The sequence below is a fragment of the Spea bombifrons genome, chromosome 7, assembly GCF_027358695.1.
Source record: "Spea bombifrons isolate aSpeBom1 chromosome 7, aSpeBom1.2.pri, whole genome shotgun sequence".
Lineage (NCBI taxonomy): Eukaryota > Metazoa > Chordata > Amphibia > Anura > Pelobatidae > Spea > Spea bombifrons.
Window position 1 is genome coordinate 14,969,726 of NC_071093.1, and position 144,179 is coordinate 15,113,904.

The 144,179-nt window shown below is 38.3% G+C and overlaps 2 protein-coding genes across 3 annotated transcripts in view; both read right to left on the reverse strand.

Annotated features, from left to right (window-relative positions):
- Positions 1-1,815: 1,815 nt before the first annotated feature.
- NRP2 (neuropilin 2) lies at positions 1,816-73,281 on the reverse strand. 2 transcript variants are annotated; one of them, XM_053472189.1, is made up of 17 exons: positions 72,738-73,281; positions 53,993-54,170; positions 48,056-48,237; positions 45,410-45,640; positions 44,601-44,756; positions 43,391-43,560; positions 41,275-41,430; positions 34,794-34,938; positions 33,798-34,147; positions 32,892-33,036; positions 25,830-25,946; positions 25,027-25,167; positions 21,834-22,099; positions 18,868-18,964; positions 15,506-15,550; positions 4,536-4,598; positions 1,816-4,434 (listed from the first exon to the last, which is right to left on the reverse strand). In XM_053472189.1, the coding sequence occupies exons 1-17, from the start codon at positions 72,802-72,804 to the stop codon at positions 4,139-4,141; spliced, it is 2,805 nt and encodes a 934-aa protein (XP_053328164.1). In that variant the 5' UTR covers positions 72,805-73,281; the 3' UTR covers positions 1,816-4,138. The 2 variants fall into 2 exon arrangements, with proteins under 2 accessions (XP_053328164.1, XP_053328165.1); XM_053472190.1 differs by lacking the exons at positions 1,816-4,434; positions 4,536-4,598 and adding an exon at positions 5,849-9,490.
- A 43,032-nt stretch (positions 73,282-116,313) lies between these two features.
- Positions 116,314-144,179, reverse strand: part of PARD3B (par-3 family cell polarity regulator beta) — a 504,041-nt gene continuing 476,175 nt past the window's right edge. Inside the window, exon 23 of the mRNA XM_053471715.1 lies at positions 116,314-116,951. Coding sequence (XP_053327690.1) covers positions 116,636-116,951 — 316 coding nt within the window. The 3' untranslated portion in view covers positions 116,314-116,635. The remainder of the gene's footprint in view (positions 116,952-144,179) is intronic.

A 144,179-nucleotide genomic window follows, 5' to 3' on the forward strand; every position in this document is an offset into this window, starting at 1 on the left:
AACTCAGGGAGTCACAAAAAAGTGTGTTTTTATGTGGAAAATATTGTGACATATTTAGTTTGAGACTAACTGGTATCTACACATACGTGTGTATCTACTGTATGGGATCGCTGCAGCAAATAGCTTAAGGGGAAGAGGGTGTTCAAAACTGAGGTGATAATTTGCTCCCCACATAGCCGTTCAATGTTCGTCTGTTCGCACACTCTTGTATATTCATGCATTTGGACTTCACAGGGCTGTCCCTGATCACATTTTTCCACATTTTTTTCCAGGACACATAAAATTTTCATGTAATTCTGACCTTAACATGCCGGGAGTGAGTAGAAAGCCCAGTAACCAGCTCTGGCTTCCGAAAGCTCATGATGAAATGAACAGTTCTTAGGTATGCGTAAGTTATATTGATATTAAACAAACCAGGCCCTGGAAGATTCTGGCATATTATTTATTAAATAGTTATTAAAAAAATGTTTATACAAATTACATAACACAGTTTACATCATATTTTCTAATTTGTACATAAAGAATCACAGTAAAGCTCTGAAATCCATTTTTTTCTGGCTCAGCCAGTCAATGGAATGACATATTAACCCCTTTGCTGCCCCAAAATACCCAGCAAGGTAATGCAGGGTCCTCTGTTCAAAGGGTTTTAAAAAAGCAGCAGGTACCATAATACTCAATGCAAATTCCACATTTCCAGCAGGAGCCTTTACACAGAAACTGGGCTCCGTTTGATCTACGATAAAAGTAGAGAGGGGAAAAAAATATTGCATACATTCCAGACTATCAAAGTCAGCAATTATAAAGAAGAGTTTTACAAATGAATAAAATGCTTTCACAATTAAAGAAATAAATAAATTAAACACATACATTTGTAATAACATTTGCAACAAGGCATTAAGACGCCGGACCTTTTCTTTCATGCACTTGTAGAGGTGTATAAAACTATCCAGCAGCTCACGCAGCTGGCATTACACAGAATTCAAATTATAGAGATCATTGAGTAAAGTGATATTCTTGCTTAAAATATGAAATTTGCTGAGTACATGTCACTGCTTTGACAATGGACACATAAGAAATACTTTTTAAATTAATCATATGTTTGACGGATGGATGTTCTCGTAAGGCAGCCCCCTACCCCCTTTTTGTAACCTTACCATCTGGTTAATAGAGTGATATGAATGCTCAGATAACGTTAAATGCATAAAACAAGGCCCCTTTTTTATGAAAGAGTCGCACAATGAAATGTTAAATAGTTGTGCATCAAGAATAGCAACATTACACTAGCTGTTCTTTACTTGCAGCTCCATGATACGTATCCAGTGATCGTGTGGATTACAGTTCACAACTATTGGGTCCATTTATTGAAAAAAAAAAGGCAAAAACAATTACAAAAAAACACATACCAAATCCAACAGATCCGCTGAAATCCACATTTCCATAAATTTGGCACAGTGCATAATAAAATAGTTTATGCAAGCCTTGCCAGCTCCTCTGTTTCTTCGTTCCTAGCATTGTTTTTTTTGTTTCCTAATCACAGCCTAAATTGTAATTTTTTTCAGAGGCCAAATGAAGACGTTTGCAGAAGACACAAACTGCACACAGTGTATGTCAGAGCCTCTGGACAGCAGGGAAAGTGTAATAATTGTCACAGAGTAGGCCAGTGCTCCAGAATCCAATGGTAGTAAGCGTTACCTATTCAGTAACATGACAACATTATTTGTGTAGATCAAGTTTGTAATTAAAATACATTGACTCTTTTAAAATTACTGTTAATTTAAATATTGCATTCCAAACTGATAAGTGCCTAAAGACTGCTTTGCACATCAAACACCGGAGTTTCCCTTTCAACATCAATGTGTCTACTCCATGTAACAGAAAAAAACATCCTATGATAATATTAGTCTAGGCATGAACATATATTAAAGGATATTGACAGCCCTTATGCTTTTAGTTTGTACCCTGTATTAAACAGTTCCCAGGTATCTTTATTAGCTTCTAATTAGAATATCAGTTTAATTTGTGCAACCCTACAGAATAATAATTGGTGCAATTTAGTTCTTATTAATCTGTTTTAAGGGCCCCACTATTTTTTTAATTTGTAACTTAAGAAAACACATTTTCAATGCAGCCAAAATATTTCATGAATTTAAACTTCCTGTGGAAGTGGTAAAAAAATAATTTATACCAGACGGAGTGACAAGACAGTAACTGAATCCAAAAGCTGAATTTCGAAAGTCAATATTTTCTATGATGGAACAAGGAACAATAGAGGTTTTGCGTTGGAACTGAAGATTGTGCGCCGTCTCCAACTTTGAAAATGGCGGGTTTTTGAGTGATATGGTAACTTCACAAACATATTGTAAATATTTACACCATAGGTTAACCTGCGCATTTTAATCCATAGTCATTATGCAATAAAGTAGGCAAAAAGAATAGTGAGGTATCAGCAGAGGAAATATATTGAGAGCAGTGAGGCGGCTAAAATGGGTTTCATCAGGCTAACATGGATGCTTATGACCTTTGGAGAATGGATTTATTAAACAATAAGAGCTATTTAATATTCTGGCACAACAAGCATTTATACAATTTTAAAAAATGCTTCCAAAGGTAATGCACTCATAGGCCATTGTAGAAACTTTTGTGTTAGCTATTGCATTGCAGTATCTAGTATTATTGAACTATGCTTCACCCAAGGAAGCCACCAGCATCTATCGGGGTTACAGACAAATTGATTGCTACTGGTCTTAACCCCAACAGGAATAAACTATGACAGGAGCAAACCACTTGTAATTCTCCAACATTCTTAGTCAACAACTAGAGCAGCTGACTCTCTTTCAATACTGGGACATTTAGAGTACGCAAACACATTAGATACACATAATGAAAACGTTATGTTAGTATGACCATGATGGCAATGGTAGCAATGTTTAATTCTGGGCTTGATAAAGGAAATGCCTACACAACATTTACTAAATAAGGCCACCAGACTATGTACCTCTAAAAGGTTTTTTCTAATGCTAGAAAATACGACAACAGTTAGCTTTGTTTATTCTGATTGGTGTTGTGTAAATATCTATTTTCCAAGGCACTTAAGCAGAAAACATTAATAGACATATTAGTGATGTTTTTGTAAAATGTTGAACCCAGAAATTAAACCTTATGTATGTTCTTTAACAAAAAAAGGCATCTAGTTAGCACATGGCACTGGCTTCTCATATTCTGGCAAATTCTTCATATGCATGATATGTGTCTTATTATTATAAATAAATCTAGAATGAGACGTAAAAGAATCATATTGACACCCTAACTCTAATTTGTAAACACCAATAATGATTGAGAGTAATGGCCACTTTGTAATGTGCTGGGCATCAGATTATTTATATGATTTTAGTGTCTGAATGCCAGCAATCCACTGTGTGGAAAGGTTAACAAGTAACTGTAATCATAACATTAACCCCTCTGAAATCGAACACCTTTCCTAATAAAGTAGTTGCAATTTCAAGTGGTCCACCAAAACAACAATATATGAAATGCAATCAACTCTCTCTAAACATACAATACATAAAAGGTACAATCAAAGCCAGCTCTGAATATAAAACCCTTTAAAAAGTGTCCTTTTTGTTCTAGGCATTGGGAGAAAACATTAGAGGGCTCCTGAAGAAGAACACAGTCACTTTTGTACTAGAGACCTGAAAGTAGAAAATGGCTCTTATTCACAAGTTATGTTAAGGCTCTTGAACTTGTGTCCAGATGCCACCATGCACCCTTTTCACTTTGCAGATATATCTCATTCTAGATACACATTCTCCTGAAAATGAGAACCACTTTATAGAATAGACATATCTTCTGGCATAATGGAGTGTTTAAACTCATGGGAAGCAAAGCTGCTGATAAGTGAAAGTGTATTTGGAGGCATGGCTAGAAGGATAATCTTCCTCCATTTTTTTTAAAAGCAACTTTGTCAACACAATTTCTTCCTCTGCTTGGTAGGAACACATTCATAATAGTGTGTCTTTCAAAGCTGCAGATTTATAGAAGTGGCAATAATTTACCATCACAGCTGACACTCAGAGATAGCTTTCAATGCAGTCCTCATCAGCCGAGCTTTAAGTGTCTAGTATTAAAATGGATAATTCCATCATGCTTCAGAACAGCATTTTTGAGGGTTCATCTTCACCTTGTGTTTGATGCCATCATACAACTCAAAGTTATAGTTTTCTAGAGTTGTGGAACTACGAGACGAGAGGCCTGTGTAAGAACAAGTGCAGTATAGAAGCAGGCCAGCGCATATGGCCCCAAGAAGAACTCCAAGTGAACTCATAGCAATGATGGTGACCAAAATTGGATCTAAGGTATAAAGCCAACTCTCTTCTTTGTCTGATCTTGGGGTTACCACGTTGCTGGTGGGAAGGGCTGTGTAGGCTTCAAAATCACCTGCAATAAAATTAACATTTATGAACATCTACTTGGAGATTTCAAATAGGTTACATACAGTAGAAAAAATAGTATTGGATAAAAAAAAAAAAAAATCTCACCAATTTTGCCAAAATTATGTCTCAGTGAAGCATCATAATCGCTTTTCTCTACCAGCTCATCAACTGTAAAAAAAAAAAAAAAAGAAAAAAGAAAATTATATATATAACAAGGGTTTCATAAAATTGTCTGTTTCAGGTACAAACCGGTTTAATAAGAATTCTAGTACTTTGATAGCTGAATTTTTGTAATAAAATATCCAGTGTCATTCCATAGAGTGGACAATGCGTATAATGGTATATATATAATGGTTAAATGGTGTAGAAATGGACTGATACATTACTTAGATATGTTGTCTGTGAATTCCCAGTAACACTTGTGATTTTAATTAAGGTAGCAAATTTTTGGACCACTCATAACAGGTCACACAGAAGGTATTAGCATTCGGTGAAAAGAATAACTGATATGAAGATACAGGAGGTCACAAATATATTCAACTAGTAGTGCTGAGTAGATTGAACATTCACTACATAATATACCAACAATAAACATATAGAACGACTTTTAGTGGGAGTGATCTTGTCTCCATAAGACAATTTAAGAAACTACCACCTGTAAGACATAGATAAGTTCTCAACATTGGCAAACTTTCTAACTAACTATGTATTTACTAATGGCCCTCATGTTTCCAGTAGTTCCTTTTCTAGCTGAAAGAACTAAGACTGAAATGGATAATTGGTCTACTAGTGTATTTGCTTAAATATTCTGGTTATTCAAACAATGCCTTGAACTGTCTTTAGCACAGCACAGCAGCTGACAGTTTGGTGCCACCTGTTAGTAAACCGTAAGATTTGCTGAAAGATGAAATTATACGTCTGTATCCGACAAGTGCCATGATGCCATTCTACAGAGTTTTAGTGTGGGTGACACTTGATGCCCACAGTTGAACTAGCTCTACTACTGATGGACACCATACATTTAGAAGCATTTGGTTGTAGAACAAATCTCCGGTGCATTCTTCACTATTCTTCATCTCACAGCCCCTTATTAGCATGTTAGGTCAAAAGCTGGCTTTAGAATTATTCACCAGCTGGTGCGCAGCTTAAATGTAAATTTATGCCATTTACCAAACAATATACCATAAGACAATGGTAAATAAAAAAAAAAAAGAAAATACAAAACACTCTTTTGTAATGTTCATCACTTTGACTGCAACAATCTCAATACAGTAAACACGGTGACACCATTTTAAACCAAACGGATGAAGTGGGTGGTATCCGATGGGAGGATGAAAATTTGTTAATTTTATTCTATGAAAGCCCAAATCATTTAAGTGTGTGTTCAATTCTCAGTGGTAAGTAAAGAGAAACAGATGTTTGTACAAAAATATCATCCTTTAATTACATTCCACACAGCACATTTTCAAATAAGTTTCAGATTTCCAAGATGGTTTTTTTTTGTTGTTTCATTCACAGGCAGAGAGGGGCGAAGCAAGAGATGATTAAGTATTTGAAAGAGAAAGGGAGTTAGAATGACTAGATCATTTTCATCAGGATTTTAAAACAAGATAAGACATATTGTTATATTACAGCTAGGTTATGAGTTTGAAGCAGTGACCTTATTTATGAATTATTAACAACAATTTGAATTCAATTTGATCCAATTTACACGACAATGCTTTTGTTTTTTCTTGTGTCACACCTATAAAGAGAGCTCCTGCTTCAAATTCATTATTGTACAAACTTTTAATGCAACTTTTGAGTGCCAGTGGTTTGAGCACTGCTGTCTTCCACTCGCTCTGATACTCAAATAGCTTTTGCTACCTTATCACAAACACTGTCAGATCCAGATAGAAGCACAATTATTTTACAAGTAATGCTCCTGAAAGCACATGAAAGAAAAGATCTAAAAAAGGCAATTGATAAGAATTGCATGTACAGCCTGTGTATAAAAAAAAACAACCGTGTGATTTAAAAATAATGGATGGGGGCTGAAAAATACCCCTTGTGTTTTTCTGTATTTATTTATGTTTTGTATAATGCATTCCATTATTTTGTATACTGTTCTTTGTGTTCAAGGTTTTTTTATATTACAATCATTGAGCTTTTGTTCTAAGTATGTAGAACCAGATGGCAAATATTAAATAGTGCTGCTATATTCAGCAGAAGGGAGAAGGCAAATAGCATAATCACCAATACGTGTGCAATGGATGGAGGGGAGTCAATCTGACACCCTGCTTTAAGAATGATGTGACTTTGAATAGACATAAAGGGATTCTGCATTTAACGCTTAAATATAGATTACTTGAAATGCATTGTGTTCCAAAAGTCTCCAAATATTATATTAAATTAGACAGTATGTGGTTAATGCACTGGCTTTCCTTTAAAGAGTTAATACATCCTGTGCAGTAACACAGGCTTCCGATGACCTTAGAAAATAAGAGATAGCATTGAGGTTGTCAATGAGTATAATTAAACCAACTATTGTCTGTAGTGAAATAATGCTAAAAAAATGAGGTGTCCTGCTGATGAAATATTTGCTTCATGTTTAACTATTTCACTTCTAAACTATTAGGTTAGATTTTTTTACATTCGATTTCAAAAGCTATAAAAGTGCCAAAGGGATATTTTGTTTAAATTACTCTACAAGATTTATTCATTTTATGATTTGCATCATTTCTTGCTCAGATTTCAGGTTCTTACAATAATTGGGGGCAAAATGAAAAAAAAAATGCAAATCAAACAAAAAAGAAAAGAAACAAATGTTTCTGAAATAAATGAAATGTTTCATCTTCTTAATAAAGTCTCAAATTGCTGAAACATGCACTTTAACCAATGTCATAACGATGGCTATTCTAGCCATATCAGCTGCGATATTTTCTAGGATTCTTATCTTAAGCCTCCGTGATATACAAAATATTTAAAATTGCAGGCACATCCCAATGTGTGTATCATACCACTATAAATTAACAGTAATGTTTAACAGACGGAACAAATCTAATACAAAAGGTATTATCGGTTTACACAGCAGTTTAGCGTCTGTGTGTGAAATACATTCAAGCACCCAAATTACAGCATGAATACGAAAAAAATATACATTTCTATGTCACTTCATATATATATAAGGCCACCCATTTGCTACTTAAAAAAAAATGCATGTAAAATCGACTGCTCTGCAACGTCACCAAGTACTGTAACTACAGACCTTATAATAGTAACTCTTATGTTCTTCCAAACAAAAGCAGGCTAATTAGGGCAACTAAAAGAGGTTTGGTGGGGTATTAAGTATCGCTGAGTGTCAGAGAGGTTGTGCTCTGCTTCCCTGGCATTTGGGGGTTAATCACAGAATGTTTTTTTTTTTTCTTCGATCGAGTTAATCAGGCAATAAACCTGCTGTCACACCACAAACCTATAATTTAGAATAAATACTTCTGGGAATTGGTAAGGTAATGGAGACGAGGGGACTGTTTTGTAGAAAGTGGTTGAGGATTTGGAGTTGAACAATGAATTTCCCCCAACAAAAAACCACTGTATGACAGCTTGAGTCTGGTAATTTGAAATTAAGTAATTTTGTGTTACTTTTATTGTATGTGTAGCCAAATAGCCAACCGTTTGCTTTTCAGGGGTTGTGAAGCTACAAGTTTGATAAGGCTCAGCAGCATACGAAAAGAAAGCAAAGGCGTCCGTTGCATAATTGGGAGCGGTGATTCCATCCAGAGTAGGAGAGCTGCCTGTTGTTTTGTTGGGCCTCGGTTTAAGGTGTGAGGAATCACACATATTAACAAACTTACAGGTAAGCCGCAACCATTTAAAACCTCCGGCTTTCTTTTGTTCAGAAGGTTCACATGCTGAACGTAGAGCTTTGTCATGTGACCTTTAAAACTGGTTGGATCCTGCCATTAATAAGTATGTTATATGGGGACTATATTTTGGAGTTATCTGGTGATACTTAAAATGAATGTCATAGGGCCGCAATTGGATGGCTTTGAGGACTTATCACTGCCTGCCTGTTGTTACTTTGAGCGGTTTTGGAGACTTGCATCAGTTACAGGATGTGAGATAAAATTATAGGAACCGCTTTCTGATCTCACCCAGTGGTTTTATCAGGTACAGGCTGTACCCACAAAGAGGCCAAAGTACAGAAAAAATGTTTACTGGCATATCAAGCTCCTTTAAACACACTGAATAGATTGTAAGTTATGTTCATTACCTAGTAATAACACAATACGGGTTCAAATGTTTTGTTCTTTGTCTACTGTATTACAGTACAACACCATTCACACATGCTAAATCACACATACAGAAATGTGTGTGTATGTATATATATATATATATATATATATATACACACACATATACACACACATATACACGTGCGTATGCGTGTCCTTTTAGATAGATATACACCCTTTTTAGACTTTCCTTCATGTTTGCAGGCAATTTTTTTCCGTCTGGGGAAAAAATTATCATATGAAAAACAAAAAAACAGAGTCTTTGAAAAAATAAAAGCGCATTCAGGGTTTAAGAGGCATCAAACCATCTTCTCAAATGTTTCCCAAGATGCAGCATTAGAGTTTAGAGACAGTCAAGAAGGGAGGCCAAGTGTCTAACAGTTCAAAAGTATGCAGACCGCAGTGTCCTTGGGGCATAAGGGACAGGAGGATAAAAGTGCAAATTCAGCCAACGTTCTGCTGTCTGTTAAGTCTAGATCCTGTGTCCGTTTCACCCTCAACACCGCGAGCTGTGGTCGCGATCATCTTGTTCTAGTTTTATAGTTAAGGTGGGTTCCACTGCCAAGGGTGTCCCGTTGGCGTAGTGTGAGGTTTTGTAGGTGATGGCGGGGTCGCTCTTCTTGGCCGCATAGCGGAAGCGGTGGTAGTGGAGCACCAAGGCCAGCGCGACGGAGACCAGCACCAGAACAGCGCCTCCTGCTGCCATAACGTAATACCAGTAGACTGGGATGGGCTGCACTGACACCGTGTCCACTGTGGGCTCGCTCCCTGGTAGAAGGGTGCCCCCTGGTGGAGAGACACAGAAGAGTGTTTCTAGGTGGGATGTAGGCTGACTATAATCATAATAAATCACACATGCTTTTATAAATATTTTTTAAAATAAAACTATCCCATTTAGTTATTTAAATGAAAAATTATTGGCTTCTATAAAAACAAGTGGCATGATTTTCTTTATATCTAGAATATACAGACCTACAGTTTTTGTTCCTTAAGACTGTATGTAGAAGAATGGGATTTTTTTTTTTAATATGCTATCTTCAATCTACATGTCTACAGCCACAAACACTACAGATGTAAGGAGAATCTACATCATGGAAATGTACTAGTGCAGAACAGTTTAGCTATTATATAGTATCATTTCATAACGTTCATGAATAACTCATACTAAATACATAACGTTTGCATTATTTATGCAAATAAATAATGTGAAACATCGTTTCTTTTGTCCTAACAAGCATTTTCATAATGTGTCGGCATTAAAGGGTTAAACTAACCATAGACCAGAGCCATCAAGAGCTTCAAAATCTAAGATAGCATTTTCTACTCTGGAAGTTTAGCATGGGGTAGCAATTAATGGTATACATGAGCTAACACCACTAATGGGCCTGTATTGTGTGACCCCCCTTCAGGCACACAGACAGAAGACTGTAAGTAAGCTACTGTTAATAGTGCTATTATTGTGTTAGGATAGGCGGACATAAACAAACAGTTGTGGCTTTGAAACCAATAACATCAAAAGACTATTTGGACTCGACCTTAACTTTACAACTGCCAGAAAACTGTATACAGAACAATACAACTTTAAACATAGATAAAGACAATAAGCTGGGGTTGGCCGCTATTCTGCATTCTTCCTTCTTGGTGTGAAAACACAGAAAAATATACAGAACTTTTTGTAATGGAAGGGGACGTATATTTGGAAAAAGAAAACGTATACACGTGGAAGTAAATCAAAACTAAAAAAGTTGACTAGATTTGTACCGTAAAAAAAAAGATAAGGAAAGTAAAACATGTCACATTCATCAGAAAGATCAGGAACTCTCTGGAAAGCTTCTCACCCTGGCTGGCCTTGGCAAAGGTCTTTACTTATGTGGAACTGGAAACAGCAAGTTAAAATTCTTGGAGGTGTATGAAATACCACAAAGCCCAGGCTGGACCTTGAAGAAATATACAGTTTCCAATAACACAGGGTCAGCCAAAATCACTTATCGTGTAGATTTGTCTATATATTGCTTGCTCAGCAAAGCTGTTCTCCTTCCTAATTTATCAATTTAACCAGAACAGGCAATTCACTATTTTCCCCAAGGGTAAGTCACCCTCTCCATTACTATTCATGCTAGAGACTGCAAGAATAAAATCCCGATAGAAGGTAGTATACCACCATCAGAACAGTAGAGTATTATCTTGAATGTGCTTTTTTTTGTTTTGTTTTATCTTTTTTGTAGAGTATGCAAATGATAAGTCATCAGCATTAGAACTCCCTCTTCCAGATTCAAAAGTTCTTTCAATTAGAGCTGAAACAACGAATCGATAAAATCGATAATAATCGATAACGGAAATCATCGATAACGATTTCCGTTATCGATTAATCGAGTGATCAATTCGTTGTTGGAGCACTCGGCTCCTTTTACTTACCTCCGCGAGCGTTCCCCGCTTCTGCTACACGCTCTGCAGTCTCCGCCTTCTTCTAGCTACGTGACGGATGTGACGTGTTCCGGTTCGCTCTGTGCGAGTGGCTCCATTCGCACAGAGCGGTTCGCTCTGTGCGAGTGGCTCCATTCGCACAGAGCGGTTCGCTCTGTGCGAGTTGCTCCATTCGCACAGAGCGGTTCGCTCTGTGCGAGTGGCTCCATTCGCACAGAGCGGTTCGCTCTGTGCGAGTGGCTCCATTCGCACAGAGCGATTCGCGGGGGTGGGGGTCCACGGCGGGGTGGGAGTGGGGTTTCAGGGGATGCAGGGCAGGGTGTGAGTGTGGGTGCAGGGCAGAGTGGGGGTGGGGGTGCAGGGCAGAGTGGGGGTGGGGGTGCAGGGCAGAGTGGGGGTGGGGGGTGCAGGGCAGGAGACTGGGTGCAGGGCAGAGTGGGGGTGCAGAGCAGAGTGGGAGACTGGGTGCAGGGCAGAGTGGGGGTGGGGATGCAGGGCAGGGTGTGAGTGTGGGTGCAGGGCAGAGTGGGTGCAGGGCAGAGTGGGTGCAGGGCAGAGTGTGAGTGTGGGGGCAGGGCAGAATGTGGGGGCAGGGCAGAGTTGGAGACTGGGTGCAGGGGCACAGTGCAAAGTGCTGGGTGCAAAGTGCCAGGGCTGGGTGCAAAGTGCTGGGTGCAAAGTGCCAGGGCTGGGGCAAAGTGCTGGGCGCAAAGTGCTGAGTGCTGGGTACAAAGTGCTGGGTGCAAAGTGCAAAGTGCTGGTGCAAAGTGCTGGGTGCAAAGTGCTGGATGCAAAGTGCCAGGGCTGGGGCAAAGTGCTGGGTGCTGAGTGCTGGGTACAAAGTGCTGGGTGCAAAGTGCCAGGGCTGGGTGCAAAGTGCTGGTGCAAAGTGCTGAATGCTGGGTGCAAAGTGCTGGATGCAAAGTGCCAGGGCTGGGGCAAAGTGCTGGGGGCAAAGTGCTGGGTGCAAAGTGCCAGGGCTGGGTGCAAAGTGCTGGGTGCAAAGTGCTGGGTGCAAAGTGCTGGGTGCAAAGTGCAAAGTGCTGGTGCAAAGTGCTGGGTGCAAAGTGCTGGATGCAAAGTGCCAGGGCTGGGGCAAAGTGCTGGGTGCTGAGTGCTGGGTACAAAGTGCTGGGTGCAAAGTGCCAGGGCTGGGTGCAAAGTGCTGGTGCAAAGTGCTGAATGCTGGGTGCAAAGTGCTGGATGCAAAGTGCCAGGGCTGGGGCAAAGTGCTGGGGGCAAAGTGCTGGGTGCAAAGTGCCAGGGCTGGGTGCAAAGTGCTGGGTGCAAAGTGCTGGGTGCAAAGTGCTGGGTGCAAAGTGCAAAGTGCTGGGGCAAAGTTTCTTGAACAGTAATAGTCCACCTCTTTTCAGAATGTTTGGGGTTATTTTGTTTCATAAATATTGTGTTTGGGTTCTTGTACTTTGAAAATATTGTTTTTTATTACATCATAACAAAATAAGAATGTTAATGTAAATTTTAAGTTGTTTTTTAACATCCAGTTCATTAAATTCTTTTAAATAAACGAAAAATTTGCATATTGTTTTTTTTATCCGATTAATCGATTAATCGAAAAAATAATCGGCCGATTAATCGATTATTAAAATAATCGTTAGTTGCAGCCCTACTTTCAATATGAATAAGTAGGATGAGAAATCCTTCAAGAGCTAAGAAAAACCCAGCATACAGTAAGAAACCGGAAGGGTCTTTCACATGTACCAAAGCCGTATTCAAGCCATGGCTAAAGTAACTGGGGGCCTATGGCTACTAAAAATTTTCATACGGGCATTTAATTTTTGTTTTAGTGATCTTTAAAGACATCTCCTTTACAGCTTATATAAAATTCAATCAACATGGGCATAAGCAGAAAATGCCCTTATCTAATGTCTTTGGAAGACAAAGATTTGTAGTGTTGCATTTACCTTTGAGCATAGACTCTGTAGGGTGAAAGACTACACATCACATTAATAATAAGTGGATTTCAAGAAAGGGAGACCCATATTCCAGCGAATACAGTATTCTTACTATATTCATGTTAAGAATATATACTACATTGGTAATTGGTTAAATGTGACATTATATTCATTTTCTCTTATGTGAAGCGGGACTTTTTGTATTGTTAGTAACTTAACATCCACGGGTTCTTTTAAGAAACAATGGTTTTTTTGGCATAGTTTACAAATCATATTTACATGAGGGTGTGGAAAACGCTAGGAATGTATCAAGTAGTTATGGTACAGAGCCAGCGCACGCAAAGGAGTGGCGACCACATCAGACACACAGCTAGAAACACTAAACATAGGGTTAGAATTATTTACAAAGATAGTCCCAGAAATGGGATTGGAATAATTAAAATATTTTTATGCTTTGAAACAGTCACAAAGATCTGTGTGTTCTACTAGCAGAGGGAAACCATAACAAATTAGCCTCTCCAAAAAGTTATTTATACGACTCGACGCTGCACAAATAACACTATCACAAGTAGCAACGCCACAATTGTCAGCGATCTTCAATCTAGTATTAGAGAATGAGTGTTTTCAACTAATAATGTGATTATTTGAAAACAAATAACCTAGAACGGGATGTTGTCCACCACTGGGCATAGCTATTGCTGTGTTTGTACTGGAACTGGGTTTGGGTTCAGAGAAGTGATCAAATAAATACCAAAATCTCATCAGCCTGAAAAGAATATGCCTAAAAGAATGCAGCTTGGAACAAGCAGAGCTACAGAGAGCTACGGTATTGCCAAATAAGGTGCCAGGGCATAGGAATTATTCCTTGCGTCTTACACAAGAGCAGGGCTGGGCAGTACAAAACACTATGAAACGGTTATTAAATTACAACTCCGTCAATCTGACTAGGTAACGATGATGGGGTTGTATTCAAACAATAGCCACGGAGCTGCATGTTGGGCTACAAGTGGACAGAAGACAGAAAAGATATTGAACACTTAAAAAGTGTAAATACAAAGCAGCTAAACACAAGGTGTTCCTATCTCACCATCTATACTGCAAAGATCTGGGCTTACAACTGTGTACACATAGCTTAACAACATAACGAAATACATGCAACTAGCGTTGGGATCATCCACCACAGTGTCTGTGACTGTGGAAGAATCGAGGGGCTGCTATTTAATCGTGTATGGATCACATTGAGTGGCTGTGATGTAGTGGCCACAATTACTAGTTCCTGAAAACCATCATTAAAAGAGCTCCATAAAATATGCATCGTAGTTAAATGTGAATAGGTCATTAAACAGTTTGTGAATGTAGAGAGGAGATTAGATTTATTGTGATAAGATGTCAGAGAGGTGTCACTTTGGTAATGTTCCAATATTATTTCGTGACAGCTCTAGCTAATGATGAGTAACCTTCGGAGAATATCATAGGTGTTTAGTAGAAAAGCTCACAGCAATTTGAGTATAAATTTTCCTCTCTGACAAACCCCACTGTTTCGGATGAAGCCGCTATTAACCTGCTGCTGGTTGACGGTGAGCTTTTTCTGCGTTCAGCTCCTGGACACGGCTATTAATGGAGAAACCCCTACCAGGCTGAATTTATTAGTTGGGTCAAATTGGACTTGGTTCAGATTAGTAAATTGCTAGTAGTATAGTGAAATCTATTTGACACACCACAGACTTGGGTGACCCTGTGCATTTATGTGTTCTATATGGTTACAATTCTCAACAATTATGAGGATAGCCAAAGGAACACGAGCACATATGGGACACATCACTAAATAAACATACAGCGAGCTGAGAGTTACTCAACACAAAGCCCCACACAACAACACAACAGTGCGACAACCAAAGCATTGATAAGAGGGGGTATTACAATGTAAATAAGTCTCTATTAGACCCACTTTGCCTACATTTGTGGATGGTGATAATAACATAAAATCACTGTTGTAAATCTTCCATTAAAAGGTAGAGATTTAAACGATTAGGTCATCTATTACATTGCCATTATCACTGAGATAGGGATGCAATCCTAAAATCAACTTACTGCCTATCAGACATTATTGATAATTTTGCTTTTACTGCCATACGGATTTTAGGTCAGCAAGGATGATGGCTCCTTTGTGTCTGTAACTGACTATATTTATATTTATTATACCCAGTGCCAAAGACACAGATAAGGTACCAGGCAATAAGCATTCATGCCTATGTTTTCAAAGACAACAGTCCAGGGTCAGTTGTGTCCCTTCTGTTTGGTTAATCTGAATTGATATTTTCTTACAAGCTCTAAATGCCTCTGGCCGTAATGTGATTAAAACAAGATAACAGTGTTTTACTTTGTTTTACACTAATAAAGAAAAAAGAAAATATTACATTTAGAGAAGACAAATCTATTTACAACTATATATTTATGAGCTTACCTGGGGAATATTCTTTGTTCTGTCCCGGAAAAGCTGTTATCGGTTCTAAACAAAAAAAAAAAAAGAAAATATATTCTGTTTTTAGAAATATGTTTACAAGGATGGGATTACTCAAGAGACACTGGATCCTTCTTACATTTCCAAGCACAAGTGAATAGTGATTTTAGATGTTTCATTACTTCTGCTATGATGTAATTGTTTACAATACACCGGTGAAATCTGTAATTTCGTTTTCTCTACTTTTGTTGGTATCAAAGGGTAATTTTACCTTTAAATGTAAAAAAACAAAATAAACGATATTATCTGTTGGGGCCATTTAAATAAAGCAGGTGTGTTTTTTATATGAAAATATAATCGTTTTTATATAATATGAAAATTAACCTGATGTATGTGATGGCATCACAGCATTTTTTTTAAGGTTGTAAAAAATGTCATTTGGAATTATGATCCACACAGGTGAACCACACAGAGCTTTCTACATGTTAAATAAATAACAGAGGAATTTCTACATCCTATAAAAAAAAAAGGTTTGACACAATCCTATGAAGAGTAGGGCAGACCACAATTTACATTATATCGTGCAATAACAGAGCATTTTATATAGGGTAATAGGTAAGGTGCACATTTTAAACAGGGTTTTGAAAATTTGACCTTAAACTGGTTGGAGGCAATCAGATTTTTAGTACAACGCTCGCTTAATGTTTATGGGTGGCCAAACCTACTTTATTCTATTATATTGCCTTATCGACAGACATATTGTGCCCTACACTACACTGTGTTAATTTCACATGCAATCAACAATTTCCCATGGGAATCATTGTACTTCATTTATTATGCAACGTCAGTGCCGGGCTGTTGTGAAATAGATGGGTATTGATTGGCTGCATCATTAACCGTTCGGAGAATTTGTCGTAAAACGTTACATGGAATCTCGGTGTTGACTGAGATTAATCTTTCTGTGGAATAGAACAATTACAACCTTATAAAGACTATCACTGTTTAAATAAGCTATTCTGTAAGCCGTTGGATCAAAATGTTTTGATCGAGTCTTTAACAAAATACCAGATGCCATCAATTCAACCTATAAACCAAGGCTGGATAGCATTGTCCCTTTTTTTGGGTAAAGAATGGTGGGAGATATAATTCAAACAACAGCTAGAAGACAAATTTGATCAGCTCTTGATTTTTTTGAGTTATAAGATGGGATAGTAAATCATTGAGGAGCTAGCTGAAGAGTTGTTAACCACTCTGACACTCAAAGAGTTAACACAAACCCCCTGTACTGCTTTGCAAACCTCATTAAAATTCAGTTTAACTCATTGACGGGATCAATGGACATTCAATTGAGCTTTCCCTACCGAAGTTACAATTATTCCAACAAAATGTAATTTTCTGGTCCAGATCTCCCAAATCCCCACTTATCTGAGTCAGTGGATCTTGAGAACTAATTAATAGGAGAAATATCATAAAGACACAAAATAAATCCTAAAACTAATTTCGTGTTGAACTGCTGTAGAGATTTGTAAGAAGCAGTCTGACATTAAAAATCAATATCATTTAAAGGGAGTCCATCATTGATTGAGCAATATGTTCAAGCATATTGTATATTTTAATACATACATTCCTACTGGAGCTATGAGTGGCAATTTGGTCTCTCCTAATGTTGCTAATCAAATGTCCCTACGTCAATAATTATTAACACTGTCCTTCAATGAGCTACCACATTTTGCAATGACTTTAATAGAGATCTACTGAAAAGAGCTGAAAAGTGCTAGTATGTGATACCCTTAACTTAAATTTAGTGGCATAAAATCAACTCATTAAACAAATTTATAGCGGTACCCTGGAAAAAAAAACTCATTTGCATATCAGTCTGGCTAACAGCATCATGGTAAGAGTGAAATATCTCCAGAATTATCATTTTTGTTGGCAGTCCTGCTGTACACACCTGTTCCAAATATCCTGCCAACAGCGTGGGTTTTCATAGGAGATTCTGTTATTTATTACATAAATGGATAGAGCAACTTTGTCACTTTACAAGAGTGTTAACAAAAGGAGCCACTATGCTTATGGGTAAAAGAACTGTAAACATGTTCACTGCTTAACAAGTTCTTTGGAATTATCACTGCGGCCAGGGGTAAGGCTGGTGGTTTTGTTTCACAGATCCCTCGATATAGAATACAACCAAATAGAATAAATATTTTAGCCTTAAGCTCAGAGAGCTCTGTAACATACTAAATAATGGTAATTGGTAAACTGGCCTTCTACGATTCTATAGGTGAAGTCTGTCTGTCCCAGTCTACCTAAGCTTCAAACATCTGTAGGCATTCATATACCAGCCATTAATATATAAGAACAATATAGTGATTTATCACCTTTCAGCTTTTACATTTGCTTTGCACATTAAGATCCCCCTGAGAGATGTTTTTTTCTCCGATACTCAAATACAGAGTTAGAGCTCTATAATTCTCATGTGAGGCTCATGCCATATAGAGCCATCTAAAAGCAATCCCTACAGTGATTTTGCCTGACACAGTATAATTCCAGCTATATAACTCGTACGATAAAACAACGTAGGTAAAAAGCATAATCCTTTCCATTCCGAGATCCCACGACGAGTACACCCAGTCTTTGCGAGTCAATCAATATGTTAACTCGTTGTCCTCCATAGAGCATTACTGAGTTTGTTGCCTTGTTGTATTATGAAAGACCTTTCGGCAAGCAAAGGTTGGAAATTGTTTCCCTGAACCCATCAATCTGTCCATGCATATAATGTTGAGTGTCAGCTTGTGTGTGCCCCCTGAGGCAGGTTGCTTTATAAAAAGGTGAGCATGGTTGGAAGTTAATGATGATACGCTGACATTTTTCAATATCTTGTTTGTTCCTGGCCTAATGATGCGTTTTCTTCACCCACTCCACAGCTCGTCCCTAGACACTTCACGTACTAACTCAGATTCTGCCGTAACCTCTCTGCTGAACTTGACGCTCCGTGGAGGCTTTTAAAGACCTATGTCTATTTACAGGCCCCGCGTTGATTGTAAAGTTTGGATTATGTTCTCACTTTGAAAGGAAATTTGATTTCAGGAAAGGGTTGTATTTTTTTTTGCCCTGCTTGAAAGAACTGTGATACTTCAGACTTTAGAGACAAGACACTATACCCTTTAAATACAAGATAATAGATTATTAACAGAAAACAGCCGATAACAGCAGACAAGTGCCGCTATAGCCACATAGGTGTTGGTGTCCTTTTTCAGACATTATATGCTGGATCAGACCAAGAAGCAGTAGATCAATAGGCATCACCCTCTAAACAGCTACATGTGCAGTTATCGTATGTAAAACACAGTCAGAACATCACTTACCCATACAGTGCTCCATGGGTATGTCTGTAGCTATGCGAATGTCATCCACGGCGATTTCTCCAGACTGCCCTTTTCCAACAATTCCCTCAACGACAATCTAAAGGAAAAGAGCAAACAAAACAAAGTGATTGATGAGACCTATAAATGCAAAGCTCCATAAACGTAGTCTAATATCAACACTACCATGCGACCAACTACTGCTGCTGCTTGAATAATTAATTAATTTAAGCAGTGGAATAAATATTTGTCGATTACGGATACACATTGTCTTCAAACATTGTTTTCATGGGTAAAATCAGTCTTTGCTTCTGAAGAAAACGGTTACTTTGTTTCGGAACGTTCTGTTAATATTGCCTGGGAGCCGGTGTCTATTATGATTGCAATCAGAGAAGGGAGGCATTTGTTTTAATAGCCAGGGGGGCACATATTGGCCTTGAAGGCCCTTGCTTGCCATGACTATGTATCTGTTTATTCACCCACATGCCTATACATCCTGCCAGTCAACCAAACCACAGAGTTCCTTCGTAGCGAACTCATTTTACCTTCGTTTTTGAAACACCAATCAATTTTCCTTTCTGCGCTAAATACGGATTACAGAAGACACTTCTCGGCCCAATATAATACGTGACTGCGGCTTGGCTCAGGGTCAGTGTACTGGCTGTTTTGTGAAATGGAGTCCTACAGGCATTGACTATCTACATAATTCATATTCCAAATCCAGTTTGAGCGTGTGTATAGTGTGTCCGTGTTGCTAGTAGCTACCATTAAATGCATAAAGGCAGCTTACTGAATACTAGCTACGAGCCCCTCTGGCGGGAGCGATGCTAAAGAGTTAAAAAAATTCCAAATATAATTCATTTCTTTCTAATGCCGAGGAGTACAGCCGGTTTCTTATGTAATCAATGAAGTCTTCTCTGGCTCTCGAAGCAGCAACTCGAGGAAAGCAACATGATTTTTGTTCAGCTTTTTTAATACATTTTCCAGATCATCTTTTCTAGAACTATGTAAGACAGAACTGTACCTAGATGCATTTAATAAATAAGTTAGAATGAATGACTTTTGTACCCAGAATCTTTGCCCTATGAAATATTTCACCTGTACACCTGCTTGGAGCGTCCGATCGGGTATGGGGTGGAATCGATGTCTTATAATTCTAAATATAACATGGAACTCTGGAGCATATATTTTGCAATTCCATCAGAAATGTTGCCTCTACAGCTGAATAAACATGAAATCAATCACAAGGACAAGAAGCTGTAACAGATGCGGGGCTTTTTAAACAGATTGTAATCATCCCATGCGTGTCAGGGGCTTATTAACACCTCGCTTTTCTCTTGTTACCTATAGATGCAGTCACATGTCATGCCGAGTACATTTTGTGGCAGCTCTTTGCACCTTATTATCACCAGATCCTTGCTTTCCCTTATGTGCCAATACTTCTCAGAAAAATGATGTCAGCTGATCAACTGTATGTGAATGTACGGGACGGATCAGGAAGTAATGTATGGGCTAATTGCTCTTGCACTTCAAACTAGTTTTTTTTTTCTTAAACACACCATTATTCCCCAAAGTCCACTCCAACACTCGTTTGTAACATCTAGTCCTAAAATATATATTTGAGCGCGCAGAAGAGGCTGATGGCTTAATGTACAGCGAGAACGGCTTTATACAAAGCATCAGCATCATATCGCAGAAAATCAGCTCTTCCGACACGCTAGCTATTATTCATGTATTTTTCAAAGGACAGCCGACTTTATTCCGTTAACGCTGACTGTTTGCGGCGATGTGTCATTTCCGTTAGATTACCATCAAACTTGAAACACCGAGCTGATACCTACATGTCTAAACTACAGGGAGTGCTTCACATTTTATTTCCTCAGCAAGACAAGTCTTCAGCATTCTGCAGAAGACATCAAAAACTAACATCATCTACGGAGCCAAGTGCTGCCATAGATCAGTGCTTTTTGAATAACAAGCTGCGTACCGTTTAGTTGCTATAACAACACATGAAACAGAATGAAAACAACCCGGCCTAACCAAACTCTCTGATGGGAGTTATCCAGATTCTCCTGTAATATTAAAATAAACATTCTAAATCCTCTTAATGCAAATCTCTTATTGCATTTCTGCCAGAACTGTCCCCTTAATTCAAATCTCCTGGAAGTTGGATCCTTTTTTTCTGATCTGCCGGTGTCAGACTATTATATTCATGATATACACACATAACGCAGAGTATCTGGAACTGGAGATTCAATAGAATTGTGTGTATCAGATATAAATCACCCTTTCAGTAAATAATACAATGAATTGTCACAAGTATTGGGAAAAGCAAAGTATGGGAAGATATCATGTACACAGCTGCACCGGTGATAAAAACAGACATCATCAAGCCAAGTTAAAAACCACAGATTACAGTAATAAAACAAATGCTGCAAGGAACCAAAATTATTAACCATTTAATAACCAACAGTAATAAAACATATGCTGCAAGGAACCAAGATTATTAACCATTTAATAACCAACGTTTTCTGGTCAGGGGAAAATGCAAGCTTAAAAACCTTGGCAATCTACCCTGCGCAAAAGAAAATATGAAAGCCCTGCTTTAAATACCCACTGAATGTGATCTATTTTATCTGAGATTTTTGAAAACTGCAGAAGCCGGTGCAGCGAAAAGTGTTAAAATCCTGAAATATAGCTCAGTAGCAGCATTTGAGTAGGATATTGCAAAAAGTTGTGAAAAACTACCATATTCTTCAATTTAGATAAAATGCATCAGGGCCATCACTAACATGTAGGCAGACCAGGGGTGCCATGTAGGTAAGGGGCACCGCCATGCATCAACCTGTGTTAGCAAGTGAATACAGGAAGGAATGATAAAGACAGTTATTTTAGGACTCTAGAATCTGTCCCATTGTAAAGGCCAGGTAACTGTTACCTACTCCAGTTATACCCGATTCCCATCTTACCTGGTAATCTCCTTCATAGCCGTGTAAGATGATTCTGCCTTCTCGCCAGTCGCTTGCTTGCTCTTCTTTGATCTTCCACAGTAACTTATTTTCTTGGCTGGATTTCCTTAGAATCTGCAGAGTTCCACCGCTAGTTCCCGATGCCCTATACCGAAACACCATGCAGTGAACACTTCTGGGCAGGTATATTTTGGGGCTCAGTAAACGTGCATGTTGACCTTCTATTCTCCCACCACTGGGCAGTCTTAGATAATTTTTGCTGTAACCTAAAAAAAAAGAATAAAATGTAAAAAAAAAAAAAATGTATTCATTCAGATACAGTATCTTACACCATTGAGCTTGTAATATATTGCTCTCCATCTGGTACCGTTTAAGGTTGTGACCCTTAGCTGTCTGTAAAGATGCAACCCCTGGAGTTTGAACACAGTTTTGAGGTCACGCATATTTGGCAGACAACAAAAAAAAAATCGAAAAAATTAAGTCTGATTTGAAAAGAAAAAACTTTTCGAGTTGCACAGTGGAGAGAAAAACTATATTGTTGATCCCTGTTCCCCAAGTCAACAAATTCTTCTAATACTACTGCAAGAGAAATATTGTTTCATGTACTTGAAACACATAATGTATGTCCTTTAAAGGTCACAATATTTCTTTTTTCGTAGAAACATTCAAAATTACGATCTGGCTTGAAGAATACCCAAAAAACCTCCACTAATTCACCAACTTTTAAAATAATCACAGCTGTTTCTTTTTGTCTTGAACTCCTGTTCTCTTTCATCAAAGAGTAAGACCACCCTGAACCCATGGCATCTCTCTCTCGAGCCTGTCTTTAAAAGTGAGTAATACCGTTTCCAAAGAATGTTTAGCCAACGGAAAAAATACATAATTGGAAAGAGATTAAACTCTAACAATGGGCAAAAGCCTTTACTATTCGAGAATATTATTTTACTTTTCCGCAAGGTGCATTTATTTAGGGCAGGATAGGGCAGACTATTTTCCCAGTTTGAGTTGAACATACAGCCACCTTACCAAGAGATGCAGACGTGGTGTACAAGAACTTCTCTCCTTATAAATACAAATAGAGGTTTGAGGGTATATTGAAGCATTTTGAGGGTACACGGGGGGTGGTAAAATTTATACTTATTTCCCAAGTTACCCAGCTACAAATTGCTATGTATTCCATTGCTTTGTGGCAGACAATCAGATCTCCTGTCTGTCCTCCAGCATCAAACGTGACCACACTCTACACATGAAAAGGCACAGTTTTCATAAATGAGAACAGCTTCTACGAAGAGGCAGAAATCCTGTGAGCCCCCACATCCAAAATGTCAACTAAACCAAAATTAGAGCAACACACGCAATAACACAGTGCATCGATTAGAATAATACTAAACCAAGACCTTAACAAAGGGCAAAGTACAATTACAGCAAAAGGCTAAGGTCATGTAATCCACCACGTGCATGTCCTGTATAGTCTATGGCAACTCAAGGCATTAACCATAACATGGGACTGGCATAAGAACCAAGTATCCCCAGATGGCAGATTTCACTAAAGTATTCTCTGACAAAGGTACACAAGAGGTTACGAAAATGACTGGCAATTATAATTTCTCGGGGGGAAGGAAATGAAAAGCAAAATCCAGCATAGGTTATAAAAATAGGTCTTTTCCTCTATGCAGAAGGCTCATTATATTAATTAAACATTATTAGTCTGATGGAGAGGGGCAGGCAATGATTTCTACTGGGACTATTGGTTAAGTATAATTTATTTTGCTGTAGGGTTTTAAATATTAACTCTTTGTGATGATGCACAATTAATTTTCCAGTCTGATCTATAATTAGTAAAATGTTTATCTGATTTATATATTTCAATGCATAATACAACCATGGAGATAGAACACGGTATATATACACACAGAGATATCTGTAAATATATAACACAATATATCTTTAACAGGAACTCTAAGATAATAAATGACCATCTGCCAAAACTTAGATATAGAAAAATTCTAAGTAAAAATAACATACTAGTTAGGTTTCATAATAGCTGAAATAATTGCTTAAATGTAAAAGTAGCTAAAATGTGATACAGCCCAAAGTAAAGAGTTTGTTATGTTGCCTATTTCAATCATATCAGATATTATGATCAGGGTACAATAGGTAAGATGGCATTAGGAAAGGAGGTCCCTGTCTCATAAAGCTTACAATCTAATTCTACCATAGATTTTCACGCTGCTGGTTGTATTACTTCCTTGATTTGTTCAGTTGATCACAGTCGGGAAACCACAGCCTTAAGCTAAGGATTTGAAGAGTATTGCACATAGGTTGTTCTACTGACTGTAATGCTTGGCCAACTATTGGGAGAGGGTGCTGTAAATTTGTATTAAGGACGTTATAAAAACATTTGCCTTTTTTTAACATGGCAAATGTCACTGAGCTAGCTCATGGCAGAGCTGACATATTTATATTCTGCAGAGGGGTCGGTTGCATTCCTAACAGCTGGAAGAAGAAATTCAAAACAAGCTTGGAAACCTGCTCTGGAAGTCTCTAATTAAAATAGGTCATGTTGGGAGGGAACTAGACCTTTCACTAATTCAGCCTTCAGTTGTGTCCTCACAGTTAACACATGAGATTTTCAGGATTTTTATACAATACATCATGCTCCTGTAAATGAGGAAGCACTCAGTGGGAAACTGAAACATACTGAAAATCGCTATATCATTATGTGCTATTTTTGAGCTTGTTAGCCCAACAAGTGCCAAAAAACTATACATTGATATTACAAATATTATTCTTTTTTTGTTTTTTCAATTTTGGTCGCTATATTGTTGTCATTGTTACATATATTAACCGCCCCCCCCCGAAAAAAAAAACCTGGCAGGGCTGTATGACATTATTGTAAAAGTAAAACAGTATACTAAAAAAACCTTCCTAGCTGTTAGGTTAAGACACCAAAACAAGCACATCACAACAGTTTCTATACACAGAATATTTTATAAAATGGAAAAAAAAGTATTAGTATTTTATGACTTGATCAATGTAAAGATTCTCCAGCAATGTACTTAATTTATTAATCAATGACGTTCTCAGTAGCCCTTTCTAAGAAAAATGTTCATACCAAGAACAGAATTCAATCGGTGATCAATATTTAATTATATATATATATCTCAATTAAGGCAAGACATTGATAACTTACCAGGGTTGGAACTAGGATGTCCCATCCAAGGATTATTGGGGTGGAACGACCATGTAAAATCAGCGTTAGTATCATGCATCCAGCTGCAAACATCCTCAGAGTCGTCGAAATTGCAGTTAAACCCAGAGGGGAATTGAAAATCTTTAAGACAGAAAAACACAAGATGAGATATTGTGCTTTTTGTTATTTCACAACAAGCTACTTTTTCTCTTTCGTAAATTGAACTGAACTGAACAGGAGATGAAATACACGTCTTATGGGATGCTTTTAGTGAGCTCACGTATCTCAAACCTGACATTAGTCTTGGTAGAAGGAAACCTGTCTAATCCCACCAACAAAACAGAGACATCAAAATAACTAGGAGAGTCTTGAGAACATGCCAAACACACATCTAATTCCGTTCATACAAAAGAAGTTATCCGGTAACAGGGGGTGATGGACAGGCTGACCTCATGGAGGTTTATTTAGAAAGGGTTGGCATTAATAACAATTCCCAAACTAGCAGCCTTTAGAAATTGCATGTTATTTGTGAGACCAGGATAGCATTACTGATTGAAGTGCATTCAAATAATTCTCTCAATGAGGAAGAAAAGACATTAATGAGAAAAGTTAGTAAATTTACATTAAAGGCCATCAAGTATAAAATAATGTAAAAGTTGTAATGTCCACAAATATAAGTGAATTCCTTACTATACCTTGGTCAGGCATTAAAAAGTACAACAAAAGCACACACAAACAAAAACATAATGTCTTAGCTGTCTTAGCCCTAAAATACCAAAATAACCACGGATATCCATGGTTACCTTCATTCTCTGCACAAGACTCCCCGCAGTCTGAGGTTTCCTCTTCAGCTGTACTTTGCGTAGTTGTCTCTTCAGTCTTCATAGTGGGTTCTATCGTCTCTGAAGTAGGTTTGGTTTCTGCACAAAGTGACAGGTGTTATACACTGGTCTGCTGTTCTATTTCTATTTAACAACAGTATTTCTTGGTAACCCCCCCAAAAAATGATTAGAAAATTATTAAGTAGGCTGCCAACGATCATTGGGATGCTAATCTTTGGGTCCCTGATATATAGCAATAGGCACAGCCAGCTTTTGGACACTACTTAGGCATGTTGTAAGCTACAAGAGAAGTCTTCAACATGGTATCTACATGACAACTCCTGTTGTTCACACTTCTTCACTTCACTTAAAGCAGGCATCAAAGCATCTTATCCAAAGCAAATGTCTTCTCTTACACCACACAGATAAGAGCATTTGAAAGCTGCTATTGTTAGAATATGAAATAAGCAAACATTTTAATTTCAATTCAGAGTTCATTTGTAATTATCCAGATTTGAAGAGAGACAGAAATCTGTACCACACATTCCCTTCCAACATAAGAACCTGTTAAGAAATAAGCGTGTAAGTGAGTGGTTCCTTTACACATTGCTGCTGGCAAAATATTTTTATTCTTTTTGTTGTTATATGAAAAACAGAGGGTTTTCATTGTTAATACCAGTACGCCACAAGCAGGGAAACTGACTTAATCATGGAAATACAGCAAGGAATCTATGACGTGAAGATAATTTGGGTAGTTAACAGAAAGACTGGACTCTTTGATCCATGGTCTTCTTTGGCCAAAAATCTTTGTTTTCAACCAGCTATAGTGAGAGTCTTTGTTCCAGTTAAGCAGGTCTGTTGTTAGCAATGAATTACAAAGAACACGGCAATACTATAAAAGGCAAAGTATTTATATCTTAGCTGGGATTAGCAGATGGCTCACATTTTAATGCCAGGTTGCTTATTTTCTATCTAAAACTTATGGGTTTTTTCCAAGCAGGAACATTTCTGCTAGAGGTCTTCTAAGTTTAACTCATACAATGTTGGGACCGATCTTTGAGTGCCTCCAAGTTTTAGAAGAAAAACATACTTTATGTTGAAAGCCTCCTATTGAATTATCCCTGTGATTAAATAAACTATTACTTACACATAAATATGCTATAGTGAAGCAAAACTAACATCAAGAAAATACGTCTGATATAACTTAGGACATTGTTGTGCAAGTAGTGAGAATCAGGAGTTTCCTTTCCATGTGTTCTAAGGATCGTCAACAATATAGAGCGGCTGTTCCATACTTATCTAAAACAATAAGTGCATTCTGTATTACGTAAACAAAATAAACCCTGGTAGATCTGTCATTTTGTTCTTTCCTCTGAAGGCAGAATTACATTTTTTTCCAGTTTCTATGGCAACAACCTATCAGGGCCCGGTTATTTGTCTTGTTTCAGTTAAGAGTTAACAGCAAAATTATGAAAGAGCAAAAATTTGACATAAATAATAGTTTCTTGGAAATGTTTGGGAAACTCAGGGATAAAAATACCACTCTTTTCCTATAGAAAGCAATGTCTTTGTGTTACTGGGTAACTATGGCCCTGTGTGTGTCCTGTATGTTAATACCATTCACCATTCTATAAATACACCACGCTTGACTTCTGTTTATTTTAACTTTCTCTATAGCAATATGCAGCTTTTTATGTCAAATGTATTATTATCTTTTATTTATATAGCGCCAAAACATATGCAACTTTCTAAAAATACAAATAATCAAGGGGTATGACAAAAATAGAGTTAACAGACTCAGCCGGCACATTAGTAGAGAGCGTCCTGCTCGTAAGCTTACTCTCTAATCTTAATGAAGCACCATTTCACTATTCCTCATTGCTAATTGCAAGTCATCAGACTTTAGCTTCAGTGCTACGCCGTCCCACAGATCACAAGTGGTGGTTTGTTGTGACAGGGAAAGTTAAAGAAAAGTTTCTAATGGGCAGGCAGAAGACTGTCAAACCCTAGCGTTGGAAAGACAAAGACGGTAACAAGCCATTTCAGATTTGCTAACACAGCACACAAACTCCTGAACTATAATGGGAAGCCACTGGCTTCTCCACTGTAGAGAATCACAAGTAGGTGGATTTACTACTAAAAAGAGCACGGTTAAAAAAATGAAATTATCATCAATCAGGGCTGGATTTACATCATAAGCCCTGCTAGGCAGAGAAGCTGTAGGCATCTCCGCCATTTCTACTATACATGGCAGGGGGCAGGTAGACCAGAGAGGCTTGCATTTAGCCCCACTGACTAGTCTCCTGCTCTTGAGGCAACGTGTAGTGTACGCTGTTTAAAAGGATGGTTTAGGATGAATATATTTGCAGCTATGTTTAATGTAAAGGCTTCCACTTTTTAAATGAAAGTAAGGTCTATTCTTCCTTCATTCCCAACATCTACTAGGTTTCTGTGTGTTCTGAAAAAATGGGTTTGAGAAGGGTTGCTAACAGCTGCCAGTGAGAGCAGTTCCAGAAAAATATGAGATGGCAAAATGAAAGATTTTTTCTATGCAAACAAGTATAAAACCTGCTTATTTTGTTAGGAAGTATTTTCCCTTTAAAGAATTCTAAGGTCTTTGATACGCTTTGAAATATAATAAACAGGCCCCTAAAATACTAATATGTTGATACATTCCTTTTCTTCTGATATGTTTTATCAGGCAAACGTTATTTCCTTCAGTTGAGTCTGGCTCCCATTTAATAGGCACTCCTAATAACTTCCTTACATCCTCCTAATGCTCTTATTATAGGTAATTATGGTATTTTGCTGATAGAAAAGCAGGACACGTAGCAGTCAGTAACAGAGCCCCGCCAGACTCTTAAAGCACATATACATATAATAGCTAGTACTGTCACACAAGGCCACCTAGATCAGGCAATAGCGTGTGCCTTTTGTGTCTTGGTTGTCTATTCAGAGCTTCACAAATCTATGTAGCCAAACACAAAAATTGGGAGCCGGCTTCTTGGGAGTCTGCAGTAATTTTTTCAAGAGCTACTCAGTTCCTATGATTTCTTTGTTTCTATAAACAACATGTGAATAGAACACTATTATATATTTATTAAATGTGTATATGTGTTATATATTTAAATGTATATTTAAAAACTATTAATGACATGTTATCCCCAAACTACTGGATGTATTTCGTATTTATGTATGAAATAATTTTTTCTGTAAAGTGTTAGTGTTTTGGATCTCTTTCAATAAAAGCTTCCTTCAGTTGTTGAACTGCTCCAAATTATATGATTATAGATGTACGTGCACGGAGAGAGAAATAAGACACACGACACAGTCTGGGTCTGGTCCGAAATCACTCTGTTTTATTACGATACGGATATAGATTATATAGTGTCCAATAAAAAAGGACGTCTTATCACATAAAAACATCTTAATTGGTTAATTCCTTAAAACTATACGAATATAGGCAGAAAAACCGTTATAAACAAACATCAGGCGATACTTAGGTAATTTCCTGTTATCTAGAACAAATTGTGGTTAGTAAATTATATAGAGTACATGTTTACGTAACTTGTACCAAACGTCCTAAACTATTGCTACTTGCGTCTCTCGCATATTTGCGTGAGGTTTGACCCTATACACTGGTCGGAGCCAGCTTATATTCATTACAACTTATAAACATTTCTTGCTGAGATATATAGACATAACTTGATTCCATAACATTAGGAGCATATTTCTAGGCCGCATGCTGCTTCCCATACTATATTCCCAACACTCAGCTTGAAAAGCACCTGATGCATTTTTGGGGCAGCCAGAGCCGCATTTCTCATGATGGCAATGGCAGCATGGAACGTTTGCTTGAGATAATGGAAAAGAAATGATCAGATGCTGTGGTGTGCAAAATAGAAAGTGAATGGAGGAGAATGCCCCCTCTGGTGCGCAGACCAGCAAAAGGCAACTCAGATCGAGCCGTCCAGCAGCGCAATAATTGAAAGCAGACGCTCAGAACTTCAAAAAAGATTCATGCCAGATGCGTGGCACGGCACAAAAACAACGCAATACATCAGAGAGAAGTTGGACTCCGGGAATAAAAGTCCCTCGGTGCTCCTGTGTTTTTACATTTCGCTGCAATCTGAATAATCCATTTCAGCCCCAATGCTTCACCAGAAACACCAATGTCAGTTTTTGTTTTCAGAAAACTACAGCTATGGAAAAGGACATACCGGTAACTATACATAAGCTGGCACATATGTTAAAAATGTCACCACTATACGACTTAAACTGCTATATAATAGAAAATCAGATTTTTGCTTTTTTCATAGTAGCACAAATGGGACATGATGACAGATACGGTATGATTAACTAAGTCTAAAATATGTAATATAAAGGATAATATATACAGTAAAGTATTCGCAGTATTATAGGTTTTGAGTGTTATGTTCCCTGTATTCTGCAAGTGAGTCTGAAATTTTAATCTCACGCCCTTATTAAACTTCCATGTAATATTATACTACACTTTGTTGAAACCACTGGTGCTTGTAATTTCATTATTTCACCAAATCATGTTGTCAATGGATCGCCTATATTAAGGTATATCTAGAGGTTTAAATTCAACCAAATACCTATTTTGCCAGGGATATTTACAAGCATTCTGGACTAAATGACACCGTGGTGTATATAAGAATCACAAAGTGCAAAACCATATGTTTTATAACAGATTCCCTCAAAAACTTCTAACAGGCCACATTGTGTTACAAACCCCTCCAGGGTTAAAATGGGTTAAGCATGGGCCAGGTCATTTGGGGATGAGTCATGTGTGTTTTCCTAACCAAAGCATTGTGGAATTTATACTCTGTTTCAGCATCAGATGGCATGTCACCGGGGAGTTAAAAACCATGACCAGACTGCTTCTTCCCTTAGTGACCTCAGCCATCCGATACCTTCAACCTTTAGTCATCCGCACCTCGGTGTAATGCTGGGCAGCTATTAACCTCGGCCAGCAAGTACTCTGGTTTCTCAAACTAACGGAAAAGGAAGGACCTCAGAGTTGGCAGCTGTCAGCCTCACTCAAATAGTCCGGAGATCAAGACTGGCATCTATAAGAGAAGGGAGGGCGAGTATTTGCATTCAGATCTTTTTTAAAGCAAGAATGAGGTGAGGACAAGTGGGATTAAGAAATCAGGACTCATATATCCATATGCAGAATTCCATTGCTTATGCTCTGCATGCTCTTCATAAGTACTTGAATACTTAAACAGGTTTCAAGTTCATTTAGTCTTCGTGATATTGACTATTTGACAGAGAGCTAATGATGTCAAAAGTACATTATCGCTTAAAGTTAGTGGGCTCAAAAAGTAAGCAATTCTTTGCAAAAGCCAGGGAAAAACTAAAATATGTACCTATTGTGCAATTCTATATTCCTGTTACTACATATAAAATATGACATAGGAACTTTACAGAGATTCACTCAACTTATTTTTCCCAATGTCTAGCAGGCTGCACTCAAAATGTATTGTTTATCAGAGTGAATTACACAGGCTACTATAGGACCAGGGCTGGCCCTAGTGTTTCTAGAACCGTAGACAAACCATGTTTCCAATGCCCCTATGCCACAAGCACGTGGTTGCTAATATAGAAAACAGCCTTGTGGTGGCGCTCCTTACCAACTCAGAAACCCAGGGACATGCCCAGTTTTCATATATGGTAGGTCCAACCCGTCAGAAATCTGAAATGCGAACCCTAAAACAATCCAACAGAAATAAAGGACACTACCTGATCCAAACTTACTATAATCTTTAAAGTTGATATGTTCCCTTTCTTTTGGGCCTAAAAAGATACCCCTTACATAGTTGCACATACCATTTGTCAAGGACGTAGAATCAATTTAGTGTCTGAGATTTGGAAATAACTATTTGGTGTTAACGTCAATCAATTAATTTTTCATAGGCATGAAATTGGAGCATCAGCTGCCCAAAAAGTCCTTCAATTTTGCTTATTTATTTGTTGCAGCATCTGGAGTTGCTGCCTATCAGACATGGCTCATGCATAAAAATATGGTCATTTAGACAACTGACCTTTACTGTCCTTTTATACACAGAACCTTAAAGCAACAAGGAAACATAAACATAAGCTTCTCATATGGAGAAAATCTTCTAAATATAATTGCCCATTCCATAAAGATATGTGAAATCACAACTGTATGATTTTAGAAAACATTGAAAGGTAATATTTGTTTGTGTTAATTCCTTCTGTGTCCTCCATAGCAAAGTAGAAGACGTTGAAGCATGAAGTGAAGAACTGTCAAGTTAAAGCAACTTATGTGCAACTTATTGCATTACATACAATTCTGCACACTCCATAACAGGTACAAAACATATGTTGGAGTTAACTAAAAAATGCTAGCGGACGTTTGCTATGTTTTGATGGTGTTCACTGAAGGGACGACAACTCTCAACTTCCTCCATGAGGAGCTGAAAGAGTTGTGTTACCCAGATGTGGCTCAGTAAAACCCCAGAATCGGCCACATCTGGAGAGCAGACCGAGATTTTCCTGGATTCACCGGTGAATCCTTTAACAGGCTTCTTCAAGTATACCATATCAAAAAGAATAATCTCATCTATACATTTCAGAGCTGATCCCATCGAGTTCAAACATATTCTTGGCCTGGCTGCAGTTTCAAAATGAAAAGGAGGTCTTTGTTTTAGACCTATGAAAGGAAATTGCCTTCTGGTGATCTAGGGCATTTTCAACACGCCTTTAAACAAGCGTGCTTCCTATATCGGGATGGTGGGGGTGGTATGCATATTTTTGTAAAATGATTTAAAATAGAACAATAGTAGTGCTTATTGCATTGCTACATACAGGTTTCTCAGAAAAAAATAATTTACATTATTATTCAGAAGCATGCTTGCTGAGAGTAATCTGACCAACAGGAAAATAAACTTGAATAAAAACAATAAAAAATGTGTTTGATAGTTTGTGTTTTTTAATATAATAATTAAATATAGGCAGTGTGATTTTTAAGTCTGGGTGGTTTTACAATCTCACCTGTTCTGTCGCAGCCTAGTATCTCCATTCTCATGCCCATCCCAGCTGGAGACCACCTTTCTGGATAAACACGGACAAATTGCGCAGCTACGGGTTCAAACCGCCTCACTTCGGGGGTGTCGTAATGCATGTTACCCTCAAACAGCTAGAACAGAAAGAAAAGGCACATGCTTCTAATTACAACAGTGGAATACTGAAAGATTATCTGTAATATATGGTGGCCGCTCAAAGGAAAGGTTTCCAGGATATCCTTTCATAAACACAGATATACCTAGAGGCTCCAAGTTTCAAAACTCAAACTCTTTGCTCGGCCTCGGAGGGCGTATGGAGTTTAAAGTAAATCAGCTGAACAGTATCTGAGAAACGTGCAAAACATTAACAGCACAATGTCTTAATTGTCACAGAATAATCAATTATTATCTGACAAATCGGGAGAAAACTGGATTTAAACTCTGCGTGCTTCTCCGTAATGTCATTAACCCAAATCTACAATTAATCTTATTAGCTAAAATCATGTGCATATCAGCGCATAGAAAGTTCAAAACATTTTAACTAAACTTCAGCTTGCAGAATCAAAGCACATGAAATCGCATGTACTATTTGTCAGTATAATGTGGGAAGTAATTATTGCTTGCTTGCACTTCCTGGGAACTTTATGAAAAAAAGGTCAACTGGGAAATACAGCAGGAAGTGAAAAATGCAAAACAATTGCCTTCATTTAAAATGATGTTTAAGAACAATAAAGGCAATGGGAGTTTGTATTTCTTAAAATTCTTTTGTAAGATCTGCACATATAGTTTTATTATAAATCCTTTAGGAAAGTGTTTAATATGGATTACTATGGGATTCTAGTCTTGAATACCTAATCTCACAAAACATGGATTTAATGAAAATGGCTGCTCATACCTTGGCCAAATCCGTCTTTGGATCCTGTATAAATTCCCAGTCGTGTCCGTTCAAACTGTGGGCTACTTTGAATTTCCGTACAAAAGCCCTGTTTTCAGAGGTGGCAAGGCTTTCTCCGATCCGTGCGCCTTGGATGATAACACCCTTTACAGTTTTGATGGTGCCCAGGTCAACCTGTAACCACTCCTTCCCGACCTGGGACTGTGAAATGTGGGTGTACCAGCCCGACCGGCTGCTCACCAAACGAGCCACGCCGGGGGACCACAGATACTCCCTGGTTGAAGATGCTGTGATCTGGGAGTCTGAGATTAGGCCAGACATCATCCCTAACATATTTGAGCAGGGGGAATCTGTATAAACACAAACAAATCACACACATCAGGCAACATTATTCATAGTATATATTTCTACACACAGTTATTATCAATAAAGTGACTTTCTGTTACTGAAAGCAAGGATTTTTTCCTCCGGGTTAAAAAAAAAAAATCCTAGTACAGGAGAAGATGAAAAGAAAGTGAATATTGCCGAGTTCCAAATAGCTCCATGCCTTAATTCCGCTCTGTCAGCGATCTAACTTCCCGTTCTGCCTTCTATGAATCTGGTCATGTGATATGAGCTCTCAATGCCCCGAAGACAACTAAGGAGGCCACATGGAAAGGTTTACCAATAAGGGATATCATTCCTCAATGAGAGGTACCCTGCCGGCTGTGACTTTATAATACACAGCCTTGTTTCAGTGCCGAGAAAGAATTTACACTGTTTGATGAATAGGACCCATAAAATAACACAGGGACAAGAGTTATTATACCCAGTGATACCAAGCTATTGCACAGTTGGCAGTCCCTAGTTATGATAAGGAATTCTATAACATTCAACATTATTTCATTATTGGGTTACATTTATCAGAGGTTTAGTGAATACATTTGATAAAGCATAATTTCAAAGGTAAAAAGATTTTTTTATTAAAATGCCATCATAAGATTTAGAAGAGCCAACCTGTAATCTGGCATCCATAGAGCTCCACCCGCATGGCTATCCCTCTGTGCCACGTCTGAGGACGGAACCGGACGAAGCGAGTCAACACCGGCTGAGGAATTTTATTCAATACCACTTCCGATGCATCATCGTTCCCTGGAAATATCTACAAATGAGAAAAAATAAGATGTTGCAGTATCTGACAAAAAAAAACGAGAGCTTGAATATGATTTTTCTTGGGTGTGTGTAATTTTGTATCTTTTCTGCAACATGTCTGCCCTGGGAGCAGTTAACAAACAGGAGTAAGGATGACAAAGAGTGGTGTTAACATTTTTGGCCAGATCCACATCTCTCCTCTCTGTTAAACTCTTCTGAGACGCGGTCAGTCAATGGAAACCATCTGGTCTTCTTGCTTCTGTTGTGCTTAGGACATTCAATATATAAATGTGGCTGTTGGACACATCAATCTTAAACATACTCCAGAAAACCCTGCAGGCAAAAAGCGTGGTTGTGCTTCTTACTGTGCAAAAGTAGACAAACTACAAGTGCAACATAAAATGCCAAATGTGGTGCTTTGTGAAAATGTTACACTTTATGGGGTTAAGTGTTTAAAATATACTCCTGGTTATATACTAAATATAAATTATTACAGTGAATAGATGGATAAGCATTGTGCATCATCAGGATTAAATACTTTTAGTATTAACATTTTGTTATTACTGTGAAATGGGAATAAACCGTGATACAAATGACGCTGGGAACCTCATTTCTGAATAATCGAAAAATTATCTAAATCCTTATTATACAGTAATTTCTGTCCGAGCAATAATATGGACCATAACCTGGTTGACCGTATTTAAGTTATGTCTTCCAGAGTGATGAGCATCTGATAAAAATCAGAGGATGCCTTCCGCTGGCCTAAATACACAGAACAGCTAAAGGTTACATGTGTATCCAAAGGATTATGGCTAATCTACTGCAAAATAGATATGCAAAATGATCCGATAACCATCTTTAGTGTTTCACAAAGCAAAAAAGGACAACGTGTGGCACATAACTAAATAAGGTGAATTTTAATATTTAATATATATCATAACATCAATATTCTGATGTGATAAAGCAGCAAGATAGACAAGTTTATGTTCAAGCTGTCTTTAAACTCTGTAGAATTCAATTTCTTTACCAAGTGGACGTGGGACATGAAAAGCAAGCTGTTAGGCCTGATGGGAAAAGTAACAGATCAAGCGCAAGGAAAGGGATATGAATTCCTGGGACTAATTAGGGCTAAATTAAGTCAAAAGACTTCCTTTAGAAAGCCTGTGAAAAAATGCTTTATCTTAGTGGGAAAGCATCCTGTTAATTTGTATTGTTACAGGTTAAAAAAAAATGACTTTGTAACTTCACGTAACTTAATGATTTAATCAAGATAGGACTTGGATCGTCCTGCCAGCTGGAAAGGTGTTTAAATTGTGATAGCCTGCTCAGATCCTTTGCGTATTGACTGACGATGGGGTTTCTTGACTATTGATTCAGAATTAGCGGTGTTTATTTGATAGAGCCTTTGAACTTCTCTAATGTTTGAGCAGGGCTCTCTCCACCTAATGTATCGGTTTGTCTTAGTCTGTCAATTATTGTCTTGTCATATCCCTTGAATTTATGTATTGTATTAAGAGCTGCGTAAACTGTTGGCGCTATATAAATAAAAGATAATAATAATAATGTTTGTTTGCTTATTTGTTTAAGCGTGCAACCACACAACTAACAGTCCCTGGACTCTGGTGTTGTGTGCCTAGTGCGCTATATCATGAAACATGCATGTCTTATGCCTCCAGATGTTCCAGGAATCATGTATCTCAGTTGGCAGAGCTGCAGGTGGTTCCATTTGAAATGAATCGATAGAGTTTGATAATGCCTATATTACAATACAGAAACTCATTAAGCAGGGTTTAATACATATGCATTTTAATCTGTAAGCACCATTACATACGCAGGTTTAGTGCACTGAGCTGAACACTTAGGTGACCACTTATAATGAGAAGAAAGATCCAATCCACAGCTGAGGCCTACAGAACATTTAAAAGCCCTAAGTAGGTGCACTTATGGTTCAAATGCTCTGCATATTTACTTAATTTAAAAAAATAATATTTTTTCCCCTAAATCTGCATCATAGTTAAGAGTAAAGAAAAAAATTCCTGATGATTTCATATCCATTTATTGTAACCATGCTTTGGCACTAATAATATTGTACATCTGAGGGGTGCAAACATGCCTGCTATATCATTTGGTTTTTTTTCCACCACCTCGGTAATTGTACTCCACCTGTAGGCCCTTTGTAGGATTAGTTTGCTTTCACCAATAAAAATATAGAGATGGAGAAAGTGCTTTAGAAGTCTGCGGCCTAACAGGATTAGGATTTTAAGACTTCATCTGTGCGGAATTTGGGGATTGTAGGAGAGCTGCAGATAAGTCATCATTGCAGCTGGAGGAATTAGAAAAATATGAATGTTTAAGCAGTAGTCCCAGCTGTGTGAAGCGCTTATGTGAGCTGCTAGGTTGCTTTGATGTCAGAATGAATTTCTTTTAACCCACTGGATGACACATGTGTCCACATCCCACCCTGCGACCAAACAGCTAAGGGACGGCTGAATGGAGGAACAAACCGTTTGTCGCTGAGTTAAATGAGAGTGTTGCATTTTCTGTATATATATATATATATATATATATATATATATATATATATATATATAAAATATATTATATATATATGTTATTACACAAACATTTTAAGGATGTAGAGCAGAGGCAGTAGTTCTGCCACATGTACCATCATCTACTTCAAGATAAATACAATTACTATAACAAAGCAGTGGTGGGTTTCAACCAGATCACCTGCGGCAATATTTTGCTGTATTATTATTTATTAATTTATACAGCACCATCGTATTCTCCAACGCTGTAAGCATCAGGTCTTTTAGTAACTTTCCCAGTGATTGTTTTTCCCCAAAATAATGAAAAATTTTGGTTCCGTCCTCAACAGCTACTTTGTAAACATGAGATGTATTGGAAGTGATGAATTTGTTCCAAAAACTCGCAAACTATACACACAGAATGTGTACTCACATTCCCCGGCTCCTCTCTTGCTATCTGCACACACAGCCTTGAGAATTCATTAAAGTAGGTTCCCCTGTCTATCGTATTGCATTTAGTATGCTGTATTAGTGCTGACAGCAGGAAGGGAATTTATTTCTGGTCTTTGAATTCGGCATTAGGCGTCACTGCTTTCCCCATCTATAGTTCATACAAGTAAAATGATGAAAGGACAGTTTCGGGAACACCTCTATTAAAAACCAGATCCCAATTAGCAAAGCACACTGAAACTGCCAAGAAATGATACCAACAATCAGAATGACCGTTCCTGTAATACGGATAAATCACGTTTCCTAAATGTGTTACAAAAATCTTAGCTTATTCAAATTGTTATTATATTCATATCACATACAAGTTCATCATCGCCCACCCCAGACAGAAATCTAGAATGAGAGGTACGTCTGCCTAAACAATATGGAGGGTTTCTGGCTATGGGTTTTAGGAAATTAATACTCAAACAGAAGTATTTTCCTTGCAGATTGACATGTATGAAGAAAGGTGTAATTTAAACATATTACGGGGCATGTCTAAACACTTGCCTTGTCAGTTATTCCAATAGTTGGCTGTATTAACATTTCTAGGGATTTTTACCTATTTTGAGGCTTTTCTGGCCTGTGCCCCTCTTCTTGTAATGGACGGATCTTGCTAATACATTACACTAGACCCTGACTCTTAACAGCTTTAACAGATCTTGAATCTAAATGAATGCTAGATAAATCTAAGTTGCTGCACGCAGATGATTATTGCATTTATTTTTTTACCTATTGCAAAGTAATATTTTCAATAATTTTCCATCTTCTTACGCTAAGAATATTAATGCAAACTCTGAGCTCTCTTTTTCTCTCCCTTTCGCTGGCAGCATGCCTACCCATCATCAGACTGCAGGGAGTAATTCAGAGAAGCCTTTAATGGCCTGACACATATATAGACTTGTATACATTTATTTAAACGCCTATCCCTTTTGTGGCGCGGAGTCAAGATGCGGCAGATATGACAAATCTATTTGGCATGGCAGTCTGGATCATAATACCGCAGTGATCAGCAATGATACGCAATTTAAAGGTGCCACGCTTTAACTTTTGCACTTGTATAAAATAATTTTCTCTTAACTTTCCTTCCCGAGTATTTCCCGAGTATGGACCAGAAGGAAGATCGTTTGAACAGTCTTCGGATTAAAATAAATCAAAGGTATTTGGATTTTCACAAACCTTCAGTTCTGGTTTTCAGTTAATTTCAATGGCAGGACTCATTTAACTTAACTGTGTCCAGGAAGGATCTAAACAAAGGGCCTGTATACTGCGGCTATTTATAATGAATGTTTGGAATGATTAATATTTTAGGAACTGCCAAAAAAACTTATACTTGATCCTTCCGACCTTCTGAACGACTTCGCAATGCCTGCACAGCTCACTTTAGATTGCTGCTGCTTCATTACATATATATGTTTTTCTTTCCCTGCATTCTAATGGTTTTAGTGCCAGAGGGGTCTGGGAAACATGGCACGTGGACCACAGGTTTGTCTTGACCTTGACGGTGCCCTGACCTTTCTCCTACCCACACACACATCTCATTTCTCTTGAACGTTTGTGTTCAGCCACGTATAGGAAAACAAGGGTTAAGCATCCCCTGGGTATACATTAAACTCATAGAACAGCGTGCTTAGTTCCAAACCCCACAGATGGTAGAAGCGGGAGGAAGATGTCTCAATACATCACTGCCAAGCATGATTGCTTTAACAGATACTATATCCCTCACTAATCAAACATTCTATGAATATAATATAAATTAACAGAAAAGCAGAGTTTTTGTCTCAAAAATGACTTTTAATTATGCCTATGTGTGTGACCGTGTGTGCGCATATGTATATATAAATACATTTGCATGGTTGGCGCAGGAGTGCCTCTGTGGAGTACTTTCTAACGTGTGGAATATTCTATGCAATTTTAAAAAGTATCTTTAAAGGCCAGTAAGTACATTGATTTTACTATTTGGCCTAATCTATCTATCAATATTATAGGGACGGTAGTGCATGTAATACTTAAAACCTCCATAAACGGGAGAGGCCACTTTATTACTCGCAATAAATGTTCCTGAATATGCGAAACTCTAATGTAGTCAGGGTTGTCCTTTAAAAAACGCCCAAGGTCTCGATATTAGGCATAGCTGATTACTCAAAGCTTCCCCAATTAGAGTTTATTGTTTTAAAACTTTGTGGATTTACAGAAAGGGGAGAACCGAGCTGTCCAGGACCATTGGCCATCAGTTACTGTAAAAACTGAGTGTTCAACTACAAAATAATCTTGTACGGGACCCATAAATTAAATTCGCCACTAGCTGGATACTTTAGAACGTGCATATTGCTTCTCCTGTCTAAAAATTGAAGTAACCTATGTTGCTTGTTTGTGGTTTGCTTTACAGCAGCTCCCCAGTGCTTCTTGAAATGACTTGAAGGAAACTCTCACTCCCAAGTTTTAGGCCTCACTAAGTCCCGAACAGGAGCTTCATGTGGTTTTGTGATTGTATTCACAGCGTGAAGAGAGGCCGAACATAAATTCTCAATGAATTCCATGTAGGAGACGAAACACTAGGATGGGAAAACATTTTTCCCCTTGACTTGCTGTCAAGGAGTCTACAGCAGTGCAAGAATGCAAGGCCTGATTTACTCTGCTGTCAGGAAGAACTGAACCCTTATTCTTGTTCTTTGTAATAATAAGTCCTTTTTTTGTTGCCAGAGAGATCACAGACAAACTGCGCAGCAACAGATTCATTCTGTTTCAATTGAAAACAGCTGCCCTAAATATAATTTCATTGAAGAGCAATAGCGTGCTGAAATATTGCGATAAATGACTCAATATTAGGAAAGCGATGGCCAAAAAAACAGTCAGTTTTAAATGTAATGTTTTGATTGGTTCAGAAAAATATCCACATAGGCAAACAGACGTATCCGGCTGATCCTCCTGCCACTCAGCAAATGTTTCCACAGGGAAGAAACTGCTTTAGCATGTCATGCTTTGTCTACCAGTATCATGGCGTGTAGTGTCTTTAGTAATATCCCTATGAGGATCCACTGCTAACACATATCCCCAACCCCTAGATATTCTAAAGGTCTGCTTAACTCCCCGGTCCCTGATCTGATAAAAAGGGAGTGTGAGAGACATTAAACAAGCAGCTTTGTACGTGAAAAGTATAATCAAAATAACCCACATGTAGTCAAAGCACAGCATACATTGGTTTGTCTGACCCTGGGTATGGCTTAAGCATGCTAATGTGCCCTAACCTGGTGGCCATGCTAAGGCCATGTGCCCTTACCTAGCGCTTCTCACACACAGACAGGTTATACGTAATATTGTCTTACCTTGTGGTTTTTTCCATGCCGAAACATCATCCAGTCCTCGCCGTTGGTGCTGACCTCCAGCTTGTAAGACTTGACGTAGTAGTCAACGTGAGTTTCCTTGGAAATGGCACCTTGAGTGGCCACAGCTGTCAGCAGGGTCAAGAAGCGAAGATCCACCTGTGAAGGTGATGGACCAGAAATGAGTAAATATGTGATTTTGGTTATGGGAATGTTGAAGTGTTCCCAATTAGGCACCTTCTAAACACATTGTGGGAAAACATGAATCATCCACATCCTACGTTCCAGGCTTACTTAGTATTACCAAGAGAAAACCGCAAAAGAAAATATTTTCATATTTATTATAACAAAAGGAAAAATATTCTCTCTCAAAGAGAGTCACCTACCCAAAACCCTAAAAGAATGAATTCTGGTAATAAAGTAGGCAATAACTATTTGGCAAGGTTTACAATTACACAGCAATGGTAAAATCATTTTTTATAGAAAGTATAAATGCAGATTAGTCAAATAGAGTATCCATAACAGTGATGAGCAAGTGTCACTGCAGTGATTATCAATCAAAGGCTTCCCACAGCTTTTAAAAGATTGTATAAAGTCTTCGACACAGATACCACCCGAAAAATGTGGTGCAGAAGGCAGGCTATGCAGCTCTGGCACTTTGTTCAATAAACATGTAATGCAGTAACTGGCCAAGGCACTTTGCATTTTGCTTGGTGGCTTATTTTGCTTGCCAGATTACTAATGTGGAATAAATTATTAGAGTATTTGGCAGCTAGATAACAGCCCTGCTGAGACAATGTCCTTTCCCTTGGAGCCATAGGTGGAACGGTCAAATACCACCGTAATATAGCTTGACCTTCACCACGGAGAGGTGAAAGGTGTTGGCAAATCAAGATCTTCGAGCTTCTTTACTCTAAAAAGGCATTATTATCTAGGCTGGTGCTTACTTCATTGGCAGTTTACAGATTCGGTTACCAAACATATATTATACTATACACAAGGTATTAAAAATTCAAGACTTTTAGATGTGTTTATATAGATAGATAGATAGATAGAGGATAGGAATATCTTGTTTATATTTCGCAAGCCTATTCCAAGAGGCAATGGGTTAAACGTGGCTGACTGTTCCTAGTGCACAGGAGCCCGGCTCGGAAGGCGTTAGACTGTTCTCTGCTGTACACTAAATCCCGCTTATGCTTGGCTCTCGTCCTAAGGGAGCTGACTGGTGACGGGGTGATTTAAAGCGCTGCAGCCTGTTTCTGCAGAGGTTCAATTCATTATGGCACTCCCACCAGCTTTAGCATTATGCTTCCTGACTAACAATTAATCCTGAGCATGGTGCAGTGAGCTCCACTAAAGAGGAATACCTACTCAACGCAACCGCTTCCAAAACACTGTCTTTTAAGGGATTCAAAGGAGCCCTTGACAGGCGCTCAGCGTGATACATCAATATACCTGATTTAAACCAGTTCAGCAGACTTTGCAGCATACAGCTTATTCCCTCATCTGTTGGCATCAGCCTGGAAATGGCTATAAGCAGTAGCATTGCAGGCATCTAATACACATTTCCATGATGGGAAAAAACCCAAACATTACTTTCCCGTTCCTGAACAAAATTACCTTTTTTTTTTTTTTTTTTTTTGCAGTTGGGTCAGATGGAAATAAAAAGGTTTATTCTCAAAAAAAACATATTCCTTCAAGAGGTTTTCAATGAATATTAAATATTTTCCAACTTATTTTGCAAAAATACCTAATAGCTAATAAAAAAAAGGTATACAGAAATATAAATTTGTCCACGTGCCAAAGTACCGGCAAGAACTGATTTTCACGGGGTAAATGGGGGCCGCCAAAAGGTCAGATATTTGTTTGAACGTGTAGGTGTTTTGCAAATAAAGTTAATAACTAAACGGGGTAAAAATCGGGGAGTCAGATTAATGGTGAGGATGAAGTAAATTGGAAATAATTAGGGGAAATGATGGATAGGGTCAGATTTGAACGGAATTGTTACTTCAGAAGAGTTGTACTGAAACAGAGCTGCATTTATCCTTCATGATCTGTAGTCCTAGAGCTATGCGTGATCGTTATAAACCGTAACGACCATGAATGAATCCTTATTTACCTGCAGATATTCCTTGTTGTTGTCCGTGTTGGGGGTCCAGCCGTTATCATCACTGTTGAGTCTACTCTGTTGGGCGCTCCACCTGCCATCTGTGTATGTAGAGGAGGCACTGATCTGTTCATTAGAAATCCGTCCAGACTCCATCCCCAGAGGAACATTGCACTGGAAAGCTGAAGCAGACACACAGAGATCAGTTTGTCTCAGATTAATTTAGATCTAATTGCTCTGTTATAGAACGATCAATCTACAAAACAGCAGGTGGTATGTTAACTCTCCTTAGGAAACCCCAAATTGTCTTTCTGTTCTTATATGTATGTTATAATCTGGACAAATTAAAACTAAAAATACAATTTGGGTTCGACTCACTAATCTCTAAGTACAGCGTGGTGTAGGGCAGGTCTTGGTAAATAAGCTTTATTTTGGAGGCTATGTTGCAAATTAGTGTCAGATGCCTGCCCTTCTGATTGTATCCCAAAGGTGTCTGCATTAAGCCTCCGAAACTGTAACTGACACTAATGATATAAAAATGATAATTAAAAATGCTGTACAGTTGCTCTGGATGAGTACAGACATGCTGCATTTTAACACTGGAGAAGTTTTGCCGAGACTTAGGTACTACGGAGACAATAAGCAGAATACATAATGAGTAGAAAATGCAAGAACGGTCTAATTAAAAAAGCATCAACATCAATGCAGGATTGTACTCAATTTCACAACCTATAAACATTAGTTTGCTTCCAAAAGATGTTCTTTAATTAAAGCCACTCTACGGGAATTCTATTCCCAGGGCATTGTGGGAATCTGCCTCCAAACGAGAGGGCCTCGTAACTGTACATCCCGTAGTATAATTTCTACCAAAGGAAACATTAAGGGAAACATGGACGTTTATGTTTGAAACTTTTATTACTGAAGATGGCTTTTTGCAAATCCAGAATGATCTTGCAGTAGTTGAAGGGATAAAGATTATAAGCAATTATACTCCAAAGGGAATAAGAATGACTGACACTGAAATTATTGCGATGTGGAGAAAACTCGATAAATAAGGAAACAATGTAAAGAAAAAGAAAATAATGAGATAGGAACTCAGAAAAACAAGAATAGCTCCGGTATCAGAAAATATGAAAGACTTAGTAGCTGTAACAAGTGCACGGTTAGATGAAAGCTTGTTCTATCATGGTCTGACAGCCAAGCATCAAAATTCTGAACTCACTTTCAGGGACCTCCTGAGGGACAAGGTAATATCGAGCTGAAAACCCATCTTTAGCAACCGCCATGTCAGTGTGAAAGGTGAGGGACAGGATTCCAGTTGAAGAGCGGATCTCAGAAGGGGTCTTGGTGCCGCAATACTTGCCAATCAAGGGCCCCACTGAAGAGAAAAATAAGAGCATCTGAGTTATCGGTTGAGGGTATTAGAGTCTGACACATCCTCCTGTGTTCCACTAACAGCACTTCTGGTGCTTTCTTATCTGCTCTACAGACCACTGACAGTAATAGTATATGCAGGAGGTAGCTGCAAATTCCTGTAATCTAATACAATACACTGTAGACCAAAAGGTAGTGATTTCATTGCTTAGCATCTTGCAAAGATAGAAGGGGTAGAGGGTGATTTAATGGAAATGCTAGGAAAACGACTGTTGCTGTGCTGTTGACAGAGTATAAAGACACCGAAGTATCAGGCACAAGCCAAGAAGCCTGATGGCCTAAGAATTTATACGCAACACAATAGTTAAGAGTCTGTTCTTACTTTTTTAGCATCAGACTTCCGTGCATTTGAATTATATCTGTGCCTATCTGTGCGTATCAGGTTATTGTTTAGAGGGAACACCCAGCTAATTTCAGATGATGTCACTTTAGGGGCATCAAAGTGCTATTCATTTAATATATGAGCATATATTGCACTGCAATGCAGAGTATTTCAGATAAATCCATATTATTTTAAAAATATTATTCATTCAATGTTTGAATGATACAGCATGTAGAAGGAAAATGGGTCAGCAGAATACACTTATTAACACTTACCACCAGGAAGCCCATCCCAAATGTCCAGCCAATCATATTTGCAGTCACCCTCTCCGACTTGTAGCGGATCATACTCCAGGTCGAAAGTCAGGAACTGCAGGATTATCTCCATTTTTGGCTTGGCCAGGATAGTAAATACACAGTCCAGGTTGTGTGGGTATTTGTCTGGAAAGCTGGGAGACTCAATGGTGCCATTGATGCTGGTGAAGTTCCTTGAGCAATCTTCAGAGCCTGCAAAAGCACAAACAGGAAATATTGTCACAATGTGTCATGATCCTTGACTTGGAATGAAGAACAGAACGTTTAGGCACGAAAATAACACAGTCGGACTATCACATAGCCCTGATTAAAGTAATATTTTCCTAGATTTAATGTACAACTCTGAACATTACAGCTTTCTCTTATCTGCGGTCAATGAACAAACACTATTGCAATACATAAACGATCTGCGATTATATTTATATTGGAGCAAGTACTGCCCTATCTATTAATTGGCAGCTTCTACAGAACCTCTTGGTTGCATTGCTATCAATTGGATATTTGCTACAAGTTCTGCCCTTTAAATTATGATCTACAGCTCTAGGCTTTTCTTGAGCAAGCAGACCACTAGGTCCTCCAGCCAGCCCAGTAAATCATTTTGTGCTTGCGTTCTAATTAGGTAATACATAAACAAGTGGAAACCATATTTGCCCAGCAGCAAAAATGCAGTGTCTGCATGTAACTTCAGATACGTTTATCCAGTAACCTTCAGCATTCAGCTTACTATTCAATTATCCCAAGATCTCGCTTGTCTTCTATATTATGTGCATAAATATTTCACTCTGATACCCGGCACTGCCGCAAGTTGGGAAAAATACGCATGAAAAACCTGTTCTAGGATTCTGCTCACATGCACAACCTATACAGTGTGTGGGACCCAGGACAATAACTAGATCACTGATACAGCACAGATCCGCATACCTCTGAAACGGGGGAATGCTGAGATCCATCTCTCCCAGTCTCTCACAAATGCCACGCCATTACTTTTCACACTCCATATCTTGATGAGACAGTATATTTCTCTAATTCTTTAGCAATACAAATGAGACCGAGACTACTGATATTTTCAATAGATTCCTGTTCTCAGTGCCAGCATAAAAAAAATGCATGAAGGTGAACATATTTTTTGTAAAATGTACAATGCGAATCCTGGACTCTGGATATTTAATCGGACCCATAAATCTAACAGATTTATTTTAGGCTGATAGCTCTTTTTATTCCATGAGATATATTTGTACATAGTCGATTTAAAAAGGGAAACAATGTTTTCCTTATAGCAAGGATTAATCTATTAGGCAAAAATCTGAATAGCCCCTTTTAGAGGCACAGCAGAAGCTGTCTTTGTTACTTCCTACTTGACCCTTCTACAGCCATTCCCCATCTGAGCCCCCGGCACATTGACCCATTGCCTTGCCGAAAAGAACAATGTCTCTGATGATCCTAAATCGTATATGTACAAAGGGGCTGTTGACAGAGGAAAAGTCTCCACTTAACCTTAGTTCCCCTGACAGATCTCTCCTAAAAAAGAACTTGTGATACTGAAGTCTAAACAGACCCCTACACACTGTCACCAAGTTTTTTTGGTATCTATGATTCTTTCTTTACCATCCTCTTGATTTAGTTTAGATGTGTTACAAATGATATGTTCTTCTAGGGTGTTTCTAGATGGATGTCAATACCCTAACAGACTTGACATGTAACTCTGATATGTCTATTTCACCCACTCCGGTGATTTGGGGCCCTCCTGTATGATGTCAACAGTTCCCACATTCCACTGCAGTCCCTTAAAAATGAATTCAGAATCTCATAAAACCCCGATCTAGTGTGCATATATATTTTGAGTCATGGGTAATTTAATGTATTCTTTTGTGCTTAGCAGCAGGCAGAAGTGACCACCATGAATAGGTAAAGCTTCACCGCTTGAGTTGTGAAAAATCTATTGACCTCCAACACTTCTGTCCTTGGCTTTAATACATCACAACGTCTCTTGCCTGATTAGAAAAACTGTAAAGTGAAATGTCCCAATGATTTACAAAGATCTAAGAGAACACTCAGCTGATCAACGGCTGGCTTATTTAAGACTGACTCAGATCCCACCATTAGAAGTCATAAACAGATATTGATTCAACCCACACATCAATTTAAACCAAAGCGGTCTTTTAGGAAGAGCGATAGTGAGACCAGTTAGCAGGGAAATTTACTTTTTACAAAGTGATGCATTGGCTAGACAGAAAAAAATGAACTAGGATGAGTATTTTATAAAATGCTTTGTTTCCTAATAGAAAATGTGGTTTGATCTTCCAGGAAAGGTTAAATTAAATCCAATTTCAGAATTTTAGTTTGCTTATGATGACTATTAATCTATTTAACACAAATCTGTTTTTTTGTAGCTTTTTTTGCACTTAATGATTGTTAATGGCTATAATGTTATTATTTCCAATCTGAAAACTTTAACGCCTCTCGGTGAAAATCTAAAGCAAATTCATCTGAAATGTAGATGACGCTTAAATATTGTGATTGCTCAAAAAAGGGAGTAGTACATCTGGGAAATGCCATACTATGTAACTGCCCACTTTATCGCCAGATAAGTTACCCGAACCAACTAACCTGTTTTGAAGATCTCATATCGTAGTGAGAATCCAGCACCCTGGCGTGCATAGTCCGATATAAACCGAATGTAGATATGGGAACCCGATGAGGTGATGGTTGACGGAGCAATACTTCCACAATGTTTCCCTAGAAGCTCTGCGGATTCACTGTCCCCATCGCGGATCTCAATGAAGTCATACCTACAACACAAGAGAAGCGGTCAGCTCTACGACTACAATGAATCGGCAGAAGTTGTCACTTATGCTGCGATGTGTATAAAATGCTTATAGGAAACTTAGAAGTGTTTGTACATAATACATTTTGTTTTGGTTGTACTTATCGACAACATTTATACATCCCCTACTCATTCAACAAAAAAGACACTCTGTCTACCAGCCCTCCCCCGCCAAGGAAAGTTTGCGAGCGTAGAATAGAATTCTGGAAACATTCACTTATATCTCGTCCAAAGCCATATGTTTTACATTGAGTGTTGTGTTGGAACCGAAGGCGGAAACGGCTCGACAAACTGCTGCATTTTTGTCTTTGATATGTTCTGGACAGCTTTCCTTTTATCACTGAGCATTTCTAGGGAACACTTTATCCAAATGGCATTCCCTGTATGACAGACACATTTTGTAAACTGGGATAAAAGGTCATCCCAGGATCGGGAAACCAATGGGAAAGAGCAAGGAAAAATACATAAAGTATCTAAGCCAAGAACCGGGCCGTGGAAATGTGCAAAATAAAAAATACGTTATGATGACCACAATGTATTGTTTGCCGGTTCCTACAAAATGTGTTACCTATTTTGTAATAACATCTTTTTTAGATTTTACAAGAGGTTTTAAGTTGGGAAGTGTTTTTTGAGAGCAATAACCCAATGTCATATGTAAATAAACTGTTGTATTGTTAAAAATCACTATTTGAAGAAGAAACTATTATAAAAAAAAAAAAGGTAATTGATGACGATAAAATTGGCAAGGAATGCCATGCCAAAATATTCTCTCCTAATCTCACAATCACTTTGTTTGCTAGCAATGTGATTTATATACTTAAATGAATCACCACCACAGGATTGTAAAAAGGGCATTCTTGATCTAGTCTGCCCGTTAAAGGTAAATTGAACCGTTGATTACATATGGAGGTGCTATTAAAGTATAATAGAATAATAATAATGTGACTATTACTAGCCACATACATTGGTTAATTCCTATACGCAGCATATCAGGCTACACTGCCATATTGCTTTACCCCGAATACAGAAAAGACAGAGAAAATATCCATTAAAGTAGCCGATCCCCTCAGCAAGTTCCCACAATGCCTTTCCACTAAATCATGATATAATTACATACAGATAAGCCACTGGCCACGAAAATTTCCCCCATTTGCCATAGCTGCTGAGAATAACACTTTGACACCTTGTAAAATGTCTTCCTCAATCAATCCCAGGCCTTTCTTCTTGTTTGTTTACAATGACATTGCCGTGTAAGACAAGTGCTCGCCCCTTCATCAGGACGGGTGGGCTGGGGGGGAAGCGGCTGTGGCTGCTCTTCAGTCTGCAGATGGATCCGTGACTGCAGCACTATTCTATATCGTATAGTAGATGACGGAGCTATGTGTGCCCTGCCGTCTGTGGGTTCCCTTCACTCAGCAGCTATCTCCCAAGCAGCCTCCTGGAAGATGAGTGATCTGCTAGACAGCCCGACAGTGTGGGAATATTTCTCTCTCTATTAGTATGTGTGCCTCAGGCATGAAAATAAGATGTTAAAACCCACAGCGTATCCAGCTTCTGCATTTACAAATGGTATAATGCTGCCTACAAGTAACAAAAAAGATATAAGCAGGAATATAACACGCACACTATCTGTTATTTAATGATTTAGATAGCACCTTTGTATTGTGAAGCTCTGTAGTACAATAGGGTATGTGTGCGTGTGTGTGTGTGTGGCGTGTCAAATGATAGATTACATTATTTCCCAGTCCCTTTGTTTATCTATACAACATGTTATTAAAAGGAATATTATGGGAAATCCTAAACCCATAATACTGTTTATACATTGCTCGTGCATTAACTGAAGCCTGTCTCAGTTTGTTGCTGCATGACATCAGACGTTAAAATCCGTGACTGCCATGATGTCCCTGATGTATCATCAAAAACAAAGCATAGACTATGGGGCTGTCTCAGAAACTAACAACAGAAACTGCCAATATACGAAGTGGACAATAACACTAATTAACACTTAACACGAATCTAGATGTACATGGTACCTGTACACAATAAGAAGAGGACCCTGCTCTTGCGATCTTACGATCTACCATCAGGGCCAACTAAGACGATGCAACAGAAGCAAGGTTTATTTTAAAATAACTCTATAAATATGTATAGAGCAAAACCTACATCTCTATATTGATATAGTTAACTCTCCCTCGTTTTATAAATTTCAGTCAGAGAAGTCCAAGAGGAAGAAAGTAGCAGAATTTTCTATTCTTTGACTCTGTGGTATTATTTCTTATCAGCTTGAGCCAGAGACAGGGGGAATAGAAGATAAAGGGAAAGAAGCTTCTAACTGAAACACATTGCACATGACAAGTTAAAATGTAGAAACGATCGTATCTGTGGATAAATGGCTATGATGCGAAAGTATTATTTAACTGCTATATTGCTGAAATCACTGCTCGCTGTCATAATGTGACCCACCCTGGCTTCTCCAGTCAAATAATATAGGCATAGTAATCCACACATTCTATGCTGGTATAATGTATGGATCAAAAACGACCAGATCTCAGCTAATGTTGCTAACAGTTGCTAAGCCTGTGTTTAATTTGGGGTTTTCTACAGGCTGTCATCCAGACATTATACACTTTAATTAAAGCGTATTTCTGTCCTAAAATTGTGTCTATAAATATGCTTAGACTGAAGTTTAATTACAGTTTTTAATCCAGGATGCCACTTTTGGAATATCCTCCTACTTCAAAGGATAGGACCTTGAATCAGCCAAAAGATGATTAAAACGGAACAGTGCCACCCACTTTTACGCTCAATGAAAATGAAGGAGGATGTGCTGAATTTTGTGCCCAGAAAAGCTTGGCATTTTAGTAAATGGTATAATATGGGAGGAATATTGGTTCAGACACGAGACAGCTGGAGAGAAGTAAGAGGGGTAGGCTGAAAAGAGATGCAGAATCTCTATGTTCTTCTCATGGGCTAATGCTTTCCTTCACTCATGCTGCCCCATACCCCTGGGGCGTCTAACCACCTAACCTCCAGCTTTTACCCTACAAATACTCAAGAAAAATCTCAAAACCCACTTCATCAGAGAAACGTAAAATCTGCCACTAAAGCAACCCCCGCACTATCTCTCACCTTTCTCCATACCTTATGTTTCTCCTCACCCTGTTCCCTCTAGAGTGTAAGCTTGCGAACAGGGATCTCTCCACCTAATGTTTGTCTATTCTAGTTTTGTCAAACCCTTGATTATATGTATTGTAAGAAGCACTGCGTAAATTGTTGGCGCTATATAGAGAAAACATAATAATAATCCAGATTGTGGCTAAAGCCCAACAGATGTATCACAGTCTGAGTGTGGTGTACTAGAATGAGAGGGAGTTCCATTCAGGAGGAAGGCAGGCAGGGTGGCCAGAAGCAATGACACAAATAGAGAAGATTGCAGTGGCAGGCATGACACGTAACAGATTGACAGTGGCAAACTGGAATGAAGCCGGGTGGCAGAAAGGATTGACACAGCCACAGAGAATGGCTATTACATGTAACACAGCATGGCAGAAAAAGGAAAAGGCTGGTAGTTGGCATGACAGAGGATCAACATATACAGGACAAAGTGTAAAAGTGCCAGAAAAAATTACATTTATATATTTTTTTTTTATTTCTATGCACAAAAACATGCCACATAAACAGTCCGACGACTCTATCAACTTTATTGTTGTTTGTTATTGTCGTACATTTTGTCCAATAATAACACAGTTTCACCTATTATACCATTATTTATTTTTTTCTTTAAGTGATTTATTGATATATTTCTAACTTCTAAGGTGAAAGATCTTAAACTATTACTTATTATTTAATGCAGACAAAGAAAGCAAGTAAAAGGAATTGCAGTTAATATTGTAAAGAGACCCAAATTAATATTTTAAACAATGTACTCATCACAGCTGGGACCTCCTTGGTTTTATTGTCTTCCTGTTACTTTATTAGGCTGTCTGTCTATCTTCCTTCCATGTGACGTGACTTACTATGACTTGTCATCCCAGTCAAGCATGTTTACAGGTAATTCCCAAATTCTATTGCTTTCTGTTCAGCCTCAATGACCCTCAAAGCAGGCGAATTCTCTGCCTGTAAGGAATCAATTACTTCCTGCAACACTTTATTAAAAGTCCTCACATCTCCTGGAGCGCAATAAGAAAAGTGAGGAGGAACAAAGAAGGTTGTGATGGTTATGGAGCATAAGATCTTTGAAACCATCCTCCCCGGCCAATAGAACAAAATGTCAGGGTCTGTACATACAAACACAAACAATGTAAATTCACTCATTCAACCAGTGTTTGGGAAGATCAGATATTGGAGGTTTGATGACAGAGGTTCTGAGATTAGATCTCAACTATTTGCAGCAGCGTCTGAGCTAGTAACTAACCCTTTTGGGACTGTCTCTCTGAATTTGACTACAATTCCCATAATGCTCCTTTGGAATGCATGAAATGATGGAATGGAAGCAAACATTATGTTTAGTGAGGACACTATAAGAGAACAGATTTCAGTGAGTTTCATTTCTGTTGTGTAGTCGAACTTTGCAGAAATCAGATGATCCTGTTTTCACAATATGGATTTTCTGGCTCTAACACCTTCTCCGTTACAGCACTCGCTAATTAATTCTTAAAGTCGTTTAACACCCTCTACATCACTCTCAAGTGAAAGAATAATTTGCACTTTTTGAAAGAGATGCTCGATGGAATTAGCAATTCATACAAACAGGTTTAAAGGGGAAACGTAAGGACATAGCTCTGTTATTTTATTTAACTTTGAACACAATAAAAAGCATTGTGTTTTTAGTCGAATAAAGTCCATTATATATTTGATCATTAATGGGAGCGCAACAGAAATGTACAATTCTTTACATAGAGCCATAATATGCAGAACATTTCTTACTGTTTAGAATGCTCAGGCCTTAGGATTCCAGCAAATTGTACAGATGCAAACTGGCATATGTGGGTCAAGACATCAATTATTTATAACTTAAGGATATTCTAACATGTGAATTCATTTATAAAAGACACTAACAATTTACCTCTCATTTCCAGAGACGGCTAACACAAAGCTAAGATCCTACCTTGCTCCACAGGCTTTATTCGTCACCAAAAAATCCTAAAAACCCTTTAAAGGGCAGAATAATTAATGTACCACTTACACCCCCGAGTCATGTGATTTACTTTGATACGAATGGGTTAAATAACATAGATCAGCAGGTCTGATACTGCACTGTAGGTTGCAATGTTTCTTGATGACTTCATCTGTGCATTAGGGATTGGAAAAATGCACATGCTTTATAAATAGTGTTTTATGGGTAGTGGGATCTACGTTCGTATCTTGGGCCTAAAGGTCCCCAGTGCACACGTGAGATCAATAGTAATCAATGGCTTAGTGCTGGCACTCGAGAAACCTCAACCCAGCGGGTCAGACGAGGATTCTATTTAATCTATAGGGTAATGACATCATGTGGAATATGCCAGACACTGGAATCAGACAGGATTCTGACATTAGTGATCTTGCTGCCTCTCGACAAATTATTCTGGGTCTGTAAAATCTTTCTAGTTATGAACCTAAGGCAGTCGGTTTCCTAAAATGATTAACTATCCATGAAGAACTATCCACGGAGTCTCCAACCAAACATAAAAGTATTTCGAGTGTGAGCGAATGTTCTGCAGGGGGAAGTGAGCACTTACTTGCAATCGTGTTTTTCAATTTCAAAGTGAGGGTTGAAGTTAAGTACAATCTTCTGGTTGGGTTCTGGAGCGCTGATAATCCACTCGCAGTTCTGATGAGATGGGTAGTCATTCGGATACCCAGGGGAGGTGATGTACCCAGGATCTTTGGCATTTAGATGACCACCACATGAGTTTGCTGCAAAACAAAAGTATAACACTTCAATTAAACACTCAACAACCACCAGCGTAGGTCAAGTACTATATTTCATAGAATAAATAACAAATGTGTTTAGAGTGAGGGGTGGTTTTTTTTATACATTTCTGCTCTTAGAAGTTTGCTGTGCCTTAAAATCAGCCACATGTTTGGCCTTAAATAAATTACGCTGGATAAACAAAGGGGATTTTTGGTGGTCTTTCTTAAAACTATTGGATTGACGCACTAGTTGAAATTCTAGTTAAATACGTTCATTAACATAGCTTTGCATAGTGTGTAGTAGACAAGTCCAAAAGTGTCATCTCAGCATCTTTGCAGAATAAAACACAGCCTTGGCCCAACACTGATGTGGCAGTGCAATCAATCACAGGTCGTGATTCCTTCGCACCCTCAGTAACCGTTACTTGCAAATGTTACTAATTCGCCAAGCCTACTGCCTCAATGTTATGAGGGCTGCTAACATGGTTTCCCTTATATATAGATGAAAGAACCCAAACTTGTGTTTTGGGATTGGTTGCCTCTATTAACCAACATACACAAAGGAACAATCTAGAGTTTCAATGTGAAGTCCTGTACAGTATGATCTTTCATTTAGAAGCTATGCTCGTGAATATGCCTAATAATCATGAATAAGCCAGAATCCTGAGCAGTGATATACCATCAAGCCCTGCAGGGTTGTTCCAGTCTAGGAAAGCATTTCATTGCACCATTAAATTTATTTTATTTTACTACCCAATGAATCGCCCAAAAACAAAGTTACTGTATGTGACAGAAGAACAAAAAGTAAGCAACTCTAATAAGCAGTAATTATAAAGGCAGTAATTATATACCTATATCATTTCACTGTGTGTGCAAGGGTCTGTTTCAAGGATGTGTCTCCTTGTACATAGGTGTGATGACTTTTGTCACAGCCACCCACAGGTTAATGGGAAATAGGTCAAAGTCCAGTAGCTCACCAAGAATTTGCCCTCTATGCCCTTTGGCTTGCCCAGACTATAGACCCCTAAAAGCATAGAGCAAAAAATAAACAAAGAAGGATATACTAATTCACCCTTGAGGGTCTTGTCCATTAAATAACCCCTCCCAATGCTTTCTCCTTAAAAATGTAACCCAAAGAGCATATTAACCCATTGAGTGCAAAAGGAGGATGAAAACCAACAGTCAATATTTCTAGCAAAAAAGTTAGTCAAAGCTGTCAAAGAAGACTCACTAACACACGCAGGGACGGACAATGCTTAATCATAAATGAGCTAAACCCAAGATAAACTCTCCTGTAATTTCTGGTGCTGTACAAATTGCAGGTTGGAGTGCTTATCTGTGACAAAAGAGATTTCCTTCCTGCTCTTTATCCAAGAACACTGTGAGTTAAATGCATATTTTAGAAAGTCGATGTTCGGAACCAAGGCTTTGCCAAGAATAACAGAACAAACGATGCTTCAGCGTCCCTTCGTTTGTAACCCCAACCTTGTGTCTCTCGATGTTGTTTCATAGCCTTCTCACAAAAATATTCATGATAACAGGCATCTGCTATTGACAAGGATATGCTTCTAACGCCTCAGACATTTCCAACGTTTTAAATGGCCAAATAGCCCTTAAGGCTGTAGAACACTTTCATAAACATTCTGAGCTCATAGGAAAAGGACATGTTAGAAGATGAGATCAATTATTCCATTTATTATGTGATTAAGAACTATTTAACATGTGCAATCAGAAATGCCAATTGTCTGGTTGTGTCTTAAGACTGCGTCTTTAGATTTTTAACCGTAGACCGAAGAAGGCACAGTAAACAACCATTAAGTGGACCTCACAATGTGATGAGATGGGGCCAATACAGGCACCAATGATGTAATAAACGCAGCTGCATCCTTACATTTTGAACAATTTTGTACAAAAAAAGTACAACAATGGCAACTGTGAATCAGTACTGATCTACTGTATCTAGATTTAGACTGGTTTATCAAACGTCCTCAGTGATACTGATGTTATTAAACAAATGATTGTGGTTTTCGCCAACATGATCTCTCCTCCAGATAAAATACATTTTGTTTTTACGAGTCACGCACAGCTTGCTCCAGATCATTGGATAATCCATCCTCGCTGATACTTTCAACTGAAAGCAGTAAACGTTTAACTGGAACCAGTAAATTGATTACTTATCCAGATCTCTTATGGTACTTCATGGTTCTCAAATTGGCATATACAGCAAAGGAAAAGTTGGCTTCATAAATTCAAGCTAAATCCAGGGAGTGCATAAGTTGATTAAGCAGCGTGTTGCAAGATGCTATCTCTTTTTTTTTATGGGAAGCAGAATTTATTTTTCATGGTAGTGATAACCAAGTTTAGCTAGGTCCTTATCTGCTGTCAAGTTCTGCATCTTTAAAAGATAACGGTTGTCACTACTTGTTACATAAACACACGATCGACAGATTCTTGTTCAAAAACACAGCAAAGACGCAATTTGAACTTGAATTTCTTCAGGAAATAAGTCAAGGCTGGGTTTCCGGGTTAGCTTATGGGAGCTTAATTATTAATTAATTATTAGATTGCTGAAATATGGACTTTTTTGTCTTAAAGTGTGGGAGTGCATGTCCGGAATGTGCCACTTCCTCAAAAACTGGCATAAACTGGGGGTTTTAGTTTAGCTGAATCATATATTAATTTAGTTCAATACAAGAACTTAGCAGAACAACAGGATATTCCATTATAGAATGCTTCCTTTCAGTTACACTTCCTAACTTGGTATTGCCTCCCACATCAAAATTTACTTTAACAATTAATTGGCATTTAGTTTTTAGGATTCTTCTGATCTTAACCCCTTTGCCATAAAAGATTCATATTATGCTGGGCCAACTATTTATGCAGGAGACTTTGCAGGAGATTTACTAGGATTGATCATCCATGTTTAACTCATAATTGATGTGCTAAATATGTATTCACATGCCAACACAACTGGCAAAAAGTGAGTTAAAAAAGTTTTTTTTAGCAGTTGCCAAACAAACTAGGGAGGGTATAAAGAGAGAGTCCAAAACTGGTCTCTGAAACAGAGAGGAGTATGAAAAAAAGGAGTAACAGACGTTCTGTGACATCTGGTAAAGTTCCTATGGGAAGTCCCACGGGGTCTGCCAAACATTAACAAACCCACCTCCTCCCTGTACAAAATATCTTTACTGTGCAATAACACACGTAGACACCCCGCCTGCTTGTGAGTGTTAAAAGCGCATATCACCTGCTGCTGTACACACATCCGTTCTCTTGTTATATAGCACATCACATATAAACAGACAGAATTACACATCTCCCTTCTTGAGCCCCCTAATAACCTGCATTCCCCAAGCGGTGTCCTTATTGCGCAATATAAATAGAATATCATCTTTCAATAAGATTTTTGAGAACATTGCAAATCCATGTTCGATAGAAAACATGTCAAGGACTCTGTAAGGTCTTTCTTCGGGGTTGTTTGCCAAGTCAGCCAATTCTGATAAGCATTATCATGATCTGTGGCCTCCATCATCACTGTCCCGTTACTCAGATGAATGTGTTATTGTTGTCTAAGATGTGTACAGTACGTTGTTTTGGTTGTTTTTTTTTACAAGACCCTGGCAATGAGCTGGACAACTCTGTCTGATGTTTTGCACATGACAAAGCAGCTGCTATTCATTATCCTAAAATATTTAACTATTCCATCACAGAAGAAGGCAGCCCAGGACAAAAACCTCTGAAAAACACCCTTAGTTCTCAGTTTCATATGGAAACGTTTATCTCCTCTTCCGACTGCCAATGGAATCCAGCATCATCATCTATAGGTGACTGGCCACAATCTCCACTTCAGCTCATGCAGACTACCTACATTCTCGGAATGATCAGGCAACCACTTAGCAGGCACCATCTAGGGGTTTGGAAACCACATAAATTAATTTTTATTTGAGGTGGGACGTGAAGATTGCCTACCCCTTTGTATAGACATCCACTCAACTGGTTTTCTATCCCATGTCAGCAGCTACAGAGCAAGAAGTTGCCTCTTGGTTCGGGTGGAGTTCCTTCCATGGTCCTACTCACCACACAGAAATACTAAACATTTTGCAATGATTGCAAAAATGTATATCTTCATTTTCTTACTGTGTGAACATTTCTGTTCATTGTTCATATAAACATCTAAGTAAACAAGGTATGGCCTATACAGTGACTCTAACTCTTTTTTTATACACAGAAGCTGTTTCAAAGCGCTATGATTTTGTTCTCACGGTTCCTTACAGCAGAAACTGAAGCTTACTGGAATTTCCAAACAAATGTTTACATTGTACAACTCTTAATGAATCTGGCATTTTTAGTTTCAGTAAGGGAAGTGATCTGCATCAGATGTTACTTAGTTTGGGTCAGAGACTTATTTAATATGTCTTGTAGCACATTGTGTAACTTTGGAATGATCTGTTACTAAAGCGTTTTTGAAAAGGCATTGTTAGTGTTCACACGAAACAATTTAAAAGGCGACTTCATTAATGACAACAGAGTTTTCTTTTAAGTAATGGTGAGCCCCTCTAGAATAGATCAATGAAAACCATTTGGTAGTTATACTAGGGGTATGGGAGTTTGCAGAAGTCCTGCCAACTCAGGATGCTCACTTTTTTACTCATTTGTCCTGAGATTATCCCACACGTGGGCAGATTGGTAGATTTGTTATTAAGTGAGAATGAAAAACAATCTTGAATAATCCAATAATCAATAACAGACTACAGCACAAGTGTAGATACTCTAGAACTGAAGTCAGGGTTCTACTGAGGGCCACAGCCTACACCAGCCAACACCGTGTATTAAATATATAGATGCCAATGTGTGGGCCCTGGCATCCTCTCATTTTATGGTACAAACCACTCTTAAATACCCAATCTTTACTACGCTGGAAATACAATTAAACCTCAGTTCTCCTTCTGTTGATACGCCAAGTTGGAGCCCAAATTCAAAGTTCACCTACATAACAAAGGCAATATTATATTCAAATGCAAGATTGGAATTTCAGAGGTAAAGGAAAGTTTTAATCCATGTCACATATCTACATTTTCACATTCGCAGTTTGTGGAAATTTTTAGCAAAACAATGTATGTTGCTAATAGGTTACAGTTTGGAAAGAATTTTCTCTGTGAAAAGATGTCATCTTCCCTTAAGCCACCTTGTTCTGCCTCCATTGTTTCGTATCTAATTGCATGTCATAGTAACTGGATAATTGGATCACAAAGATAATTACACTTGATGCACTTTTAATTCATTGCAGCTTTCTTCCTCGGCGGCTTGTGCGCGACGCACTTCTGAGCAGCGAAATGTATGAAGATGACAACGGACAGGCTATAAAAGGCATTAATTTGGTGACAGGATAATTCTATTCTCTCCATGCCCCCTCCTGCCCATTTTTCCATGTTAAGGACAGCGGCTAATGCCTCAGCACTTTATTCAAGTGATATTACAGATCGAAAAATGATATAACGTTATTCAAAAGTTACAAAACAGCAAACGCTAAGGGCCGTAACTCCTACAAATACACATATGGAGCTTCTCAGACATAGACCTTCCTGCTGATTTGCGATGGTTATGGAAAATGCAAAGCACAGGGTTATATCAATACAGCTCTTGGGGACTTGACTTGGGGAGCGCCTTGGCACAAAATGCCCAGCAAATAATTTGAAACCATTTTCACTAGACCATGGAGAACTGGGAAATTAAATTATAATACCCAAGCACAATGGTGAAGATCGTTAATTAGGCAGCACATAGGAACATGTGACCTTTCAGCTTCCTCTATGAATACGGCCAAACATATTATTACACATATATTACGCCACCTCTCCAGATATATAAACAGGTTAGTAATTCTGTCTGATCTGTCTATAGGCTTTTGTGATGCAACCTAAACTTGATTTTTATTGACATTTCAAGATATCATCCAAGACACCTCCGTTGGATCGTCTGTAGCTGAAAAAGAAAGTGTGCCATTTTCAAGCAGAAAAGGTTAAAAGAAGGAAAGTGGTGATCAGATTCTCAGAAGACTTTTATGTGCCATCAATTTATATGTTTATGTACATGATAGAATTGTAAAGGGAATGGAAGCAATTGTAACAAGCCTATTGATCCTCTGTGTGTGGGAGCCTAAACAAATTTCATAAAAATGTTCACTTAATATTTTTCAAAGCTAAAGCTTTGATGAAATTACACATTTTGCTTTGAGTAATTTCATCTGCTGCAAATCAGAGTTTTTGGTAATTTCATAACACAAACAAATGTAATTTTGATGGGGCAAAGAAGATGATCTAATGGCGTTAGGGAATATTTATATCCTGTTTTCTCCGGACATAACAGCTAATATAATTCCAATCGCTCTAACGATAGGTCTGGCGTTTAACATCATAGACATCTGTTCAGTCGTGAATCCACCACATTGTGTCACATCAATTGGACAAGGGTACGTGAACACATGCAGAGTTTGCAACGTACGTCCCTTACCATCATGGTACACAATGAACATAGGAATGCTGTGACGCTGCTGCGTGTGATGGAGATCCGTCAAGACCTTACTAAATGGACAGCGTCGGCGTAATTAAAGGAACATTAAAGCCACATGATAAATAAACCATATGTTGCAAGCACTTTTAATATGTCCTGATTCGGAGAAGAATTCAAAGGACGCTTTGATGTTTATGCATAAAGAGTAATTCTGATACGAAATAGAAAAGTATTCCAATTAAAAGGCATTAGTTACTATGGTAATTGCTCTAATTTTCCAATTTGTACTACATAACGTTTGCTGTGTATGTGGAATGGGTGAATGTTCAACAATATATACTGTAGGACAACCCAGGCTTTAGGCCTAAGTATTTGCAAATAACAAGCATTGTATTTTAGAATTTGTGGGCAACCAGGTTCCAAAATAGCTTATTTGGTATATTTATTGGTCGATAATGCAAAATGTCTATAAATTTAAATTGCTTGCTGTATACATATGTTGAATAATAAAAGACATGCTATGAATTTTAGAGGAGGTGTGAAGTGGGTGATGGTGTTTCTCCCAGCCTAAGTGGAACAACACATTAATGATGAATCTACTAATGGCTTAGCGCTAAAGGGAATGGTTTTGCAAATGAAATAAGTTGGGTCAAATTCCCACAAGAGGGGAAAAAAATCTTTCACACTTTTCATCTACTAATTGAGAATCATGTACAGCATTTCTAGCAGTGTTCTATTTTTGATGGATATTGTCGGAAATAATTGACTTTTTTTAACAAATGTTTTGCAAAAAAAAAACATTATGGAATAATTTCTCCTTCACTTTTTTTTTTTAAATTGTCGGCCTGCTCTATCAGACACAGCAACTCAGACCACAGTAATCCCAGTGTCTGTTGCTTCATGTTATGAATGTTTCATTCCCCCTGAGAGTCTCGGAGAAGAAAATGCAGGAATAGATTTCTTGAAGTCATTGTTGAAGATTGCGACGACCCCCCCTTGGGTGATGGCTTATTACTCTAAAAAGCATTCTGTGACATCATGTTCTACTGCCATAACCCCCACTGACAGGGTAACCGACGTTAAATAATGAATTAAAACTTTTTCGGGTTCAATTAACACATAATCATCTCTGCGTAGGTCAAGATTCTTTGACGGTTTCTCGAGGATACCATCATGTTTTTTGCTTTGTAATAACATACCAGTAGTGCAAGTTTGTTCTTTTCATTTTTTTCTTAATGTAGGCTGTAAAATGGTGGCCCAAGGCAAACGTGCCGAAGCATTATTTAACAGAACAGGGTTGTATTAATGGTGGAGCTGTTTAGCAGCAGTAATAGAAGAAAAATCCTTATGTAATCATTGTGAAATGAGATAAAACACTTGTGTCTAAAAAAATATTGCTAAGAATTTACTTGAAGGAAGACGTGCGATTGATGCGAACCACACGTGTGGATTATGCATGTGCTGTGCCGGCTGGGAGTTGTCCATTGCAAGGCATTTCTTTTTTATGGATTTCAGAAAGAAAAATACAATATTGAAGCCTGAGGTTCTACTTAGTGTGGTACCAAACAGTTCTACTGTTTGGAATGAAACGTACAACTGATGGAACCCTCCATTTCCAATTTGAAGAATACAATGTCAAACACATAACACCATAACTATTCCAACCACTGAAAAATTGTATGAGCCCCCCCTTCCCTGCAGCTGGGGTGAGACTTGCATTAATAATGATTCATGATTGACATTGATCTCTCACACGTCTATTTTCTTTGTAAATGATTCATAAACATCTATTATAGAACTGAAATAATCTCCTAATTCCACCAGTCTATACCTAGAAGGACATATTAACCAGCATGTGCAGTCCACTATGGGCTGTAGTTCATTAAAATGTATACGGTGGTCAGGCTGAGCTCTGTAGTAGGCTTGTAAGTATACAAAATCCCTAACGAGACATATGGTGGACACACTACGGAGAGACCGCCCCACAATGTGCGATCCCTCATGCAAGATTTGGTTACACTCATAACAAATGTTTTGTAGATACAGCAATTCCTAGACATGACATCACATTTTCCCCATAACATTCTTCTTCCCTTAATTCTATCACATATCATCAGAAACTTTTATAGGGAGAAGGAGATCTCAGGAGAGACACTTAATGCAGTTATGTCTCCATTCTCTATATGCTTGCTGGACTGGCGCTCTCTTGTTCTAGTACCCTTGAGAGTATACTCCATAACAGCGTCGGTTTTGCTTCACCAGTACGATAGATAATATGTATTCTGGACAATACCTTACAGGAACATTTCTTGGAACAGAAAGCTCTAAATTATCATGTGTAGCCTGACTCACGGGAAAACCCCAGCTCTTTATTATTGAAAGGAAATTCCACGAGCCACCGGACTAGATCTGCATTAAAGTCAAAGCACATTATAGGAATTAGGTTGTCCATAGGATCTGACATTCCCTTATGTCATATTTAACATTAGCACCTATATAAATTGCAGGGCTTTATTTCCAGATATTCAGCATCTATAGTTTTCTCCATTTTGGTACTAAAGAAAATCCATGATTTATGCTGCCCTTCAAACAGACATTCTATCAGGTACAGCTACGTATAATATTTCAGCCAAGGCGGGGTGGGCAACTGGGGCAAATAAGCAAGTCTGGTCCTTTTTGTGCTACTTTTATGGCCGTATATTTGTAATGCCTGTTGTACGGGGCGGGATAATGTCAGTGGCCATACCATTATTGGTCCTACAGATGCCATATGACTTCCCAGAAAGCAGATTAGCCATTAGCCTCCATGGGGGGGGGAAGCTAAATAAAATCCCAGTCCACTCACACAGATGTTCTTCTCACTTTTTAAAGACCAACACACTTTCTATCATTTATTGTGCCAGTACAGTCTTTTAGAGGAGTTCTTGATTTATTTATTTCCATCCCTTTGTGAGAAACATATTGTATGTCTGCAGAGGAAGGATATTCACATTAGAATTGCAAACTCAGCTACCTACGAAACTCGATTGTAAGAATATTGTTTTCTGAGCACATCGTCTGCTATGGAACAGAATACATAAATGCAAATATGGCGTCTGTATAAAATATTTGATAGTCAATTTGAATTTCATTACTTCACATTGCACTACCTAAAAAATTGTTAATGATTTTAAAAACTGCCAAATTACTTAAATAATTCCCTGCAAAGACCTAAAAGGTTCACTCCCAATATCTACCCCGATATATACTAGACAGATATGTGTATTTTGGTGTTATTGCGTATTTCTTTGACAAAATCCAATTGTATTTATTGGCCTAAAGTAATTGCAGTGACTCTCTAGCCACATGTTACAACGTATTCTGGAATCTGAATAAATACAAATAAAAGTATATTTTTTGAAAGAAAAATGTTTTTGTGCTACTGATTTTTAAAAAGGGGAAGCTACTTCTGAATTTCACAACCTATTCAAAAAAAAAGTCATTAAACCACTTCCTCACAAAAAAAGATGCATTAATGTCATATTTTTGGTATTGTAAACAGGACGTTTGATTTAGTCAATATAGTAACTGGTAAACCATGATGGACAGCCAAATTGAGGTGACCTCATCCTTGATCTCAATCAATACAAACAATACACTGAACGATTGGACCTTATTGGCTTTTGTCCTCTTTGAAACAATGTATGTAACTACATGTGCCGCTGAGGCGAAGCAAGATTTCCCATTTTTGGGGTGGGCAAGCAACCAGGACTATGATGAAGTTATTCTTGGTGGCGCCTACTTGAACTTCCCACTTGTCCAATTAACTGGTTGAGTATGAGCGCACCATGTCAGACTCAGGCTTTAGACATCATGTCACGGGTCCTTTCAGTTCATCTATATAATGTAAGGGTTGTCAAACCAGCCAACCCTAGTGTTTCTACCTTCCAAATCAAACCTCACATGGCAAGCACCTTCTGGCAAGGAGAGGAAAGAACCTAATGCTGGTGCCACTAGCGAGCTCAACGCCACCGGCAGACACCAAGGTCGCCTATATGTTTCTATAATGCGGCTGGCTCTATATATGGGAAATGCATCAGTTGACCTTTGCTTCAGCAGTAAATTTAAACCTGCTGTGTCATTTCTACAGAATATCTCTGTCTGTTTAACCAATTTTTTTTTACAGATTTAGAAATGTGTAATTATATATCCAATATTACAAAACACCATTGTGAGAACACAGGTTTGAAAGATATTCTATAGCACTGCAAAGCCTATCCTTTCCCAGAGGAGCAGAAGAATTAAAAACGCTCTGTTCTTACTATCGACTCTGGTGGGATTCACAGATTTCACTTATCAGAAGTTTATTTTTACGCTGCAGCTGCACCGTCTAAGGTCACATAATTTGGCTGCCATCCCAGTAGTTAGAAATTAATTTTTTCCTTTTTAATACGAACTGGTGTCCCCAAGGGATTAGATCAAGAGCCTTATCTGTATTTGACAGCTTCCTAAACCTCCAGAAAAATATGCTTTCTTCTGTGAGGGTCTCCTTGGTGCAAGACCACAATGCTTTGCAACATTTTGCTGAAAAGCGCTCCGAATTCCAAAGGTCACACCATGGGCTTCAATTGACACATTGTAATCAAGTGTTCAGTTCTGTAATAATTTGTAACTAGATATTCATATCCAACGCTTACCATAACCTCACAAAATTAAATTCACTTTTCTAATCTGTCAAATCTAGTGCTGTTCGCTTACTAATTTCCAGCTGCTGTTAGTCGTTCGATTTAGCACTTGAATTGCTTTAAACAGTGGCTTTCAGACATATTTTATTGAGTGTTTACGTTTAATAAACATTTAAATAGGCCTTGAAAAAATATTTTGCCTGTTACGATAAAAATGTACACAACTCATCAATAACAGTTTTTTTTCCCCCTTGGAAATTTCCTTGTTTTCTATTTAAACATCACTTATGCGTTAAAGACGTTTAACGTGTAAATAAAATGTTGTTAAGGGAAATAACTGCTAATTAAGTGAAGTCCAAAAAGTAATCGCAACTTCTAAGGTATCCTGAGTTCCCATTAAGTGTGGATCTTCGGTGTTTGAGCTATACTGTCGGATTAACAAATTTAATCCAAACCGGTTTATACGTTACACACCCCTAAATCACTTAATTGTCTCTTAGTCGATAACTTTAGGGCAAGTCTTGGATTAATCTGATGCAGTCTCCTTCTATACGCATGGTACATGGAAGGAAGGACTTTGCATAGATTTGGGGCATTCTTAATGGAGAAGATATCGATTTAACTATTTTTTGCTACTGTGGGTCTCGTGTCTAATAAGTAAAGCCTGTAAGCCTGATCTAGATAAAGAAAGGGCCATCATGAGTTTGGGATAAGTGACATACATGAAGGGGAGATCGGTATCTGTCCTAATGGGCATGGGAGAACACGATTTGGATGGTCGGCAGCAGACTCAGGTTGTAGATGGCACATCAGACATCCAGACCACTATTCGCTAACACGATTTGTGCAAACATTCTTTCCAATGTGACTCGGGAGATAAGGCATTTAAAGTAATCAGATGCCGACACTTCTTCACATTTTAACATATTCATTGCCAGACATCCTGCAATGTGATTTCATCATTTCGATTTAGATCATGCTTTATTTACATTGCCTAATTTTATTTAGGAAAACATTTTTTGAAAAGCCAGGGAAATTTACTGCCACCAATTGTGAACTACCTACACATCTAAGAAATGTATATATACAAATATATATATATATATATATATACATACATACTTACGTATGTATATATTCATTTATAAAGATAAAAATAAACCTCTTTTATTTTCAAACCTCAATTGTAGTTGTTTCAGTGTGATGTCTCCTGAGAAAGTCAAAGCAATAACAGCTAGCCCAAATCCTTACGTTAAAACCATTTCCAAAATATAAACAACATATGTGTGCTATTTTAGAGACATGAATCACCTTATCGAGCATACGGCTTCAATTTAGAGACTGCATCTCTGCCATTATAATTCAGTTTCCTTATGGGGTTGCACACAGTGATTGATAGAATATGACGGGTGCATATATAGAACAGCAAGATGTGTCTCTGATAATTTGAGGCCAGGTGGGAAGCTGTTTGTCATGGTTCTGGTGGCCACCTGCTGCATAGCATCATGAGCCGGGCCAAGAAAGAGACACAGATTTTCCATGTGGAGACAGCACTTTGCTGCATAGAGTGCAGAAATCTGGAAAATGGAAACAATTTCTGTAGTCCTAAAAAAAAACAGGTCCGAATGACCTTTAATGTCTTTGTGTGGCACCCTGAGGACAACTAATAAGCTAATATATATATATATATATATATATATATATATATATATATCTATATATACACACCGGTGTATGTATATATATATATATATAGTCAAGAAATGTAAATAATCCTTTATTTAACAAAACAGGCAGCATGATTATATAAATAATTTATTATTATTTGTTGTTTTTGAGTTTTATTGTTTTTAATGAAATGTTACTGAAGTGTTACTGATCATTTAAATATTCTGTGCTACACTCCCAAGCAAATAGCCACTTGCCAGGGCATTTAAGCTTCTTACCAATTAGCATTATGTATACATGTTAAGGCAGTAATTTAATAAGTGAGCACACATTTTAAATAATGGGTCAGAAAATGTCACAATCTGAATGTAACTACCTAGTATTAATCCTCCCCCCCAAGGATGTATCCATATGGTGTAAGTATATGTTCTGTGTTTACTTAGGACATGTCCAACCCATTAGTAGCATCAGTTAAGACTAATTTGCACATCAATGCTTATCCCAGGACTCCCAAAAAGATCTTAATCCCCCCTGTTGGTTTTATAAATTTATTCAAATTAGGGAATAATGTTTTATTGAATTAAATCCATAATTTACTTAATAATCTTTTGAAAAATGCCACTGACTCCAAAGAGGTTATTTGTCTATACTACCATTGTTTTGGGATAAGCCCTAAAACGAGAAGATTGGCTCACCCAGATTGTAGACTGGTTAGCCAATCCTTGCCTGATTAAAAATAATGGGAATTGTAGTTTCTTGAAGAGCCAGAGATTTCCTTCCCTTTCCTGTATCTTCAGTAACTACACCATAGGTGGCGCTATAACTTTAACAATATCCTATGCTAAATGATGTTAGGCAAGCCTTCATTGGCTAACTGAATTGCTTTAAAACTACATAAGCACTTTCTTCAGATTTCAAGGTATATAAAATATTTTAAAACGAGTAAGATTAATATCATTATTATTGTTTTTAATTTATACATCAACACATAAGATACATTTATATTGTTTACAGTTCTGTTATAATGTCTGGAATATCTCTAAACACTAACATGCTATATTTATTACGAGGCCAGCTGTAAAGGGCTGAGTACACCTGTTGCCAAGAACAAGTGTACTCAATAAAAATAAAAAAACTTCTTTACAGTGCTGCTCAGCTGCATTAAAAAAAAAACAAAAAAAAAATCCATCCGCAAGGAGCAAAACAAGGCCATATGCATGTGAGCTAATGATTGTTTGATAAAACGGCTATTAGCATAAGTGGTCTTTGTAACTTGCATATGAACAATAATGAAAAATACATTTAAATAAGCTTTTGCTTTTATCCCACTGACTAGTCATAGGAAATTTATCACCGCTGTGCATGTAATTAACATAACTCGGAATAAATTTGCACATTATATTATTATTTGTTTTATATAGCGCCATCAAATTCCGTAGCCCTGTACAATGGGTATATGGTTGCTTCTATAGATATGTTGTTTTGTAGGTTGTTTTATACATATACTAATGGTAAAGATTGCCTTTAACTAGGCCTCAAGACACACTGGGACAGAGGCAAGGCTGCTTCTAGATTCCAGCTCTCCTCCTGCCTGGACTGGCTTACGAACACTAGAGAGAACCTCATGGTGGTGCCCACTACCAAGTGTCATAGGTGGCCACCTGTATGGTAGAACTGGCCTTGGAAATAGTATCTTTGGTAAAGGAGACTGCCATAACTGTGTGCAGAAAATGTATTCTAGTCTCAGCTCTGTCGCTCTCCTGTTGGCTGCGTAGAATTCATATTTAGAACACTGACATTCATTTATATATACGGTGCCAGTAGATTCTGTAGCACTATTACAATGGAGAGGGGGTATGAAAGTAACACAATATACATATTGACGATAACATTAAGACATACTAGTACATAAGGAGAGGAGGGCCCTTGGAGCTTACAGTCGCATCAGATCACAGCCAACAACAGCAAACAGCACCCCCAAAGAGCGGAAAGGCTGTAGCGTGTACTGCGGCAGAAACTAATGTAATACCAACAAAGGAGTAACATTTTTAATATCTCCTCTTAAAATAAAAATGTCAGAAATTTAGGGAGGGAGAAAGCTTTCTGGGAGTTTTCAAGAAATACGGTAATAAAAACCTGAATTTGATTACAAAATAATTGCTGTGAGTGTTGCAATTCTGCACAGGATGGGAATCTGTAGAGATGATGGAACATTTAAACAGCTGAGAATTAATAATTTCTGCACTGGGTCAACCATTTGTATTTCGCACAAACCATATTAATGCTTAAAGGTGAACAGAGTCGGGTTTCAGGAACAGAGCTCTTGCAGGAAAGAATTAAGTATTCCCTTCTGATACACTAAAAACACATAAAATGATCCTTGCTCATTGGCAGAAGACACGTCTGGGTAAAAAAATCTGGGATAGACTCATTCATTTACTGCACAGGCAGCCTGATCATCCTATCTGTGTAACAGAGGAAGAACAGCCCTTCTCTTTATTATGGATGAGGACCTCACATGAATCCCCCAAAGGGACTGGAATGGTTTTATCCAGATGTCGCCTAGCTTCTATCTCTCTAGCACTGAATGGGTTAAGAGTGACACAGCTGCTGGACTTAATGAGTGGAGAGAAGTGTAAAAAAACTATTCAGAGTGACATATTTAGGGGGGTCAGCACATGGTTGTTATAGAACAGTTAAATTCAGATGGGTCAATGGTAGGAATTGTGTGTACATGCCATAAGGGATATTCCCTATTCCCCGCGGGGAGTCAAAGCATGTAAATGTAGATATTAGAAGGGTTCTCGAACTAAATTGAAATTTGAAATGCAATAGGAAAGGGTTAAACAGCTGCTTTAATGTGCATTAAGATCCACAATAGATAGGCACAGTTGTTAGAATGCGTTGAGTTGTAGGTGAGAGCACTTAAGGGGCTACGCGCACGCACATTTCTTTCACAATACATACAGCAAGCACATTTATATTATTAATGTACTTATTTCTATAGGTGTTTCAGTTATGGGTATTGGATCATATCTGAGCTATGACGTCTTTGTATCTGTGCACTGATTGTAAGCCGTGCAGGCGAGAGACCACTTACCTCTACAAACTAGAGGTTTCCCATGCAAAATGGCAAGCTGATCAGTCATGGTGGAGCCCCTTGCAGTGTGAAATTATCAAAATCACAGCAGACACTACCCAAGTACATGGCCCAAAATGACATCTTCTACACTGGCGAACCATCTTACTTAACCCATGAAAAGCAAGAGAAATTATAAAAGTGATTCTGTATGGATTTAACCCTTTCACTGATGCACCCTGTTCACATCATCCCAAGCAGCCTAACGAAACTGATGCCAGTATGGCGCAAACAATGCTGCCTGCAATAAAAAGGTTATTGTAGGAGAAAAGCACTTGGGGTGGCATTTGGTAAAACAGGGACAGTGTGAGCCAGAACCATCATAATAGAAAGCCAGGTGGCCAGCCTTTGATCAAATAAGGGTCTTACAAGCCTCTATGATCCAATTATTCCACAACATAATTCACCAGGCCAAAGGAGAACATAGGTTGCTTGTCCCAAGGAAGAGATGAGGAGAGACCAGACAAGATGAGCATTTGTAGATCAAACTCTCTACCCCCCACCCCACCCCAGGCATGTTTTCCACCCTTTAAAGTTTTAATCACATGAGGGATGATTGCCAAAGCCACTTAGCCAGCCAAGGATCATGAGATGCCACTGCCTTCTACAATCCCTTCCAACACTGAGATGGATAATCCTCTTTCTGGAATCGCACGGCTCGGTTTGCTGTTTCATGTCATTGCTGAGCCTCGAGTGTGTTTTGCATTTAAATAATTAAGTTACTACGGATCCCTTAAACCGGGAAATACCGCATTATCTGTGCTGCCCCGGTGATGCGGTCTGTAGGGAGACTCACGGCTAGGAAGTGGCTACAGCCTTACAGCGCGTCTGGCTCAGAATGATGGGAGTAAAGCCCAGAAGAGCATCAAATATGCCAGATTTATGACTTGTCTGGCTATCCATAAACTCAGTCGGTAGAGCTCATTCCGGTCTTTACCGTACAGCTCCTACACTCCAAACCCACACCGACGCCTGTTATTCATTCAACCGGTGCGATCGGCTCCTGCAGCGATCCCAGAAGCCAAGCAGCTTCTCCACTGTAACGCTTTACTGCCTACAATTCGGATTAACACCCAACTCTGTATCGCAGGGACCGGCTCCAAAATCTGCACCATGAGCGATCAACCACAAACCCTTTCTTAACTTTAAAACCAGGTCTAATCAAGTACTGATCTACGTGTACATCTAATATATATATATATATATATATATATATATATATATATAAATATATAATTTTATAAGAAAAAGAGGCTTAATCTGATCCATGTGTACATAAGGATGTGTTAGCTCTCTCATATATATATATGACATTATAGAGAAGATACTATAACTGTAAAAGCCTAAATCGCCCTTGTTCACTTTTCTTCAGCAATTACCCTTATTTCATGTTATCACACCAGTCAGTGCCAATTAAGATTATGGCCCCCAACAATGACCTCTCGGATTGTAGGTCTCCATTGTTACATTGTAGATACTCAATGAAGATTATGGTATAGTGACAATTGGGGCAAGACACATACAATAGCAGCTAATCTGATTTACAAGTCAGTGCGACTTTCTTCAGAGAAATGTTTCAAAGTTGAGTGTATATTGAGTTAAACGCATTTACTGAAAAGGACTAATTATACACCAAAACAATCCTAACAATGTAACAATAAATAATCGCCTGTTCTATTTCCCAGGTCTGAGTTAAGTTAATTTAGCTCAAACTTCCTGAGCCAGACCAAGTTCCCACCATAGCACGTCTACAGACACCGGCCATATAGGCAAAAAACTACAAACCGGGGTTATACTACTTTTATCAAAATATCCCACCCGATTTCTCCAGCCTCCCCGGGTTTGGGAAATTTCCTGCGCCTTCTGGACTTTTTTTGTACCCCCAATACCTATTCATGCCTTAACACAAAGGGTTAAAGATCGCTGTTTGTCGCCGATAACTAAATAGCTGGGAGTAGTTTGTGGAGCTCCCCTTATCAATAGCCCCCTCTCTGCCCCTGTATCTATATCTCTGGCAAAGCAGCATACAGAAGAAAAGCCCATATGGAGTTCCAAACCACTTCACAGGAACTCTGGACCTCTGAGGTTTCCCTTGTTTGTTTAATCTTGTTTTTAATGTGTATTCCTTGCTTTGCTTTGTAAGGGAGATAGTGCACATGTTGAGATGGAGGGACAACCCCACCAAAAACAATCGAAACGTTCACTTGGAAGACATATCAATAAGAAGCATTTGGCTGATCATGCCCGCTTTTCCCTTCCTATGCTTCCCTGTGCATCTCATTTAATTGGAATTTAAATAAGGATCGTATTAAAGATTAATGCGCTTCTAGTGGGGCTGGAGGTAACTCGGGGGAGATAGGCTCGGCTTCAGAACATGAAGGCAGGGAAGAGTCTTGGAAAGGCTTTGTAGTATTTTTAAAGCTTTGATTTAATCCAGATGTGACAGGAATCAGCCGCAGCCACCCTCTGTCTCCGTTATGGGAGAGTGCAGTGTCTATAAGCCGCTTCCAGCACATCCATAAGTGACTATATATATATATACCGTATATATAGAGCCCATGTATACTGTCCCAACTTGTAAAGACTTACCCCCCTGCGCGGACACTCCGGATCCGGTAAAGCACAGAGCAATAACTCCAAAAACAACGATATCCATGTCCAGGGGGAACGCGAATCGGATCTGCTTCGAATTCCCGTGTTAACAAGTCATTTAGTCCGGTCGATCTCTCGTCTCTATCTTGGTTTATTCACCATGTGCAAAAAAATGCCTTTAAACTCCTTGTCCTGGACAGCAGAGCTGATGTCCTCCTGGATGAATAAATTGATCAGATTCCTTTAGAGTGTCGGGAGTTCTATGAGGGTCTCATCCACAATCAGGAAAAAATGTCAATCCCCCCAAAGAAAGATGTAGAGAAAGAGGGTCTGGATCGGCTCGGGAGAGATAACAAGTGGCTGATGCTCCTATAATAACACAAAGAATAAACGGTATTTCCAGTGGAGAGGAGCCGGGTCGGTGTGAGCAGGCAGAGGGGTTTATCCTTGTGGTTAGCCCGGCTTGTGTTTGGCTGCTGGTGTGTCAGAGGATGGTTAGCGTGTGTGTGCCGTGAGACTCCGTCCCCGTGTCTGCCTCCCTCCCCGACACTACGATCCCTTTTACAGAGAGCAGCATGTGGATGTCAGCACGGGAGAGGCAGCCGGGACACGCCCCCTCCGCGCTGTCACTCACTCAAGCCGAGGAGGGGGGGCTATATATCACGAACGGGGGGAGAGAAAGGGATCCGTCCAGCCTCAGATCTCACAGCGAGAGCGGGTTATTGTTACAGCGGATACGGCTCATCTCTGATCCCAGGTTACGGCGGCCGATGGATCAGCCAACAGGTTATCCATGTACAAGTATACACGGCACAGGGCTGCCACAGGGGCCCCGGAGTATGGATATTTCAACGCGCATGGTTCGGCAGTCTTTCCTTTGGGTTAGAATAAATCTGCCTAGATTACATGGGTGGGAGTGCATAGCGACTGCATGTATGATCACAATAGAGACATGGAGATTATGATTCGCACATCATATAGTTAACTTCAATCACATCTACCCCGGCTATTATCTTCAAATCTATCCCAGTATTATACCTCTGCACCCATCACAGCCCCTCTGGTATTAAACTGGTTAACCAGGCGTATAGATTATGCCAAATCCTGAAGTTTAAATACATGGTTCAATGTGTGATCTTGCAGCTTTATGCTATTATTATTATTATTATCATTAATATCATTATTATTATTCAGCCACAAAAAATTACTCAATTTTAATGGGGCCGTTAACACACATAACAAAAATACATTAATTCATACAGACATATCAGGAGATGAGAACTCTGCCCATGAGCTTGCAATCTAGCCTTATGGTACTTTTACACAAAGCTCCTGGCAGAAGTGGTGGGCTTTTGAGGGTCCGGCTCCAGATCTTACAATCTAAATGAATAGTAGGGGTAATTGAAACAGTCTGTGGTCAGAGAGTCTATACTACAGGTGGAATACACTGCAATGTGCCTTAACCTGCTACTGCTCGGCTGTGAATGTAATATAATTAAGTAGGACTGAGGGAATAAGGATCGCTATATAATGTCTGTTCGATATATTTAATTCATAGGACGGGTTAAGAAGCCTTTACTTGCTATAGGTACAGCCGAGGCTCCTGATATCCCCTCTGCAGGCTGTTATGTGCCGATAGAGAATTCAGAGCTCAGAGAGGATTTGTGTTATTGACACAGAGATTTGGAAATCCAGTACCCAATAAATAACCTGAAATTGGTCCCTTTTTACTGCTGCAAAGCATACTGACACAAAAATAGACGTGAACGCTTTGTGCGCACAATAGGCTTCCATTTGATGGCATTTCTATGAGTCAACTCAGAACCTTTTCATCAGTGAAAGCTGCCCAATCTCTGCGAGAATACAATATCTTCAGAGTTACAGCTCTGTCCGGTGTCTATCACACGAAAAACGCTTTTACGCTAACACCTCGGAAGAAATACTTCAATTCTATGCATGGGATTTGGCCCTGGAAGAAAAATCATTATTGATACCGCATCACAACAGGAGCTTCAGAGCTATAGGACTTATTTAACTTCACTACGGAATATGATGGCGCTATATATATATAAAACAATAAATAATAATTAAACTTTATTTCCAGCACATATCTTCAACCCATTCAATGCTAGAAAAAAAAAAACAGGTACCAAAATACCGATTTACCCTAAAACTTTTTTTTTTTTGTATTTTCCCCCAAATCAGTTGACCCTTTTTTTCGTGTAGATTGTAAGCTCTGGTGGCTAGTGTTCTCCCAACCATCTGTTTCCATAGGGTTCTCCAATGCTTTCGGCAGTTTTCTCACTTTACAATAATTTGGAATATGTTAACGTTTTTGAAATAAACGTTAATAAAATAAAAACTGGTTTGTTTTTATTATATATCACAACACAGCTGGTATGAGTTAAAAAGACCAAAAAGCCATTCATACTCACACACCCACAGATGTATTTTTATCAACACTGCTGAGAATAATTAACTATTTTTCTGCCCGAGGGGGCTAACAGCTCTTTGTTATGTAATGTGCTATTGGCCCTCTGTCAACGATAAGATGAAATATACTTCCGTGATGATCGATACTCCGACAATTCCCAGTTATGGGAACTGATCAATCCTCTGGCACCGAAAGAGTTAAGCAAATAGGTTACTGTATTAATAAACATTTTTACGTAACAAAAACATCCTTCTCTTTTTTGATAACCGCTATGTCTGGGGTATATTTACAATCCCCAAAATAACTTGCTTGCGTCAGTGTAATATCTTTATTTTCTTTACGCTGCGGACAGCAATCAAAATCACATTAGCTGCAACATTTTGAACCTAATGCATAAGCGAGATTACATGGAGCAAATTCCGAGTGGCGTGAGATAATCCAGTCTTTTCATGAGTTAAGGATGGCAGCTGCTCTTGGCAGTGTTGATGTCGGATATAATGTTTATATCTCTCCCATTTTTACTTTTCGACCTTTGTCCCCCTCACATAGTTTTTCCGAGGTTGAGGTCACATTGCAGCTTTACATGCAGAGAACAGTTTATTTCAATCTGTACGATGATCATATCCACACATTGTATCCTATTCTTGGCCGTGTGCCTTCACCATAGACACATTAATAATCACACTCATTCATACACACACGCACATGCACACACACACACACACACACACATATACGTTTTTTGTTTTCGAGATGGCACAGATTTTATTTTTCACACGTTTAAATGAGAGTTTGGCGTGCTTTTTTTTTTGTAAGAATTTGCATTGGAAGTTGTTTTCGCACATATTTATCCAATTTCATTGTGTGCTAATTGAGTACTTTCATCCTGTTCTGATGTATACACATACAGAGGAGAAGCCAGGGGAGTCTGAGATGGGCAACCAGCCATAAGCAGATATTTTCCTGAAAGGGTAATGCCAAAAACAATTGGAAAATTCCGTTCCCTTTTCTTGAAAGGAACTCCTATCTGTATACTTAATTTTACTACATAATACTAGAATCTCACAGATTAAAGAAATAAATACACTATATACCTAGTTTAGGTAGAATGAAATCAAGAACTGTGATAAAAATTATACCCAAAAATTACCCCTCTATTGCTACCCTAGGAGTGCCCAAGTAACCAATAAGCTACATTATTATTGATCGTTTTATATAGCGCCATCATATTCCGTAGAACGGTACAATGGGTAGACAGGATATAACTCCTTTTTATATAGCATAACAATTTGAATACTAGATAGAAAACTCTAAAACCCAACCATTACCCAGAAAACGTATGAAGAATAAACCCCTAGAAACACTATTGCTTATTGCTAGTGAGCCCATTTCTCACTCCGCTTTCAATTAAAGGGTTAATCATTTCCATAACTTATTGGAATATTGATCACCGTAAATCTCTCAACAAACTAATGTAATCTGCAGAAATCTAATTTCTCGCCATGCCTTCCGTTACACTTAATATATTAACAGTTCTTTCCTACTTTCTTTGGATATGTTCAAACTACATGCTGATAGGTACGTTTAGTTCCCCCGTTCATTAAGCTAAGTAGGAGAGTTAAGTCAATCAAGAGTAGAATTAAATGAAAATGCGGAAATTTACAAAAAAAAAAATGACAAAAATCTTAGAACTTGACATTCGTTTTTATTAAAGCTGAGAAATGCCAGTATTTCAAAGACCTCTTCATTCTACTGTATATTAATATATCAATCCAGGAATTTTAGGAATTCTTCTGGAAAGTCTGATCTTCTGGAAACAATCCCTGGTGAAATATCCCACCCTTTTGGGACATGTCCAGAATTTGCTTTTCAGATTAAGCTGATCGCTGCAAAATGTGTCTACATCAGCTAATAATTCATTTTAATCTAATAGAGTGAAACAGTATGTTCTGTTCTAAAGTATCGCTCGTCGGTATGTATGACTAGCCTTAGGGGCATTCCAAATTATTATGCCTGCATGGCATTACACAGGCCAGGCTAGTACAGAAGGGCTAATGTCACCCTTAACCTTTTTATGTCATGGAGCCTTGTTCTAAGCAGGAAGGATATCGGATCTGACAGCAAATAGTAAGGGAATTTTCTGCGTTCCAGTATGATGTCAGCGTTTGAGTGAAAAAAGTCAACCTTTGAGATGCCAGTTTTGCCAACATCAACCCTGATCATCCTCAGTCTGTCTGGCTTGGGAGTCATATGGTCATGTTCATGAATATAGATTGCGCAGAAAAGTACTAAAAGTGACATAATCAGCAGAAATCTTCCATTGGCTGACTATTCCAAATCACGTACTTTCCACCAGAATGACTTTCTTTAAAAATATGGATCATATTGTAGTTTGCTTGTTCGCTGAAATGCAATAATAGTTTTCTTTCTATGTCTTAGGCAACTGTAGTATTTGTGTGTAGTTTAAAATATGCTGCCATACAGGAACAAAGACATAAAATTGTCTAAACTGAGAAAAAAGGCATATTTTTAAAATTGGTCCTAATTTAACCGAGACGTTAAGCAACAGGCATCACGTCTGAAGAAAAAAGAGCCTCTTTTTCTGACCTCCCAGCGGTGTAGGTCTTGGAGGGATGGGATTTTTTTACACCCACTGTAGTCATTAGTTTTCAAATCGGCCTAATCTTCACTCCTACTCTGTTTGCTGAGCTGTCAATCAAACTACAGTGTGACTTTAAAGGGACATTAATTCTTTTTGATGCTGGTCTTGTCACAAACGCCATAGGCTTTCTAACTAACACAACACTGCGACAACCAGTTCCAGCCTAAATGTGATGTGTGCCCAGGGACATAACAGAAAAACGACCCTAGGGAGAAATGCTAATGTACTAGTATATTACCCATATGCTGCAAGGAAGAACTCGAAGCACCAACAGATTATTTCCTGTGGTATTAGATTAAAAAGTCTATATGAATGATGTTGCAGCAATCTGTGTGTCTTTACATTATATATATATATATATATATATATATATATACATATATATACCGTATATATATATATTTTTTTTTATATATATATATATATATTTATACTATTTGTGACTGATCAGTAATTATATAATTTCTTCATATTATTGCAAACTTTTACATTGCAGCTTTACATTAGAAATCTTGTTATGGTACACAGTGTTTGTTATACATGAAATGTCCTTAAATCTTTTCAAGTCTGAGCCCTCACTTTCTGGATTTAGTGGGTGTAGTTTATGAAAATGGCCATTAGGGGGAGCATGGGACCAATAAAGAAAGTAGCTTAGGGAATAAGCAGACCTCGCAAATGTCAAGAGAAATAAAAGTATACCGAAAAAAGTGAGCATAGGGGAAAAAAGCTCACTAATGGCAAAAATAATCAGAACCTAGAGCAGAAAAGTACTCCAGGGTCAACACAGCACTCTGCAGCGCTAAATAAATGCTTTCTATTCACTGGGTGCTTATTGAGTTTGTGTGAAATTTCTGTAAAGTAAAAGTACAGTCCCGCAGTAAATGACAGTTTCATTCTTTCAGAGTTTCACCCCTTGCTTTTGTAGTGGGGCATAAAGGGTTATCCTATATCTCGTCAATACATTAGTATTTCTTAAGTTTTTGTTTGTTAAATAAGCCAGATACTCTGATGGCGGCTTAATGATATATTCTAAATCTACTTCTTTAAAATGTCAGTTGTGTTTGTAGCCATGTGGTGGCATGTGCTTATTCTGTGCTGGTGTCTAAGGACTGAGAGGTTATAGCTGGGGATGGCCAATGCATTCAGACAACCAAGGCACCAAGCTGTGAGGGAGGATGTAGCTATTGAGAACAGCTCCTGTTAGCTAAAGACAATTTAAACAAAAGGAAATGTTGCATCATTATGAAGGTACACTCCAAGCTGGGAAAGTTTGGGCTGAATTTGCTACTGCTGTAGGGTTACCATATTGGCAGTGGCTAGTTCTGGGCATACCTGGGAGCTTTCAGGCTCCACCATCCCGGAGCTGTCCCTTTGCGGGTAGGCAGCCCTGTGACATCATGGGTGGTCCTGCTGATGGATGCGGGTAGTCCTTCTGACGTTGCGTGCAGGCTCCACACGCAGGAAAACGTCATTGCTGCTGCAGAAGTGGGCAGGCGTGGGGCTCGCCGCAACACCTCTCCCACGACCCAGATTTTCCCCATGGTGACCCGTAAAAGTGATATTTCAACCAGAATCTCTGGGCAAAACTCAGAATTCCTAGGTATGATTCTGGCCTAGGCCAACTTGGGTATGCAGCCTCTCTGCCGCAAAATCAGGGGCAGGCTCCCCAGTGTGCTGTTGCTCAATGGGCTGGTTACAAGGGAGATCTGTGTGGCCGATTCACTCTATGGACGCCTGTACCTAGCCAAGAAAGCCTCAATAGTACTCGGTACCCGGTGCTGAATTTCCTTAAGAAGCAGAGCTTCAGGACATAATTCTTTTTGGTGCTTTAAGAACTTTAGATGTCATATGAAGCAATTGAATCAGGGAGGGTAGGCAGAGACACATTGGGTAGGCAAATATGTGAGATTATGAACTTTGATAATAGTACACAAGTATTTGATATATCAGGAATAGACACCTGTTGTGTCTTCCATGTGTTGTGACCCATACATCTGAACAATGACATCTATCATGTAAAACGCTAGCAATTTAAAAAACATCCTCGGGAATAGCAATTTTGTAAAACATTCAAAAATAATAGATTCCTTAGGTAAATAATGCAGGAGACATTACACAAAAAAAGAAAATGGAAAGAGTTTTGAATATTATTGTTATTACTGTAAGTACGTGGCTATACAAAGAAGTACTTTGTTCATTCTGCTATCAGTTAGAAGGTTTTAAAGACTATGGCCTTGATTATAGAGCAGTTTGTATACTTCCCCATGAGAGCTATTTTAAATATACCCATTATAAAATGTTTTAGCAGCAATATTTTTATTGTATTTTTCATTTATTACAGGGGACATTATTGAGTGAATGCGGCGAGTATATAAAACCTACATAAAATGCTGTATTCCAACAGCTGTGTGAAACTGGGAATGCTAATGGTCACCTGCACATAGTTATGTGGCCGGCTCTTAATGCACGGCACATTTCGGATGCCAAGCTGCTCAGGAACGAAACACTGCATGAAATAGACATTATGCTCCAAATTAAGCACAACTTTAAAATACCATGGAATGTACCCTTAAAGCTTGTAATTTGCTTAATTTCACCGAGATCTGTTGAGTTTTTAACCGGCTTTTTCATCCCCAGGGGATCCAGGAATAAAGCCACAACCCAGTATAGCCAGCCTAAATAAAAAAGGTCAGAATGCACAGAAAACCTAAATTACATGCGCATGCATGCTGGCTAAACTGGGAATTCTCTCTGGTTTATTGGTTAATCAGTTTAGTTTAGTAGAAACAAATGGCAAATAATTAAAAATAGTATGTGCTTAAGGGAAAAGCTCTGAATGAATAGCCCGAGACCAAAAGTTTCATCTTGTACCATGCTCTGGCCACCTCAGCCCTTAGTGAATAAGATCTTTTTGACTCATTTTAACTAGACCCAGACTGGTGTCTCCAGACACCAGTGTTTTATTACTGCTCCTGTTGCAGTTCTTGTCCTTTAATCTGTGGCCACCAACTGGACGTACACCCAATGTATTAGTCTGGTACCGGTCAGTAAGTCAGTACCAGGGTTGAGTTTAATCCCCAATCCATCCCTGGCTGTTGCATATTGCAAATGATATGGTTCATCCAAATTTTCTAGAATTCTACAAATCACAGATGCCTTTTTTACATATTTCAAAACTACCGTAATGTGTTGGGAAACAGACCTATGTAAAAAGTAGATAAGCACGTAAGCACCATCACCATGATTGCTATAGAAAAGAATCAGCAAAATGTTTTTGGGTCAGGTGACAAAAGTCTCTATCTCACTTATTTCTCCCATTATATAGGTGAGTTGTATGCATTGCTACATCAAACATTACTGCATACAAAGCAACAATTCATACTATCACTAATAGGTCACTAACTGCGGGAAATCGTCCCGCTGTGTCATGCCTGGGGGAGCTAAACCCTATTAGTGGTAGTGTCTGAACAGAGGATTGTCAGTTCTGTATAAGAGATATGACCCCCAGCTCTAAACTGACCAGTCTCCAATAATCACTGCACCAGATATCCCAATACCATGTATTTTAACTCTTCCAGTGGCAACATGGCCCAAAAGATGCCACTCTGTGAGGGTATTTTTAGGGTTGACATATCAAAGGCATGACATAGTCACTTTCTAACAGTGGCATATTTACAAGTCCTCCTTTTCACTTGAAACTATACGAAATGCCAAAAACTATATTTTGCCAATTATAAGTAGTTATTAATGTGTTTTATTAGGAGAGTAGGATTTGAAATTGCTCAAGTATCTAGGCCCGTCAGTTGATAAAGCGGGGTTTTTGATAATGTATAATCAACTAGCTGATTGCCATCTGTGAGTTTGTACGTCGCACATACTGCAAGGAGCACTTTACATGTGCTGGTCATCAATATGTGAAATGTATGGGTCCTTCAAAGAAAATAGCTGACCCGAGGTTGGGGTACACTGCTATAAGTTACTTGTGGCACAAAGTTCTAGTTTTGGATTATTAGCGTCTGGCATCCTGTGAGTTTTTGTTATGTGCAAAGACACTACCCTGTTCTTTTTGAACAGAAACTTTAGCAACCAGCACCTATGGGCCCTTGGTGGTATCTCAGAGTGTGTGTGAATATATATATATATATATATATATATATATATATATATATATATATATATATATATATATATATATATATATATATATATACATATACTGGCACCTATGGTATCTCAGTATGTGTGTATGTGAATATATATGGTATACGTGTGTGTGTGTGTTTGTATGATTATCTGAATCCACTCTAAAGGATAACACAATAGCAGATTTGGACTTTGATATACTCCGTACACTAATATACCTCATCTTAAGTAGACTTCATACTGTACATTGTGTGAGGCAGAGCAGGTGTGCTCACGAGTGCCTTTGAAGGTGTATATTTTACATTTCTGAGTCTGGAAGGATGTAAAGAGCCCCTAGCTGACTTAATGCAGCTGCATATAAAGGTAGCCAGTATAAATGGTGAGAATGGATTTCTTTCAAGTAGCTTATAGTTCTTTCAAACGTGCTCCCCGTTTCAGCAGGTTAACTGCATTAAATCTTCTATCTGTAGGTGTAATGCTTCTCAGGTCCCTCTGGGTGCGTTTGATGTGAACTCAACCTTTTTTCAATGCAGTGATTTTTTTAAGAAAAAATCTTTGTGGGAATTCTGCAGCAAAGCTGGAAACTCCAATACTATACTTTCCAATCTATCTTATGTTACAGGCCATCACGTAAATATTATTTTGGTAGTAAATAGTAGACTTGGGCATGGGAAGCAAAATCAATTCAGACAAAATTTTTGTTTGCTTTTAGGGCACCGAATTTCACAGCCATAACAATTAATGAGAACAACCCCCTGATTTTTTTGGGGGGCCTTCTACTTATCATTGATATGTACCCTCCTACACACAGTCCCTTCCCACTTCACCTCATCAAGGAGCACCAAAACAGTTTTAATAATAATAGACATCTGTATTCGTATTCGGGCGAACATGAAAACGAACACGAAGGGTGCGTTTTTGTTGTTCACCCCGAATACCAAACATACGAACATGGCGGCGGCAAAACGTATACAAAGACGAAGACACAAAACACGAAGACGCTTCGGATTCGCCATTCGTTTACTAATCTCCCTGGTCCCTTCCCCATCTAGCCTACCTTATCTACGCAGCATCACAGGGGTTAAAGGGAGCGGAAATCCATAGGTTCGACGTCAGGAGTTAAATGGCAGAGGAGCTCCCTGCTGGCGACCAATAGAGTCCCAGATATACAGAAGTTCCCAGATATACCGTAATGGCTTAAACTTGAAATCCACTTGCATTCAGTCTGAATATCCTTTGGAACAAGCATGGGTCTAAGCCCTGACGTATTTTGGTACCATGGTGCTTTTAAAACATTTTAGTCTGGCAGCATGGCTCTCTACATGTAAATGGGAATTATGGCATTTTGAATAGTGGGGGCTAAAGCTTTTAAGGGTTTCTCCTGTGGTGAAAAGCCCACGACAGGCTTTATACCATTAGACTTATTCGGTTAAAGGTAAAATAGGGTTGATATATGCAGTAAAATTTGTATTTTTTGACAGTATTTCTCAACCACCGAGACTGTTATGAAACTTCAAATCTCATTTTGAATTGAAAATCTCACAACTCAAATATTGGCCAACCTGGAAATACATTTGATGTATCCTTAGCAATTCCAACCATTCGGTATTCTCAGGGGAACAGATAATGTTGAAATGAATACTCACTGAATATTTATTTTAATAACAATTCCATGTGTTTCATATAGTTTGTCTTTCTCCATGTGCTCTGCATGGCATATCTCTGAGAAACCCAGTAGAGAACTACTTGGCCCCTCCATTCCTCCTGACAGGAGGCAACTACTGGAAAAGTAACCTAAGCGTGATGTCACAATGAAGTGATGCTGAAGTATGGTTCCATCACCCCCCCAAAAAAAATGATACGGAACACATTGGTTATTATTTTGTATTTTGGGCTTTGTGAACATCTGTACAGACCGGTGGCTTGATCAGTCAATCCTGCGGTCTGGCCTGGCTGTGGTTAAGCTGATCCTGCGCCATCGACGGCTTTGCCATTTTATAAATCTTAGCCTAGTATCTAGAGTATTGTGAGTGAAGGAGATAAATATAATAATAAACCTTTTAAACAGACACAGTGTAAGGCACATTGATTGTCAGACAATGACATGATGTTTGAAAAGAAATCCATTTTTAGATAATGATAATATAAAATAATATCAGCATGTGTATATATAGGTTTTAGCAGTATGAGGTATGCATATTATGTATACGTGTAGTTTTGGTAAATTTGTTTGCTGTATACTATCCAGAGGACATGCTAAGTACCTTAAACAATTATGATTCTGCAATAATTTATCTCATATCCTAGGAGTATTGTGGAACGATAAATATCGGGGTCACTGGTTTCAATCTGGGGACATCTGGCCCTATTGTAGTGTGACATTGCTTAAAGGGATAAAAAGCACCAGGAATCTATCAGCAAATAATTTAGTATGTGTAAAATATGGCAAAAAAAAATGCAGTTTACTGCCTTAATTAGATTATTTTTTATTATATATTTTTTTCTTTTTAAACAGCAGAAAGATTTATTTACTGAGATTTAATCTGGAGCAGCAAGGCTTATATACAGTTCGTACTCTACAGAAGCCGTCTGAAATGTAGCCCTTGGATGGACCCCCAAACCTTTCTATAAGATGCATTAAAAGAAATTTAAATACATTTTGTTTTTTTGAATATTTGCAGTTATGCTTGATTTACAATTACAATTTGTTTTTCTGGTTTCCCGAAATGTTATAAAGGAACTCTATCTAGTGTCTGTCTTAATTGAAACAAGGGTTCTGAATAAAAGTTTTGCAGGTTTGCAAAGATGGCAATGTATAAACAGATTTCTAGGATCCTGCTGTTGCTCCAAAAAGTAGATCCACGCAGGATAAGGAGCACGTGGCAAGTGGAACATCCCATGTATAAATATTTGTCTGGTTTCGCACCAAAAACAAATTAATCAGAACATCTGAAGTTAATCCGTTTATGCCATAAATGCAGTTTTACGTATTGTGTCTGCCATGTGCTTGTGGTGCCTTAGTACGTAACCCCAACCTGATTTAGTGAATCTCTGCACCAATATCACTCTTTTCTAAAGCTACGTGTTTTTATGAGGCTTCACTGTCCCTTTAAATGTATCCAGTAACATAAGTAGAGTCTGTTCCCAAAACAAGCATAATGGAAAGCGGCCAATTTAAAATTAAATTCAGGTCAAAATGCTTTTCATGAGTACAGAATATTTCACATACGAGGCCGAGGCAGACGATATTTTTACACGTAAGCTACCATACAAGTCCACAACAAATTTTATTTTTAACTATCTGCAATTATATTTCCACTCAGTAGAAGCAATGCAACTAAATGGTTCAATTAGTTTCAATGTTGCTCTCTTTCAATTTATTTGCACGCTCTTTTTTTGTGTCTTGCACCCCCACCCCCCCTTTTTTTTATTATCTCTCCTTTTTATTAATCTTTACTCCTTTTACATAATGTTATAAGGCATTTAAGATTGTGCAAGCCCATCCAAGAGACTACTAACTGCACCTAAACTTCTTTTGGGGGCACACAAGCAATCTATTTGCACATTTACATCTATGGTTGCCATGGTACCAGAACAGCACTTTTGGAATGGGACTCTGTAATCCTATTACATCCAGTCATTATAGCTACTAATTGGACAATCATCTGACAAGCACCTTATTATTTAACGAGAGGAGAAAAACGCAGTAAACAAGCAGATACAATTAAACAAGCCTTTATGATATGAGATTCTCTGGTAACACAAGAGTATTTGCCGCTGCTTGAAAAAGGAAATTATATGAGTGTTGATGACAGGGAGGGCTATGTCCTAGTAAAAAATTACACTTTTTGTGTATAATACATTTCCAATAATATGTTCGAATCAGAATTCTTATGACATTTACTTATTACTATGCCCTTTAAAAATCCAAAGTGTGTTCCTCGGTACAGATTTTAAAAAAGCAAACACTGGTTATAAAACTGCCGCTTAAAGACACAGGAATATTTTTATGACAAATATCGTCTTTGTGGGGCAGGAATGTAAGTACCTGAGACCTGGGACCATAATCTTCTCACATGTTTTAGGATTTGCTTGATTAACATGTAATGAATTAAGGAACATTGACTATTGCTAAACAGTATATTGTGCATCATGTAAAGTGAGTCTTTTCTTAAATATTACCCGTATTGTTCTATTTCCCTCAATATTTTTTACTGCTCATTGCACTAAGAATCCCTCCTTATACATACCCTACTACATTTCAGGTGTCCAAAGGGGGATACTTTTGTTGGGGTGAGGTGGGATAGGCTGAGGCGGGTCCATCTACCCCCCTTACCCTTTGCGATATCGTGAAACAGAACACTGGTATATGATGTCATAGCCTAGTGCCCCGCTCGTGAGCTTACAATCACTATATGGCAAAGTTGCCACGTGGGAGCGGCTACTGAGGGATATCACAGACTTTGATCGATTTTACTGCTCAGTGGGATAATCAGGAGAGATCAGAGAGTCTTTGCAACCTGCCCAGGATTCTCACTGTCCACAAAAAGCGAGACAGTTGGGTTCTCAGTGGGACAGCAGGACAATGCCTGAAATTTGGGACTGTCCCGTATAAAGTGGAATGCTAATGTGAATACCACGGAAACAACCACCAATAACATGGAATCTTAACATTTTTCTCACTTTTTTTTTTTTTTTTTTTAATGTTACTGCCTTTTTGGTGGCAGATTTTAAAGGTGGGAGTACTAGAAGGGAATATAACTCCAGAACAGGAAACTATTTAATTTACTTGCCACAGATCTTAGCTTCTATAATGTAAAATATTTTCACTTATTCTTAAAACAATTATCTCCAAAGCCCAAAACCAAGAAAAAAACATGCAAACCACAAAACCTTTAGCTATGATTTCCCATTTAAAAGAAAAAAAATTGGTGGAACAATCCGCAGGAACATTTTATCAGCTCCCATAGTCATCGCTGGGAAGGTTCTAAATGAGCTGACCCCGATACTTGAAATATTAACCCTTAAATATTCTAGTGAAGATTCTATGTAGTGACTCATGAAATGCGTTAACCAAAGGGAACCAAAACTGGTCCTGATGGAAATCTTGACTTGTCATTATTGAGAGATACTCTTATTTGAGCCTCCTGCATTCAAGCGGAGACATTAACCATAACATACAGGTAGCAAAAGCACCAGTTGGGAGTCTTGTATATTATCACAGGAGAGTAGAATAGGAAGGAGTCGGTATCAAACTTTGTGACCCTGAGAATCTGCCCCTTCACCCTAGGACCCTGAGATTGGGGAAAAAACCCAGAGACTCCGGGGTCAAACCCTGAGACTTCCCAGATATGCCCACAGTAGATTGCTGGTCTCTCTTGTCCTTAAAGTGTTAAACACAATAGACTCTCCAGTCAGAAGCAGCTTTAATTATAATTTAACAGAAGAAATAGCAAATACAATGTTTTAATAAGTTTGGAGTAAAGATTTTACTCTGTTCTGTAAAGTAATGTTTGTAAAATATTGCCTTAGTTATTATAGCATGCACAGAAGATCCTTAACCCTGTGAGTGCCGATTTGTGCATGTAGCCCACAAGCACTATTAGCATGAGAGGGCTAAACAACCTAGATATTGTTATGCTAATTGTGAGCAGCTTTTTATATTATAATGTGTGGTATTTTGTTTCGGTCAATGTCCAAGCTGTGATAATTTGTGGTGAATTGGCTCTTTAATGGGGACATATGTGGTCCAGAAGTCCAGTGAAACCAGGGCCTCAGCTGCCAGCAGCAACAAAAGACAACCAGCGGGCTGTTAAATAGGGGCACACTATTGCTATGGCAACAATGATGGCTGCCTCCCATGCCCTGTGCTGTCTGGTCCTGCCAATTAGCAGGGCTCTTTTGTAAAAGGAGAAAGGGGCAGTTTCTTAGCATTGCTGAAGATTGACTGACTCCTTTCTTCTGATAATATGCCCCAAGGTAGGATTATTGGCAGTGTAAAATCAAAGGGCAGCTCGCAAGGGATGACAGTTCACTTCTATGTGAAGAGCTGCATGAACTGTCAGTCATAAGTCTCGAACAATAAAAAAAGGTTCAGTGATGGCTGAAAGCAATAACTTGGCTATCCTAACCTACTGTTTTAACCATGTTACTGCCAAACTCTTGACATACTAGGAATTCTAAGCACTCGTTAAGTTCTGAGTCCGTTAAAATCAAATGTCTCACTTGGTGGATTGTCCCTTACTAACTGTTTTTATTAACAGCGAATACTTGATGAATTCACATTCCTTTAAACATTCCTAGTGTCTGTCACCAGAGCCTGTCACTATAACTACAACCTGGTTAGGTTAAGCATTGTAATATGTAACTCCTAATGCTGTTCTACGCTGCCACTCATCTGTAACTCCCACTATACTCAGCCTCTGCGGTATGAAAGACATTGAGGGATTTTTAAATGTCACATTTGATGTCATGATAGTTCACCTTTTTGTTCACAGATCGACTTTTGTGACACGACAGAAACTGTTATTGCAAAATAGTTGATACATTGCCACAATCACAGTTTTGTGTGCCTTGTCCCTGACACGTTTCTTCATGGCCATCTATAAAGAGGGGGTGAGTAATCCGAGGCACTCCTCTTGTTGATGGACTCTGTTTCCGTTACTCCTCTCCACCCTTTCACTTGTCCTACCATAAAATACAACACAGGAAATTTAGTTTTTCCTCTGCAGACAGAAACCTCTCCAAAATGTCATAGACCAGTGAATCTCTTGAATTTAAATTTCACTTGTCAAGCATATCCTAAGCTCAAAATAGGTCTAAAACTTGTTTTATTTTTGCATTAAAATAATAAAAAAAAATAGAATGTAACTTAATATTGCATATGAAAACCAATAACCAAACCAAAACTTTAACCATCTATTTTTATTTATTAATTGTGGTAAAGTGTATGGGAAAGTGGTGTATATCTCACCTGGTTTTCTCAGCCAGGCACGGTAGCAGAAATCCAGGAGGATACATGCTGCTTTAGCAGAGCGTAGTCTGCTAGGGCTCTTTTGTTTAAAGTTACATGGGCTGGATATCTTGGACTGGAGGACAGGTTGGAAGTGGGAGAGCTCCAGTCCACACCGCTAGTCCACTACGGGTGTTTCCTTACCCCCAGGGGTCCTCAGGTGAGGCTTCCTATGCTTATTACTGGGGAGGAAGCCTTCAAAGAGAGGGCTGTTAGGTTTGCAGGGTGTAGGAGAGACTGAGCCACAGCTGCAGCCCACCAGGTATGAACCTTTCCCTATGGACAACTTGTTATTTTGCTTGGTCTTAGACCTTAGGCCTGTAGTGGGATAGTAAAGTATCCTGATGTTTAGTTAGAGCCGGACAGGCTTAGAGTTTGTTTTGTTTGCAAGGTTCTCTGTGCCTAAATCATTTAAATAAGCACTCTCTTGAACTTTTGAAACCTGCTGCCTGTGTGAATATTGTTGTTGCCGCCCCATGTGTGAGCTGTTCCCTACATAATACCTATAATACAAAGTCATCCAATATAAGCACAGCCAGTATTTGTAACATGGTAAATTGAATAATTGACATTAGTAAATATCTTAGTATAGAAAGCCTTTTTATTGGAGTGTCTTTATCTGACAGTGAATGCATAACTGTTATTGCAAGTAGAGAATAATATTAATTAGTAGTGATGCGTTAATTATCATGGCATAGCATTTGTGTACCAGAGGGTTAGGACCAAATTGCTTAGGAACATGGCAAGTTTATCCATAAAAGAAAAATACGCTGTCTGCTTATTATATGGACACAGGCAAATATACCTTTAAAATATGAAACCATCAATCAGCAATTTGTCAAAATGGTCAAAGCCACAGAAGGCTTGAGACAGTGTAAGCATTTTAGTATTCTTCCTTCAATCATAAAACATTCCACAGTGTGGTTTCACCCCTGACTGCATGCAACAGACACTGATCAAGTTAAAGATTAAAATACATTGTGGTCCTATTAGCCTAATGAGGCATGTTAACCTGCCATTAATATTTTATGAAGGAGCACAATTTTTGAAATACCATGTGTCCGTCTATTACGTGAACACCAAACACGAATGACTTGGAAACCATTTCGTTGCCAGTAGTACTGTATCTTGTGTGCAATATGTAGTTGGAGAGCCTTACCTGTACACTTGTGTTCATGATCCCTGGTATTACTATACAGCACTAAAGCTTTAACCAGATCTGCAGTCCAGCAAGCTGTTCACTTGTTCCATCTTGACCCTGACACCCGCATTAAAAAATGTCATATTAAGGCACACTTACCTGACCTAGAAGTTGCAGCCCTGTTGCTGCAGCTGCCAACCTTCTACATGGTCAGCTTATTTCTTTCCACTAATTGCCTCCTTTAAGCAGCCAATCAGTGCTAAGAAAGCATTCCCACATTAAAAAATAAATTATATTAAAAATAGGTTTTAACTGTGAAATGGCTGGGGGTGTCACACGGGTGGTATTATGGCCAAAAATGGTTGAAGCATGAATCCAGCTATTTAGTGGTGCCATTACACAGCCGGAAGTGCACTTGACAGTTGCAGAAGACATTATGTTTTGGTGGACCACAGTAAAGTACAGTTATGATGTAATGTCAACATTACTCCGGAATTGGATTAGATGGTATAACTTGACCCTGAGCGGCAGTTTTGTTCCACTACAGAATGCCGTGCCCATCTATTCAGTTATTTGGTCTCATGGCTTTCTCCACGATCTCCTAATATACAAAGAGTTTACGAGATTGTCTCCATTAACTTTGTTATTGTTTGTGAATATGTATATAAGGCAATAAACATTTCCCTAATGTCGTTTTTAAATGTATACCAATTGAACCCTTATAAGTTTGATTGAACACCATCATGTGTGTTCATTACTGACTGAATGCGGTGAGTAGCTCCTGACTGCAAAAAAACGTATATTCTCTTCTGCTCTCGTCTGGGCCGCATTCAGTCATGAACTCTCCCCTCTGTATAGTAGTCAAGGAGGCAAAGCAGGAACTTTAAATTGTCTCATACACCCAGCTGCATGTATTTTCAGTCACACTTTTCTTCTGTTCATCAGGAAGAGCCCTAAGATATGTATGCATTATATATGATTTGCAAGATTTCCCTTTAAGGTCAGCAATGCAAAGAAACAAGTCTTATCTTATCATTTTGTTTCAGGAAATCCTGCATGTAGAGCTACATTTCATTCTTATATTGTAAACAAATTTGGTTCATGGACAGGGAAACCTGGAGCAGCAGAGATACCGTTGTCAGATGATGGTGTATGCTAAGGAGGAACTGATATTTAGTAGAATAGTATACAAAAAATAAGTGTGCGTCCAAGGTGGACAATGAACAATCTCTAGTGCAAAATGAGCATGGGTATCTTCATGGTAAGACCTAAGAGAATTAAATACCCCTGTTTGACCCACGCACGTACGATGAATGGTCAAAAGCTGTTACTTTCTGTAGGAACACTTATTGTGGTTAGTCTCTTATATTTAACTTTGGAACCTTCTAATTACCGTATTTGCTCGATTATAAGACGACCCCCAAATCTTAATATTAATTTAGGAAAAAAGAAAAAGCCTGAATATAAGACGACCCTATAGGAAAAAAGTTTTACCAGTAAATGTTAATTCATTTAAACATTTTTTTTAATAAAAGCTATGCTTGAGAAAAATATTTTGGTTTTATTTCCTTCTATTTTCCAACCTGCCCCCAGTTATGCACATCTGCCCCAGAAGTGCCTTATACCCCCTATATGCCACTGTGCCCCATGATATGCCTTTTAACCCTCTAAATGCCACTGTGCCCCATGATATGCCTTTTAACCCTATATGCCAATGTGCCCCATGATATGCCTTTTAACCCTATATGGTTGAAACAAAAAGACCAAAATATGTTGAATTAGAGGAAAGGAACCACCACAACAGCTATTCAACCTTCTAGATTTAAACTATATTCATAGCCACCACTATGAGCTGCGCAACGGCTTCAAATAATCGACCCAAGCACAAAATGGCGAAAATGATGCTGGACTCCTAGCCCATGTGTCACTGAGCACGGAAATTTCACTGTGCATAATCTGTACTGGAATATCAGTATCCTGTAACCAATTTGAAGTACTATGAATTGCCTTTATCTACAGCTCAGCAAAGAATACAAATGAATGTAATGAATCATAAAACTTATTACATGCCTGAGAGGTTACTCTGAAAGCAGGGCTATCCTTTATGTGCTTAAATGTCTTTAGAATCTTCCCAATCCTCTAACAGTAAAAAAGATCTTCTGTCTGTATATAGAATTTGACAAGCATTGCCTGATGTTAGAACCCCTAGAAACCATGACTAGTTCATAACTAAGATTAGTGGCCCAGCCGTAAACTCTGGTGAAACCGGACTGTGTGACACCCTTGATACCCTTATCGAACATAGTATCATCATCTCTTTTCACACTGTCAGCCTTAATTGTTTTTCGTTGTAGCCTAAATCCCTCTGCCCTTTAATATCATTGTGGTCCTTCCTGTTCTGTAGTCCTAGTCCCTATTTTCTGGGTTTAACCACCAGTTAACCAAACAGTCCTCTCTCCATGATGTGTCATGTGTGGCTTATTAAAGGAGAGTCTTCATGTATCTCATGTACCATGGCAGAGGTCTCTGTTAGAGTAGGCCACAGTTCTTCTCCCACTTACCACAAATTCACATGTTTGGGGGACATTTAGGTGCACGGAAAGGCTTCTTGTAGAGTGCATTTTGTTGGTGTACCATAAAGCCCCCAACCTACTATGGGTTGTGGGGCCTCTAATGTTTTATTTATATAGTTACGACGCTCCTATTAGTTTTGTTTCACAAGGTCTAACATAGTTAATACAAACCAGTGATGTACATCTATGTGATTTATGAAGTTCCTTCTGCATCTTCAGTATTAAAGAGTATTAGATGTGTTTCAGTGCTCTTTGATCAAATCTGCATATATAATCAACTCTCTGCGTCATATCTCCCAACATTTCAAATGCCATATGACAATTTTGTTTAAGGGAGTGTAGTCGAATGCATGGCTGGGGGTCAAGAAATGTATTTGATTTATTGAATGTAATTTATATACACATTTCTTTAGTTTATATAGACATTATTGTGACATCTAAATTTGCAGAGCACTGTGATACAGTCATACTTACCTAACATTTTGAATTGCTAGAAAAGAGGGACAGAGGGATTTGGATCCTAAATTTATTTTAAGGTCCATGTACAGGCTAAGGAGAACACTAATCATGTTGTACAGTGGCAAAGCTTGAAATATAAATACTGTGATATTCATGTGTGTGCTACGCTTTGATAGAATGGCAAGTTCCAAGTAGAATTTGAAGTAGTTGCTTTTTTTTATTCCTCCATAATTGACATACGTTGCTTACACGTTCATTAATAATGCTATTTTCTCACATATTAATCAGCAAGTTTTATTATCATGCTGATAATTAGCAGGTCTGTTTAAAGAGCTATTCTCTATGTAAGATTCCCAAGACAATAGGCCTCTTCATATTAGATAAAGATATCTCTTCTGTCTCCTTTTATTTCCTTTTTATGGCATCTCTTCTTCTTCCACCCAGGGTAAAATGAGACTTATCCTGCTGCCATCTGTTAACAATGAGCATAGTAAATGAAGTTGAACAAAAGAGACAGCACAGTTTACAGCAGGCTGCTCCCCAATGCGGTGTCCAGGGTTCAATGATCCTGTCTATGTCAGTGTATAAAAAAAACCCGTGCACAAGTCTGTTTTCCTGCTGATCAGAAAATCAAGCCGCTTACTGTCATGTGTGTTTTTTCCTTTTCTTTTCTTCTTTGTCCAGTCAAGGAAGAACGTTCTTTGTTCTCTGCCTCTACACAATGGGTCTTTTCCGCTGTGTGTGCCCCTAGCACTACGTTAATGTATAATGTGTTTATCCAGCCACAAACCGAGCAATCAGTTTTACAGCCGCTGAAATTTCATTGAGCGGCTTTCAAGACGGGCCTTCAGTGAGGAGAAAGTGCTTAGACAGATAAGACTTCAGATATCTGATCCATTACTTACAAAGATGAATTTATATGGGAGGCATACACATTAAATATAATATTGGTCATGTCATATTCTCTGAGTTAATAATAAATTCATAAATATATACACACTGGCACAGTTACAGTTCAAGCAGCCAAGACTTCAAAGGGTAGGGAAAGAATGCATATTAAATGACTCTTAAAGTACTTATGCGTTCTTTGGTGGTGGTGCTGAATGGGACATTAGACTGTTCCTTTAAAATCCTGGTCCATTCATTGTCTCATAAACCTGTCCTGTTCACAATCACCTTTCATGCATTTTTGTTGTCCCACTTACGTTTTCCCTTGCCCTCCATCCCATCCTTTTCTATTAGGGTTTTCATGCCCATATGTTACTCATACCCATATGTTTTTTTTTTTTTTTTTTTAAATCTGTAAATTTCTGCTAATGCTTTTACCTTCCCTATCTTTTTGTTCTATTCATTTTTTTTTCTCATTTTTACCATCCTACCAGCCCCCCTTTTTAAACCTCATCCCTTGCCTATGATTCCTTTTTCCCCACCCTCTGTACATTACTTTCCTCTACCCTACTCTCTACAAGTGAACGCCATTTGGCTTTGCTGTGTGAAGCACGAGTATACCTGTTTATCTCTGTGTGAGCACGGAAATGGAATAAGACACTAACATTTTATATAGGAACTACATAGAATAATAAACAAACCAATCAAAAGCCCCCGCTCTGCCCACTTTGTACAAAAGGGTGAATAAATTGCTTTATAGAGAGCAAAAATGTGTAAATATGTTATATTTACAAAGGGTCAGCCAGTAGAGCTTTCATATTTACACAAGGTTTACACAAGTAGGTCACTGCTACCATGTGGCCGATGGATCCTTCACAATAACACATACACCTAGATCAATGGTGTCACATGGTAAGATTCTTATTGGTATATTCTTAAATATATGCTCTATTCATAGTAGATTAAACCTATCTTCCATAATATTATTGGATGCATTTTCATCCATTTTAGTTATTGTTGTCTTAATTGTGATCCTCATGACAAAGGGGTCCTAAAGGGGTCCCTCATTGGGACTCTCAAGGGTTTTGAAAAGGCTTCCTAAAAAAGCTTGAGTGAAGGTCCACTGACCACAATTACTGATTTACTCCCAACAGAGCAGGGATCCCTATGCATGGTGGTCTACACTTTACAATGGACTCAAGGACACCATGCCCTAGTAAATGACAGTTAGAAACCTTTACTGCTAAAACTTCTAGTCTATACTTCTAAATGGTATATGACTTTTCAATGGAAAGCTGCACAACTCAAATAATCATTTCAGTATACTCCAAACTATGCAAACAAGAGGAACCCTCAAGCTCAGTGGATGACAGCTACATATAATGAAGCAAAATATTTGAGGGTAAATTTTCAATGCAATACATTGGGACTTATTGATAAAACATGATAAATGTGCAAATTTATCACCATAGCACCCAGTAAAGTTAGACCATTTTATTGGTTGCCATGCTGAAAAGTCAAAAACTTTAAAAAACTTTGTTGATTCATATTTTTCCATAGATCATCCTCTCACAATCTTCCTCCATTTCCTCTGTTTTCAATTCTGCTTTCTTTTATATGTGACAGTTGGTGGCGTCAAAAAAGCATAGTGTAGGTTCTTACAATTATAGGTTTGCGTGCTGCTACATTGTGCTTATAAACGCTCCGTTTTGCAACTTTACTAAAGCACACGTTATTTTCATGAATTTTTATTGGTATTCTTCTTGTTAACACAGCGAGGTGCATTATGAGATCCAAGAAAACAAAGATAATCCCCGAAAACAGCAAAATGTATATTACTATGAGATATGGGTTAAGGATGAGTATTCTGAACAGTCATCAATGCAGATTGCTGGACATACCAGCTCTGGGCTCATTGTTAAGTAACCTTGTTATGCACAGATATTATTTCCTACTTGCACTCATCAGCATGATGGTCTTATTGTCTACATTTCTAAACTAAAATGTTGTATGGAGCTGGCTGTGACACTACTTTATGTATGATTATTGCAATGACATTTTTCCATCTACGTCATCTTCCAATGAATATACCTCTATATGACTTATCAATGAGGGCAATTCTGGACTTCCCCAGGCTAGGGGTAGGGGGACAGCAAAAGAATTGCAGGGGAAACATTCAGAGAAATATACTACTGCCCTTCTTTAAGAGAACTGTCCCTATTAGGGCTGCAACTAACGATTATTTTAATAATCGATTAGTTGGCCGATTATTTTTTCGATTAATCGGATAAAAAAAAACAATATGCAAATTTTTCGTTTATTTAAAAGAATTTAATGAACTGGATGTTAAAAAACAACTTAAAATTTACATTAACATTCTTATTTTGTTATGATGTAATAAAAAACAATATTTTCAAAGTACAAGAACCCAAACACAATATTTATGAAACAAAATAACCCCAAACATTCTGAAAAGAGGTGGACTATTACTGTTCAAGAAACTTTGCCCCAGCACTTTGCACCCAGCACTTTGCACCCAGCACTTTGCACCCAGCCCTGGCACTTTGCACCCAGCACTTTGCACCCAGCACTTTGCCCCAGCCCTGGCACTTTGCATCCAGCACTTTGCACCCAGCATTCAGCACTTTGCACCAGCACTTTGCACTTTGCACCCAGCCCTGGCACTTTGCACCCAGCACTGGCACTTTGCACCCAGCACTGGCACTTTGCACCCAGCACTTTGCACTGTGCCCCTGCACCCAGTCTCTAACTCTGCCCTGCACCCAGCCCTGCCCCCACATTCTGCCCTGCCCCCACACTCACACTCTGCCCTGCACCCACTCTGCCCTGCACCCACACTCACACCCTGCCCTGCACCCAGTCTCCCACTCTGCTCTGCACCCACACTCACACCCTGCATCCCCACCCCCACTCTGCCCTGCACCCAGTCTCCTGCCCTGCACCCCCACCCCCACTCTGCCCTGCACCCCCACCCCCACTCTGCCCTGCACCCACACTCACGAATCGCTCTGTGCGAATGGAGCCACTCGCACAGAGCGAACCGCTCTGTGCGAATGGAGCCACTCGCACAGAGCGAACCGCTCTGTGCGAGTGGAGCCACTCGCACAGAGCGAACCGCTCTGTGCGAGTGGAGCCACTCGCACAGAGCGAACCGCTCTGTGCGAGTGGCTCCATTCGCACAGAGCGATTCACTCTGTGCGAGTGGCTCTGTGCGATCCGTGCACATAGACATGAAGAATACTTACCTCCGGAACGCGTCACATCCGTCACGTAGCTAGAAGGCGGAGACTGCAGAGCGTGTAGCAGAAGCGGGGAACGCTCGCGGAGGTAAGTAAAAGGAGCCGAGTGCTCCAACAACGAATTGATCACTCGATTAATCGATAACGGAAATCGTTATCGATTTCCGTTATCGATTATTATCGATTTTATCGATTCGTTGTTTCAGCTCTAGTCCCTATACAACAGTTTTCCTGCGTCCAGATAACACCTGTCACTTAAGATAGGAGGATTCCATTCAGGTTTAAATGCTCATTCGATATGGTAAGGAAAGTACCCTGGGATACCGAAATCCCTGTATGATTAATTAGGTACCAAGAGAGATCTACAGCAGGCTTAACGTTTATTCATTACTATTATTTCTGTGTACTCCAGAACAAGCTTCGCGTTTTGCCTTAGGGTTTATTTTGGTGGTTTCAGATGCATATTAATTAATAAAAGTTAAGCTTTATGAATTAATGTGGTAGGGATAGATTTCCATTCAGGTTTACTTCACTAGTTGGCTCACCGGCAGGCAATTACTCTGAATGTCTGTGTGCTATCTTAAGCCAATCCACGTCAGCTCAGTGCACTCTCTCTACTGGAAAGTTGGGCGCAATAAAACATGAAATACATAAAATGTAGAAACACGTATTATTTATTTTATTTCTCACTATGGGATTCTTTGTAAAAATGCCAGTTCAATCGGCTATACTATTTTTATTCAAGCCCTAAGGGTCAGGGGCTTCACTATGAGGAAAAAGAAAAAAAGGTGCCAAAACAGGCCACAGTGGACACCTTTAGGCCGGTGCGATAAAAATTCCCCTTCACTGGGAAGGCTGGGGCTATTTTTAAACACGCTGGTGGTCTTCACTCTCATTTTCCTAAAGGAAATCTAAACTAGTCATCATCCTGGATTTAAGTGCACTGCATATTTAACCAAAAGCCATCATCTGTTCCACCCTAGAAAGATTTGGTTTTAATGATGATGTATTTGGAACAAGGCAGTGGAATACATGAATTTAACTAACCTTAACTCATGAAATTACCATAAAAGACTGAGCTTGTGTATTTATTTTACATATTATCATTCCCGAAAGGAGAGAAATCTATACTTTTCTATGATTTTGAACAACTGTTCTTGTTTAGGGTACAAAGGCACAATTAATGCTGACACCATGTACACATTACATGTACAACATACATATAAAAGAACTAAATTACTATTTGCTCGATTATAAGACGACCCCCCAAAATCTAAATAATAATTTAGGAAAAAAACAAAAAGCCTGAATATAAGACTACCCTATAGGAAAAAAGTTTTACTAGTAAATATTAATTCATGTAAACAATATTTTCATATTTAAAAAAAGCTATGATTGAGAAAAATATATATTTTTTTATTTCCTTTTATTTGCCAACCTGTTATGCACATCTGCCCCCAAGGTTGCCACTCTGCCCCCAGAAATGCCTTAATCCCCCTTTATTTGCCACTCTGCCCCATGATGTGCCTTCTAACCCTCTATATGCCACTCTGCCTCCAGAAATGTCTTATGCCCGCCTATATGCCACTCTGCCCCATGATATGCCTTTTAACCCCCTATATGCCCGAGTGGCATATAGGGGGTTAAAAGGCATTTCTGGAGATAGATATATATCTGCTAACAGCAATCAAACTCCTATCAAGCCAAGGCAGCCAGTACATGCTGGAACCTGGGGATGATGGGAGTTTGAGTACAGCCTCCCTATGCCATACTACCACCCCCCCCTTTACACATCCATGCTATCACACACACACTCATTCACAAACATTTAAATACTCATTCATTCCATTAATCACACATACACACACTCAAACCCCCCACCCCCTTACCTGAACTGCAGATCTCCCACTCGCAGACTTCTGCAGGGGCCCGGCTGTGCGAGCAACTTCTCTGGCCCCACCCCCAGAGGAAGGAGGGGGAGGCAGAATTATGTGACACTCTGCTAGCTTCCTGCTGCTAATAGAAGAGACGCTGCTCGGGACCAAAGCACCGGTAAGCAGCCTGGCCCCAGAAGACATTTTTTTGAGGTCTAATTAGAAGACGACCTCGATTATAAGAGCATTTGCGCTGAAAAAAACCTTGTCTTATAATCGAGCAAATACGGTACATATACGGAATAAAATGCCATATAGAGCTAAGTGGTACATCCATGGGTCTGTTATTCCAATTAGTTCCAAACAAGAACAAGGAAAAGGTCCAAAAGCAATAATCAGACAGGACATACAAGAAAATGAAATAGCGGCTGATTCCTATTTCACTTCGTCTCCCAATTGTTTATTGCTTTTGAACTACTTAGCGTTTTGCTTTTGTGATTAGGATGAGCTATTATGGTGGAAGGAAACAACAATCAATTTCCATATTATTTTTACACTAGTTTTGGGATTATCTACCAGTGATTAGACCTTTAACTGTCCCAATAATTTTTACTTTTTTTCAACACACAGTTCATGAATGTTAGTTTTCTTAACTTTTATTATCATCTGTTTTGTGGAACATCGACCAAGGTAGTTTTCAGGGATACTAAATAGCTTGCATAGTAGTAAGCCAACATTTTGGAGAGTTTCTAATTTTTGCTCACTTAAATCTTGACAAAACGCATAATGACTGAGAACCACAGCTCACTGGTAGGCCTCCAGGTCAGTAGGCTATTCTCGTAGCAGAAGACCCGGCTTCCACATATTATCCATGCTATTCTGCCTACTTAGGTTCAGGACTTAAATCCTACTGTCCATTTTTCTCCTTGCTGACCCAATTTTTAGGATCTCAGAATGTCCATTCACACTGTTCTACAATGGTATAAGCCACATTAATCCGTATAGAAGCAGTACATGGGTTTGTAAATGAAATTCTACAAAAAAAATGTTCCTTTTTCTAAATGCATTACTTAGTTAATAAGTAGCCATCAATAGGTAACAAAGTCACAACAGTGTCCCTCTTTGCCTGTCTCAAATAAATGTTGTATGAATATGCTCTGCTGCCCATGCAATGAAAGGACACAATGTGGGTGGATTGCCACAAGTACCGTATTTGCTCGATTATAAGACGACCCCGATTATAAGACGACCCCCCAAAATCAAAATATTAATTTAGGAAAAAAACAAAAAGCCTGAATATAAGACTACCCTATAGGGAAAAAGTTTTACCAGTAAATATTAATTAATGTAAATTATTTTCATGTTTAATAAAAGCTATGATTGAGAAAAATATATTTTTTAAATTTCCTTTTATTTGCCAACCTGCCCCCCCCAGTTATGCCACTCTGCCCCCAGAAATGCTTTATACCCCCCTATTTGCCACTCTGCCCCATGATATGCCTTATACCCCTGTATGCCACTCTGGCATATAGGGGGTTAAAAGGCATATCATGGGGCTGAGTGGCATATAGGGGGGTATAAAGCATTTCTGGAGGTATACAGGCATATCATGGGACTGAGTGGCATATAGGGGGTTAAAATGCATTTCTGGAGGTCCAGAAATGCATTTTAACCCCCTATATGCCACTCAGCCCCATGATATGCCTTTTAACCCAGCATGTACTGGCTGCCTTGGCTTGATAGGAGTGTGATTGCTGTTAGCAGTTTGATATATATATATATCAAACTGCTAACAGCAATCACACTACTATCAAGCCAAGGCAGCCAGTACATGCTGGAACCTGGGGATGATAGCAGTGGGATTACAGCCTCCATATGCCATGCTACAACCCCCACCCCCCTTACACATCCATGCTATCACACACACACTCACACTCATTCACAAACATTTAAATACTCATTCATTCCCTTAATCACACACACTTCACACATACTCAAAAACCCTCCCCCACCCCCTCACCTGAACTGCAGATCTCCCACTCGCAGACTTCTGCAGGGGACCGGCTGTAGCAACTTCTCTGGCCCCGCCCTCAGAGGAGGGAGGGGGGAGATAGAGTTCTGTGAGGACGCTGCAAGCTTCCTGCCCTGCTTCTAACAGAAGAGACGCTGCTCGCGACCGGTAAGCAGCATGGCGCCAGCATTTTTTTGGGGTCTGATTAGAAGACGACCCCGATTATAAGACGAGGGGTATTTTTCAGAGCATTTGCTCTGGAAAAAACCTCGTCTTATAATCGAGCAAATACGGTAACTTTCATGTAAGACCTATAAAAAGTTTAATAACCCATTCTTACAAAAAAGCAATAGTGTCCCACTGAGAATATCTACATGTAATAATAACCAGGTTTTAACTATTTCATTATAGGATAGGCTATCCATTAGATTTCCAGTTATTTAGTTTTAACGCTGTTTTTTACTCTTAAGAGTTAACTGTCTACACAATGGGGTCCACATTTAAAAAAATATTATAGCCCCCAAATTGTACATTTTTATTTGCCAGTAATGCTGTTAATCAGGATACATCGTGATATCCTGTCAGGTAGGGGACATCCTAGCTCCATGGATACTTAATAACCATTTTATCTTCTTGTCTTGAACCTATCCTGTGTTTACAGCTGCTCCCCATGGTGTGACAAATATTAATAACCTTGACAAGCACGATTCCAAATGCCTGGGTTAATAAAGCTTGTAGAGGGGTATAATGAATATAACACAGGCCCAGTCACTCGTAAAAATGTCACTTTTCATTCAAGACATCATCCACACCAATCATACATAGCTGGGTATTTGCACTCAGGAAGTCATTCGTACAACTTTTGGAACAAACTTTTAGTGTTATTACTATGCATAGACACTGTAAAAAAAAAAAGCTTGCTTATTTGTATCATTCTCTACGCATCTGTATACACATAATATTCTTGTATTGGCTATTCATTAAGCTAAACATGATCCTATACCTTTTAGGTTGCACTGGCTGCTAAAGGCTGGGATCATGGAAAAGGCTAGTAAGGGAGGGTTAATATTATATTTTTATACAATACTAATTAACATAAGTACATTTATGCCGCGCAATAAATTTAAATGGTTTGGTCATCTGTTGGCCAAATGTGCTTTTGGTTTTTACGATGTAGGGCCTTTTTGTGCTTGCCCCTAGGCTAAAAGTTTTTTGGGTTATACCGGTATTTCCTCTAAAGCCGGGTTTGTCCCAAAGGCTCCATGAATCATATTCTGGGTTTTCTTTGGGTCTTGGGGTGGAGAAGGGCGCCAGTTCTACTCTTACCCTGGTTCTCCTACTCCCTGTGCTTTTCCCTGGCCGATTAGGCGGGAGAGTTCCTTGCGTACCTTTTACTTACCTGGGCTCCATGGGTTCCCTGTTCATGCCATGATTACTCATCATTTCTTTCACTCTGAGACATTACACCTACTAAGGAATAACCGGTTTTAGACACATTTACTCATACTTTGGGTTTCAGGGGAGACATTGGCTCAAAAAAGGTAATGCAAAATCCATAATAGTCTCAGCTCACACTGCCCTAAGCCTGGCATTTATTCCAACATCAGAAGATAACCTTAACTGTTCTAAGCTAAATTGAATAATGATATTCAAGAGGATATCAATATGACATTTGCTCACCCAGACGGGTTTATGCAAGTATCCAAGCAAATAATGATTTTCTTTTCGTGCAAGATTCTTTCTTGAACCCGGCAGCGTCCTGTATGTGCCCCTGGCACACCAAGATGAACATATAGTTGCCTTTAGTAAACCTTCTTTCAGACACCCCTAAGTGGGCTCTTGCCACAGGACAAAATATTAAGTGTTGTCTGTCCTATGTGGCCACTTTTTAACCCGTAAGACACCAGTGACATTCCTTTAGTGTATAAATGTAGTCTAGCTCTTACACATGGTTGTCACTAGTACCATATAGATGGCCCATCATTCTAAACTACAGACAGTTTGCATGCTTTTTTGATGTTGCTTTTAGGAATATTTAATGATTTACAAACGTATTTATTTATTAATGCAAATATGTGCCTTGAGTTCAGTAACAATAGTAATAACACCTCGTCTCCCTCGCATCTCCCATCCTCGCATTCTCACATGTTTTTGGTGGGTAGAGTGAGCACGGCATGCAGGTTTGCTCTCTTAAAAGTAAAGAAATCCTTGTCACTTCACCAATTTAGTGCACTTGTTTATTATCATACCAGGTCCACCATAGCATGCCATCACTTGTGAAAGGCAGAGTTGGGCTTGCTATCCCACAGGCCTGGTACTCAGGTACTAGTTCTTACACTTGTTTTATATATATATATATATATATATATATATATATATATATATATATATATATATATATATATATATATATATATATATATATATATATATATATACCGTATTTGCTCGATTATAAGACGACCCCGATTATAAGACGACCCCCCAAAATCTGAATATTAATTTAGGAAAAAAAGAAAAAGCCTGATTATAAGACGACCCCATAGGAAAAAAGTTTTACTAGTAAATAAATAATAATTCATGTAAACTATTTGTTTGTTTTTAATTTCCTTTTATTTACCAACCTGCCCTCCAGTTATGCACATCTGCCCCCAGGCATGCCTTATACCCTCCTATATGCCACTCTGTCCCATGATATGCCTTTTAACCCCCTATATGCCACTCTGGCATATAGGGGGTTAAAAGGCATATCATGGGACAGAGTGGCATATAGGGGGACACTTACATACTCAGACACTACCCACCCAGACACTTACCTACCCACCCAGACACTTACCTACCCACTGAGACACTTACACTTCCCTACCCACCCAGACACTTACCTACCCACCCAGACACTTACCTACCCACTGAGACACTTACACTTACCTACCCACCCAGACACTTACCTACCCACCCAGACACTTACCTACCCACTGAGACACTTACACTTCCCTACCCACCCAGACACTTACCTACCCACTGAGACACTTACACTTCCCTACCCACCCAGACACTTACCTACCCACCCAGACACTTACACTTCCCTACCCACGCAGACACTTACCTACCCACCCAGACACTTACACTTACCTACCCACCCAGACACTTACACTTACCTACCCACCCAGACACTTACCTACCCACCCAGACACTTACACTTACCTACCCACTCAGACACTTACACTTACCTACCCACCCAGACACTTACCTACTCACTCAGACACTTACACTTCCCTACCCACCCAGACACTTACCTACCCACTGAGACACTTACACTTACCTACCCACCCAGACACTTACCTACCCACTGAGACACTTACACTTACCTACCCACTCAGACACTTACACTTACCTACCCACCCAGACACTTACCTACCCACTGAGACACTTACACTTACCTACCCACCCAGACACTTACCTACCCACTGAGACACTTACACTTCCCTACCCACCCAGACACTTACCTACCCACCCAGACACTTACACTTACCTACCCACCCAGACACTTACCTACCCACTGAGACACTTACACTTCCCTACCCACCCAGACACTTACCTACCCACCCAGACACTTACACTTACCTACCCACCCAGACACTTACCTACCCACCCAGACACTTACCTACCCACCCAGACACTTACCTACTCACTCAGGCACTTCACTCACTGCGATGCCTCAGCGCTTGCTGCAGCTCCCGCGGGATTACAGCATGACGCTGTGTGACCCCGCTAGGCCCCGCCTCCTCCAGAAAATTGAAGAGGTCTGTGCAGGGACAGCGCAGTACCGCCGGGTTCCGGTCTTCTGGATGAATCTCCCCAACCGGCTCTGCTTCCCCACAGTGGACGGGCTATCCCGGGAAGGTATGCGCTTATGCAACCTCGGCTGCTGCCGGCACTTTCGCCGGCGCTCGGTGATAGACGCCGGCAGCAGCTGAGGTTACCGCACAGGAGGATCCAGGTCCCCTGCAGCGATGCGGGGGATCTGGATCTTAGTCTAATAGTCAGACCTCATTTGAGGTCTGATTAGAAGACGACCCCGATTACAAGACGAGGGTTATTTTTCAGAGCATTTGCTCTGAAAAAAACCTCGTCTTATAATCGAGCAAATACGGTATATATATATACCTATATACCTCTCATCTTATTTAAAATTGTGCTGTGATTAAAAAAAATACCACCAATTCTACATCTGCCTTTAGCTCTCCTGTTTGTTGAATGAAATGAGTTCCTTTTTTACTTTATTACCTTTTTTGGCAAAAATGACAAACTGCTTGTTTATCATCTCAAGCATCGTCCATATGCCCCAATACCTACTATTGGATCTTTACTGTTGGCCATTGCAGCTGCTGTGCTGTACTGTACTGTCAGCAACTGGTTCTGCTCACTCCGAGGGTAGGCACGCTGCAAGGCAATTAACTATGTTTTTTATTGCTTTTATTTCTTATTTTTCTCTTTAGATAATTAACTGTATATTTAAGAGGGTCGAAGAGGACATTTGTGTTTGGTGTTTTCCGCCAATAGCTTTGACTTTACATAAAAAGGTATTGAAAAATATTTCCATAACTCAATATTAATATCTTGAATAACAGAAAGGAGAAGTGAAAACGAAGAAATCTTTTTTTTTTTTTTTTTTTTATACAAAGATTGATATTTTGTTCTGTCTAGCGGGTTCTTTTGTTTTGTATCATGTTCTAGCCTTCTGTAAGAAACTGGTTGGAATCCATAGCACCAAGAATGACAGATGATGACTCTACTGTACTTGCTAGTGAATAATGTTGGGATAAATAGGACTTGAGATAGCAAGGATAAAATCAAAAAATATCCAAAGAAACGGGCATGGAAAATGGCATGTGCTGGATTACAAGGTACAATGTCACAAGGGACTACAAGCATTAGTGTAAAACGCGTACATGAAGCACAGTGCTGAAACCCAAGCAAGGTACGTAGAAATAGGATACATTAGATAACACAGACCAAACATAAGGCCAGACCCAAGAGGGACGTCAACAAAGCAACAAAATAGACAAGGATGGAACAACAAACTCAAAAGATAATGAACCTTAGACAATGCAACATGAGACACAAAATCAAAGCACAGGTAGTTCTACAGTCATGCCACAGTGATCACAACGCAGCTGCTGGCTTTACATGAAGCGTGGGATTAATAAATGAATGCAGCCATTGAAACAAGAGAAGTGCAAGGATAGAACACCACTCACTACCCAAAGTGGCCAATCATGTAGCTGAAAAGTGAATCAATGCTAGCTGGCAGTCAATAGAAATTAACTAGAGGATCCAGGATATAATTCCAGCATGCATTTCTTCCTAAAAAAAAAAAAAAAAAAAAGAGGGACAACAAAAGAGTGTTTGTGTATGGGTTGGAGGGCAAGAATATTATGGTCCAGAACAGGGACTGTGGATCCTAAAGAGGGACACTTGGGAGGTATGCAAAAAGTCTGCTTTAATACATGTACATACTTGCAGACGTTCAGCAATGCCACAAAAAACATTAATTCTAGATACTGAACAAAATGTCAAGCAGCGCTGCATTTAAACAATGAGAAAGCAGTTGGTATCATACTGAATGAGCATATACAATGAACACAGCTTTGGAAATGTCAGGTTACCATTTCCACATTTTCGTTATGAAAGGTTTTTTACTTTGTGACATTGCATCTGCTATAACATTTAATAGGAAGAGGAAAAACCCTGGAAAGCAAGTACAAAAAGTTTAGCATCGTAGGGAAGCTTTAACTCATCTTGCGGAACTTTTGAGAGAGTAGTAAAAGTTTTACATCAAACCATACATTTAGCCTTTCAGATGTCCTCCGATCACAGAGCCATTGTTTGGGTTATTCCTAATTAATGACATTATATCCCAGCACTCTGTGTCTTAAAGGCACACATCGCCTTCTCATGCAGCCAGTCAGCATAGCCTCCATAGGTCATCTCTTTGGAAAAAGGTGGCAAAACTGTCTAATAAATTCCCTGTGCTGATTTTTTTTTTTTTCTTCTGCTCATCCCAAACCCTCATCATCCAACAGCTTCACGATAGACAATGGGTGGGAGACGTGAGAACAGAAAGTCATCACACCTTGCCTCTAGACTTGTACAGCGGTTATGTGATGGTATGAGGAAGACTCATTGATGTGACATTAGGCCACAATCTTACTAACTTTTCGAAGGACTCGTTAACAGAGTATAAACAATCTATAAGCACAAGGTTACATGAAATCCATGGTAGGGCCTTATATTAAGTTGGATGTCATTGATTCTGTCTATGCATTCTACTAATATTTAGTGATTAGTTCTAATTTAAAGCAGAATCATTATTTCAGCTTGTAGGAAAGGTAGACATATTTATTAGAATAGACTATAGCGTATGCTTATATAGAGAGGTTACCCTTATTGTGCGAGTTGTGTCAGCGTCCTTCTTCCCAAACGATGGTACTGGGGATGATCTATCCGCAGAAAGACACGCATACTGCATATGTATAGAAATATTTAGCAGACATCCCGCATATCATTTTTAATCCAGATCACATATTCTCTGGCTGAGACTTGATGGATCTGGATATTGCATACAATGCAATTTTATATGGCTGTTTCCTTTCAATTGTATCCTAAAACACTTTACCACAATAGTGGTAATCAACCTTTGTCATGCAGAGAGCCACTTCAGCAGTGAGCCTGAGAGCTGTATTCAAATGTGCTTTTGTTTTACACTTGTCATTTAAGCTTTGCTCTCTTCTCTTTTTTTGTAACCATTTTGTAGCTGGATAGCCCTGCTGTGATGCCTGGTGGGGATTGAGGAGTTTTTTGAGAGCAGATTAACCCCGTCCAGGCTACTACCTTTCAATCAGAATCCAATGTTTCTCATTTATTATATACGTAAACTATATAGCTGTTATCTATTAATCTATTTAACTATATCAGTATAAGATAAAAATATATCAAAAATATGCACCACTAATAAGTTATGGTCATTTATTATATCCCCTTTTAGTTAAATAGTGTGCAATATACCTTTTTGCCTTACTAATGCATGTGTCATATATACAAACACAAATTGTGGGCTAAGAAAAGAGCAAAACTAATATTTAGACATACATTTTATATTCGCAAGGATCCACATTGTGGATGGGGCTCTAGGGACGGATGGTGTAAGACGGGAAGCGATGATATGGAAAACAGATGAAAAGTATACAATATACTCATTTGTATAAATGACACATTTTATACCTTATTTTTCACATACAGTTTTCAGCCATTAAGCAGCCCTTATTAGTAGAGCGAGGCTGGAGCCAGTGATATAATGATCAAGAGGAGATAATGATGATAAAAGAAGCTCCCTGAAAATCACTAAAGAGATTTATCTGAAACACACAGTGTGCTCCTTCCATTAGTGAAATCCTCAGAGGCCTTGCTGATTTTCCATGTGATTTGGAAATGCTGCGAGATACAGAGGGTTAATAGCTCAGTTTGACTAGTCGGTTATACAGTTGACTAATGGATCCATTTAGGGGAGTGCGTCTGAGAATGCATCCCCCCGCTTTCTCAGGATCTATCACGAAAAAAGCTTATTGCCAGAAGTTGGGATAACCACAGGGTGTCTGCCCTTCCCCGCTGTTTGCATATTTTGGCAGGTTGCTTAACTACTAACTGTACATTTGTTTATTAAAGTGTTTAAACATTATTCATAGTTTTATTCTTTTTAGTCTTTTTTGTTGTTGGATAAAGGCTTTTTGGTGGGGTTTTTTTTTTTGCCACGGTAGACAGTGGAGTATTTGGGAGGGGAGCAGTGAATTTATTTTTAACAGTCTCCTGTTTGGTCTCCCCTGATGTGGATGTAAACAACACTATGTGCATTTAAAAAAGCATTCAGTAATGTTTGAGGGTCTGCACTTCCTAGTACTGGGTGACATCACACTTCACCATAATTCATCAAATTGGGTCGTGGCCTTTAAGAGCCCCCAAAGGCAGCGATGTTGAGGGCAGAGCGAACTGTCCGTCATAGGGAGGACTCAAAGTCGTGGACCAGAGGCCCACCTGCACCCAGTAGCGTAGCACCACGTGGGAACGTGAGATGGGTACCTGGAGCACTCGCCACGTGGTGGTGGCTTATGACTACAATATGATAGTAAGTCCCAGTGTCAATTAATCATAGCAGCATCACACAGTGTCAAGTTTCTACTCTCTTTGGCTGTCTTAATGTAAACAGCTAATTAGAGAGACTATGATGGCATTCATCCATTATATGAACACCCTTACAGTAAATTGGGTTAGGGGTCTTAAGTACAGATTGATGGTTAAAGACCTCAGGAATTTGACCATGGTATTGTTGGCCTCTGATGAATACAATGGCCAGAAATATATTGAGTAATATTACTACAGCTGTTGTAATAGAATATTTGTGTAATAGAGACAAATGCTTTGCAGTGATGCAAAAACGATAAATGTCACCCTCGATATGTCTCTATTTTAAAATGTATAATGCGTGGTGATATTTTCATTTTGCTACCCATAATCCTTGCTTCAAAACGCGCGAGAACGGACACGTAACAGCATGATGCTGGCACATCTGCGAGTCTTTTGAGCGTTACATGTTCGTTTTACTTGCATACTCTGGACCCATTGTGTATGTCCAGAGGTATGTAAGTTTAACCATTAACTTACTCAATAAATGCAACTGTGAGTTTGAATATAAGCCTTTTCAATGCAATGTTTTTTTAAATCCCACAGCTTGTTCTTATTGTGTATACAATAAACTCTAGTAATGGTGTACAAAAGCAAATCACAGAATCGCAGTATTTATCATTTCAGTGCTTTTATTTGAATGCAAAATAGAAACAGGTGTACATTTAACAGAAATATATAACACTAGTACTAGCATAAAAAATCTTTGTTCTGCTGGTTCAATATGATTTTCAATTTTTTTTACAGTATTTATATATTTATATAAAACAATACTTGTGTATTATGTATAAAAAGAAAATAAAATGTAAGCTAGACTAAATAGCTCTCAAACAGCATATTGAATTCTTACAGTATAGCAGTAAACAGCCCTCTAATTGGTGCAATTTGGGTTAAAATGCTCTCAGCAATGAGTCCAGTGGAGTAATCAAAGGTAATTCTGTGAATTCTTGGAAGACTTAACTGCTTCTGGGCAGGTGGTAGAACCTTCCCTTTACACGAGCACAATCAGACAGCATGCTATGTCACTTCAAGTAATACCCAACTGTACCAACTAAGCTGAGCAGAGAATAGCTCTCCTAATCCATGAATAGTGCTACCTTGTTTGCCTGCTACATGCAGAAATAATTCTGTGCCTTATGTACAATATAGGGAACCTGAATACACTAATATGCAGCCTTGTTACATGGTATAAGGTGACAATGGACAATGGGAGTAGGTAGAGAAAAATAGGCACAGAGTCTACATTCGATATTCATATTGTTAACTCCTAATTCCCACTCCATTAGACAGATTATACAGGTTAGATAAACTACTAATGTTGCCTAGATGCCAACATTACCAACAACCGGGCCGGACTGTTGGTATATTAAATGATCAATGAATGTATATCCATAAAAAAGGGTCCAACGCAAATGTTCCATTGGCAGAAGGCACAATGATGTTAAACTTCTAGCCTTTCATTGTGAGTGACATAACATATTCTCAAGGGTCCATGTTGAGTATGTTTGTTTTTTTTTGTTTGTTTTTTTTTCCAGTTAAAACATTGTGTAGGTAATCAGGTTGCTATTAAAACCATTTGACCACTGTAACAAGGCAAGGAGGAGATCCAGGTAAACAATGTGCATCCATCCTGATTTCATCTTGGATCCAGCCTGGAAAGACTTAAGATATGCAGGTCCAACACAATGCATAATAAATGAAATGGTTCTTGAATAACGGGTTCCCATAAATTGTTCTTAAGAAATCTACTTATCGAAGTGTCATCTTATCATATGTATGGTAGCTGACACTGACCCTATTAATTAGCATTATGGTTTCTACAAACAGCATTTAAGAGACAGTGCCAAAGTATGGAACATTGTATCTTATTTGTTCAATAGGACGTATAGATTGAGGCTTAATAACGGAGAGTGGTTTGCAGAGAGATTTGTACCCTTAATGGGATGATGCTGTTCAGTCAGCATCAGATCAATCATTCTGTACAGAAAACATTTGCAGCTACTATGTAAATACAGAAATTCTGTTACAGGAATATTATGAAGTAATTCATCACGTCATTAGGATATTGTATTTGTTTCTGAAACTTTAAATACACCTCTTTTAATATGGGTCCTGATTTCAGACTCCCAAATAAAGAGTCTTTGTGTATTAAATTATCACCATATCCACAAACAAATAATTTGGAGAAAAATACTTTGTCCCTAATGAAAAAACTAAAATGGTCTGAGTTGCACCTGTGCTTGATCTCTGAAAAGGCTTTAGAAACCTAAGTATCTGTTAGCATCCTAGCCAGGTAAGAAAAAAGTGGATCCTGCTTTCTCCCTATTGTGTCCTCATTTGATACCATTTATCACTCCTGCTGGGAGGAGATTCAGTGTATCCACCAACATTATATTTGATGTTTTGACCATTGAAATCGTCCAGTCACAGTGTTGTTATAGCAGCCATGACAAAGAGCGGCCATTAATCAGACAGTAGCAGAAAAGTAATTGCAGTTCAGAGCAACTCTGTAATGGAGAAGAAGCAGGACAAAGAAAGTTACACTTTGATGAAGCGCAGAAGGATAAACTGTGCCGATATGAACTTAAAGTAAATCCAACGGACTAAAATGAAAATTGCTTCCAGCGCACTGTCTGATGACAGCAAGGAGCACCCAAAACAGACCCCTTCCTACATATGCCAGACAACTCGTGTTTTGTACAGCTGAATCCTTCTGGTTCACATCTACATTCTTTACATGTTGGTAAAGCTCCAAGCCGGTGGATACAGGTCTTATTAAACAGGTCCTTACAATCAATCATTAGTCCCAAAAATATATGTGGACCATTTAAAATGACTTCGCCAGTTATCGATCCACTGGTAATCGTGTGAGATATTCTACAACCTTACAGTTCTGTGGCAGGATCTGCGGGATATAAGCTGTTTGGTTAAATTCAGAAGTCAGAGTGGTGTTGTTGGTGATTGGGATATCACGATGAAAGTCAGACAGTACTATGAACCAGCATATTGGCTATGGCTGGGATTTATACATAAATCCGCATTTTTTGTTTAGCTGGAGTCATTCCCAAAATATGGGGATCTTGTTGCCAGTAGCTGATTAATTCTCTTAGTCTCGTCATACTCAATGACCAGGTGTACAAAGAGATTCCTAGTCTGTTCACTGATGATAATAGTAAGGAATATGTTAATATGATTGAAGGAATAATCCATGTTTCCTGAGAGCAACACAATCACAGTAACATGTCAGACAATGCTGCGTGTTAGACTGTTCCAGCAACTTCCAAACGATTGTGACTCATGCCAGAATAATGGGCTTGAAAGAAGAACAAATAGTTTGATAGAACCACCAAAGTTTTCCTTGGCTGAAGTCTGGAATGTGTAAGTAGAATATTTTTGTCTGCTGAAAACTTCAGTTAAAAGTGTGACTCGTTTTTTTTTCTATTTTCATTTTCACCAATCTGTCCCTGCTCCATGTGGGCAGTGATATGGGTTGGCGAGATACGAGGAGCTCATAAATGTCCTGTCTGTGTTGTAGGAAGCCCTCAGCCAAGGCTCCCATGTGGCTACCTTGTGACCTGTTGGATGTCACATACTGGTACTCTGCCTCAACAGGTTGTAAGTTAACAAACAGTTAACTTTCCATCTTTAATGGCCCAGCCCTGCCTCCCACTTCAGCCACCTGCTATGTTTTGGAGGGTATGGGATCATATGGGAAAAAAAAAAAAAAAAAAAAAAAACCCTCTCCAGGCCTACTGTCTTATCTTTTTGGGGCACTTCATTTGAATGTTCTAATCAATTTCATTAAAAATCTAACACATAAATGAAAAATAATCGCAACTATCAATACTCTGACCTAGATACATAGAATAGATTTAATATAACAAAAAGCAATATATTATCTATTTACAGTCCAGTTAATTATAAATGGGACTGGGTTTTAACATAAAAAAGGAGACTCTTGCGTTTATAAAACTGGATTGAGCCTGTGACTATGTCCTGCCAGCCACTGAAGAAATAGAAAGTTCTTGGTAAACTATGACATCATATGCATACTTTTTCATTACCAGTGGTGCTCTTTTGCAGCAAACTAGGGGGAAAGTTTACAGCAACATTTTTTTTAAATCATATTTTATTCCCAACATGCAAAAAAAAAAAAATTCCAGTGCTAAGAACACACATATACCAATTTACGATATGTATTTTGACGATCGCCCACCATCAAAAGCCTACATGTGTTGATTGGGGGGGGGAGAAAAAGGAGGCAGGAATGGAAGGGAGTACAAAAAGGGCAACATGTGGAGCTTCACCCAACAGCAGCATAATGTCTAGAGATGCCATAAATGCCAAACAGTTGAGCAAAAAACACCACCTGATCTAATGGCGACTTGAGCAATTCCACAACTTGTCTAAGTTCTTCAATAAAGCCAGTTTCCTTCAATAAAGGGGATCACACATTGTTTGCTTACACGATTTAGGGAATCAATCTCTCAAATACTCAATAAGTCAATGAAGTTGTGTGGTTTCAGACATTTTTACAAAGGTGCCATACACAAAATGATTGAACAAAACAAATGATGGAACAAAACACCTATCCAAATCAAGTAATAGCTATATAACCTCAACTCATTTAGATGCTTTGGGACTATATGTTGAGAGCGCTGGCGAATAGCAATAATCCCAAACTCAAAGGCAAGATATGACTGGTTATAGGGTAAATTGGATGTGGCACAATATATGTAGTTATGGTGTAATGTGGCCATTTATATTAATTGAAAATGTCAGCAGAGCCAAATGTGACAGGTATATCTGATACAGGCTGCTTAAACTGGCATAAATATTTAAAATAACCCACATTCATTACAGTGAAAGTACATTAAAGAAGTGGTCTACAACTACCCTTATACCTACTATTGGTTACACAACAGAAACTTTTTCATCCAATTATTCACAGGTAGGCAGCTTAAACCAACTCTGTAGTGTTGTCGTCCCCCCCACTGAAGATATGGTGGTAACCACCAGAAGTTCATTGAAGTGTTTGGAGCCAAAATCCATCTCCCAATAAGGCACAATTCTAACAAAGACAAAAGATACAACCGTTTGAATACGGCATGGCAAGTAAGGTGTACTTTTGCTATACAACTGCTTATCGTCCCTTCATGCTACGAAGAAGATCACAATTTGATACCACTTTTGTCATGATAGAACCTGAGCGTCTGCCGTATTGTCCATTTAATGTTGATAAATGTATGCAGCTAAATAGAACCACTGAATAGAACTGGAGAGGCAAATTTCGTTTTCTCATTGTAATAAAAACTGACATAGCTCATGCTGTTTTTCTTGGCATTCCTCTACTGCTTCTGACTTCTTAGTCAAATTCTTCCACATGAGCTTTTCTGTGCTGTGGGCTATTCCTCCACCAGCCCGCAAAGATGACCATCCAGGGAAGGAAAAAACAATTCTCCCCAGGCCACTTTTTTAATAGTCATGCTGTTTTACATCCCACGTGAGCCACTAAAAAACAGAAACTTTAGCTGGAAAACAAAAGGGGGGGGGGAGGTACAGCTAGAGGTTTGCAATGTTCTGTTGCTTCGATACATTTTTCACACTAAAAAGCATTTGGCGACAGAAAATATTGATTGCACACTTAGTATGGGATCAATACATTCTGCAGGCTTGAATTCACTTTGAACATGAACTTTACTTGTATCCTTCAGGTTTTATTCTTGTTTTGGTAATTCATTTTTTTTTCTCGCTAGAAATTAACCTGTTCCAGTGGTCCTGGTCAAATAAGCACTGGCAGCTCCATGATTACGGACGAGTCTCTTTGTCCAAGGTATACATCATTTCTGGCACTGCAATTGCACCACATAACATATACATTATGCCTCGACCCTCTGTAAACACTATTGTTAGTAAAAAGAAAACCATAATGTGCTTCTAATACTAACACATGTAAAATATCTAGGAATACCACCAAATTTTCCCTTGCTGGACACAGCATTTTGAATGGCCTTTTATTTCAGTAGCTAAGGGGTGGCAGCTTTCCTGTTGAGTCTTACAATGCTCAGGAACTGCTCAAGGCAATTATTGTTAAGACATTTTGTTTCCCCCCACACTGTTCAGGGAAAAAATGGCAAATGGGATTTTTTTTGGATGTCTTTCAGCTGGAAAATAAAATATGTATTTTATCTCTAATTTGTCTTTAAGTGCCGTCAACAATTTGTGGGAGTTAAAGGAGATCTGTTCGCCTGAAACTTTTTAATATGCTTTGAGTAGTTTTAACTGCAAATCGCACCATGTGTGATGTTTACATGCTGTTCATATATAGGCTGAATTCTTTACGAAAGAATATAAAACATCGGGGGATTACTCACCTATGTACCTTCACTCTCTTAAAATGGGATTTTACACAGTCAGACTGGTCCAGTTTTAAAACAAGAACACGTGGAACTGAGGTTAGTTATTACTCTTGTCCTAAATTTTCAGTTACATTGACATCTAATCCAAAAACCTACAGGCCAGCTTTTATTACAGTCTTGCGCAGGCACAATTACTATAAATTGTGGCTACAAAAAGAGAATAAAATGTGCTTTTCATTGTGGGATAAGTTAAAAGTGAAATCGTGGTGAAATTTGAATTATTGGAGCTCCTCCAATGTGTATACTATTATTTATGGCATGTGGTTTATCTCACTATTTACTGATGGTCAAAGTAGCCATCAAAGTGGCCAGAGGTGCGCTTGTGACACAAAGTGGTTTAATGTTAAATGGATATACCTTGTTTTACCCTTGAGGAGACTCTTAAATATATAAAAAGTGTGGCTGTCGTTGGACTGTTTTTAAAAGTAAAGTTCATAGAAGACTCATTGGGTCAGTGATAATGGAACGCGGTGTCCAACTACAGCCAGAGATTCAAAGGTTAGAAACGTTAGCCATAGATTATAAAACTGCCACCATGTTCCTTTCACCTATGGGAATGATTACAAATACTAATACATATGCAGTTAGACTGTTATCAATTAAAGGATTTTTGCAGACAGTCATAAAGGACTTTGAATAATTATTGCTTTCACGAAGACTGTGGTAACACCTTTTCATAAGGCTCCGTCAAACTGTTTTGGCATATGTTGTTAATAAACCAAGCTATGCAGTAGTTATTCTTCAGCCTTTATGTATTGTACTGACTGGCAGTCAGATTCGGCTATACAGCTGCAGTCATTGGGCTCTTCTGTCTTGGATCTTGAGGTCGATACTGGTATCTGTCTGGTGCAGACCTTCCTTTGTGGCCGTAGTCTGGTAAACTCTGCCCATGAGGTGGGAAAGGCGGAACATCTTGTCTGATGGGACCCTTGGTTGGTGGCAGTTGATACGGAGGAAATTGATTGTTGTCTTCTCTGTTTACCAGTGGGTATAAACCTTTAGAGGTGTGAGCAACATCATAGTATAATGGAGGTTCTCTCTCTTTATAAACTGTGCGGGGTCCAGACATGTACTCAACAGGTTCCAAAGGTCCTCGTCTGCAAATGACAGGAAAAAATGTTACCATCTCAGAATTGGAATCAGGAGAGCACCATAGGGAAAAAAAACCTCAATATAACAAATATCCATTTTACTCTTGAATGTAAGTGGACAGAAAAATATTCAATTACACACATAATAATGTATCCATAGCAAGAGCGAGAGCACTTGTAATGCACTTTGTAATAAAGTATATTTTAAAAAAAAAACTATTTAGTAGAAACAGCTACTTATACCTCTGTAAATAAGAGCACAATGTCTATTCCAGAGAGCAGTTTAACTATATATATGAGAGGCAGAAAGTTTAGTGGCTAAAGGTGGCAGAGCCAGCATATTAATTTATTTTCCTTCCTCAATTCTTCCTCCCTTATATTTCCAAACATTAGCAATGGCAGCAATTACCCGCCAGCTTCCATCAGACATAACGGTTGGGGGATTTCAGATCCTGAAAATAGGAAATTAAGATGCCTGCTACCATGGAACATACATAGAGTGGGATTTTAATATATATGCAAAATGCTGTGATCAGATTTCGGGAGAAATTTAGTTTAAGTAGTAAACATCACATTTTACTCCATACATCTCTAGCTGATTGATCTCGAGGTCTCGTGCTATAGCAAAATTGCAATCTCTTCTTTAAATCAGCTAATGCGAAGGATGTAAAGGTAACGAAAATAGCCTTGGATGCATCCATGTACTGGACCTATAAAGGATATATGAATTCATAGATTCAGAATGTTTAAAAATGACACTTGGGGGTTTTCTTAAGGTTTTGACTCCAGTTGAGATACATTCTTCTACAAAAAGATCCGAAAGATCACAAAATAGAATAAAAAAAACCGTATGTGTGGGCTGAATAATTACAATTACTGTGTTCCACTTCCTTAGAGGCTACTGCGCATCTTAATTGCCAGACAAGTAGTAGACAACAGTCACAACAAGTACAATTGAATGGCAGAAAACATGGGGATGTCTCAAAGGAGCAGCCGTATAATCCCAATAAAACGACGTTGTTGGAACATAAACTACGGGCCATTTACTACACGCCTTCGCACTGAAGTATGTCAGAACCAGGTGTTAAATACTCCATTAACATGTAACGTATGTGGTATTAAAAAAAAAAAAAAAAAAAAAGGCCTTATAAAGGAGATCCATGAGAAGGAAATTTAAAAGCAGCTCTGTCCGGAAAACGATAATAAAAAAATTCCAATAAAAATATTCAGCGCCAGCCTCCCTTCCTAGATGTCTCTGAATAAGATCACCTCGCACACAGTGTTATTAATTTTATTTCGGTTTATTGTCTGCTTGATGTCGCAGAGAAAACGAAATGGCCTGTATATGACAGGAAGCCATGAATCTATCGGACTCTGTTCCGTATGTATGTTTACTGTCTGAGCGCTGTCGGAGGTGGTGGGAAAGCATCGCCCTCTAGCATTCAGGTATAAGTGGTTTTACCCGTCAATGAACGTAAAAGGGATTTCCTGTCACCTTACACACAGCAAGTTAATAAGCAGTCTGGGCCGTGCTTACTTCAGTTTGACTAACAATGCAATAAATGTATATATGATATTCTGACAGGCTGGGGGTTTATTCTGTCATTTGGGATTCTAGGTTAAATATTGTTACATTTTTCTCCTGGGCAAACAGGAAGTGTGTAGAAGAGCTGACGTTTTATCGCTGGCAACTGGGAGATAGGGAAACTGTTCAGAGTAATAACGAACGCTAGCACAGGGGCTTCAATAAATAGTGGCACCTACCCTCTACGCCTATTCAAAATATAAGGCTGGGTAGATTCTAATATCGATGGGGGTGTATATTGAAAGTGATTCTGGAGTAATATTTCAAATGTAGTGTTAACACCATGGCAACAAATCAAATGGCGCTTCTGAATGGGGCCTTTCTTTGGTTTCTATGGTGATAAATCTGTTTTTTTAACTTTTAAGTTTCGGTCAGAATCACAATTTGTACAACTCCTCTGACGTTGAGCGATGGTCTGTAAATCAAGTGAAATTATCACCTCTCTCTTGCAAAATGATAAGAGACGCCACATTGGTTGTCAAAGTAAAGCCTAGTTAATTGCAAGCGTTAAAACCAATGGAGACATTCCTTAAAGAGATCAATGTGATCCACAAACACCGACAGATGGCAAAGTACAAACATACTCGGTATTCCTGTATGCTACATTATACTACATTACCAACTCCCTTAAACATAAGAGATCCACCTGGCCTGGGATATCTACGTATAAACACAGTCGGTATGAGACCGTTTCACATATCTGTCAATTCAAGTAAACATAAATGCATTCATGACTGTGTTTGACATTCTTATCTTCTCAGCCTTACTCAGTGCGGTTCTTTCCTCCGCTTCGTGTGTATATAACTCACAATGCATATGTCTGCCGGCCACCAGCTTACTGGTAATCTAATTCTATAAAGAACACACACGTAATTGAATTATTATTAGAATACCCGGCCACAGGATCCTTTTAAATTTGTCCGCCATTATAGAAGACGTATGCTCATGATATGTTTATTTAAAAAAAATGTAAAAAGATAGTCAAGAGACGTACATTTTCTAGGTTAAAATGGCTTAATAAATGACCCATTGAAATCATTAAGTGCAAAGAGTTTCCTGTGCAAGGTACTGGATGGAGAGAGCAGCCTATGTGTGTCTGTGACGCTAACGGACCCCCTGGGACCTGTGGAGTGGAAAACAGAGGGTTATATAAGACAGGCGCTCCTAGTCCTTAATGAGACGGACCAGACTATGTGTTGAAGGAAGAGACAAACCCTACCTTCAGAGAGAAAAAAAAATGGCTTCCAAATGACACATGTACTGAGACAACTGGTATCTTTATTCTCACACCTACTCTTTATACGGTCAATCCACTCATCACTCCTGTGGAAGTAATTTCTCTATGTTTTATTGCTATTGAAGCTGAGAGAAATAGACTGAAAATAACCCAGGGATACTGCCTTTTTTTGTTAGCATACAATTAACTGAAAATCCGACTGGAGACTTTTTTTCGTTTTCTTTTCTTTACTGAAAATGTGTGCTACTCCGGTAAATTAATGATTACGGTGCCTTGTGGTTACATTTTGCTCTATTAAGCAAATGTGGAAAAAAACTAAACGGCCAAAAAGGAGCCACGGTTTATTTTCCAACCTTTACCACCCATTTCTTTACAAAATATGCATTTTAACTAGTAACATACCTTACTTTAGAGCTCAACTCATATACATTTACTATCAGGTCTGTGGCCCGACCATTACATGCTGACATGTCTTCAATAGTGTTTTCTTCTTCCCTGTTGGTTTACTATCAGAATATTTGTTTACATTGTTTTTTCTTATATTTACAGAGACCAAGTGGTTTATATGTTGGTAGGTTATACACTAACATATAGCAGTAGCATGGTTACATCTGTGAGATGACATCAGGAGGAGGTATGTGTAAAAAGTAATTTTTTCATACATAGGCAATGGTTTGATCACCAGGAACCTTCCATGTTGCCACAATGATACGATAAATGTTATGTTGGTTGCTCCACAATAATATTTTTTATTTTTCCTTTAGTGTTGTATGTTTTAAAACCGTATTGATATATTACTTTACTACAAGCAGTTTCAAATCAATAGGAAGAAAGGTAGCAACCTGCAATGATGATTAGTGGATATTTACTCACATCTACAGATACTGTTAAATCGCTCTATTCCAACTAGTGTATAATGCAATGGGAGTATTATATATATATATATATATATATATATATATATATATATATATATATATATATATATATATATATATATATATATATATATATATTAGAGCTACATCTGCTTTTTGTAGTAACTCATAAACCTTATTCCATAGTTTTTTTTATCCTTGGTGCAACTCCACCAAATAGGTAAGGTAAATCTCTGTAGAAGTACCACAATGCCAGCAAAGATCTGAAATGCGAGGATACATATTAGCAAGCCTCGAAGGAATAAAAATCTCTGTTAACCACCTTAAAACGAGTTTCTACAAGAGATACATTGTGTATAGCTAGGTAGTAAATGTTCCAAACGATGGCTGGTGCGTCCCTTCAAACACTGGGCTGACAAGATAGTTACACTTGTTATACTTGTACCTCTTATAATCAGACAGATGTCTACCCATGTCAAACACACTCGATACTGTACAGAGCCAGCCAACAAGCATTCACTTTTTACTTTTCCTGCTTTTGGATCAACAATGTGAAACTCATTATGAGATAAAGTAAGCCAACAAAATCCTATCGGCTCCTCTAACGCAGGGACACATGCTGAGCGAGAGAGCTGGATTAGCTGAAGGCCTCCTTTGGGGAATTGTATTTGTGTAGAGTTTAGCCAGGCCGGTACTCATGTGTCATTGAAACATGTCTTTAGTTAGGTGGGAATACTTGTAAGCTTTTTTTTAAGGTTCCGGGGGATATTTTTGTCATTTTGTTTGTAGTTAACACATTGTTGTAACATTAGGGAGCCGGCAAATGTGCATACCGAATTATATAATGGTGTTGAATATCTTAATTACGTTTTTGACAGCGGCATTTGGAATTGCAATATTTTTGCTCAATTCGCAATTAAAGCAAAACCATTATACTATAACAAAATGTTTACATTACTCAAAACTATATAAAGTACATTGTTAATTTGTTCTAAAATTGTTAAGCTCTTTTCAATTGAAACTTTTACTTTACAATGTATTTCCACACTAGCCTGGTGAAGAAGAGAGAGGGCTAGGTGGATACTTAATGTGGAAATGTCTTAAAGTGGAACTATCTGTGGTTTACGCTTTTTGTTTTCAACTTGTATCAAAGGAAACTGAAAAAAATAATAATTAAGAGAAAAATAATCACTAAAATACTGCAAACTGGAAGTCAAGATTGCTGCTCCTGTAGTACACAAGTAAGGTAAGTTTTTTTTTTTTTTTTTTTTTTTTTTTTTTTTTTTTATATATATATAATGGAAGATTCGAGAAATCTGCTTTACCATTATATTATTCTAAAGCCCAATTAAGGTGTGTGTGTGTGTGTATATATATATGTGTGTATATATATGTATGTATGTATGTATATGACTTCAGCAACATGGCACACAGATGTCAATGATGCAGCAGAGGCCTCTTGGCAAGAAGTCAGGATACAAGAGCAAGTATCTGTATATATCACCCCGATGCATTCCCATACTGCAGGAAAAGGTTTAATTTCTAAGATACCGTGTGGGCTACAGAGGGGAATCCGATAGAGTAACAATGGATTTGGTTTGTTACATCACATAATATTTATATCATCATTAATTGGGTAGCCCTCCTCTATAAACGACACAGCTATGTTGTTTTTCCTTTTTTTTAGTAGAATAGTTGTTTATTTTTCTATGCAGACCTTCATCAGTTCTTGTAGTGGTTAATGTCTTCCTTATCTCGGATTATAAAGCCCTGGTGTGATTCAGCAACAGGATATGAATGAATGAGAAGACAACACAATAGCAACAAACGCTACTGTGTTGGAAAGAAAAAATATGCTATACTGATTGTTCCAGGTAAAAAAAAAAAAAAAAATCTTAAGATACAAAATATGAATATGGCAAGACTAATGGTCAGTTTTATGACTGTTCTATGGTAAGACGAAGTTTAGTATTGAGACTTAATGATGAAATAATTTGCTTCCGGTATAGAAGTACAGAAAAAAGTAAATTCGCCAATTACAGAGACTGAAAGAAATTCGAGACAATGTATGTAAGTAGTAATCAAAATAGTAACTGTGGTCATTTGATATGTGACATGTAAATATGTGGGAATAATTACTACATGTGTTGGATGCTTGGGAGATCAGTATAACACCATGTACAACTCTTTCAGTTTAGTATGAGGTTTAATGTTGCCAATTAAAACTGAACACCCTTTGCCAGGTTTGTTGTACTGATTATAATTAGCAGCCTATGACCTCTCTACACATTTTACACATAATAATATCCAGACAAATGTGCTGGCATATATGTGCTGTATCCTACATGAAAATAAGGTATCTTTTGTGTGGCTAGACTGTAAATAAATGAAGGACATGGGCTTTACCCCTGACCATTTGTGATCACCCTATGACTATCAGCATAAACTGTTATTTTAATGTATTTTCCATTGATACTTTTGTAATATACCCAAAATATCTTCTAGATTGCTGCTCTCCTAACTTTTTGTTTTCATAAATCCAAATGTGTTCTGTTTACCAGTTGTACAGCACCGCAAAATACGATGGTCTATATAAATCAATAAATAGCAATAATAAAGTAGATTTACGATTCTTCACATCCATGGCAATATCACACTTATTTAGTGTAAATGTCCTAATGCAATGCAAGGTCAGCTCACATTCTTTGTTCCCTTAAGCATTAAAATAACTGTAGGTGAAATGCCATATACCTTAAAACAGATACTCCCTGACACTTGTATAGAATGTTAGAGGTCTGCTGCTAAAAGGATCAGTGCATTTGTATGAGAAAGATACACCTGTATTTATATTGGGATTAATTAGACAGTGTAAGGTTTTTGGGGTACATAAGCAAAACATTCAGTTGCCCTTCTATCTAAATACTAACCCCACCCACTGATGCTTCACAAACACTGCTGTGCTTTTGGCCATCGCCTACTGCAAGCAGCGACATAAGGGCAGAAGGTATCAGCTGCTGCGATGATGTGAAGGCAAGAGAGCATGGCACTGACTTGCTTGAAACCTTGGATTCAGGGAAGGAAGGGCCAGGAGGAGCTGCAGTTGGATTTGGGAGCTGATGGAAGCGCACTGATGAACAGTAACTTACAGCAGTGGATGGGCTACTACACATACATTAGCGGCTGCTAGGTTTCCCCTGACCAAGCCATGTCCACTGACAGGCTCATTGGTAGCATCAATGCTGAGCCAGTGGTGCTTCAGGGATTTTTTTACTTCTGGGACTCCTTTCACCCTAAGGGGATATGCAGCCCCCTTCCTTCCCTCTCTGAACAAAGTCAAGGGAGAGCCAGATCTTCTAGGGTCTCCTCAGAAGAGGAGATGTGTTAAGGTGCTGCTTCTGGCCCCAGCCCATGGCTGCTGTTATAAATCTTCTTTTTCCCCACCACCAGCCATAAGGCCAAGTCATATTTAAGTGGAAAAAGGCCAGGTAATTCAAGTGCTCTTAGACTTCCAAGTAAATGAATGCACCCTTACACACCACATACACACGTGAAGAGAGCCTGGTGCTTTAGGGGGCTCTAAAGTCACACCCAGAGGACCAAGCTTTCCCTCTCTCACAGCTACTCACTTGATCTTAGCCAAAGCGGTACTTTAGAGAGAGTAAACCTCATAGTTACGAAGCAACGCTTTCAAACAGACCAAAGAGGACTGCTGCTCAGGACCCAGGCGCCATTAAGGGTCTTTTGACCATTAAAGTGATATGTGCCTATATGTCTAAAAAATGCAAGATATCCCGTGTGTCTCTCTCCCTTGACATCCCTCTTTGCTATGATTTTCAAATGTTTTCTGGGCATAATTGCATCAGAGTGTCCTTTGCATCTCAATGATTGCAGATCTGTGATACCTTGCTAATCAACCATATGGGGTAAATTTATGTTAGAATATCAAACTATAAATCTCATATTTGCCACTTAGGATAGCCCTGTTCATAAAGGATGCAGGACGCATTATCTATATTGACCAATGCAGCTTTGCATACATTTAGATTTACACAGATAGCCACTGCACTTTAATATAAAAACAGCTATGCTTTTACATAGTATACACATCATACAGATCGTGCAAAGAGATTGTTAAAACAATATTCACTGTGTCTGGATTACTTTGTATGCAAATCAGGGAGAAATTCGCTCTGCAGCCGTGATAAGAGGATCTGACACCTTTTTGATGCACATACTACAAAAAGTAAGTGTGTTGTTTGGGGATAAAGATCAAAGAAGTGAAAGTATGAGTTTCTCTGTAAACAAAGGAGTCTTCTGGAATCATTAACTAGAATTGTGTGGAACGCGAAGAGATGGCATCCACTTGCGAAGATTATTAGCAGCCTCTGACATAAGCAGGAATGATAATGGGGATAGAAGTGTGGATATCTGAAAACTCCATATTCCTTCTAGGGGTTTGGCATTTACTTTGGCTCCCTTCCTCAGCCAAGACTTTATTCATATTGCACACAATACTATATGTAATGTTCCTACCTATGAGCTGAAGAATTTAAAGAAAACCCTTTTGCTCCCATTGTCATGGTTACATGAATCGGTCAACTATTTGAGGGACCTTTTGCAATTCATCCTAAAGTCTGGCCCTAAGTTTCCTAATTATACCCAATATACATAACAATGTTTAATAGTATTGTGTGATTCTCAGACACCAGAGCCTAAAGACTGTTCACATCCCATGTGACAACAGAAAGGAAGCGAGACGACAGCCAGCAGGGTGTTAAATGTTAAATGATCAAGTTTATTTGCATGATCGCTACATATTTTAACATTGTAAATTCCACTGATTTTGAGTGAGCAAGTGTTACATTTTAGTAGTTATTAGGAAAGCCCTATATATATATGGCCGATTGTGGACTGTAACACATAGCGCTGTATATACAGACAATTGTTAATGTTCATGAGATAAGTGGAGTCCCTCCTGTTCCTAGATAAGACACCTTGTTGTACATACAGTATGTGTCAATGTACAGTTTTAGTTGAGTAGTTGACTTGCTTCCAGATATTTCCCTTAATTTAGAGTAAATCAAATCTCTTTTATCATCAACTATAACAAGAAACTGGCTGAACTATTCTAAAAACCTGTGAACACACCTGAGTCAAGCAGGTTATGCAGTTTGACCACTATCCTAAACCTCGTTCTTGTAGTAGATGAGTGTTTCATGCATGCATTGTGATAACATCCTACTGATAAGGGTCCAGTGACCAATATGACCAAGTACTACACTGTAGGTAAATAGCCATTATCTACTAGTAGAGATTTGATGAGGTGTGAACTAAATACAAGGATGTTTTCTTTATTTGCACTGGCGATGCAGCGCTTCATCTCCCAATCACTCTAAACACACTGTACGGAAAGCGAGTTCAGACGTACAGATGGGACAGAAACCCGATAACTGTGTTTAAAATCCTTGTATCCAAAACCTTAAGCACTTATGCAAGTACATTCACTTTTTCAATTGTTTACTTATTTCAGCAGGGTTCCCATTGCAGGCATTATTACTATAAGGCTTGAAATTTAATTAATCTTAAGAAAGTTGTTTAAGAGCTGTAATTAACATAGCCATTCCAGCCTTTTAAATCAATGGGAATTATGATTGAAGTGCCCATTGATTTGCAAAGCGCAGCGGTAAAAATCATCCATTATATACGCATGGTAGATAAGAGTCTAGCAGGATATGCTTTACATTTAAAAACATTAGAAATGGAGAATTTGATGGCAGATAAGGACTGTGTGGCTACCTATTCCACCCGTTTTCTGCCAGCTCTGTTCTTGACCATGGTTTTATGTCCTGGATAGACCTATTTTTTTTAGCTCACCTTTTAAAGAAACAATAATGTCCTATTTTTGCAATACTGCTTGATTTACATTTGAAAAATAAGTATTAATGCCCTATAGATCTCCCATACTGCATTGACCTCTACTAATAGAAGACTATTCTGCCTAATTTCTTCAAATATTCTTGTCGGTTTCCCAGTCCAAATTACAACCATTTTTTACTTCCTTGCTTGGCGTACCTTGCAACAACACAACACTTGTTTTCTTTAGTGTCTCAAACTAATCCCTCATTTGAAATGATCTTTGCAAAGACAAGCTATAAACACATATATTTCCAGTCCCCTAAGTTATCAAGTTATCATTTGCTGTGAAATCTATAATTTTACATTGAGGGGGTCTCTGAGCGGCTGACAATATAAGCTTTCTGCTCCCACGCCTACGCAGCTACGCAAGATTGCAGCAAAATACTTAATGGCCCAGGGTGTCCGTTTATTTAAGAATAATTGTCCTCCTATCGCCTCCCGTGCAGCGCCCATCCCACTAATTTATACTGTTGATATTCCGTCAGCTTCATTCCTTCTGTGGGTGGGTAATTAGACAAAGATGCAGTTGTGTCAAATTGTGTAATTCTGCCACCCACATACCATTCATCTGGGCTTTGTTATTTTACATGATATGGTTTCCATCCAAACACACACATATTCAGTACATATGAAAGGACATATGGAATAAAAGTTATAAAGCAACATTGTTCCAGCTTTAGAAAGGTAAGGTATCACACCGAACATATTTATTTATAAGGGTGTTGGTCTACCCAGAAAATTGAGGAAACATACAGTATTTGTTACATCATCTTGATGTATATACCCAAGAAGACTATATACATTATTTTAATGTTAATTTATGTAGATGTAAAGCTGTACATGTATACAATGTTTCGATGGTAGGGGGACGCCTAGATCCTTGCTTTGTGCCATACAGCATGAAAGGGGCCTTCAGATAAAATAATTGATAAAAACTACATAGTGTGTTGTTGTTTTCTTGGAGATAATTAATTTAAAATGGAAAGTGCTCCGAATGTATATGCATAAGGTGAATTTCTAATATACATAATGCTTATTTAAAAAATGTAAATTTGATTCCATTGGTTTCTTTAGTGTATTGAACCATAAAATGTAGGCAGAGATATATCTCGTCTGGGCGCTGTCCCATAGCAGTGTCCCTGGCCCCCTACCACTTACCTCCATAGCTGCCATCTACCATGCTGAGCATGTCGTATCACGGCAGAATGTATGGAAGACGTGGAGTAAGGTCACTGTGGAGAGTGTGCCATATAGGCACAGTTCTCTATAGTGTATTTGGGCCCTAAGTGGCGAGTCGGGAAGCTGACTGACACCCCCAGGCCTAGACAAGAATGCGCCACTGAATGTATGGTTTTGGGGCATAACACACATGCTTTAAGTGTGGTGTTCCACTTAGACAAAACATGATTTGCACTCTCTGGTATGTTAAGCAAATAAACCTAAACAGATGCGTTATTTTATTAATTCCTCCGAAGGATTAGTTACATAATCACAACTCCGAAAAAGTGCCTGCTTTTGTGGCTCCTGATGAGTTTTCCCTCAAAAATATGAGTGAGGCAAAATTATTTATAATTAAATTATTACTGGAAAGGTTGTGGCTATTTAGAAATATCCAGAGTTCCAGTACTGGAAATATTTGGTTTGCAATACTGCTGCAAACACTACTTTACTCACAATAATGTACTTATTCTGTCAAATGGATATTTGTTTAAAAAATGAAAATAAATTTCTTTGATACCCAACCTAACCATTCAAAGTGTGTGTTCCGCTGTTATGAAATCAGACTCTGTTATGACTGCCAAAACAGGTAGGATTTCCGAGTCTGGTACGACTCTCCTCTGATTGAGTAACGCTTTATTGGTTACTCCTTTTTTTTCTTGGGATCGCTTTCCTCCCTAAAGCTGCGTTTGACACAAGACATACAGATGGGGCATCTCTTTATGACATACAATCACGCATTTTTCACATATGCGGCCAATCCCCTAAACGTTCAGTCACTCCTAAAGCCCGGCTATGAACAACTTGCTCTAAATTCCCATTCTCATACCACCGGAGTGTTGATCACAACCACCCTTAGCACCAGGCTCCAGTCTATCTTGCATTGGAAAACTTTTAGTAATGATGAATTAGCCCTGTCTTTGAACCTTTTCTAAGAGATTTGATCCACCGGGGAAATTCGTTCTGTCAATAGGAATGCTTGGTTTACAGTATGTGATGGAGAGCATCATAAAAACTGAATGTTTATTACACCACTACAGCTTAGTAGATGTTCTAGGCTGGACAGATAGAACATGTCAATTTCACCTTCTATCCTCTTCACCAAGACTGGTGTGAAATATCACCTTGATGTGATCCTGGTTATCTCTGACAGCAATTAACCAAGGCTCACTTACACCGTGCATAGTGAAGAGAAACAGCTGGGAAGCTCTCGGATAGACAGGGAACTGTTCGCACCTATTCCCTTAGGGAACATACACAGACATTCTGGACATGCTTAAGAATGCAAGGAAAATATCTTAAATTACACAAAAGGAATCTCCATTAATCCCATGCAGTCTGTGTGCTAGTGGGGCAAACGCTGTGAGATCTTCAAAAGGAACGTTGGTACAGACGGAGATCTAAAAAAGTTATCTCCTCGTTATAAAATTAACTAGATCCACTTTATAAAGTAGCAATATATTCCGCACTGTTTTACAGTGGGATATGAAACCAATTGTACGAACTGTTAATGAAATGCCCCCTTTTAAATAAAAAATCATTCACTGTTTTTGTTCAAATCATGTTGTTTAAATGTAATGATTGGTGGCACCATTTTTTCCACATCTGAGAGCAGCCCTTGGGTCCATGTGATGCAACCACTTTTTAGGACTGATTTAACTGGCATGTAGTTAAAACGTTAACTTTGGGATAGAAAACAATGTAGTAAATACCTGTATTGTCTGCAATTATTATTACGAGTAACCGTATTTTTTGCCTATTGTATAAATGAGTGTTTTCATATTTAGATAATTGTCTTAACATTAAACTGTCTGTTTTGCCATAAATGTAGGTTTGAAAATAGATTTTTAAATTCCAGTCTGTCAGTCATATTGGTCAATCCATGTAAATGTACAGGAATACTATCATTAAAAACCATTCACATGTTGCACAGCACGCAGTGGAGCATTTACTGTTGTAAAGTGCAAATTTAGATCTTTTTTTTAAAAAAAAATCCATCCCTTCTCTTTACATATTGGATAACTGTGTTCTGGTAATTTTATTTGTTGCAAAGGAAAAATCCAAAACAGTTTAATGCACGGGGCTCTGTACGGTATTAATAGCACTTATGCAAAATGTTTTGGGTTTTTTTTTTTAACAGTAAGATATGATTTCTATTTGATTTCTTAGTCGAATAAAAAAAAAATCAAAATGCAAGCAACCTGTTAGAAAACAATATAAAGTGTTTTAAAAATAACAATATCCCTATGAACTCTAGCCAGGTTGCTAAAACAAAATCTGTCCAGATCCTCCCTCCCCTTTACAAATAAAGCCAAAATAAATCAGCTGCCACCAATGAACTAAATGGTAAAGGCACTAAAAGTCTAAATAAAAGCCAAAATCTTGGACGCAAATATAAACAAAAGTTGAAACACGTATAAACACTACTGTGTTTTCATTACAGTAAAAGAATAATGGATTTTCAATAGATGTGAACAGTAGTGCCTCCGCGGTGTGGATTCCATCCACAGACGTGATGTCACAGAAATTTGGATCACACTTCCTGACTCCTAACTACAACTGGAAATTCTTACATCTACCTCTGACAGTTGCAACAGGTTGTGCCATTTTTGTGATTTTTATACTTCTTTTTCATTGAATTTTCTATAAAATAAATAGATTTATGGAAAAAAAATCTGTAAAATTTCTATGGAAAATATTTTGTGGAGATAATGGGCAAATTGGTTTCCCACAGTTTGTCGCACCTTTGTTTCACCAGCCAATCACGGTCTGTTTTGTTCATGGAAGCACAAGGTGCAAACGCCGCATTGTGGTTAAACACCTGTCACCTTGGTTGCTGCCATAAAATCACCTTTCGATACAATAGCATGAATACAATGGAAGTACCTCTGACACACAGGGCTTCACACAGTCAATGAGGAATCTGTGCGCTAGCGTAATTTTAATGTACCTACACACAATGACGAAAATCACATATCTAATTAGAATATGTCTGGGATAAATGCTAACAGCCCTTTGTGCCTAACTGTAAACATTTCACTTACGTCTAAAACATAAACTGAAGATTGGTTCATCTCGGACTATATAGCGCTACCCAACTTAATACTGTAAAGCAACATTTCAATAGTATATTAAGAGATCCAGCCCCAGGGTTCCAGGTCTTTAGTGGAACTGTGTTTCTGGAGGCCTTGCTTGAAGGACCGTGCCTTGGTGGCACGGTCCTTCACTAGCTCAGCACCCCAAACCGATATTAAATACACCATTGACTCCTCACTTGGGGTTTCCCTGTGAAGTTGATTTAGATGACCAATCTCCATTAGTTTATTCCACAAATTTCAAAAGTATTGTCCGACCAATCTTTTTCCGCAGGTTCCAGAAGGGTAGAGGGATAGGGATCCATGCGAGCCACGTCTACCGCAGAGAAAAATCAACCACAGGGAAAAAAAATAACATATAAGTAAAAAAAAAAAATTATATATGAAGGTCTCCACATCATGTGTTTATGTTTCCATATCCCACAGATATTTTTACTTTCCTCACTGTGCCGAGCTATGGAGTCTGGAATGATCATTTATTTAGAGATATATATCCACTTTGACATTTCCTAATCCTCCACCTCGTACCTTCTTTGTGCAAAAACGTGATCACTGCAAAGGATCCTTCCTGGGTCTGTGTCTGCGGTTCATGTCTGTGTTTCTCCATATGTTTTGCTTACAAAATGCCCATTTCCAAAACATTATTTAAAACGCTTAACTAACACGCAAACATTAAAATGTTAGGCGTTTTGTGTGTTAGTCACATAAAAGGTTAGCCACGAGGTATTACCCATTGTTAAGCGTTTTAAGTGCAGCCACAATTTAATGTGCGTAGAGAAAGAAACATACGGTCTGTATATTAATCCTTCATAGCTGTCAAGTAAAAGCATATGCTGAAAAACGAACGTATGGAATATATTACTTAAAATATGCCAATATGCTATTATTTAACACAGTGGAACACTAAATTAGTCATTTATGAGAAGCAGCGCCAAAATCTGGTGGTTAGAATATTCATAACTAGTGAAACCAAAACATTTATAGAATATTATACCAAAACATACAAAATAAAACATATAGGCACGGTTAACAGGCAGATAGAGCAAGACCTAAAATGACTTTTTGAATATAAAATATACTTACCCACATATTTGTACTCAAGATAGATAGATAGATAGATAGATAGATAGATAGATAGATAGCTTTGTGAATGTACATTGTCAGTAGGTTTAAGGCATATCATGGATAGGGAAACACATAGATATCTGCAACATCCAGTCCCAGGGTACAGTATGTTGGCAAGTATGACAAAGATGATGAGCTATTTTCCTTAAACTGTAACGTTATGCATAATATACAATTGCATTGATTCATCAACACAATAATTATTTGAACGTTGAATAGCAACGTATGTGTATGTATGTGCAGCGTAACCCTTTGCCCAGTAGCAGAGAGAAAATGATTACTGGTCACAGCAATTATGTCCCTATACCAGCTTGAAATCAGTACATTGTGCACCAAATTTAGTGCCCCTCTAACCCACTTGCCATTGATGTACATACATTCTCAACACTGGGACATTAAATTAGTCTGCAATAAATCGTAATATTACCATCAGTCTCTTATCTGTTTTTTGGGTTGGGGCTTCAAAGCTACGAAAGCGTGACACATACTCATGCAACCCGGAGAAGACATCCCAGATAATCTGCTACGTGGCATGGTATATACAGTAGGATCAGCGCCTACCACACATTAACCAACATGTTATTTGAAATGTCGATCCAGCATTCCAGTATGATACACGTATCATTACATACAATCGTGTTTCCACGTCGGGTAGAACTAACAGTGGCCACCCATGCAGTATTGGTGGGGCTCACATAATGCTTACACCATGCGTCTAGTTAACGGTTTCTCATGAATTTTAATTCTACTGTCACAGACTGCTCAGAAACAAGGAATATTTACCTCATGTATACTTTAGACGGAAAGCACATGTACATTATACAGCTATTCCATTCTTCACTGATTTTACACACATACACACACACACATATATACTTTTCATGCTTCATGTAAGATAAATCATCTGTTGAAGTGGCAATTCCCTTAAATCAGTCCCAGCCACTGCTTTCTTTCTGTTCTGTGCAGTCTCTATTTGCAACTTGATTCTTCTGGAATTTCTCCAATTTCCCCAGTCAAATTCTACTTATGTATAATTATTCATAATAATGCTTAAAATGCTGATCATTAAACCACGGATCACCGCAACCTTGAACTGGTTTTATTCTTTCCAAACACACCTCACTAAAAAATGATTGTAATGTTACATCGTATCATTTTCCTAATCAATGCCAGTTGCGTCCATTTCCACTCAGATCTACCAAGCAGAGAAGTGATTCTAATATGCTTTTAATGGTGGCAGTTCTCTGTTAATTGGTCCAAAGCAGAAGAGACTGATAAATATTACCCCAGGGGTCATCACCATTCAACTGATCGGTTCAAATGCGTCACATACATTTGGGAGACTTGTTTCCACAACATGTTCAGTGCAGACTATATAATCTTGTCTAAAGGTACAAATAAAAGAGCCAGCCTTGGTAAAGATATTACAATAGATCTTCAGTACTCAGAAAGCACTGCTGTTTGCCGCATCGCAAGTAAAGAATAGTGACAGATTAAGTGGCCCAAAATTGGACCAGTCCCTGGGAGGGCAGCAACATGAAAGATCTGCTTAAAGGGTTCTCTGTTTTAGGTGACAATTTATCTTTAACCCCTTAAGGACAATGGGCGATCCCTAAACATATTGAAAACAATGCATTTTGAGCCCGTATATGTACAGGCTTTGTCATTAAGGGGTTAAATTTGTAACAAAATATAATAGAGGCAAGCCATGGGTCTGCAAGTTGGTTTGATGAAGTATGTAATTATTCAAAAGAATAAGACATCACAGTCATACTGCACTGGATAAAGGGTAGCGATTCTGCCGGTGGCTTTGTGGCAACGTTTCATGGGTCTGTAATTTGTGAATTATATAGTCATTCAGATGCCCCCTAAACATGTTCAAAGCACACGCATGATACCATATCAGCATAAAAGGTCACATTCCTGGCGTGGTCTATAATGTAATATAATGTTTCAGGTTAGTCTGGAGGAAAGTTTTTTTGTCAGTACTGAAACTGGGAGGTCTGTAGGGACTTGGTGGGGGTGTCAGTGCAATATTTGGTTTTACCGGCTCCTCTGTTATTTATTGGTTTACATGCTAGTGTTTCATCTTGGAAGATCAAAACAGGGACCAACATTTATGCATCCCATGTGCCAACAGGAATCCAAATGGGTGTCATTTGAGGCTGCCTAACTGGACCATAAAATGTGCTTAAAATAAACTTGGTGGGCTATAACTAGAAAAATAACTAGCAACAGAAGTGTCTCATTTACTAAAATAACTGACCCATGGCTGCCAGGTTTGCGATACCCTTAAGTAATTGGACTGGAAGTCGTAATGTGGGTTGTTAGTTCATCGAATTTGGTTTGTCTTTTTTGCAGTTGTGGGGTTTTCTGTAGTAGACAGATACCTTATTTTTTTTTTATTTGTTTTTTTTGTTTTTTTTTTTACATCTGGGACCAAAAGAGGAAATCTTTATATTCGATGAGGCACTTTCTGTGTAGGGCAGATGTCTCCACTAAAACAGATGGGAGTACTTTACTGAATTTGTATAGGAGGCCTCCTTGAACCTGCTTTTGGCTTAGCAAACCAAGGCTCTAATAAATTGTGCTCACGGGAGATGAGAAAACCTCTTTTTGTTATATTCATGAACTTTATCCACGGCATCCACAGATTTAGGAGTGCAAAGAATCTAATAAACAGAGCTGGTTCACAGATTGCATACAGATTGCTTACATTGAATCACAAACACCTAAGGAGCTGCAGAGTTCACTTGAACTCAGCTAGCTATCTAAGCATAAATGTTCCTTGAAGAAATATTACTTCTAGTTACAGTTCAAGGGCTTTTGGCTTTCAGTGGGGCCTATGTTACTCCAGTGTTACAAAGTTACTCCAACTAAAGTTTGAAAAACGGTCTTATGATCATAGAAACCAATGGGATTCTCAGGCTGATGACATTTCATAGGTTGCTGTGGTAATGTCTTTTAAATTAGTAACTTTTATACATAACCCATAATGTATTTTCCATGCATAGCTCTTGGTTCACTAAAACACACTAAAATTCATGGAGGAGCTGATGAGCAGAAGTTGACCATCATGACACATGACTTACTATGTAAAGGACCACGTTCATAATCCTTAAAAATTACATATGACTTATATCTTATTTTCAAAATATAATTATGTTATGAATTCTCGTTAAAATAAATGGGAGAATAGTTGAGCAAATATTAATTGGTTTTATAACACAATTGTTACTTAAAACCACAAACATGTACTGTCCAGAAGAATTCTACTGTCCAAGCAGATCTCTTTTTTTAACAATGGTTCCAAAAAGGCAAAATCAAACTAGAAAGTACTTTGTTTTGACAGGTGATTAAGTTATATAATAATTTATTTGGGGGTAGAGAACACAAAAAATAATTTTAATGATTTTCAGAAAACCAATCATAAGGAAATAAGTGATTTCGGTTTTCTTTTTTCTTTCATTAAAAGCTACTTTAGAATGTAGAGCATAAGCATTTCATCTTGAATGTGAAAAGAAATTGTGACTTATCTCCTAAACAAGGAATCTAATTATCAATGGCTCCTGCCATTAATTACAGCTGTTGACCCCCTGTTGTCCATTAAGATGTCCTTTAACCTTTCTAGACGCAGCTTTAGAAAGAAGACTCTGGACAGTCTACTTAGTGTTATTTACAGATCATTGGCACCAGCACAACAAAGTAGGAGTGTGTTGGTGTTTATAAAAATAAGCAATTAGGCACTTTATACACCTAGATTGCCTATACCCAGACTACACGTATTATTGCAATACAACAATTGACATTTCACTGCTAGTAAAAAGAGACCGTTTAACTTTAAGACTAAACTGTCCTTCTTTTCAGAAGTTGTTGCTGATAAGTTAAATAAAATGTTTTTAAAAAGGAATCATCTTTTATTGCTGTGAAAATAAGTGATACAAGTAATGTAGCTGCTGTATCTCCTTTGGGAAACCATTGTTGCCCATGGGATAAATTATCATTTCACATCTTTTTTTTTCTCTCAAGGGTTTATATGAATGATTTCAGCTTTCGCTAACAGAGTGCTGTAAGAAACGACAATGCGGCTGCATATCATTAGCCAGAGCAATCGCCATGTTCTGAAAACATATCTCTATTTAAAGAGAATATTTTATTTTTTCAGCTGCCTGCTGTATCCTTTACAGAGACCTTGGAACTGACAAACCGCTCTCAATATGCATTACCTCCCTTGTTACTTTATCATGAGTTCCAACATCTGACTTGATACCTATTGGAAAAATACCCAGTATAATGGGGGGGGGGGGCAGGAGAATAAGCCAGACCCCAGAGAATCTTACTCCATACTGCTGAGAGCCTGATACAATCTTCTCCCAAGTTCCTTCTACTTCCCCAGACCACGCTCAGTCATCTTCTAAAAAAATTCTCCCATCAGCAATATTACTGCTTTGCCAAAACAGTTCCTCTGCCTAGGTACTTAATTCTGTATTTGTTGGCTTTGAACAAAGAGTTCTCGTTTCCTGGATGAAGTCCACAGCACAAATATACTGTCCAGAAAAGCCGGAGTGATAAAGAAAATAAGAATGTTCTCTGCAGAGCAGTATGAAGGGTTTATAGCCATGATTACACCTTTTTTTTTTGGAAGTGCAGCTGAGAAAGTCTCTGCCGCTGTTAACCAGTTAGGAGTCACTCAATCCTGCAATACACGAAAATATGCTCTCTCCACCTAATGTATCGGTTTGTCTTAGTCTGTCAATTCTTGTCGTACCCCTTGAATATATGCATTGTATTAAGCGCTGCGTAAATTGTTGGTGCTATATAAATAAAAGATAATAATACTAATAATTAAGATTTGTCATGGCTCTTAAGACATTTAAAGCCGTAATTTAGTTTTCGTTTACTACCTGATTATAATTTAATGTAAATTAAAAGCTACTAGCACCCTTTATTAGACATTTCCTTGAAGTGAAATCAAGGTAATTCTATAAGGATTGCCACAGCAATACCAATTACAGGGGTCTCAGGGGTAGGCTCAACAGGCTTCTTATGTCTATAGTGATTAAACGACACCAGACAGATTATACAGATGCTGCAATAAGACAAGTGCATGTGTAAAATATTGTTTCATTGACAAAGTGCAAAAGGAGACACGTAGATTGTGTGTCCCGTCCCGCTGGATTATTCAAATACACAGTACATTTTTTTTTACATATCCATTGTCTATTTCAGCGTCTGTACACATACAGTGCCACTGGATCCCTCTAGATTTAATGAGTAGCGTCGATACATTATTGCCAACTGTATTCTAGCACAGATTATTACATTCCATTTAATTGCATTAAATTACATTTATTTCCTTAAAAAAGTTATATTAGTCACTTATAGCGTCAGTCTGTATGAAATGTGTCTCACTGTGTAGTGTGATGTGTTAGCCTTTTCATTCTTTTAGAACAAAGAAAAGAAAATACACTTATGGCATGTCTAACAGATGCACACAAAGACAAAAGGTAAGTCACATTTTGATTCCTTACCCATGGGTATACGCATCAGCCAATTATCACATACACATGTAACTATTAGGCAGAAAGCCACTTATTCACTATTGTTTTCTTTCTGTTGACAAAACTTCCATTGAGTGTAAGGCCAGCCTCTGTAAAGCTATGCTGTGTGTAAGTGATAGCACCGCAGACATGCTGATAGCGTGACCAAAGTGGAGGTATCCATGACATTATGGCTTGAGGGCTTCAGGCTAGCTGGGAGGTTGACTTGTAAAGCCATTCGTTTGATGTTATTTCTGACATCAGTTTGAAACCCCTGGCCTCTGGTGTGCTCCTATCACCCCATTAGATTTGGATGAATTGGCAAACTGTGGTAGTCATGACACCACAACGGTCACAAAGTTTCATCTGTCAGTCATTAAACAGTAACATGATTACTGTACCACTGGACATTGTAGGTTGAAAGAACTCAGTCTGTGACAAAAGTAAACAAAATCAAAACTATGAACACAACACGATCTATGTTCATGAGAATGTCTTCCACTGAAAATGATCTGCCACTAGAGTTCTTGTTATTACTGCAATTATTATTATTATTATTATTATTAAACATCCAATGTTAAGATATTCAGAATTACATTTTAAATCTCTGGTATTATATCTGCCTCCATTTAAAGCATAGCCTACCAGGTCATTTCATGTAAATTTTTCTTTATTTCTCAAGATCACTGCATGTAGATTGCAAGATTACTGCTTTCAGCCCAAGTAGGAAGTCATCTTCTTGACTACATTGTTTAGCAGCCTGTGCAAGAGCCTCTGGCACTAACTATTGTTTATAATTGTGCCTTTCCTCTGAAAAGCAATTTTATAAATGTTAAGGTTAAGAAATTTCAGATTTGAGATGACAGCAATCAAATAAAGCACATCTGAAAATGACAACATTTTTTTTAATATAAATAGCTTAGTGAAAGAAAAAGAAGGCACTGTATATACAGTCATGTGAAAAAGAAAGTACACCCTCTTTGAACTCTATGGTTTTATATATCAGGACATAACATTCATAAGGTAAACCTCAGATGAACAAAACACATTATAAAAGACCATAAAAAAATAAACCCAAAATGGAGAAGCCATGTGTGTTAAACTTAGAACACCCTTACTGTTTCCATGTAAGGAATGTCCCACTCCCTGCCCACTTCCCCTCACACCTACATCCTGAAAAGGGAGAGCTCCGGATAGTTATGTCCATTAAAAATCTGTAAACCTGAAGCTGGCTGGCGATGAGGATCTGTCCACTGTGTACTGGTACCAGGAGGTGCATTTGTCCAAACGCAAGCCAAAGAGCTGGGTGTTGGGGAATGATGATGCAGGAAAAAACGCAAAGTACAAGGCAACACTCAGCTAAACTTGGAGTATGGTAATCGTGCCAAAATGTGATTAAAGACAGTCATCTTCACTTGGATTTTGTACCTCTTTTCTCTTTTGATCAGCACATGTATCTACCACTCATATAGTAGTAACCTTATCACCTTTAATATATCAAGGCCTAAAATATCAATGAGACACCCTGATGGTGTGTGAGATGCAAGGTTAATGCTTCTGAAGACCCTAGTTCAAAGCTTAAGTTGCATGAACTAATTTTGCTGCTATTTCATCTTCTCCCACCTGAACCCTTCACCCTGCCAAAAAGCCTAAAGGTCAGCTTCAGCGGTACAACTCATAGAACATCAGGCACGCCCTGACAGCAAAAAGGAAAGGATGAGATAAAAGTGTGCCATGGAACATCTTGATGTCATTACATTGAAATCAACTGCTTTCAGACTACCTATCATGCACCTTAACCTTTAAATAGTTATTAATCTTTATTAGAGCATGGTCTGGGTTTAACTTGATGAAGAGTATGGGACTACAATTATACATGCTTGGAAACGTCAACATCTTTGAAAATAAGTGGGGTCATTTTCAGGTTGTTTTCTGTAAGAGCAACTTGTTTTAGAGAAAAAAATAGAATTTGTATTATGTAGTTTAAACTGCTTTGGCCTAAAAGAACAGCAATATAAGCCACATTAAGTCACATTTTAATAAGCAAAATTATATTTCTGTATTTATATTCTTCCTTTCCGTACTGCTCAATATTTTCTTGATTTTGCACATTTCTAACTGGGGTTATTCCCTCTCTTTATTACTTTTTATAAACATCATAATAATAAAATTATCAGTATAATTTTAGCGTACCATTTCTGTACCTAGCCACTTTGGTTATTGTTTTGATAATAAATATAATCATAAACTATGCAAAATAATTAGCATTTTATATTTGAGTTTTAAATGGTGCATTTGCTCTAGTTATATTTCTGTTAATAAAATATATTCATACCAACAATAATAATAATAACAGTGAAACTCAGCTAGGAATAAGTAAAGTTAAAGGGTTATTATTGGGTTATATTTACCAATCAATTAAATGTACTTTTATTAAGCAATGTACAGCTTGCAGTGGCAAGTAGTAAACTTGGGGAAATACAGGTTTATTGTGTATGTGTAGTTAATGTGTTATATGCAATCTAGCAATATCAATACTTGAAGATTCACCTAAAATCCAGAAACGCTTATAAAGAAGCAATCACGTCAAACAATTTTCTAACCACAGCCTTGTAGCACAAATGCCCAGCAAAACACCTAAGGCTTGCTGGAATATGAGCCTGCCTAGCAGGATAGCGAGCTAATGGCATGGATGTGTTGTGGCAGTGTTCAGTCCTGAACCATGCGGATATGGGACAGTGTATTGGGAGTATGCAATTCATGTAGACGCGGGGTAGCCTACACATGCACCGAAGGTCCAGCAGTGCTGCCAGAAGTCAGGAAGAGACCTTCTGGGAAATAAATGACCGACATGACCATCCCTTTAAGTGATTAAGCACTAAGGGAAGCACATTTCAGAAATATAGAAGGGGTCATGCCCTATGGCTGGAGGGTTGCATAATTATGGGAAAGACAAAGAAGTACTTTGCGAAAAGAATGATAACTGTCTTACTTTGTAAGCCAGCAAAATGTACATTTTGAGCACTTGTGCGAGCTGATGCTTTAGAAGAAATAATCCCTTTAAGAAAGTAGAACTGGTGTTAAGAAGCAGAAGTGGAGCTTGATGAAAGTGATTTCTCAGATCCTGCATGGCTTCTGCTGAGCTCATCCCAGAATACAACTGGTCTATCCACCTCTCATTCAAGCAGCTTTAAGCAAAATTAATTTCATGTTAAATCTTAAAGTCACAAACCTGATTTTGGAACCACAAATCTGTTGTAGCTTCTTTCACCATACCGGCCAAAAAGCACTCGCAGGTATCAAGACGTACATGTGTCTATTAGTTTGCATTTCTGATAGCTATTGCTGCTGGTGTTCATCTTCTTTCTTCTAATAATAAGTCTTATATACTTATTATTAGAAGATAGGGAATACAATACTTTGGGGTTATTCACTAAAGTGGGAGTTGACAGAGGACTTTGCAGGGGTGTCGTGGTTTCCAGTCGCTGATATCACTGTACAGTTCCAACCAAATTTATTTAAAGTTAAATCAGTGATATTTCTTAATAATCCTCTCACATACTGAATTATGCATTATGCAGGGCCAGGTTGGCCCCTTGGGTAGCAACAGCCCATTATAATGCATAGTAAAACCACATCCCACCAGTTAATGCCTGCTGTATCGAATAAACCCTTTTGCGAATGTACCAATGTGCTTCTGCGGCCAGAACCTCTACATCATCTTGGCCGGAGAGCAGGGCCACCAGTGCACCCGCTGTAAATGCTATAAAATTATTTTTTGTAAGAAACCCTGCATAGTTACGCTATACAGAATACATCAAATCACTTACGATTTTTTGGGAATATTAAAAATACAAAGAATTGCCACAGTGCTAACCTGCACATAAGGAAAGGCCAAGGGTCATAAAGGGTTGGTTATAAAGAAGTTACAAAAAGGGCAGGTTGGGTTGACCTAGTGATTCTTATCTAAAATGAAATGTCAATGTGTGATGCAGTAAGAGCATATACCAAGCTGATCAATCAAACTAATTGGCAAGCAGAGTTCAGAACTCAAGTCGGTAAATCTTTTTTTTTTATAAAATGCTACATCTGCATGAAGACAATAACTGTGGGTCGAAGGCTTTTTATTTCCACACCAGTGTCCCTGGCTAGAACAGGTTATCCAGCAGTTCCAGTCCTCATTACTACAGAAGCTTCTGCATTAATCTGTCTACTGAACAATAAATGTCTTGAGTTCTTTGCGTTACCATTATACATTATCACTGATATAAGCTTGACAGATGGTCACAGTAGGCTATTCAAGCAGGTTAGATGGAATAATACTGTAAATTAATACAGTATTACTGTAAATTAAACTATTATATCAGGTCTTCAAAATTTTGATTTCACTAAATGTTGAACAAGATATCTAGTATATTAGATTTAATCAAGTGAACTGTTCTAAAATAAATATCTTGATAAGACTCAAATAAACTTTATATTAATGCAATACTGGTATTTTGTCCGATCTCTCAGCTCCCACCTATGTGAGTATGTTATGGTATGAATGGTAGAGAAATACGGTATCGTCAGATATACGAATGACATTAATTGTAATCTATGTATTTATATTTATTTTTTGTTGATTATTTTTTAATTTCTTTATATACAACGGATGTTGTAAAAATGTTCCTTTTGTGTTTCTCCTAAGTCGATAAATGTCGATGTACATACTGTATTGTAACTAAATTCAAGAATGTTATATGTTTCAAATTTGCATTTTTTTTTTTTTGGAATTCTAAACAAGGAGAAAAAACAAAACAAAAAAAAAAAAAAGAACCCACACAGTCCAAGATACAGCTTGATGAAATAAAACAAAATTAAGTATTTTTTACTTATAATAAATATATATGTATAATATTATTATAATAATCAATTGTTCAAATGTATCATTGTATTGCAGACACATAAAACTTTATAATATAACGACATATATATATATATATATATATATATATATATATATATATGTATATATAAAAATATATATAACGATACATAATATCTCTACATTCCAAGGAGAATTTGTACTGCCCCATTCTATACAACCATTCCACTTCACCATAGAAACGAAATAACTGATATATTGTAAAGGTTAAGAAATGCATACCCAAGCAACGGTAATGGATTTAGAGTGACCCGATAAGTTCATACATCAAGTGCACGTGCTCTTTGTGTACTTTGGTTATTATTATGGTGTGTGTCCATTCCTGAAAATATAATGAAACCATTTTTCAAGAGTATTTCCTTGAGATGGGTTGTAGAGGCGGTGAGGGTTGAGCTATGGCAGATATTAAGTTAAAGGTCACCCCAGAGATAAGGACCAATCAATCTAAAATTGCATGTGTGAAAGCTATGGAAATAGTAATTTTAATAAGGGACCTTTACTGTCAATTCAGGTGTGATTAAAGGGACACAATCCTTAAAAAAGAACAATCTGTTTATTGTGTAGTAAAGAATGTACATTTTAGTTTCTTCATGTAAAAGTGTCGTTATCTCTCTAGCTGTAAATACAAATCTAATGTCTGTAGGAGAGTTTGTAAAAAATGGATCAAAATAACATATAAAGTGGGCGAGCAGAAAACCCAAATATAACACCAGTATGTGACCCAAAAATATAAATCCACATTGTGAGAGGTAAAAAATATCCCCCAACTATTCTTAATAATTGACAATTTCTTCCAAAAATGTGCGTATATGAAAAAACAAACATATAGCGCAATCTGATTATATCCTTTATATATCACACTCTATTCTTGATAATACAGTCCCACTTACTAGAAAGTAAGCACAATATCCTACCAACAACGCCCAGGTATGAGATACACACAGCACCAGGATATCAAAAACAGCACTCCATACAGAAAAACAGGTACATTTTTAATAAATATACACATAAATCAATAAATAGAAATCACATATATTCTTACAATGAACATTGTGAATCCGTTAGAAAAAGTGCTCAAAAGTCCAGCTTCAGGATAGCCTGACAGTAAGTCGTTCAGACAGATACTCAAGTTCCGGGTTAGGAGCGTCACCATGTAGCGTACTTGAAGGACTAAATACCTTAACACCTGTAACACCAGGAGGACCAGCAACGCAGGGAACTTGACAGGCAGTACTGTTCCAGATAGGGATGCTAGGTCAGTGTGGTAGCAATTGTGTGATTTGTAGAACTTATTTATGTATATTTTTCATTAAAAAAGGATAGCTGCTGGGCTTAGAGTCAAGCATACCTCATTTTCTTAGATATGTCTTCATAGTCTTACTTTATACGTATACCTCAAGGCAAAACTGGCATATACTGGGAAACTTCTGTTTGAACAACACAGTGGGTGGCCTGGCTGAAGCTCCACTGCCAGCCAGTAACTGATAGGTCTGAATTATGTTGAAAACTGTTTATATCAGTGTTTAAACAACCAGACACGACTTTAACAGGTTTTCTTAGACTATGAGATAAGAATTCTAAACACAACTAATTTGCGCACCGTACAAGGTCTTCCAATGTTGTACTGCATCCAGTGTCAGAATACATGGGACGTCGCGGACATCACACACCTTAATGCTGGCAGAGAGCTCAGGTCAGGACAGCGCAAACGGA

Coding starts and splice junctions, on each gene's coding strand:
- NRP2 (XM_053472189.1), bottom strand. CDS start 72,804: ATGGATATCGTTGTTTTTGGAGTTATTGCTCTGTGCTTTACCGGATCC. Junction 54,171..72,737: donor CGGAGTGTCCGCGCAGGGGG/GTAAGTCTTTAC, acceptor TTTGTTTTGCAG/CAAACTCATGTGGTGGTCAT. Junction 41,431..43,390: donor ACAACAAGGAATATCTGCAG/GTAAATAAGGAT, acceptor TCACCTTCACAG/GTGGATCTTCGCTTCTTGAC.